General features: G+C 48.9%; 3 protein-coding genes across 4 annotated transcripts in view; 2 read left to right on the plus strand and 1 right to left on the minus strand.

The window, feature by feature from the left end:
- The first annotated feature begins 24,637 nt into the window (after positions 1-24,637).
- Positions 24,638-33,835, plus strand: TMEM37 (transmembrane protein 37). The gene is made up of 2 exons (XM_049615745.1): positions 24,638-24,698; positions 31,003-33,835. The coding sequence occupies exons 1-2, from the start codon at positions 24,678-24,680 to the stop codon at positions 31,573-31,575; spliced, it is 594 nt and encodes a 197-aa protein (XP_049471702.1). The 5' UTR covers positions 24,638-24,677; the 3' UTR covers positions 31,576-33,835.
- Positions 33,836-33,946: 111 nt separating this feature from the next.
- Positions 33,947-91,964, minus strand: SCTR (secretin receptor). Its single transcript, XM_049615298.1, has 14 exons — positions 91,755-91,964; positions 90,742-90,888; positions 88,764-88,884; positions 71,743-71,850; positions 65,144-65,247; positions 57,961-58,058; positions 56,690-56,822; positions 54,295-54,448; positions 46,406-46,466; positions 46,020-46,089; positions 41,958-42,049; positions 40,376-40,502; positions 35,491-35,532; positions 33,947-34,421 (listed from the first exon to the last, which is right to left on the minus strand). The coding sequence occupies exons 1-14, from the start codon at positions 91,962-91,964 to the stop codon at positions 34,251-34,253; spliced, it is 1,638 nt and encodes a 545-aa protein (XP_049471255.1). The 3' UTR covers positions 33,947-34,250.
- A 36,608-nt stretch (positions 91,965-128,572) lies between these two features.
- Positions 128,573-133,409, plus strand: part of CFAP221 (cilia and flagella associated protein 221) — a 102,032-nt gene continuing 97,195 nt past the window's right edge. The window contains exons 1-3 of one of the 2 annotated variants that reach the window (XM_049616214.1): positions 128,573-128,717; positions 129,837-129,926; positions 130,112-130,297. In XM_049616214.1, coding sequence (XP_049472171.1) covers positions 130,159-130,297 — 139 coding nt within the window. In that variant the 5' untranslated portion in view covers positions 128,573-128,717; positions 129,837-129,926; positions 130,112-130,158. The remainder of the gene's footprint in view (positions 128,718-129,836; positions 129,927-130,111; positions 130,298-133,409) is intronic. The other variant, XM_049616213.1, reaches the window with a different exon arrangement.

Genomic DNA, 133,409 nt, shown 5'->3' on the forward strand with positions numbered 1-133,409 from the left:
TCGAGTCCCACACGGGGTGTAGAGATTACTTAAAAATAAAGTCTTCAAAACTGAACTAAACTAAACTAAGTGAACAAGTTAATATTAATGGAAAACTGAGCAAATAATGATGAATGTTAATTTGGCAGCCTATTTTTCTGTGTGAGCCTCATAGACTTGAGGCTCCTCCATTATATATATATATATATATATATATATATATAGTGCCAGATTTTCTACAGTTTGAGAACCGCTGCTGTACATTCTTCTGCCTCTTCCTGACCTGTCCTGAACCACCACCCAGGAGGAAGGAACAAATCAAACCAGCTTGGAGCTATAACCCCCCCGCAGCGGCAAGAGGCAAAGAGAGCAGGAGTGATAAGGTAGTGCTTTCCTAAGCACTGAAGGTTGCAAGAGTCTGGAGACACCCACAGTGCAGGGCAAAGGTCCGTCGTTCCTGACGCCTCCGGCTACACACGCCAATCCATACAGGGCCTCAAGGGAATTTCTGCTCGGCTTTTGAAATACAGACCCAAACCGAAGCACGGCCTGCAGGCTTTTGGAAGGAGTGTTTCTTCTCCACCCAGGTATATTATTCAGTTCTCTGTTCATTCACTCAACTCTGGGAGCATTTGCTGACTGCCACTGTGAGCCGCCCCCTGAGCCCAGATGGATCAGCTGCTTTTAGTACCCAGGTAGTAAGTGGAAGCTTCGTCCCTTCCCTTAGTGGTCCCCCCGCCCCTGCCCCCACAGCCTCCCTCCCAAAAGGTCCTCAACATCCAGTGACAAAGGGTAAAGACCAACCCAGTAAGGAACCTCTAGGGCCCTGCTCCACGATGCCCGCTCCGGGCAGCTGTCTCAGTTCTTGGACACAAGGTGCCAGGGGAGACGCAGGCATAGACCTCATGGTGCAGGACAGGGCTAGCCCATGACGGAGGCCACCCAGCCCAGACCCTGAGAGTCTAAGAGTCCCCCTGAATGCTCTGGGTCCGGCAGCCATCTGGGCTCTACGTGCACACGGGCAAGGTGAACTAACACTTATCAAAAAGGCTCATAGGGCAAGGCACGTGGGTGGCTCAGTGGGTTAGGCATCTGACTCTTGATTTTAGCTCAGGTCATGATCTCACAGTTTGTGACTTCGAGCTCTGGGGGAGCCTACTTGGGATTCTCTCTCTGCCCCTCCCCTGATCATGAGCTCTCTCTCTCTCTTAAAAAAAAAAATTGTTTATGGGGCGCCTGGGTGGCTCAGTCAGTTGGGCAGCTGACTTCGGCTCAGGTCATGATCTTGCGGTTTGTGAGTTCGAGCCCCACGTCGGGCTCTGTGCTGACAGCTCAGAGCCTGGAGCCTGTTTCAGATTCTGTGTCTCCCTCTCTCTGACCCTCCCCTGTTCATGCTCTGTCTCTCCCTGTCTCAAAAATAAATAAATGTTAAAAAAAAAATTGTTTAAAGGCTTATAGGGTGTGATCACCCCTTCCATGCCTCACAGAGTCCCTGCATCAGCTATGAGTGTTATTCCCATTTTTCCCATGAGGACACAGGAACACCAAGAATCTTGTCCAAGATTCCACAGCTAGGAATTGGTTTCTGTGAGGAGCAAGTGAGAGGACTCATTTTCAGAAATACCAAATAAAAGCTGTGCTGTCTAGTCAACAATAGGTTTACAACCTATTGGAAATATGTACAAACCCCTTCCCCCGACAATGGAGTCCCAAACCCTTAAGACACTTCACTTCTTGGTTCTTCTTCCCCTCTCCATTTCGCAGGCTTATTTTTCACAGGCTTTGCAATGAGCATGTGCCGAAGAACTGAGGTCTCTGGGTCGCCTCAAGGAAATGTACATTTGTTCCAACCAGACTACTTTTTGCCTTACATGGGCATAGGCGACTTCCTGGCAAGGCTGTGACCTGCGGAGTATCAGCCAATGAGGAATCAGGGGAGGGATTTCATGCTGGGAGATAAATTGTCTGCTGTAACCGCCCCAAGTGTGCCTGTCCATCAGACACCTGCTCTTGTAAGAACGTTGATTGAAGCCTTGCTTCACTGTGCTCCGAATCTCTGAGTCCCTTTGATTGGGTCAGTGGGCTCATTTGGCAAATTCCAGTCCATCTGACACCACTACCCGGATACCCCGTGGCTCTGGGCTGCAGCTGCAGGAAGCAGACACTGAGCCTTTGCCTCCGGGATATTCCTGGGAGCTGCTTCAACGTTGAGGAGTCTGGTGTGGAGGTGGAGAGCCTCCCTTTGGAGCCTAACCAAACTCCCTCAGGTCTCTTGCCCCTGGAATTTCTGTTTCCTCCTCTGCAAAATGAAGGGGTAGGAAAGATTTGGATTCCGCACCTCTCCAGTCCTGGCTCTGGCCCTGCTCTGCCCTTGTATCTGCTCCTACGCAAGCAGGACCGGGTGCAAAAGCTGCGGGCCCAGAGCCAATGGAAATGCAGAGCCCCTTGTACAAACACTGCTAAGAATTTCAAGATGGTGGCAGCCGAAAGTTGAACCAAGCAAGCAAGGGCCCTCCTGAGCATGGGGCCCTTCGTGACTGCAGGGGCCAGCTCTGGTCCAATGGAATCTGACAGAAGCTGGCTGCCTTGGTGAAGAGCAAAGTGTCACTTACTGAGTGCTCCCTATGCAGAGGCTCCTGTACCTCATGCTGTACAGGGCGCCTGGAAGACAGAAAGCTCTGCCTGTGGAGACAGGAGACACGGAGAATAGCCAAGTCAAGAGCCGTTCCTTACTCCGTGCTTGCTGGTGAGGAATCACAGTTGGCCTACACCAAACATGGGACTCTTTGTGGCCCTATGTCCTCCTGGGGTTCATGGGAGAGCTTTTTCCTTCTCTGATTCTTACAATCCCTCTTTAAGCTGCTGCGGGTTTCTCTGGTGCCTTCCACTTTGTTCCACTTGTCAGCCCAAGGTGGCCTTTCCCTTCTCCAGACTGAGCCTGGACTTGAATGGGCAACAGAGCTTATGATCTAAAAGCGTTTATGATATAGAATAGAGCAGGCTTGAAATCGGTGTTAGCGAAAATGCCACGCATTCCATAGCATCATAGGGGGAACTTACTATGTGGATTACCTCATCTTCCTTCAGGGGATGGAGAGGGCCCCAAGTGACAGATGGTGCTTACCAGAAAACTCCTGACTGTCAGGTTAAGGTTTACATTTTTGGGAGAGGTTAAAATGGCATTTAGGTTAGGTATTGGCCAGATGTGGTGATGACCTAAGTGATACCATTTGGACCTGTGGTTTTCTTCTTATCACTGGCCGTCTTTCCACTGCAGTTGAAAGATTCCAGTCCCTCAAAGGCACCATGTGACCTGGGGTGGGGTTGAGGGATCAGGAGTGACCCTTGACTAAGACAGCTAGGTCTCCACCACTCCAGTAGCAGCAGGGATGGGGGCCCATCTTAGCCTGGAAGGTGATACATGGCCATGGGAACACGGCAGATCTGGTTCCTGAACCTCAAGGATAAGACAAGGCTGGTCCTAGAAGGAGAAAAGAGTGGCCCTAAGATTTTGAAGATTAGGGGTCCTCAAGGGCCAGCAGACTAGTCAGCCACTGCAGAATCCCCTTCCCTACTTTCCCTAATCTCTCACCCTTTCCTGACGACCACCCTCTGATTCTCTTCGTTAATTGCACTTCCCTGATAGAGAAATGAACACACTTTCTGTCTATGCAACACTTGTTTAGAACTTGGAACCCAAGCCCTTAACCTGGGCTTAACTAGACCTAGGACTGCCCTTCCCAAAAGAATACACTAAAATGGACAACCAGTGCACATGGGTCTTTTTTTTTTTTTTTAAGTTTATTTATTTTTGACACAGAGAGAGAGTGTGAGAGTGTGAGCTAGGGAGGGGCAGAGAGAGAGAGAGGGAGACACAGAATCCAAAGCAGCCTCCAGGCTCTGAGCTGTCAGCACAAAGCCCGACGTGGGGCTGGAACTCACGTACCATGAGATCATGATCTGGGCCGAAGTCGGACACTTAACCACCTGAGCCACCCAGGCGCCCCAAGGGTCTTGATCTGGCCAGAGGTCTTCACCTTTGTTTTTTTTTTTTTTTTTTTTTTAATTTTTTTTTAAATGTTTTTTTATTTTTGAGACAGAGAGAGACAGAGCATGAACGGGGGAGGGGCAGAGAGAGAGGGAGACAGAATCGGAAGCAGGCTCCAGGCTCTGAGCCATCAGTCCAGAGCCCGACGCGGGGCTCGAACTCAGGGACGGTGAGATCGTGACCTGAGCTGAAGTCGGACACTTAACCGACGGAGCCACCCAGGCGCCCCAGAGGTCTTCACCTTTCAATGTGTGGAAGGTCAGGGAGCTTCCCATCCAAAGTAATTCTCTTACACCTCCTGGGTGTCCTACAATTCAACTCAATTCTGATGCTATCTACCCAGAGACAGCATCGGATTCCACAGCTTAAGGGCTCAGTCCCACAACACTGCCCTCCTCCCCTTTAGATGTCAGTTACAGCCAGGCTGTCACCTGGGCTTCTGACCGCCGGCTATAAATCAGAGATTCCCACCACCTCTTTCTTGGGTTCAATTCATTTGCTAGAGCCACTCACAGACCTCAGAGAGGCATTTTAGGTACCAGATTACCGCTTTATCATCAAAGGATGTAAGTCAGGAACAGCTAGATGGAAGAGATATGTAGGGTGAGGCGTGTAAAAAGGTGGGGGGTTCCATGGTCTCTCCAGCTGCACCACTGTCCCAGCACCAACCCAGAAGCTCTCTGATCCTGTTTTTGGGTTTTTATGAAGGCTTCATTACACAGGCACAATTGATTAAATTATTGGCCATTGGCCACTGGTTCAACCTCCAGCTCCTCTCCCCGCCTGGGATGCTGGGGTGGGGGCACTGAAAGTTCCAACCCTCCAGTCACAAGGTTGGTTCTCATGACATCCAGCCCCCATCCTTAGGTGCATTCACTCATTTATACAACAAGACACCTTTATCACCTCTCCCCACTTAGGAATTTCCAAGGGCTTCAGGACTCTGTGTCAGAATGGGGACAAAGATCAAATATACATTTCTTATTATAAATCATAATATTATAACAGGTTTCTTGTGATTTTTTTTCAGAGGTTCTGATTTGCAAAAGAGGTAAAGAATGGATGCTCTGGAGTGACTCAGATCTTCCCAGCTCTTTAAAACCTCCCCAAACTCTTGAGGAATGCCTGGGTGGCTCAGTCAGTTAAGCATCTGACTTCGGCGCAGGTCATGATCTCACGGTTCGTGAGTTTGAGCCCCGCATCGGGCTCTATGCTGACAGCTTGTGAGCCTGGAGCCTGCTTTGGATTCTCCCCCTCTCTCTGCCCCTCCCCTGCTCATGCTTTGTCTTTCTCTCTCTCTCAAAAATAAGCATTAAAAAAATTAAAAAAAAAAAGAAATCTATCAGGGTGACTGGGTGCGTCGGTTAAGTGTCTGACTTTAGCTCAGGTCATGACCTCATGGTTTGTGAGTTCGAGCCCCGCGTCGAGCTCTGTGCTGACAGCTCATGAGCCTGGAGGCTGCTTCAGATTCTGTGTCTCCCTCTCTCTCCGCCCCTCTCCCGCTTGTGTTCTCTCTCTCTCTCTCAAAAATAAACATTAAAAAAAAATTAAAAACAAAACAAAACAACAACAAAACTCCCAAACCTTTGCAAACTTTTTCCTAGGCTGGAGGTTCTTTCAACGTATTTCTGGATTTTGAAGGAATGTTCAGGAAGCCATTTCAGGCCAGATGCTATAACCACCACAGCCTCACAGAAGACTTCTTGAAGATGGCTATAGAGAGCAAGATGGAGTCACTCACGTCAAGCAATGACTCACGTCAAGCAGCCGCGTAAGCAGCCAAGGGCATTGCGGTTAAGACGAGACGGCAGCAAAATCAACACAGGCTGTTAACACCCACAACTGCCACAACTGGTAACCAAGAAAGCCAGGAGAGCGTGGAAGAAAGGGATGAACGCTGGTAATCGCTAGAACCAGAGATCTGCAAAGGCCCGACACTGACTGAACTTTAAAAAGGAAGAACTTTTGCGGCCTCCTGTCAGAACCTCCAGACACTGACCCTTCCGCATCGGGCTGCATTTGAAAGGCGACTGCCACCAAAGGCTGTGCCCCGTGAATCTCCAAATGCAACAGCGGCCCACCGCGGCCTGAGGAAAATAAGGAGTGTGTGCGGATTGCTGAGCTATACCGCATCGGACCAGATCTGGGCCTCACCTCCACTGTGTGCTCACAGACTCACTGTGCGCTTGGGTCATTAACTTCTTACTCCTTATCGTATCTTGCTTGTTGTGTGACTTTGTCTTGCGCTTTGCTTTGTGTGACCTGTATGGAGCCGAGTGAAATGTGTGGTGCAATGCCATTGAGTTTGGAATCCTGAAACCTCTCTACAATCACGTTAACCTTGCTGAGTAATACAGCTGACGTTGTGAGTAAATACAGCTGACGTTGTGGACATAACACAACTCGTGCGTGCCCCTTCAGGGCTTGCTTGTGACAGTGGTATAGATTCGGTGTCATGGGTGACTGAAGATGGAGTGTGCCTGGAAAGACAGACGGACGCCTCCAAGAATCTTAAAGGAAATAATTCATTCACCCTAGAAGAGCTCATACAGCACACTGCCAAGTGGCTGGTCCCAAAATGTTCCGGTGACATAACGGGACACCGTAGTTTCGACAAACGTTTGGTACAATGTTTTGACCTGAAAGTTCTTACCAAAGAATGGTGACTAGTTCCTGCCCCAAATCAGAGCACTGACATGGCGTCTGAGAGTTAGTAATCTCTCTGGGAAACGGATCTATTTCTCTTGGAGTTTCACCCCATCTGGGCAGTTCCGTGGGTGGCTGGGGTGCCACGAATAAAAGCTCAAGAGTGACCCCGGGGCTGGCCTGAACACTGCTGAGATTTCCTCAAATCAGATCAATGGTAGTAAAATATACATCACGTGAAATTTACCATCGTAACCATTTTTAAGTATACAGTTCAATTGTGTTAAGTACATTCCCAGTGATCTACGATCATCACCACCGTCCATCTCTGGAACTTTTTCTTATTTTTATTAATCAAAAAAAAATTTTTTTAATATTTATTTATTTTGAGAGAGAGAGAGTGTGAGCAGGAGAGGGCCAGAGGGAGACAGAGAGAGAGAGAGAATCCCAAGCAGACTCCATGCTGTCAGTGCAGAGCCCTATGCAGGGCTCAAGCTCATGAACCGTGAGATGACGACCTGAGCTGAAATCAAGAATCCAGTGCTTAACCGACTGAGTCAACCAGGCGACCCTGGAACTTTTGAATCTTGCAAAACAATACCCGTTAAACACTAACTCCTTATTCCCCCACTGTCCCCCACCAGGCCCTGGCAACCATAATTCTACTCTTTGATTCCATGAATTTTGCTATTTTTATGTTTATTTACTTTTGAGACAGAGCGTGAGCAGGGGAGGGGCAGAGAGTGGGAGACACAGAATCCAAAGCAGGCTCCAGGCCCTGAGCTGTCAGCACAGAGCCTGTCGTGGGGCTCAAACTCATGAACTGCAAGATCGTGACCTGAGCCGGAGTCGGACGCTTCACCAACTGAGCCACCCCAGCGCCCCGTGAGTTTTTCTGTTTTAGATACCTCATGTAAGTGAATCATGCAGTATTTGTCTACGACTGACTTATTTCACGTAGCATGAAATCCTCAAGGTTCATCCACGCAGAGGCATGTGTCAGAATGCCCTTCCTTTTATTTAAAAAAAATTTTTTTTAATGTTTATTTATTTTTGAGACAGAGAGAGACAGAGCATGAACGGGGGAGGGTCAGAGAGAGAGGGAGACACAGAATCTGAAACAGGCTCCAGGCTCTGAACAGTCAGCACAGCCCCGACGCGGGGCTCGAACTCACGGACCGCGAGATCGTGACCTGAGCCGAAGTCGACGCTTAACCGACTGAGCCACCCAGGCGCCCCTGCCCTTCCTTTTAAAGGCTGAATAACATTCCATTGTGTGTATACACCACATTTTGTTTATCTGTTCATCTATTGACGGACACTTGGGTTGCTTCTACCTTTTCCTTATTGTGAACAAAGCTTCTGAACATGGGTGTGCACACATGTGTTTGAGACCCTGCTTTTTGTTGTTTGGGGTGCAAACCCAGACGTGGGGTTGCTGGATCACACGATAATTCCATTTTCAATCTTTTGAAGAACCACCACGCTGTTGGCCGTAGTGGCTGTGCCGTTTTGCATTCCCAGGAACAGTGCGCGAGGGCTGCAATTTCTCTCACCAACACTTGTTACTTTCTGCGTTTTTGACAGTAGCCATCCTACTGGCTGTGAGCTGCGGGTGGACAGCTTGTACATGTATCTTCCTTGCATGAGATACTCAGATTAATAATGCCATCCAGCCCCCTGCAGAACATCTATCTGTATCTGGGACCTGAACGGAGAATGGAAATAAATGCGAACATTGAGGAGAGCCACTAAGTAGAGACTCAAAGGGCGACGCGTATCTTGGAACGTTCCAGCATGGACCAAGTGTGATCCCGTGGCAGACACTGCCTCTCACCCACCTAATATCCATCCCTCCTTTCCTTCTTACAAGAGGACATCAGTTTTGTATGGGAAAGCAGTGTGCCGGTCAAAAACTATAAATTCCTGTCTATTCACAGATAGAAACGGCCAGTTCTGGCTAAGGAAAAGCCAAGGTTGTTAGATGATGCATCTGAGAAAATCCTTTTAGAGGGGGCTGAGATGCACCTTTCGCTCTTGACTCTTCTCCTTCTGTATCAACCCTGGATGCCCAAACACCAGCTCTTTTGATATGTCGGAAAAAATTAGGTTTCTGATTGTTAAAAAACAAAAACAAAAAGATACACCATATTTCTACATTCCAGAACTTGCTACTGGGCCCACCAATGGGAGTTCCCATTTTAGTCCTGCCCTAGTGCGTCTGGCCCCAACAATCCTTGTTCCAAACCCTTCAGAGATCATTAGGAGAGAAAGAGAAGGAAGGAAGGAAGGAAGGAAGGAAGGAAGGAAGGAAGGAAGAAGGGAGGGAGGGAGGGAGGGTGGGAAAGAAGGAAGAGGGGAGGGGAAGGGAAGGGAAGGAGAAAGGAAGGGAGGGAGAGAAGAGGGGAGGAGAAGAGAGGAAGGAAGGATGGGAGGAAGGAAGGAAGGAAGGAAGGAAGGAAGGAAGGAGGGAAGGAAGGAAGAAGGAAGGAAGGAAGGAAGAAGGAAGGAAGGAAGGAAGGAAGGAAGAAAATAGGAAATCTTTTGTTTTTGTTTTTTAACAAGGAAGGAAGGAAGAAGGAAGGAAGGAAGAAGGAAGGAAGGAAGGAAGGAAGAAAATAGGAAATCTTTTCCTGCAGAAGAATTTTGCCACCATCCTTAGAATACAGAAATGATGCAGGCCTTAAAATTTGCTCTCTCCTTTGGCCTTGCTGAATGGGGGACCCCAGCCCTAAGGGCAATGAAAGCCAAGCCTTTGCCCTTTGTGGGAAATCCTGCCCCTGTAGGTTCCCATATCACTGCAGCCAGCAGCTGTGTGAACGTGAGGAAGGAGGAGGTGTGCTCCTGCCATAGGGCCCCCAGCCACATCACTAGGTAAACTAAGGCTGGACTTGAGGCCCTCCCAGTTTAAAAACACAGGACCAGAAAGACTGGAAGGAAGGAAAGCATCTTTCCCAGCTCAGGAGAGAGCGAGAGAACGTGGCATTTTCGTTGAGGGTTGGACAAAAAGACATACATAAGAAGAAGGGTTTGACAAACAGGAATTCAACCAATCTAACAAGTAGTGCGCTCACTGACCCAGGGTACTCCCGGGAACACGTGGCTAGTTAGTTCAGCCACGTCCACAAGGAAGTTTGAAGATGGGAAAGCCTCCAAGGAACTCCCAACTTCCTCCTTTAGGGCCTTTCCCCCCACTTAAGTTTCAAATCCCACAGCAAAGCCTGCATTTGATAAAGGCAGTGGTCAGCTCTCTCTGGATCTTAGAACTCATGTGAGGCTCCCGCCCACCCCCAGCGGGTTTCTCTGCACACCGGCCTTGTTCCTTACAGTGGTAGACAAGGCTTCTTATGTGGGAGGAGAGCGGAGCCCACAAAGAACCCAGGCTCCCAGCTGGAGAGAACCAGGAGAATGGGGACTTCCATAGCACACATATAATGCCCCAGGACTGTCCTGTTTGGGTTATGTGTCCACCACTCAGGCACATCACTGTCACTGCCTTCGGCCACATGCCCACTGCCATGGCCAGGGGGCATGGGATTCTGAGATTGTGGCTCTTTTGGGATTGAGAGACATGGACGGTGGGCAAGAGTCATTCTCTGCCCCACCACCACCACCCTCCCCAGAGAACTGTAACCAGAAGTGGTGTGTGTACGGGAGGCAGTTGGGTGCAAGGCTTTGGTGGGGGAATGAAGCACTGATCCTTTGACTGTAATCTCAGGCAGAGGCCAGCAGAGGGAGGCGTTGTAATTTTCTGGGATTTGTGGGGTCCTCTGCCCACAGACTTGGGCAAATTTATGCCCTGCTGGGGCAATTCTGTCGGTGGTGTTAGGGAAGAGACCTTTTCATCTAGCCTTCAAGGTTCTAGTGGTCCAAGAATTAAACTGACATGAAACAGACTAATAGGAGAAAGTCAAATTTAAATGCGTACATGCTGAGACCCCACCTAAAAGCGAGATTCCAAGACGGTAAGGCAGAATGAGGCATGCATGGCTCCCTGAACTAAGGAGAAGTGGGTGGGGGTCTGGGACTTCAAAGAAAAGGAAGACAATTCACAAAATGTCTGGTAAACAAATGTTTGCAGGGCTTCTCTGGAACGAGACAGAGAGGAATTTTAACAAACAGACTTTGCTAAATCCCTCCCTCTCCGTCACCCCTAGTTCCTATCATCCTGTAGTTACCTTTGGTGATAACTGCCTTCCTGGAGCAGGCCCTCTACCTACATACTTTTAGGCAATTAAGGGAAAGGCCAAAATTTCTTCCTGTCTTCTGTGCTTTGATCATTTTCAGCTCAATGTAATTTGTAAGCCAAAATACCACATCCTGGGGCAACTCGTTCTGAACCCTCACAGTAGTGACCTGGGTGAGTGGCAGAAGAACCCAGCCCAGCCCCTCTGCCCAGGGGTGTGGGGTGGGCAGACCGAGAGCCACAGACCCACAATTCTCCTGCCTGCTCCAGTCTCCAATTACATTTTGCCCAGAGAGAGGCATTTCCTGGTTCTCTGCTCACCATCTTGGCAGCTGGGGATTCTGGAAAATCTCTAGAAAATAGCCGTGGTAAACTTAGGAGACTCTTCAAATAAACACGGGCCTTTTCAGGGCACCCAGGATGTGAGTAGTGAGCCCGGGTTGTGAGTCTCATGCTGAGGTTCAGAGCGCTGACCTCGCAGATAGGCCTAGATTTAAACCCCCACAATGCCATTACTGTCTGTGTGTGCCTGGGTCAGTTGCTTAACCTCTCTGTGCTTGTTTTCCATCTCCAAATGGATATAATAGTATTTAACCTGCCTTAAAAGGGCGATGGGAGAGAGATGGCTCACTCAGTTGAGCAACTGACTCTTGATTTCAGCTCAGGTGATGATCTCACGGTTCATGAGATAGAGACCTGTGTTCAGCTGTGTGCTGACAACGCAGAGGATTCTCTCTCCCTCTCTCTCTCTCTGCCCCTCCCCCACTCACGCATGCTTTCTATCAAAATAAGTAAATAAACTTAAAAAAAAAAAGGTAATGTGAGGAATAAATCAAACAATATATTCGAGCATGCCTGGTGTGGCACCCGGACATAATAAGCACTCAGCAAATATTACTGATGAAGTCTGGGGGGGCTGGAGCCAAAGACCAAGAAAGAATTCTTGAAGATGCCCGTTGGTGCAAAAAGGTGATTTTGTTAAAGCGCGGGGACAGGGGGGACAGGGCCCAGGGGCAGAAAGAGCTATACTGCAAGTGTGGGGGGTAATAACCATTTTATGGAGTCATGGGAGAGAAGTCAAGAGGGAGTCTCCAAAGAGACTTTCACATGTAAAGACTTACTGGAGGTCTAGCTGTTGTCAGGCTAAAGTTGTTTTTCCCTCTAGCAAAGTATTAACATTAAGACAGTAGGGAGTTCTTGAACTTTAGGCTATGATGGGGTTGCCTCTTTCTGGCAAACTGGTGGAGACTCTTATCAGTTTCACCATTTGTTTGTTTGTCCTCTCCTGGTTTGGGGGTAGCCGGGAGTGTCCAAGGAATATGGCACCCGTTCCACCTGGGGGTGGGGGGGCGCTAGCTTGTGCTTTGCCCCTCAGCCTGCCCCATTCTCCCTCGTCATTACCAAATTCTTGTGCCCCTAATAACACAAAGCACACATTGACACCTTATTTATCTGCCTGCACATATCATCTGGGGAGCTTTATGGAAGAACACCCATGCCTTGCCCCCCCAAAACACCGAATTGATTGGTCTGGGGTGGAGAATGGTCTTGAGTGTCATTTTATTTTATTTTATTTTATTTTATTTTATTTTATTTTATTTATTTTATTTTATTTATTTTATTTTATTTTATTTTATTTTATTTTATTTATTTTATTTTATTTATTTTTTCTTGGGTGATTCTAGCATGCAGTTAGGGTTGACAATCCTAGTTTAGGGTCTCCCTCAGCCTAAAACTCTCTCTAGGTGCACTTTTCTACACTGCCACACAGTCTTCGAATTAGGGATCTGTCTCCCTAAACCAGTAGCTTCATGTTAAAAGTTTACTTCCTTGAAGGAAGTAAATTGGCCGTTTACTACTTAATGTTAATTAGTGCCTCACACCCAGTTGAGTTCCAGGTCAATGAGGGAAGGAAGTTGGGGAAAGCGAAGTTGGAGAATGTTGGGGAGGGTACCTGGGCTGGGTGTGCCCCAGCTGCAACTCTAGGATAGTGTTGTCAACTGGCCAGCCCAGACCATTAAATCTGAACTTCCGTCCATTGAGCAGCCAAGGTTGGGGAACCACTGGTGTAGGGGGGAGAAAGTCACCAGGAAGCAGACTCATAATAAGAAAGAAGATGGTCCAATATGGTTGGGGGACAATAACTTTTCCCCTACCCTCTTATGCTCTGTTTTGGGGGCCGGTGAATTAAACAGACAGATGACAACTTAGCAAGAGAAAAGACAGGGCTTAATCATGTACAAACAGGAGTTCACACACACACACACACACACACACACACACACACTCACAAAATATGATTCAAAGAGATAGTTGGAATTTGAAGTTTATATACCACCTAAATAGAGGAGAGAGAGGGGAAGAAGGTACTTGCTGGAAAAAAACAACTGGCTTCTTAATAGGGGAAACAGGAGAGAAACGGCACTTGTGGGAAAACAAATGATTTTTTGGAAAGATAAACAGGCTCTCAGGAGAGCTGATGGGAGACAAGATGGTCTTGTGACAATGTCTGTTTTGGTAGGATGTGGATTTTTAGTCTCTAGTGATAAGACTCCTTCCTCCCTGGTTGCTTCTGGGGAGGGGATTCGTGACAATTTAGTCAGAAGGATGGCAGAAGAAGCCACCCCGAAATAGGTCACGGTGGCCTAAGGATGGTTTTGAGCTGAAGGCAACTGAGAAAAAGCAGATACAAGAAAAGCTCTCTGCCCTCCCCCTGTTTCTCTAGAAGCAGAACTTAAGTTCACAAAGGTGTCCCTCCTCCCTTCTCTACAGGGATGAACAAAACTTGATCAACAGTAGACCCTTACCAGCCCAGAGGTGGCGCTGCAGCACAAGCTTACGGCCGAGCCCTGACCTTCCATTAATCTCCCCCTCGTGTACTTGCCACCCTAGAAACTCCGTCTCTTTCCTGTGTCTTGCCATTTTGGTGTCATTTATATGTGGAATCTAAAAAGGAAAAAAAAAAAAAAAAGACCAAACACACAAAACCAGACTGAAATACAGAGAACAAAGTGGTGGTTTGTTCACCCTCTGACATGGAGCTTGAACTCATGAACCGTGAGATCATGACCTGAGCCAAAGTCATCACTTAACCGACTGAGCCACCCAGGTGCCCCATAGGGTCAACAGTTTAGACCAGTGGTTACCAACGAGGGGAAATGAATGAAATAGGAGACGGGGATTAAGAGGTGCCAACCTCCTCTTGTAAAATAACTAAGTCACAGAGCTCCTGGCTGGCTCAGTTGGTTAAGCCACAGACTTTGGCTCAGGTCATGATCTCGGCGATTTGTGGGTTCGAGCCCCGTGTTGGGCTCTGCTCTGGTTGTGTGGGGCCTGCTTGGGATTCTCTCTCTCTCTCTCTCTCTCTCTCTCTCTCTCTCTCTCTCATCCTCTCTCCCTGACCTGCCTCCACTCGTGGTGTCTCTCTCAAAATAAATAAACTGAAAAATAATGATAATATGTAATAATGTTGTGTGGTGACAGCTGGGGACTACACTTACCATGGTTATGACACATATGTGGAACCCCAGAGAATGTCTTCAAGTTGGAGTACCCAGGGTCATGGAAACACAGCTACTCAATATTTCACATTACAACCCTCTCAGAAAAAAGGTTGAGCACACACCTCCAATGTTTATTGTTATTTATAATATACTACACTTATAAAATACTATGCATATTATAAAGTATATGTTTGTAATAGAAATTTTAAAGTGGATAAGTAAATCTATGATAAAACAAACAAAAACGTATAGCAACGTATAGAATTGTCGAATCTCGGGGCGCCTGGGGGGCTCAGTCGATTAAGCGTCTGACTTCAGCTCAGGTCACCATCTAATGGTTTGCAGGTTTGAGCCCTGCGTGGGGCTCTGTGCTGACAGCTCGGAGCCTGGAGCCTGCTTGAGATTCTGTGTCTCCTCTCTCTCTGCCCCTCCCCCACTTGTGCTCTGTCTCTCAAAAATAAAGGTAAAAAATAAATAAATAAATAAATAAATAAATAAATAGAATTGTCGAATCTCTAAGTTGTACCTCTGAAACTAATATAACATTGTATGTCAATTATACTTCAATAATAAATAAACATAATAAAATAAAATGAAAATCTATTGTTCTTTTACTAAAATGCTGCATCGCCAAGTTCTAACTTACCCCCCTTTGAGTTACTAATCACTGAGTGCTCCCCAGTGTATGTGGGGAATATTCATGCTTACAAACGTGTTTTCCTCTTGTTAATCTGTCTTTTGTCAGTCCAATGTACAGGGCCCCAGACAATGAACCAAAGATGGGTAGAGGGAAAACAAGTTTTTCCTTCCCTTCAAGTTCTTTCGAGAAGCTCTGCATTTAGGTGGACAAAACGGTTCAGGAAAAAAAAACAAACACACAGAACAACCTATCTTGAAATATCTTCCGCTCCAAAAGGTTTTGATGTCCCAGTGGTGAATTCTGGATCCCTTCAAGTCTGAAACTCTTAACCTCTTTGAGACCTGAGCCTGTGTTCAGGGAAAAAGAGAATTTCTTCTTCCCCTCCTGTACCCCAGTCCTCCAAGATGGCAGCCTTGGGGCCATGATACAGCTCTAGTGGGCCAGGCATGTTCACCATGTATAACCAACTTCCAGGAGAGGCACGCCCCAGTCAAAGCAAGAAACTTCCAGAGGAAAGCTTGAAAATCACAAGGGGAGAACGTTTGGAACATATTACCTCCATGGTTAGGAAAACCTTTTTATACCTACAAATAAATGTGTAAATGTGTAATATATACCTATCTCATGAATTCTACTCAATTTGGAAGTTGGAGTTGGGGGGCCTTCTGGGCCCCTACTACGTACTTGTCACCCCACCACCCCCACAGAGCACATCAACAGGTCCTCAGACAGATAAAAATTGAGAACAATGGTTCTTTGATAGGGTCAACAGTTAAAAAAATTTTTTTAATGTTTATTTATCTGAGAGAGAGAGACAGAGACAGAGAGACAGTGCAAGCAGAGAAGGGGCAGAGAGAGAGGGAGAAAGAGATTCCAAAGCAGGCTCCAGGCTCTGAGCTGTCAGCACAGAGCCTGACGTGGGGCTTGAACTCATGAACCATGAGATCATGACCTGAGCCAAAGTTGGTTGGTCACTTAACTGACTGAGCCACCCAGGCACCCCATAGGGTCAACAGTTTAGACCAGTGGTCACCAGTCATGGGAAGCAGACTGGAGGAGGCTTTTGCAAGGAATCTGGGAATCCACATGCAAACATGTACTTTGCTCAATCAAGAAACTATCATGAAGAACTCTGAACATTTTTTGAAGCTATGAAAGTGCCCTGTTTTATACCCATCAAAAGAGCAATTTTTTTTTTTTTTAAAGAGATAGTTTATTGAATATACAACAAGGGACTGGCAGGCAGGACAGCAGAGGAGAGGCCGTCTGCCAAAACAGCAAATTTTAACAAAGAGGATAAAATCCAATGTTGACAAGGATGTGGGGAGACAGAAAGTCTGATGCAGCTGCTGGTGCTGGTAGGCGCCAAGGACTCCTTCTGAGGAGCGACGGGCACACTTAACAATTTCAAGTACATACGCAGATGCTTCATGCCCCAGTATCTTGGGAACAGGGCATGTGCATTTGCTAAGTTGTTTGAGAACATTCAGTTCTGTCAGAAAAATGGGAAGGATGAAACTCGGAAGGTGTTAAGTACAGACAGATAGGACAGAACAGATGGACCAAAAGATCATACTGCGAATATAGATAGAAAGGGGTTGAAGGAAGAGAAGATGGGAACTATTCCTGATATGTTACATTTTCATGGGGCGCAGTCTATTTATAATACGCTAGATCTACACAAGGCATCCAAGACACCTAACATTCTTGATCTTGATGCGGGCGGGCACCCATTCTGCCCCAGGGTCCCTCTGCCAGATAAAGCCCAGGGCTGTTCATCAGACCTCTGGTGAGTTACAGCTGGGTCAGGCCCACTGTCCCTTTGACTCTAATAGAGCAAGGCTGTGTGTTTGCCCCAGGGCACCTTCTCTCTGCTGGGCCCCTTACTCAAACCTCAATTCTAGCCCATATAATTCACATTCAATGAAAAGGCTAATGTCAGAGAGAGAGATGGAGACATAGGACATGTAAGCATTGCATACTCAGGAGCCAGGTAGCACATGCCCCGCCCCGCACCCTGTCCCAGGTATCCCATCCCATGTCTTATCTTCTCTCTGTGCGCTTTATATTGATTTAATCCTCCCTGTGAGTCAGGTATCCCAACTTGGTCTATGAGCCGTCCAAGATTTTGTAATCTTTGGATCAACGTGCTTGGTAGTGTACCTGGAAGTTTTCATAGCATGAAGGTAATTCTCCACACGACAGAACATGAATCAAGATATTCATCAGTGGTCAGCATGGGGTGGGGGCGCTGAAGTAACCCTACTGCTCATCAAAAAGATAAATACACCGGGGCGGTGGGGGGCGCCTGGGTGGCTCCGTCGGTTAAGCGTCCGACTTCGGCTCAGGTCATGATCTCACGGTTCGTGGGTTCGAGCCCCGCGTCGGGCTCTGTGCTGACAGCTCAGATCCCGGAGCCTGCTTCAGATCCTGGGTCTCCCTCTCTCTCTGCCCCTCCCCTACTCATGCCCTGTCTCTATCCCTCAGAAATAAATTTTAAAAAAAGATAAGCAAATACAATACAGTGGGGGAATAGAGCACTCTATAGCAGTAAGAAACAATGAGCTAGACCGGGAGCTTTCAGACTTTTCTTACTGGGACCCACAGGAAGAAATACTTCTCACGTTGTAATTCATGACTATCTATCTATCTATTTTTTTTAATAATTTTTTTAATGTTTATTTATCTTTGAGACAGAGAGAGACAGAGCATGAATGGGGGAGGGTCAGAGAGAGAGAGGGAGACACAGAATCCGAGGCAGGCTCCAGGCTCCTAGCTGTCAGCACAGAGCCCAATGCAGGGCTTGAACTCATGAACCGCGAGATCATGACCTGAGCCAAAGTCAGACGCTTAACCGACTGAGCCACCCAGGCGCCCCTATATCTATTTTTGAACAACAACAACAAAAAACCTCACGAAATAAGATTTACCTAATTATGTTTGAGCCACTCTGATATTTTCTGTTAAGTTCTGTTCATTTCTTATAAATGCTGGTGATGCCTCTGCCAAATCGTTTTCAGTAGCCACTCTTGGAACCTAACCTAGCATCTGGAAAACATTGAATTAGATCTATAGGTACATTAACAGGGATAGTCTTAAATCAGGTGGTTGGGTGGAAAAAAAAAATAGGACCCTGAATAAGATTTATAGCCCAATGCCACTTAAGAGAGACAAAAGCACACGTGCACACACATGGATCTTCACATGGTTAAGGAAATATAGCAAATATATAAAAGCGGGTGCCAGAGGGGAAATGAAAAAAGAAAGGTAAATGCCAGAAGGATCTTGAATGCAAGGATTATGCCACCGGGCCATGCTTGGAGCAGAATGGTTGATTGTGCCCTAAACCAGGGTCCAAAAAAACAGAGACGGGTGGAAAGATCCAGAGATATGTAAGAGCTAGAGAATGCCGCATTTAGAATTCTTTAAAAACAAAATTTTTTTTAATGTTTACTTTTGAGAAACAGAGAGACAGAGCGCGAGTGGAGGAGGGCAGAGAGAGGGAGACACAGGATTCAAAGCAGGCTCCATGCTGTCTGCACAGAGCTAGACACGGGGCTCGAACTCACAAACCGTGAGATCATGACCTGAGCCGGAGTCGGATGCCCAACCGACTGAGCCACCCAGGCACCCCTGCCATATTTAGAAATCCTGAAATGCATTAATAAAATCAGTTTGCAAGGGTCAGAGACAAAATATCATCCAGGGCACACTTGGAAGAAAGGAAGAAGGGTCCCTTCACCATCGATAAGGAGATGCCAGCTGAAAACAAGGCAGTGGGCTTGGAAGTTTGCAAAGAGATGAATCAGAGGCCTGGCTGGTCGGTATATACCCTGCCTTGCTGCCGTCCCTTTCTTGCCCACCGCATTTGCTGCCCAGGAGACCATATCTTATACCATGTGACCCTGTCCCCAGCCTTTGGTCACAGCTTTTCTGGACTGGGTTGACCCCTAGCCCCAGAGGAACGAGCACTCAGGCTGTCTGATTCCCTCTAAATGTTATTTATTCTTTGAGCCGGGGGAGGGCAGAGAGAGAGAGCACGGGAGAGATGTCTGATTCTCTTTCAACTGAGCAGACTGGCTCTCCTGGAAAAAGGGAATTCTGTGTCCGGGCCCTGAACGAGGGAGGGAGACATCACTGCCATAGGAGTGAGGGTTGTAGCAGGATGGTCATAAGTCTGGGCAGGAGAGACGGGGGTGGGTCTGGGGCAGGCCAGAGTTACAGGGAACAAAAACCAGGGCCAAGCCAGAGAAGCCAGGGGTGGTGGGGTGGAAACATGCAGACTCGGAAGGCATGGCTGGGTTACTTTACCAGCACAACACAGAGCTGGGCTTACAAACGGAAACCCTACAAGGGCCAGGCAGGCAACACACAGGCGAGGACAGAGCCTGGAGTAAGATCGAGTGGGGCCCGTCGAGCACGGTCTGTCCGAAGAACATCTATCCACAGTGGCCATCGTTTCCATGTGGAAAAGGGACCCTCAGGGTTCCAAGCTGTCGTATTTCCTAGCAAAGCTAAAAATCAGGAATTTAGTGTCAAGTCTCCTGATTTTTGTATTGACTTTTTTTTTTTTTTTTTTTTTTTTTTTGCTTTTAATTAAAAACACTTTGTGGACAAAACATGTCCAAGGACGGAGGATGTAAGTGGCCAGCACATAGAAGCCACCGCCCTCCTCCTGGGGAGACAATCCTCCCTCATGAATTCCCTAGAGAATTTTGTCTCCTTTATCACTCCTCCCTCCCAGATCCTTTGACCCAGCGTGCCTTTCTTGTAAACATCAAATCTAATAAACTGGGGGAGAGTATTTCCTGGGCTTCCCCAGAGCTCAGGCAAAGCCGTGTCTACACCATTGAATTCCCCTTGTCATCAGTCTGTGCTCACCAACCGATTCCTGCTGCCTAATCTTGATTTGCGGGCACTTTGATGTCAGCGGGGTGCCCTGAATAGGGCAGAACACCACCTTTTTCAGGCAGGGATGGGCTGGCAGTCTGCTCTATGCAACCTCTCTGAGTGTGTTTCGTTAACAGGGGACTGTCCCCAAGAGACTGGGTGCCTCGGTGTGTGCCAACAAGTCCAAAGTCCAAGTCTGAAGAGAAGGTGCTAGAAGTCTCCCCAGCACAGGTATGAGGTCTGCCTGGAAATCTTTGGCTCCTGGTGCCCTGGAGGGCTCTGAGGGCTCCCATCTCAAGGAAGGACTTGCTTTGGAAAGCAGAGACCCCACCCTCAGATGTCCCTGTACATCACTTCCCACGCCCTTCAAAAAGCATGTGCCTCTGTGTGTGTGTGTGTGTGTGTGTGTGTGTGTGTGTTTCCTGCTTCATTCATTCATTGCTTCAACCACAGCTAGTTCTCCCCACCTTCCCCAGCAGAAGCTGGTGCCATGGGGCTTGCTAAGCCTGCCTCAGGCCCTTTCTTCAGATGCAGGGTAAACATTACACCTGAGGCCTGCCTGGAAAGAAGGTGAGACAGAGGCAGACCCCCTGGCCCCCAGCCCCACTAGAATGCGGTAAACAAGGTCTGTGTTGCAATCCTCTGCCTGAGAGGAGGTCATAATGCAGGGCTGGAGTGCAGAGCAGAGGAAGCAAAGGGCAGGAGGACGCCTGGGTGGAGGGAGAGCCAGACTGGCCAGGAGGAGGGGGCTGGGAGAAGAGTAAGACCTGGTGGGTGAAGGCAGGGCAGCGGGAGGTGCAGAGGGGAGAGGGGAGGGGCAGCCCGGTGGTGCGGCTCTCTCTCCAAGGCCAGAAACCAGGCAAGAGTTGGAGAGGTCCGAAGTGCAGGGCACGGGGCAGGCAGGGTTAGTCATCAGCTTTCAAGCCACCCAGCGAACCGCAGAATCCCTGTCATTGCCTCTGGGTCTCCAGAGTGTCTGCCTGCCTTGCCCCTTAGACCTGGAGCCCCTGCCCCCCAACGCCAACCCCTCAGAGGAGAAAACTCCAGGGCAGGGATCTCCCTCTTCAGGCTGACACTCAGGGATTGAGCCCCTTCTCTGATCTGAGGTTCCCTGGGGTCGGGGACACGGGATGGAGGTGACCACAGGTTATCGGGCACTTGGATGCCGAGCGGTCTACAGGACACTTTGCACACATTGTCGCATGTGACCCTCAGGACACCGAGATGGATACGTTTCCCCTTTGGGCAGCAAAGAGAGGCACACAGAGGGGAAGTGATTGGCCCAGGATGCATCTGAAGCCTGGTCACTCAGTCTGCAAGCTTTACGGACAGTCCCTATCCTTGGAACCAGGCATGCGGCCGTGAGAGACAGTCTCCACTTTCAGGGGGCTTCTGGTATTTTAGAGCGGAAGACAGGAAATCAAGCAGCGAAGAGAGAAGTTGAGCTAATGACTAAGAACATGAAAAGGTGATCTAGAGGGGCAAGCCTGTGGGGGCTGCTGCTCAGGCTGGGGAGTCAAGGGAGGCCCCTGCCCAGCAACCCCAGCTCCCCAGGGGGGGAGGACCTGCCACATGGAGAGAACAGTGAGCACAGAAGCCCTGAGACCAGACGGGGCTTCCTGCCCTGGGCCCATGCGGCAAGCAGGCCAGCCGAGCTGGACCTGAGCACCAAGGGGTGGGCACGGGGCAGATAACTCCAGCCTCGAGCATCGTGGGCTTTGGGAAAGGGGCTGGGAAGCCTCATGAAGGGACAGAGGAGGTGAGAACAGAGGCAGGGAGGCCAGGCAGGAGGCCATTCCACAGGTATCCAGCTCAGAGAAGATGAGGCCTATGGACAGGAGGATGGATTGGACCCAAGGCGCGAGGGAGTATAAAGACAGAATTGAGGAGGCCAGGGAGGGAGCAGAAATGAGAGGGAAGCAGATTTTAACCCTACAACCCAAGCATTTTACCACTGACAGAAACTTTGTCTTTTTCTTCCTTGTCCCTCATTGGCTAGGACAGTGGTGGGTACATAGTAGGTATTCAATTCATTTATGTATTCAGTGAATATTTATTGAGCACCTACTATGTGCCTGGCTCTGTCCTAGGCACCAGGGATATACCAATGAAGATGGAAAAGTCCTTGGCCCCTCGGAGCTTACACTACAGAGGGAGAGGATACGTGTGTGCACGCAAGCGCATGTGTGATTAGTGATAAGAGAAGGAAAAGGGGAATAGAGGGGGCTGTTTTTGATGTGGTGGTCACAGTAGGCTTTCCTGAAGAGGTGACCTCTAAGCCCAGACTTCAAAAGAGTGAGGTGGTGAGTCAGATGTGAGTATCTTGAGGAAGTACGTTTCAGACAGAAGGCAACAAGTCCAAAGGCCCAGAGGTGGGGGAGTGCTTGTTGACTGACTAATAGATCTGTTACTTGCTGATTCATTAATCAGTACCTGTGTCTCCGCCTTGGAAGTCTCCGAGAACAATGCCTGGGTTTTTTCCCACCAAACAAGTGTGGTCAGAGGGGTGGAATGGGAGCCGATTCCTTCCTTTCTTTACGCCATCCCTCTTTCTCCAGCACAGGCCAGGCCTAGAAGTCGGGAAGAGGGAGGAACAGGTATTGAATCTGTCACACCACCTAGAGGAAAGGCAGAGACAGTCAAGGAATAAGGCAGGTGGTGCTGTGCCAGAGGCCACCCACTCACCCCCATGCTGTTTCTGGTTTTAATTCCTGGGGGTCCCACCCTGTCACCCCACCCCTTGCCTCTGCCCCTGCCATGGCCCCCACGGCATGGGGAAACCCTTGCCCCTCTGGACGGACAGTCATCTGGTGAGTTATTTGCCTCTCTCTCCATCTCCCCAGGGGTAGAGTGGTACACGAAGGGAGTGCTGTGTACCCACTGAGTCCCAAGCCCTGGGCACCAAGGTACCACGGATTTTAGAATGCAAAGGACCAGCACAGACTCCATCCAGACTCCTGGCTGTGTCCAGGCCTTCTTAAGACCGTAAAATGACAGTTACTTCCTCCTTATTATTCCTAAGCCATTTCTGCTTCTCCAGCTGTCTTGCTGACAGGACATGTTGTTCTAAATTCCACTGATTCAAGACTTTCTATTCTTACCAAGAAAGCATAACAGACAATATATCCCCAAACATGCCTGACCACACATGGAATCGTAGAAGGCATTTGGAGGCACACAATGGGGCTGGATCACCCAACCTAACAGTTCTTCCTGATTTTTATTCCAGGCACTCCCTTCCTGGTCATGTGAAATTCTTCAGGCCCCAGAAACCCAGAAGTTCCCTCCCACAGAGCATCCTAGGGCTCTGTAAAGGGACCCCAACAGGGCCAGGCCCTCCTTTCCTGGGTGAATCCCTCCTGTAGAGCCCAGGGCTGTGGAGGGAGGAGAACCTGGCAGTGAGGGACTCAAAAGGAACATCTAAGTGGGAGATTCAGACCACTGTAACTTTCCCCCTTTCTCACATGACTTTCTGGGTTTTCTTAGCATCTAGAAATTTTCAGGTCCAGGAGAAACGTAGTTATTTCAAATAGCCTTGGGTAAAGTCACCAGGAAGCTGCCTGCCTGCCTAATTGAGCCCAATCATTTCATTTATCCCTGATTCAGTTAAGGAGAAAGAGGATCTCGCTTTGCCTTAAGCAGAAGTTGCCCTCCTCATCAACACACAGCCCCCTAAAACTGCAGAGGGAAAGAAGGGTCTTAGTCTGGAATTTGTTGCCACTCCATTCTGGTGTGGGGACTTTATGGGCTGCCTTCTCTGGAACTCAGGCCCCGTCAAAAGTTGAGGAAGCAAGGGGCACCTGGGTGGCTCAGTTGGTTAAGCGACGGACTTCAGCTCAGATCATGATCTCATGGCTCGTGAGTTTGAGCCCCGCATCAGGCTCTGTGCTGACAGCTCAGAGCCTGGAGCCTGCTTCGGATTCTGTGTCTCCCTCTCTCTGCCCCTTACCCGCTCACACTCTGTCTCTCTCTCAAAAATAAATAAACATTAAGATTAAAAAAAAAAAAAAAGTCGAGGAAGCACAATGCCTTGTTGTATTTGCCTTTTCAATGGTTCCTGAGGCCAGGAGGGAAGCAGGTTTGTATATACCCCTCCGGGGAGGAGAACAGTGATGCAGGGATGGCTCCAGAAGGTCCCACTCCGTTTACACATACTGAGGGCCTCGCAAGACCCCGATCTTTCACAAATGTTTTACTTATTATCCCTGGCTCAGAGACGTTTAACAAGCAGCCCAAGGCCACACAGCGGGTGGTTGAAAGCAGCAGAGCCGGGGCGCGTGCCTAGTCTCTCTGGACCTTAGCGCCTCCTCCGGACGAGCTGGGGCTGGGACGGACTCCTCCGGCGCCCGCCTGGCCCTCCCTCGAGGAATCAGAGTCCCAGATGTCGACGCCCCAGGTTCAGAAGAGGGGAAGTAACTCCCGCCCCGAAGTCAGCCGGGTCGGCCCTGCCCCGAGAGCCGGATGCTCCTCCCTCATTCTCGGGGGACCCCTGCCGGCTCGGGCAGGGTTCGCGCCCACAGGGTCCCGAGCCCTCCTCCTCGCCCCTGCCCGGGGGCTCCTCCGGGCCGCCAGCGCTGACTCAGCGTAAGCCGAGTCGCGGAGGGCGGCGGGGTCAGACGCGCCCGCCCCGGGCTCCCTGGCTCCGCTTTGATTGCCCCCTCCCTCGCCCCCGCCCTCCAGCCGCCCCGCTCCGCCCCCCGGGAGGGGTGCCGGGCCCCGAGCTGGCGGCGCTGCGGAGCGGCCGGAGGGCGCGAGGAGGAGCGCGCAGCGGAGCACGGGCGCAGCATGACTGCCATCGCGGTGCAGGTAACCCCGGGAACCCGGCGGGGCGCTGGGCTGGCTGCCCCCCGACCCTTCCGGAGCGGTCCGGGGGTCTGCCCCACCGGGAGGTGGGAAGGGACTTTGCGCGGAACCCCGGATCCCCGCCTTGCGGGTCTTCTGTTGCAAGCTTGTGGGGTTCGGAGGCAGGTGGGCGGGAAGCAACCTGGGGGCGCTGCCCCCCCCCCCCCACGCTGTTCCTGCAGCGAGGTCTCCTCTGGCCTCCGCTCGGGGCCCTGCTAGCACCCGAGGCCCCCAAGCCTCTTGCGGTGGATTTTTCTGCTTCTCTTTGGGGTCACCAGTAACTATGATTAGGCTTTCCAGAGGGGTCCTTTTTAAAAAGGAGAGGCGCGTCTGGGGCGGAGGATGGACACAGTCCACTTGCAGAGTGAGGCTTGTCTTACATAACATGAAGATGCGACTCCGGGGAAGCCAGAACTTTCTCGGGGGTGGGGGGCTAGAAAGACCATCTCTCCACTTCTCCAAACGCATCTGAGGTGCTGGGGCGGGGACAGACTCACTGGGGCGCGCAGGCACTTAAGAGAGAAGGTTGTAGGGGCGCCTGGGTGTCTTAGTCAGTTAAGTGGGGGACTTCGGCTTAGGTCCAGATCTCGGGGTTAGGGAGTTTGAGCCCCTCACCGGGCTCTGTGCTGACATCTCCGAGCCTAGAGTCTGCTTGGGATTCTGTCTCCCTCTCTCTCTCTGCCCCTCCCCTGCTCGCACTCTGTCTCTATCGCAAAACTAAACAAAAACCAGTTTTAAAAATTAAAATAAAAGACAGAGAGAGAGAAGGTTGTGGCGAGGGGAGGGAGAGGGACTCGCATCCCCAAAGGTCTGACTTCTCACACTGGTGCAACATGTTTTTGTTGGCCCAGAACCTACGCGTTCCTGCCCCCTGCCCTCTGGTGCGTTGCTGTCCAAAGACAAGTCAGTGGCGCGACCGCTAGCTACCAGGCGAGCAAGCTGCTTCTCCGAGGAGGCATTTCCCCAACTCGCCTCCCCCAGAGTCTTCTGGCTGGAACCTTCTAACGATTAGAGAGGCTCAGTTGATTTTGCCTGCAAATGCCCAGACCGCCCCCCGCCCCCAGCTGTGACTCTGGTAGACGCTGTTCCGCCCAATTTATAGACAAAATAACTGAGGCCCAGAGGTGAAGTAACTTGCTCACGGTAGCCAGTCAAACGACATAGTCGAGATTCAAAACAGGACTTCTTGGCTGCAAATCGTACCTGCCCTTTCCACTTTTGACTAACAGGAGAAATCGTGGCCACCCCCCAAGCCCCCGGACACAGGCGTTTGGAGAAGGACAGCGGGTTGCATCGAGTCCCTTGTCTTTGTTTTCCTTCATAATCTTGAGTCTTGATGAGGGAGCATCTGGGACAGGCCCTGGGAAGAAGGGGACTGGCAGTGAGGAGGGTGGGACCGGGTGTGGTCTCTCCCCTCAAGGAGAAGCCCCGTGAGGTGCAGCTGCAGATCCTTGTAAATCCTTGTAAACAAGGATTTAGAAGACATATCTGGAAGTGAGTGCTAAATTAAGAGGTGCAGAAGCTGCAAGCTGGATTAACTGGCAGGGGCGTTGTGTGCTGGGCCCAGAGGGGCCTGAAGTCTGGCAGCAGGTGGAGGGGACCTAGTAAGCGGAGGAAGAGGGGGAGGCCGTGGGATAGGCCTTGGGAGCTGGATAGGCTGTGGGAGCTCGTGGGCGATGGCTCAACCCCGGAGCCTCTGCCCCAAGGGTGGGGCGCTGTCCCAGCATGACTCTAGTCATTGCTGCCTAGTAGCCCCTTAAATCAGCCCCAGGGACTGTTGTAAGCATTTGAAGTGATAGCTCATTCCAGCCCCACCAGACAACCAGCGGAGGTAGATGATGTTATCTTCATTTATAGGGGAGGAAACCCAGAGAAAGAGGGGATAAATAACATGCCCGGGGACAGAGAGCTAAAAAGCAGGCCGGCGGGGGTCATGCAGGCCAGTGCAGGCCAGGCTGTGGCCCTAAGGACGGTGGCAGGCCAACTCTTTAGGAAACTGGTGAAGAAATTTCTGGTGAATAATGACAGGGGCCTGGCCTGGGCCTGCACAGAGTGGGCAGTGAGACTAGAGGCAAGTATGGAGGCGGGGGCTGGGGACGTGAACGATGAGTAGTGAGGGGGGGCAGGTGGGGTCCTGGGGGATTGCGGAAGGGAAGCCCTTAGCCTTGGACTCAGTGGCCCAGGAGCGTCAAGTGACCCTGTCCTACAGATCATAGAAATCATTGAGGGTTAGAGAGGGAAAAGAGAAACACTCACATTTTTTTTCCTCCGAGGAAAGGAGATTAAAGTTCCTTGCTCAAGGTCCCACAGCTGCAGGCGGGCCGGGCGGGGGCAAGACCCGACTGCCTTGGTTCCCTCTTGTCCACTGGCCCTGCACTGACCACACTGCTACGAGCTGCCTCTCCAGGAGAGGGTTTCAGGCCCTAGGTCACTGAAGGCCAGTGGAGCTGCCAACAGTGACCAGTGTGGTGCAGGGTGGTGAGGAATGAAGACTCCAGTATATATTATTATTGTTACTCATGTTATCAATAGTTCCCCAACACCTTTATATGCATGATGTCTTTTAATTCTTGGGAGTTTTCTTGGTGATCAGAGTTTCTTTGTTTTTTGTTTGTTTTTTAAAGTTTATTTGAGAGACAGCGTGAGCAGGGGAAGGACAGAGAGAGAGAGTGAGAGTGAATCCCAAGCAGGCTCTGCACTGTCTGCCAGTCACAGAGCCGTCCTTGGGGCTCGACCCCACAAACTGTGAGATCACGACCTGAGCCGAAATGAAGAGTTGGTCACTTAACCCACTGAGCCACCCAGGTGCCCTGGCGATCAGAGAATTTAAAGGAGGCCCTGCTTTGAGGTGGGAGGGGGAAGAAATGAACTGACGTGAGCTGTCTTCTCTTTGATCCCAGTGTGATGGGCCGGGAGACTAAAGTCCAGTCTGTGCCCAAGGAAGGAGGGGCTGAGGGAGGGATGGGACATACCTGTTGTCTAGACAGCGTGATGTCTAGGGTCAAAAGGTTTCTTGGTCCTGTGTTCTGTGACTTGATTGAGGCCTTGCTTCCAGGGCTCTCCCATCCTAGGACCTTACCAGCCAACTTCTAGGGGCATTGTAACCCGGCCAGGTACCTTCATGGCTCTTGCTTTCCTGCAGCGGTCACCTACCCCCTTTTGTAGATGAAAAACCCAACGGCCAAAGAGGTTAAGAAGCTGCCCAAGGACAAACACCTTTAATGGTTTGTAGACACAGAGGTTTCAAATTTTCCTTGGTTTGTTTCCTAGTAGTCAAGCTGTTTTTTTATGATGAAATCCAACACAGACTCCTGGACTACCAATGTGTCCAGGTGGTAAGAAGGACCTGTCGTGGGGGCGCCTGGGTGGCTCAGTCGGTTAGGCGTCCAACTTCAGCTCTGGTCACAATCTCGTGGTTCATGAGTTCGAGCCCCGCATTGGGCTCTGTGCTGACAGCTCAGAGCCTGGAGCCTGCTTCGGATTCTGTGTCTCTCTCTCTGTGCTCCTCCCCCGCCGCCCCCAACCCCTGCTCGTGCTCGTTCGCTCTCTCTCAAAAATTAAGAAAAAAAAAAAAAAAAGAATGACCTGTTGTGGCTGAGTGAGGACAGGGCCCGAGCTGGCCTGCTCAGCTTCCCCTATTCCCCTCCTGCGGCACCTAGAACCCTGCATAGGAGGCAAGGGGAGTTGGGGCCCTGACCCCTGGGGCATCCCTCTACATTCTCTACTCCTTCCTCTCACTAGTAATACTGAGCCCCTAACCAAAGACCCTGTACCTGGAAGGCCCCAGTCGGTATTTATTGGCTGAATGCATCCTGCACATTATACGTTTGTCCAGGCAGCCGTAACAGGCTTTATTGTGATTTAGGTGAGAGATCTTGGGTAAGTCATCTGGCCTCTGGGTGACATAGTTTCCCTCTTTATGCCACCTCCCCACTCCGCCCCCCGCTCCCCCGCCCCCCCGCCCCCATGGGAGCTTCCTACTCTGCCAACCTCACAGGTTTGAGTAAAACAAGCCCCTGCTTACGCAGAAGTGCTGAAAGCAAATCAGGTCCTTATTCATGTATCCCTGGGGCAGAAAATTCACGGTGGCTCCCACTTAGGTGGGCAGGTCAGCAACCAGTCTGATGTTCCTGCTGGGGCTCTGACCGAAGCAGGAGTCTCCCAGAGCGTGGCTTTGCTTCCTGTCCCTCCCTGAAAAGCATGACCCAGACTTGCCTCCATTTGCACATGTATAGGGTGCACCCCATAGTCCCTGTTCAGTTTCCCAGCAGTGACAGAGCCCCATGAGCTGTCTGCTTACCTCCCAAAGCGGGGTGTAACCCGCTTCCATAGGCACTGTCAAGGGGGTAATTTATGACGGGGCAGGAGATTCGTTTAAAGGGAGCTCCAGGGGGGCCCGGGTGGCTCAGTCGGTCAAGTATCCAACTCTTGATTTCAGCTGAGGTCATGATCTCGCGTTTCCTGCTCTGCACCAGCATGTGGAGCCTGCCTGGGATCCTCTCTCTCCCTCTCCCTCTGCCCCAACCCCCTCTCGTGTTCTCTCTCTCTCTCTCAAGAAATAGGTAAATAAACTTTCAAAAAAGCGGGGGGCTGGGGCAGGAGTTTCAGATGGAAGCGACAGTGGTTGCAGGCCTACTGAATGCCCAGGACAAGCACTGTGCCAGGTACTGGGGACGCAGCAGTGCCTGCATGGGAGGCCCTGCCCTCTTGGTGAGTGGTGTCTGTGTGAGCTAGACAACATATAAGCACAAATCAAAAGGAAATGGATGACTGGTGGTCGGAACAGAGAAGAAAACAGGGTTCCTGACAGGAGGGAACCTGGTTTGGCTGGGGAGGCAGGACAGATCTCTGTGAGGAAGTGACATTTCCACTGAGACATGAAGAATGGAGAAAAGGAGACAGTCGGGGGAAGACTCTTGTAGGCAGAGGGACCAGTAGGTCTGAGGAAGAAAGTTCTGGGCTTGTCCTTGGGCCTAGAACGAGTGCGGCCGTGTCTGAGTGAGGGGGCCAGGAGCGTGTGCTGGGAGGTGAAGCAGGAGGGGGAGGCAGGGCAGAAGGTGCAGGGCTTATGGTGTGTCTTAAGGAGTTTGATTCTTCAGAGTGTTTCTCTTTTTATTTTTTATTTTTTGCTTTCTGGGTTGGGGAGGGGACCCATGCCTGGGTGGTGTCCCAGGGCTGTGAGATAAGGGACACCTCACCGGACGCCTGGCCCAGCTTGCCAGAAGAGAGGGGTGGGTGCACTCTTCCAGGGCTGCAACTAGAGGCTGAGGGAGAGCCTCCGTGGCTCTCCCACGCCCAGAAGCTGCTAGACAGTTCAGTTGGCCAGTGCTGGGTGGGGTTCAGGTTCAGGCTGAGCAAGACTAAAGGGTAAGGTGCAAACATCGCTTTCGGTACTGAGGAAAACAAGGTAATAACACCTAGCCTGGAATGTGCAGAACCAGCTGGGTGGAGACTGAAGTCTACTGGGAAATCCTGGGAGAGGGAAAACGGAGCCTTGTATTAAAAGGCTAAGTAAAGGGGCGCCTGGGTGGCTCAGTCGGCTAAGTGTCTGACTTCAGCTCAGGTCATGATCTCGCGGTCCGTGAGTTTGAGCCCCGCGTCGGGCTCTGTGCTGACAGCTCAGAGCCTGGAGCCTGTTTCAGATTCTGTGTCTCCCTCTCTCTCTGACCCACCCCGTTCATGCTCTGTCTCTCTCCATCTCAAAAATAAATAAACGTTAAAAAAAATTAAAAAAAATAAAAATTAAAAATAAAAGGCTAAGTAAAAAAAAAAAAAAAAAAAAAAAAAAAACTAATACTCCAGTGCTTTTAACAACCTTCACAGTGCTTTAGGCAGGGTTCTTGCTTTGCATACAAAGAAACCCACAGGGCGCTGCAAGTTCAAGGTCACACTGGCCTGGTCTGACAAGTTTTCCGAATTCTGAACAGACTAGGATCTGCCGCCTTGCTGGTCAGTAGAATTTGGATTTCTTCTTCATAAAGATCGTTAGAGAAAGAAAGGTCAGGGAACCCTTCGTGCCTGGTGAATAGCTGGACAGTCCGTGCTTCTGGGTCTTGAACAGAGGACAGGGAGCAGGTGGAGTGGGGGAAGGGCTCCCCAAGAAGGCGGGTCTGTGCTGCAAGTTAAGGAGGGGCTGGGAGGGAGGGAAGCTACTTGCAAAGGTGGGCGTCCCAAGCTTCCCAGGGGACGGCAACAGAAAATAAGGCTATGGGAAGCCGGGAGCGTGGGCAAGGGTTTCCCCTGACATGCCATCCGTGGTGTCTTCTAGGCCCAGAGGCTGCTGGCCCGGCGGAGGCCCCAGCGGCCCTTCTTGGAATCCTTCATCCGGGTCCTCATCATTGTGTGCGCCGCCCTGGCCCTGGTCCTCTCCTCCGTCTCCATCTGCGATGGCCACTGGCTGCTGGCTGAGGACCGCCTCTTTGGGCTCTGGCACTTCTGCACTTCCTCCAACCAGACGGGGCCACGCTGCCTCAGAGACCTGAGTCAGGCCCACGTGCCCGGGCTGGCCGTGGGCATGGTCCTGGCCCGCAGCGTGGGCGCCCTGGCTGTGGTGGTCGCCATTTTGGGCCTGGAGCTCCTCATGGTGTCCCAGGTGTGTGAAGACCTCCACTCACGGCGCAAGTGGGCTGTGGGCTGTGTCCTCCTCCTCGTCTCTTTCATCCTCTCGTCCGGGGGGCTCCTGAGTTTCGTGATCCTCCTCTGGAACCAGGTCACGCTCATTGGTTTCACCCTGATGTTCTGGTGCGAGTTCACGGCCTCCTTCCTCTTCTTTCTGAATGCCATCAGCGGCCTTCACGTCAACAGCATCACCCATCCCTGGAGCCAACCGAGGGAGTTTTAGGCCTCCCTCCTAAATCCGAGGACGTCAGGTTCTACAAGAAAGTGTGGTCAAGACGGGACTTTTTCAACACGTGACCTCTGATGGGGGTAGGGGTGGGACTGTGACCTTGAAACTGCTGCTGCTTAGTCCATAACATTTTGGTGGTTGGCCAGAACCAGCCCAGTGGCCTTTGCAGCTGGCCTGCAGAGGTCAGGAGCGTCCCTAGGGCCACCAGCTGCACAGCCTTAGCCAAGTTATTAGGATGTTGATTTTAGAAGTTAACACATTTTAAGACTCTTTTCTTGAATCCTTCTTCCCAGGATGGGACTAGATTAGGAAGCAGCTTGGGTGACTGGTGCCTGGGCTGGCTGCACAGCTAAGTGAAGTTCACCCTTGTTTTATTGACTGTGTGCCAGGATAGGGGCAGGTGGGTCCCTGGGATCCCCTGGGGTTGCCCAGAGCAGATCATTCTTCCAGCTAAGCATATCCAGTCAGTGCCTAGGACTTTCTTCCACCAGCCCAAAGGACCTCTGTGCACCTTTCCTTGCTATAGCTTTGGTCATGTTATTGAGGATTCCCTCAATGTCTTGCACATAATAGGTTTGTAAACCATTTGACTTGATTTGAACCCTGCCTTTGCGGTGGGGGGGGGGGGGCATAATCCATGAATAACCTCAGCCGCCAGCAGCCAGCCATCTCTGCTGTCTGTGGGAATCCTGCCTTAATTCTTCGAACCAGCTTCCCAGGATGGCCCACCAACCTTCCAATACACAGTCCTCCCTGAGGCGAGCATGTGTGCGTGTCTGTCTTTGGCAAGGGTCAGACGGCCTCAAGGTACCATTTTTGGCTCCCAGAGCACATATCTGGACCTGCTGGACTCCAGGGGGTAAAGGGAACTTGCCTACACTTGTAATGATTACCACCCGCCCTGGGGATGAGTGCAGGTGAAGGGGACCAGGAACCAGTGGAGACTTCCATCCTTGCTGGCAAATGTGCGTTTTTGTGCAGCCAATTGCCCCCTTCCCAGCTTCTTTTCTGCCCAGTAGCTTCAACCATTTCATTCCACACTAGCCCCTTCCCCCTCCACCTGGTCCATCCTGGCTGCTGGTCACTGTATGGGTTTTTGGTCTCTTGCCCCACCCTTATTACTGCAGGTGCCCTTTCTGGGTGCTTCTATCTATCCCTTGTGGCTTTTTTTTTTTTTTAATTTTTTAAACTTGAAGTTTAAAAGCACAAGTGAGGAAGGGGTGGAGAGAAGGAGAGACAGAATGCTGAGCAGGCTCTGCGTTGGCTCTCAGCACAGAGCCCGATGCGGGGCCCCAACTCCTGAACCGTAAGATCATGACCCAAGCCCAGATCAAGACGCTTAACCAACTGAGCCACCCAGGCACCCCCCTGTGGCTTTTTAAAAACTTCTATTTCCAAATGCATGTGGAGTCCATGGAGATCAAGAAAGATGTCATGGGCCAACCAGTTTTTCAGAGAGCAGAGCTCATCAACCTTACAGGCTGGGTTCTTGGCCCTGGAAAATAAGCACCTGGGCTTTCATTCCAGAAACCGTTCACAAGGTACAAAGGGGTGACTTCCTTGTCTCTGCAGTGGGGAGATGCAGGGGTGGGAGGCCAGGGCCCAGGAGGGGACAGCACTTGTCCAAGGTCACCCACCAGCAAGACGCCTTTTCCTTTATGTTGGGGCTTTCTGTCCGGAATGCTTTCCCCTGAACACTAATAGGCTGTGTTTTGTAAAAGGGTTCAAATAGTCCTGTTTAATCCTCACACGGCTGGTGGGAGAGGGAGTGCCAATAATTTTAGTTCCAGGAAACTAAAGTCCAAAGACAAAAAGGGGAGACAGATCCCCATGGGACAGGGAGACAGGCCCTTGCCCCCCTGCCTAGGAGTGAAGACAGACACAGCCTTGGAGCACAGGGATTTGAACCCAAAAGCCCTGGACTGAACTTGTGCCCCTGCTTGCCGAGTATCTTGGGCAAGTCACAGGACCTTCGTGAACCTGTTTCTTTTTCGGCCCAATGGAATCCTGCCCCCTTCCTGGCTATTCTGCCCCTTGGGCTGCAGGTGACTGTGAAAGAGGAGGCACGGGAGGGTGCCTTGTACCCTGTTGGGTTAGTAAAAGGAAGCTGGGGGTCTTGGCGTCTCTCTTGGCTTCACTGACATGGTCAGGTTAATCCAGTTGTCTTGAGGCTCTAGGGTAAGAGCTACTGGACAGGTGAGTTGTAGTGAGGGGTAAGGAGGGTCCATCTAGGGCCAAGGGTCTTGACTGCCATGTTTCCTGGGCTTCGAGCTTATTCCTGCAGGAAGGGGTAGGGAAGGCCAGCCTCAGCATCCTTCACCTTGTGTCTCGAGGGCTAAAGGAGAGCGGGCAATTACATACCAGACCCATCCCAGCTACCATTTATTTCCCTGCCTTCTGGAACCCTTGAACTGCCCTTTACGTAACACAACAGACCCAAATCCCGGGCCCTCGTCCTGCCCCACGGTGCCTGTGCTTTGATCAGTTCTGAGGAATTCTCACCACAGCCCCCTCCCCAATCTGAGGCCCAGAGGAGGGGAGTTCTTGGTCACAGGAGAAAAGCCTATGATGTCTGCTGAGAAGACCGATACGGACTGTCCTGCAGCAATGTCTAGCCTTCTCGTGACCCATCTTGGTCTCTGTCCCGTGCGTGGCCCTGCTGCAGCCTCTCAGATGACACTGGCCCTGCAGGTGCCCCCGCTCTGCTCTGAGGTGCTGGCCTTGGTGCTGTGGGTGAGGCCGCTGGTGCCATTGCTGAAGGTGGAGTTGAGGGCCACGGGGCGCAGTAGAAACTCACGGACGTGCCACTGCCGCCACTTCTTCTGAACCTCCAGCTGCACCTGCCCCCAGAGACCACCATCAGTGGAGGAGAGAAGAACCGACCTTGTACCCACAGTCCCATTCACCGCCCCCACCCCGGGACCTCAGCATGGTCCCACGACTCGAACCTTCCCCTCTCCTGCAAACCCCTCAGATTGGCCATTTCCAGCCCCAACATCCAGTAGGGATTGAGGGCCCCTCTCTCCTGGACACTTTCACCTTCAATCTTGCCGCCTGGGTCCCAAGGAAGGGGCTTTGGGCTGTTTCACAAATTCCAGAACTCCAGAATTAATCAGGTCATCACCTGGGACAAACTGGACTCCTTCCCATGAAGCCTCCCTAGCTCACAACTTAATCTGGGGGCCCGGGAGTTGCTCTTTGGAAATGTCCTCCAGGGTGCCCAGCTGTAGCAGCCCAAACCTTTGAAGCCAGGTTTCATGCTTGAGTTTTGGAAAACAGGTTATTCCCATTCAAGTGTGGCAAACCAGTTTGATGGTCGACAGTTCTAGAAAGGCCTTACTTGTGTGAAGGACTGTATTCAACTAGTGGTTGGGCTGCTTCTGTGTGTGTCCTCCCCCAACTGCTCTGCGCAGGAGCAGAGACTTCATAGTAAGTGTCTGGCCCTCCCAGGAGTCAACACTCATTTGGAGGGTCCTTGAGGATGGATTTGCTGTTACTGCCTCTGCGCCATTTTACAGATGGGAACACTGAGGCCCATTGAAGGGCAGTGGGCAGTGAGCAGGGTCACCCACCAGGCAAAGCAGCAGAGCAGTCAGGAGCCCGGGTTCTTGTTGGGGTGCCCATACTTCCCTCTTTCCTGGACTTGCTCTAGGGTAAGAACCTCCTGGAGAGAGCTTGTTAAACATTTTCAGGCTCCAGCCCAGACCTACAGAATCCCCCTTGTGCTGAACTGAGGGTCGTGCGCAGTAAATGTGTGAACTAGGCTTCTGGGTGCTTCGATGTTCCCATGAAGTGAGCTCAGGAGACCCAGCCCGCACCCCACCTCTCCCCACCACCTTTTCCGGGGAGCTCCTGAACAGGGATCCAGTGGCTAGGAAGCTCCTCTCTCCAGGCCAGCTGAGAACTCACCTCCCCATTGAGGAAGCAGTACAGGACGGCCACCACCAGGCCCTGCGGGGGGGGGGGGGGGGGGCAAGGCAGCAGGGGTCAGTGCAGGTACTCCTGTACCCAGCCTCCCTTCAGCTTCCCCCCCCCCCAACATCCTTGAATTGCTAGCCCCAGGCTCACTTCTCCCCAGGAAGTGTCCCAGAGCCTTCTCACACCTCTCACCTCAGGGGGAATTAGGGCTATGTCCTCTGAGCCCCCTACTGTACCCCTGGCTCTGCTGGCATCATCCAGCATAGACTCAGCTCCTTGGGGCAAGAGCAGGACCCCTTTTGTCTGTGAGCCCAGTGTCCAGCGTCGGGCATTGGACACCTGTGGTTCCAGCAACCACAGAGTAGAAGCTGCTAACTTGGGCCCATGGGGACCAGGTCAGTCCCCTGAGTTAGTAAGGCAGGCCATCTGGGAGAAGCAGAGACTGGTGGCGCCCAAAGCGCACTGTCCCTCAGGTAGGGGGAGGGGCCGGCCCCTGGGAGACCCTGGGCCTGGTGTGGGCTCATTTTCAAGATCAGCTGGAAATCCGGAGGCGGTCCACCACGGCCAGCTCTTCACACTGAAACACGAATGCGTGAATGTGAAATCAGCAAAGCCTGCGTGCTGGTGCTGGCCTGCCAAAAGTGGGGTGTGTGTGACCTCCCCGTATACATCTCCTTGGTTAGGGGCCTCGGGGCTGTATGCACTCTATGTTCCCTGGTGCGATGGAGGTCTGTGCCTGTCAGGACCCTTCCTCACTAGTATCTGCAGCTTCTGTTTTCCCAGTGGTCCTGGCATGGAGCTCGGCCAGGGACTCCAGTCTTGAGATGCAGGGTTTGAGGCCAAGAGGCCTGCTGGGGACCATAAGCCAAGGGCAGGGTCTCTGCTCACCTCCTCAGGGACCCCTCAGGTCAGCCTGCCCTTCCTTCTGCCCTGCAGCTTCCCTGGCTGGTGGGCACCCTTCCCCTCAGAGGTCTGCGTGCCATAGCGCTGACCTCAGGGGGGCTCCCCTCCCCTTCCCGGTCCCATCCAGACCTGCCTTTACCTACTTACCACATTGGAAAGGACCCCAGAGGATGATGAACCAGCCCAGCTATGGTGGACTTAATACATACAATGGCTCAGGGCTGTTGGCGTTTTAACAGTGACAAAACTCAAGGATTTGCTTTAGAATATCAGGCATCGGGGACTGCTACGTAGAACGGAGACCATTTGGGGGAAGTGGGCGGCAGGAACGCCTACTCAAGGCTGCAGTTTCCAAATTCTGTAGCATGTTAGGATCGCCTGGGAGCTTTTGCCTAGGTTACCCCAAATCCGAATGCCTGAGGACAGATGATCTCAGACTGGGGCACCTGGGAGGCTCAAGTCAAGTGGCTGATTCTTGATTTCATCTCAGGTCATGATCACAGGGTGAAATCAAGTCCCGTATTGGGCTCTGTGCTGGACATGGAGCCTACTTGAAAATCTGTCTCCGAAAATCTGTCTCCTTTCTCTGTCCCTCCTCCACCCCTCTGTCTCAAAAAAAAAAAAAAAAAAAAAAAATCCCAGGTGGTTCTCCAGCTTTCTCACCTGGGAGCCTCTGTCAGCAGATGGAAAAGTCAGGCTTTAAGGTGAGACAACTAGATGTGGAGTTGTCTGACCTACATAACCATGGGGTTCTGGGTTCTAGGGGCTTCATTGAATCCTTGCCAAAGCCCTAGGGGGGAGGGGGAGGACCCCGATTTTACAGGTGAGGGAACTGGGTCACAGGGGTTTAGGCAGGACTGGCCCCATGCTTGGCCCAGAGCCGGTGGTCAGGCTGCTGGCTGTGGATGGCGCCCACCTCATGGGGCCCGGGGGTGCCTGGGCCTCCAAGATCCAGAGACACATTTTCACAGTTCAGGTGAGGGCCGGAGCCCCAGGTGAGGGAAAGTGAGTTGTGCCCCAGGTACATATAGGGCAGGCCTCCTACAGCCAGCGAGTTTAAGAAATTCCACAGTTTTTGGGGCGCCTGGGTGGCTCAGTCGGTTGAGCGTCCGGCTACGGCTCAGGTCATGACCTCGCAGTCTGTGAGTTCGAGCCCCGCGTCGGGCTCTGTGCTGACAGCTCAGAGCCTGGAGCCTGCTTCAGATTCTGTCTCCCTCTCTCTGACCCTCCCTCGTTCATGCTCTGTCTCTCTCTGTCTCAGAAATAAACATTAAAAAAAATTTTTTTTTAATTAAAAAAAAAAAGAAATTCCACAGTTTTTATACAATCATTAAAAATGAAGTCTTTGAAGAATTTTAGTGACGTGGAGACAACAGGAAGATAGAGAATTACAACACACAAGATAGGACACCACACATTAAAAAAAAAAAAAAAGGAAACCACACATAGCATGACCTCAATTATATAAGCTGTGCGTACATAAGTGTCTTCCTGGATAGAAAAGAGACTTTAAAGAAAAGAAAAAAAAAAAAAAAAAAGACGTAGAAGAAAACCCACCATCATTTTTAGCAGATTATTTCTGGGGCCATGAGATTATGGATGATTTTTTTTTTCTTTTTTAATGGTTCCTTATTTTCCAAATTTTCTACAACAACTCTTACGTGTACAATCAGAAAAAGCCAGAAGTATATGACAGGGTGCCTGGGTGACTCAGTCGGTTAAGTGTCTGACTCTTGATTTCAGCTCAGGTCACGATCTCACGGTTCGTGAGATCGAGCCCCGCGTGGGGCTCAGTGCTGACAGCACAGAGCCTGCTTGGGATTCTCTCTCTCAAAATAAACATTAAAATAAAAGTATATGCCGTTGATAATGTATTGTGGCTCTGTGTGTGTTCGTTCAGCCCCTGTCTTTTAGAGATTCGGACTAGAATATTCACATTTGAATAAAACAGTCTTTGATTTGATTAAAATGAGGGGGGACATGGTGGAGGAAGCAGCTGGGGACAGACATGAAACATACCCGCCTTGAGTGGGCAATGACTACATGGGGGCTCATTATCTACTATTGTCTTTAATATATGGAAGAAATTTTCTATAATATAGAATTTTTAAAATATATACATTATATAAAATATACACGGGTAATAGATAATCAAGTGATATATGTTTGTGTGTGAGCAAAGTTTAAAAAAACCTTAACGATCCATTTTCTTTGTAAACATAGAATGTTTCTATGAGAACATTCTGAAAGTGCTTTTGGGTTTTCTCTTGACAAGCCATTTCCTTAGAGAGAAACCAAATGGCCCAGCCCCAGCCACAAGCCCCAACTCCAGGGGACAGGAAGTTCCCTTTCTGTGCAGGGAGGCAGACACGGGTATCTGTGCTCTCAGTGAGGTCACTACCCACTTCTGGAAGCCAGGTCAAGGCCTTCCACCCATGTGGACCCGGAATCCCCCACCTGCTGAATGGGCCATTGTGAGCCCAGCCTTCCCACACATTACAAGAGCAGGTGGACACGGAAACTCTGGATGAAGAAACGAAGAATGTGGATTACATAAGAGGCTGGGTTCTCTGGAGCCTGGGGCACCGGCAGGGAGCTCTGGGCAGAGGGGACAGCCCTGGGGTAGGGTCTGAAGGCAGGGTGTGGAGAAGATCTGACTCTACTCAATGACGTGTGCCCAGTGATGTGTCCTCCCCGGAACCTGAAAGTGACAGAAGAGTGACCCCGGCCTCACCCACCCTGAACTGAACTCAGGCAACAAGGGAGACTCTGAGCCCCGTCCTGAGACCAAAGCCTCCCCAGTGAGGAGGACTTTGCAGGATAATCAATCTTGTTGCGAACAGGCTGGCTTCTTTAGGAAAATCCACTGGGAGAAATTTCTCTCAGGCCCTGAAGCCTATAATCTCTAGCCTTTTCCTGGGAATTTGCTTGTTTCCATTGCGGATATTATAAATCTTAGAACAGACTGTGTTTCTGTTTTTGCTCTGGCTACTGGAAATCTCTAAGTTCTCCCACCTTCCTAGCACTCTCCTGAATTTGCTTCTCTGTATGAACTCAATTTTGGTTTTTATTTTTATTTTTTTCACTGATCCTTCGCTACCTTTTTTTTTCTTTTCTTTTTTTGTCCTCTGTATGGTTTTCCTGAAAGCTACATCATATTATTTTTGGAAGGAGACAGCTATGAGTAAACAAAGTAACACTGTGACGTTTGGGATTCATGTTAAGAGTCCTTCTGTCTAAACACGTTTACTGTTTTGTTTTGTTTTTAAGCCTCACAACATCTCGAATGAATAGGTAGGTGCTTTCTTCCCTCACTTTCTTTCTTCCCTTTTTTTTTTTAGGTTGGGTATTATTCTCAGTAACTTGTGTATGCATGCAAGTTTCAAAGAGTCAAATGATTGCTGTCACAAAACAACAGCAGCCTCCTAACACCCCTGCCCCCATTTCCTGTTCCTCAGAGGCAACTACTTGGAATTCTTTTCACTGGTTCTGAAGAATATGCTGATGATGCTACTTCTGGATTTTTCGGTTTGGGGCATTTTTTATGGACTTCCCAGTATGAAGACGAAGATATTATTCTCTTTCAGATGCCCTCTCCCTCATTCCCACAATGTTCCTCTTCCTGCCCTGCTTTTTGATGGCTCAGCCATAGCCCTCAGCACTAAGGCTATTTTGACTACATATAAACTGTGGAGAGGTGTGCAATGCAGTATGTGGGGTTATTTTTCCCTTTCGTCTTCCCTGGAGTCAGTCTCTCTCCTTAGTTTTACCTCCCACCATCTGACTGGTGGGGAACTTGGGTCCCACAGCACAGTGAGGTCCTGCCCAGCTTCTCTTGGATGTCAGCCAAAGCAGGCACCCCCAAACCCCCTGCTGGACCCTTCTGGGAAGACCTGGCTTGCCGCCTCTGTGGTCTCCATTTCTCTTTAAGGAAAGAGAGAACTCCCGAAAGTCACAGTCCCGCGAAACTTACCTGGAACGAGCCAAGGGCCAATTCAAAGAACAGCTGGACCTCCATGGCATCTTCTGGGGAGAAGGCGAAGATGATGTAGTGGACTCCGAAGAGGGGGATCAGCAGGAGGGTAGACTTGGCCAGGCGCCTACAGACACAGACCCAGACCCGCTGCGGTGTCCTGCCCCCTTCCCCTAGGGCACAGCTCCACACACCCAACCTGCCTGACTGCAGGAGGCCAGCGGAGGGCCCCCCCCCCCCAACCTTTGTGGTTTGACTTTTCATTCTAGAGAATTTCTAACTCCCACATACCACCACCCATGGCCAGTCCCCAAAATACCTGATTACGCACCCCTATCGGCAAATAACATTTGGACACAAACGCACCCAAACAACTTTATTATTTATAAGTTATGTGCATGTGTTATTTAACATATTATTCACAAAGCCAGGATTCTTTTTTTTTTTTTCTTGTTGATAATAAATACCTATAAGGAGATGTGCTTTTTTTTTTCTTCCCAGATTAGGGTTGCTAAATTTAGCAAATAAAAAATATAGGATGCCCAGTTCAATTTGAATTTCAGATAAACAAAGGATCATATTTTTTTGAGTAAGTAACTAAAACACTATTTGTTGTTTATCCAAAATTCACACTGAACTGGGCATCCTGTGTTCTGTCTTGCAGCTTTATCCTAATCCCCGGCTCCAGCTTACTCTGGAGACCACTGCTCTAAAGATGTCCTGGAGAATCTGTCACCAAGTAATCCAACTCACTGCCGGATTCTCAAAGCTCAGAACCTCACAGAGAAAGCCCTTGCTGGACACTGATTTGTCTTTAACCGTTCTGTGCTGAATTACATCTCCCCAGCCCCAATTCATAAATTGAAGCCCTAACTGCAGGACCTCAGAAATACCTATCTCTGCTTGCAGACAGGACCTAAAAAGAGGTGATTAAGTTAAAAGGAGGTTGTTAGGATAGGACCTTAGTCCAATCAACTGGCGTCCTTTTAAGAAGAGGAAGAGACACCTCTGAGCACAGACAAAAGGACCCAGGGAGAAGGCAGCCATCTACAAGGCAAGGAGAGGGGCCTCAGAGGAAACCAGTCCTGCCGGCACCTTGATCTTGGGTTTCCAGCCTCCAGAACTGCGAGTAAGTTTCTCTTCTTTAAGCCATCCAGTGTGTGGTTACGTTATGATAGACCTAGCAAACTAGTACAGCATCTCCCTTCAACATCTTAAAGGTTTCAGAGTATTTCTGGATCACATATCTTGAAAATCTGATGAAGGCCATTCTCCCTTGAACAATACACAGACCTATATCGATGTCCCTGAAGCTGGGTCCCCGAAACCCATCAGGAGACTCCCTGGCGTTGCCCCAAGCACAAATCTCTGCTTCCTGGGATCCTGAGAGATTTCTTATCTTCCCACCACTGGGGCACCCTTCTCAGGCTGCACAAAGGACCCCCCCCCCCCCCCCCCCCCACCCAGCCCCCATTCCTATTTACATTTGTAACCTCCTAGGAACTAGGTCCAGTTGGGTAAACAATAGGTGCTCAGGAAATACGTGCTGACTGAGCAAGCCTTGTCTTTGCCTTCCACTTACTTATAATGGTTCGCTTCATTTCCTCTTGTCTCTTGGGTTCTCAGTTTTCTCATCAGGATTCTTAGGATGTTTATAAAAAGGATGAAATTAATCTGTAAAACACAAGACAGAGGTGGGGCTGAAGGTGATCGCCACCCCTCCAGGCCCCTGACCCCTGGACCTGAGGGCAGAGAAGGCACTGCAGGCCACACCCGAGATTGCACCACTGTGCCTCCCCTCACCTGCCCCACAGTCCTGGTGGAGCAAACCTATGGGAGGGGATGACTGACCCGGGGAGGGGATGACTGACCCGGCACCCGCTCCTACCCCCTGGCTGCTGCAGCTCTGAGGTCTGCTCAGTTGCCATCAGGGATTATTCACACTGGGGGTGCATTGAAACCCCTGGGGACCTTGTTAAAAGGCAGGTTTCAGGTGACCTGAAAGTCTATATTTCCATCAAGCTCCAGATGATGTCAAAGTTGGTCCTCGACTACACTTTGAGTAGCACGGCTTTCTTCCAGCAGAAGTTTTGTTGTTGTCATTTTAATGTTTATTTATTTTGAGAGAGAGAGAGAGAGAGAAAGCTCAAACAGGGAGGGGCAGAGAGATGGGGCGAGAGAGAATCCCAAGCAGGTTCTGCACTGCCAGTGCAGAGCCCGATGTGGGGCTCGAACTTATGAGCCCTGAGATCATGACCTCAGCCAAAACCAACAGGCAGATGCTTAACAACTGAGCCACCCAGGTGCCCCACCAGCAGAGGTTCTTAAGGCTTAGGGTATTGACTGAGGGGTGGGGGTGGAGTCCCAAGGCTATAGGTCAGTAAATCTGGGGTGGGGCCCAAGAATTTGCACTTCTAACAAGCTTCCAGGTGATGGTGAAGCTGCCGGCCTGGGGACCATACTTTGAGAAACACTGCCTCAGAGCCTTATAGCATCACTTTGCAGTTCAATCACCAACTTCAGGAAGCCACCCTTGATCACCTCTCTTTTCCTGATATATTGCAGTGAGGGATCATGTCACTGTGTAAGCACCTGAAATGTTTGAAAGAGGACAAAGGCATACGTCTGTCAAACTTATGTGTGTCCACGTATCTGCCAGTCCCAATCCCAACTTCCTAAAGGACAGGAATGTAGTCTGTTTATTTCTTTTGGTGTTGCCTTCACAGAGCCCAGTGCCAGAATGTTATAAAGATGCCCACACGGTGGTACCTCTCCTCCTCTCTCACCCACCTACGGGCTCCAGCACCATTTACAGAAGCAGGGATCAGAGGGCTCGGCCAGCCGGGCACCCTCATTGTTCACACAAACAGCCTGGGGCCTGGGAATGCTGGCCACAAGACAAGGATTAGAGGCCTGTCAGGACTCCTAGCCCAGCTGCTTCTTCAGGAACATGCTTCTCAGCTTGTTTGTTTATGCCTCTTGCTCAGAGCTGGCTATGCATGGTGTATATGAATAAAAGCTTTTTTTTTTTTCCATTTATTTTTTGTCTTAGAGTTGGATTCAATTTAATAGGGAGCACTGGAAGGCAAAAAAAAAAAAAAAATTCTCTAAGGTCCCAAGAATGAGTCCCAAATAGTGAAATTCCAGGCCCTGTGACCAACTGGTTGGGAGGTTTTTATTTTGTTTTGTTTTGTTTTTTTAAGTTCTTACTTAAGTAATCTTTGCACCCAATATGGGGCTCAAACTCATGACCCTGAGATCAAGAGTCATAGCTCTTCCTTTTTTCTTTTTTTTTTTAAGATAAAACCTTTTATATTTTTCTTTATTTATTTTTTATGTTGATTTATTTTTGAAAGAGAGAGAGACAGAGACTGAGCATGAGTGGGGAGAGCCAGAGACAGAGAGGGAGACACAGAATCCAAAGCAGGCTCCAGGCTCTGAGCTGTTAGCACAGAGCCCGACATGGAGCTCGAACCCACAAACTGTGAGATCATGACCTGAGCCGAAGTCAGACACCTAACTGACTGAGCCACTCAGGTGCCCCATTCACCATGCTCTTCCAATCGAGCCATCCAGGTGCTCTTGTTGGGAGATATGTTGCATCAGGAGTATCCACCAAACATTCAATCACTAGATAGACCCAGTCCCATGAAATCTGCCAGGACGCTGGGGCCCACTGTCCCTCCGCTGGGGCTCTCCTGGGCTGGGCTGTCAGATTCCCAGAATTATAGCAAGGAAACTGCTCTAACTAAATGAGGAAATGCCCTCCTGTGGGAATATCATGCAGTCATAGCACTGCATAGTTCATTAGATAATTTCAAAGGACATGGGACACCTCACATCTCTTGCTAAGTGAAAAACCAAACTAGAATACAAAACTATATTAAGCATTTTGAGAAAAGTATGTTTTTCCTCAAAGAAAAAGGAAAGAAAAGCACATGTGTATCCATTGTGTGTATCTAGGTGCTAAAAGTATGTGTGATTTTATTCCCTTTTGAAAAACAGACTTTGTATCTTCCAACTTTTCTTTTTACATGAAGTCTATTATTTAGAAAAAGGGGGCGGGCACACCGATGTGGCTCAGTCAGTTAGGCATCGACTCGTGATTTTGGCTCAGGTCATGATCTCCCAGTCGTGGGATCAAGCCCCGTGTAGGGCTCTGTGCTGACAGCATGGAGCCTGCTTGAGATTCTTTCTCTCCCCCTTTCTCTCTCTGCCCCTTCCCCGGTCACGCATGTGCACTCACTTTCTGTCTCAAAATAAATAAACAAACTTTTAAAAAATGCTCAAAAGGGGCACCTGCTTGGCTCAGTCAGTTGCACCTACAAGTTTAGCTCAAGTCAGGATCTCATGATTTGTGAGCTCGAGCTCCGCATCGGGCTCACTGCTGTCAGCCTGTCGGCACAGAGACCTCTTTGGATCCTCTGTTCCCCTCTCTCTGCCCCTCCCCCCACCTCCAAAAAAATTTTTTTAATGTTAAAAAAGAAAAAAGGAGGGAGGTCATGGGATGGCAGGATGGCTCCCTTCCCCCAACTGCCCCTAGAAGGTCACCAGCCAGCCAGTGGAAGAGGAGGGGCTGTTGCCCTGTGCAGCACCCCTGCCCCGCCCCAGAGAGCCCATGAAGGGCACTTCCTGTCAACTGGTCCTGTACCCGTACCCCCCCTGAACCCTGCGCCCGGCTGAGGGGCTGATTCCATCCAGGAGACAACCCGAGGGTGTCCCCCGTCCTCTGTCCCCCTATTTCATATCCACACCCACAGGCTCAGCTCCAGGGCTCCCAACCCTGACTGCAGAGTAGAAGCACCTGAGAACTTAAACCAGAGATTGGTGTCCGGGCCCCTCCCCAGAACAACGAGAGCAGAATCTCTGGCCCTCAGTATTTTTTTTTTTTTAATGTTTATTGATTTACTTTGAGAAAGAGATGGGGAGAGGGACAGAGACAGAGTGGGAGAGACAATCCCAAGCAGGCTTCGCCTGTCAGCGCAGAGCCTGATGCAGGGCTCCAACTCACAAACCGTGATATCATGAGCTGAGCTGAAATCGAGTCGGACGCTCATCGACTGAGGAACCCGGGCGCTCTGGCCATCAATATTGTTAAACAGCTCCCAGGTGATTCTGTTGATTCTGTTGATCCCAGTTGAGACCCTCTGGGTTCCCTGTCCCTAAGTCACTCTTGTATCTCCTCCCCGCCCCTCCCAACAGCACCCTGAGGGCCCAAGACCATGCCTCACTCAGCTTTCCTCAGCTCCCTGCCTATGATCCCAGCTCAATGATTCTTCCCAGTAACAAGGGGATGCCTAGAAAACAGATCAGGACAGGACCCAAAGGATCTGAAGGTGGGGGGGGGGGGGTTTCATCACAGAGCCAGCCAGGTTAGGGCAAGGAGCTCGGCTAATCACATTTCAGTGGCTACTCACAGACCAAAGGGAGTTATGTAACCTCCTAACTGCCCCTCCCACTTCCATCCGCCATTCTTCAGGGGGCGGAGCTTCTAAACCCTCCTGTGGGCCCCCTAACCTCTGGAAGTTCTGTGGTTGATCCCTCCCCGCACCAGGAGGGAGCCCTGTCTCTTGGCCTTTTGTCCAGGCCAGTCACTGTTTCCCTCTCTCCCACTGGAGCCCAGCTCAGGAAGATGGCCACTCACCAGGATGGAGAGGATCACAGGCCCTCGAATGACCCACCAGATGGACGCGTTGGCGTTGATGTCCCAGCACCTGTGGACAGCCAGGCTCCGTTAGGCGTGGAGAGCTGAGCTGACCTGGAAAGGCTAGTCCTCTGAGGAGCCCTTCGTATGAATGGCCCATGCTGGTGACCCTGAGCACTGCGGCTGTGTGCCCAGTGCTATCAGAACCGACTCTCCCCTCTGGCTCAGAGCACGTCTGAGGCTGACGATGCCTCCAGAGAACTCGCCTGTGGCCCCCAGTTTGAAAAACAGGCCTCTCCTAGATAGCTCCCAACAAGTGTCCATCCTGTTCGAAGAGCTGGATGATATAAAATACTCTCCTGTTACCTCTCCTTCAAGCAGCTTACCCAACGTCTTCCAGAAAGTGCCTGCTGATGGCCCACGAAGCAACAAAAACAGCTGGGGAACCTGAAGAATAAAAGCAAAGGGAGGGACAGGAGAGAGGGGACTCGGTTTTCAACACCCGCACAGGGACAGGACAGTTCCCCCAGCCCAGTAGTGAACAGGTGCATGGAACCCCCTAGGAAATCCTGTGCAAATGGGTAGCCTCCTGCTTCAAGGGTGGCAGGGACGCCCTGGGTATCAGATGGATCCTGAAGGCCACGAGGGGCTCCGGGGCTCCTGGGAGCCCGGGCCAGACTCAGGAGGGCCTCTGCCAGGAAGAGAAGCCTGAAGTGATGGTCTACACCTGTCCTGTCCTTGCAGCGGCCACTCGCCACATGTCGCGAGTGAGTACATGATACGTGGCTGGTCCCGGGGGAGATGTGCTGTAAGTGCAGGACACCGGATTTTGAAGATTTGTAGGAATAAAAAAATGTGAAGTGTGTTAACTTTTATGTTAATTGTATGTTGAAATGATAGTATTTTTACACTGGGCTAAATGAAATATATTATTAAGATTAATTTCACCTGTTTCTTTTTACTGGGTTTACTGTGGCTACTGGAAATTTGCATTCATTTTTTTAAGTCTATTTTGAGAGAGAGAGAGAGTGGAGGAGGGGCAGAGAGAGACGGATAGAGACAGAATCCCAAGCAGGGAAGCCCGGTGCAGGGCTTGAACTCCCAACCCGCAAGATCATGACCTGAGCCCAGACGGACACTTAACCAACAGAGCCACCCAGGTACCCCTAGAAAATGTTCGGTTATATATGTGGCCCATTCTATTTCTTTTTAAGTTCATTTATTTTGAAGGAGAATGAGGCAGAGGGGCAGAGAGAGAATCCCAAGCGGGCTGTGTGACTCAAGGCTCGATCCCACAAACTGTGAGATCATGACCTGAGCTGAGATCAGAAGTCGGATGATTAACCAACTGAGCCACCCAGGCGCCCTGGCTCCTTCTATTTCTAATGGACATGCTTGTCTGCACTTGAATGGCAAGAGCCGCGTCCCCAGGCTGCTCCGCTTCCAGACCTCCAGCAGCCAGGTTTATACCCTAGCTCCAGCCCTCCACACACACCTCTACCCCAGGGCAGAGATCAAAGGAGTTTTCTCTGGAGGAATCAAACAGCCTCAGACAAAGGGCCTACAGATGGTGATGCTGGGGACCCCCCAACACAGCGGCCACTTCCAGGCCAGTCTCCCTGAGAGACATACCATGTACATACCCCCCCACCCCCACCCCCATTCCACACACAGGGCCTTCAGTCAGCTCTGAAGTGACTCATTCTTTTTTTTTGTTTTTTTTTAGTGTTTTTTTAAGTGTTTATTTTTATTTTTGAAAGAGACAGAAGGCGAGCAGGGGAGGGCACAGAGAGAGGGAGACACAGAATCTGAAGCAGGCTCCAGGCTCTGAGCTGTCAGCACAGAGTCCAACATGGGGCTGGAACCCACGAACTGCAAGATCATGACCTGAGCCAAAGCTGGATTCTTCACTGACTGAACCACCCAGGCATCCCATTCTTTTTTTTTTTTTAAGTTTGTTTGTTTGTTTATTTGTTTATTTATCTATCTATCTGTTTATTTATTTAGAGAGAATGCAAGCAGGGGAGGGGCAGAGAGAGAGGGACACAGAGAATCCCAAGCAGGTTCTGCACTGTCAGCACAGAGCCCCGCTGGGGGCTCAAACTCATGAACGGTAAGATCACGACCTGAGATCACGACATGAGACGCTTACCCAACTAAACCACTCAGGTGTCCCTGAAGTGACTCATTCTTAAACACGAACAGTCAAGGTCACCAACATCTGAGGAAAGCTGATTACATCAAAGGCAAGGACCAAAACAATCAGAGAGAAGGAACTCAGAGGAAACAGACCATGCAGGCTGCTGGAGGAACTTGAACAAACAACTCTAGGGAATATCATCAGAGAGATAAGAGGAAAGATCACCTCTGCAGGACCCAAACAGGATGCTGAAAACTGGGAGCATTCCAAGAACAAGGAAGAGGGCTTAGAAATTGAATACATGATAACCGAGATTTAAAAAACCCACAGATGGGCTGGAAGATAAAGACCAAGAATCTCCCAGAAAGCAGAACACAAAAGGAATGTAATGAAAAGCAGGAGGAAAGAAATGAGAAACTCAGGGGTCCGTTTCAGGATGTGTGCCATCTGATTAAAAGTTTCAGAAAGAGAGGATAAAAACCAAAGGGAAAGAAATCAAATAGGTGATGTTCCTGAACATTGTCCAGGAAATGAAGGATGTGAGTTTGCAGATGAAAGGACCACTGGATGTCAGCAAAAAGGATGAAGGCAGTTCTCGTGGGGACACATCCCGACGGCATTTCAAAACACGGGGGACAGAGAGAGGCTTCTGTAGCTTACAAAGAGTAAAAATGCTCAGGAAACAGAATAATATGGCACATTCTATACCCAGCTGCCCAAATAGAAGGCCTCCAAAATTCTGGGGGGAAATGATTTTTCAACCTAATTTCTATGCCTGGGAAAACCACAAGTTAGGTGTGAACGTTGAAAAAGATATTTTCAGATATGCAATGCAAAAACGTACTTTCCACGCACTCTTTGTTAGACAGGTACCGGAACATGTGCCCCAACACAACTAGGGAGCAAACCAAGGGGAGGAGACCAGAAATAAAGGAATAGGATTTGCAGAGGAAAATGAAGGAAATTCTCAGCATGAGAGTGAGGGAACTAAGCAAGTCTAAAGAACCACCAGCCCAAATAGAGCAGGAGGGCAGAGGCTCTAAGAAGAACACCGGTGGATCTATTGGGTTGAATAGCATCCTCCCCAAATTCATAACTACCCAGAACTTTGTAGGGTGACCTTTTTTGGAAATAAGGTCCTCGTAGGTGTAATCAATTAAGAAGAGGCCATACATGGGGCACCTGGGTGGCTCCGTCGGTTAAGCATCCGACTGCAGCTCAGGTCATGATCTTGTGGTCTGTGAGTTCGAGCCCCGGGTTGGGCTCTGTGCTGACAGCTCAGAGACTGGAGCCCGCTTTGGATTCTGTGTCCCCTGTCTGTCTGCTCTTCCCTTGTTCATGCTCTGTCTCACTCTGTCTCTCATAAATAAATAAATGTTTTAAAAAATTTTTTTAAAAAAGAAGAGGCCATATGTATAAGGATGCCAGTTGTACCGGGCCCCTAATATAATATGACTGGCATCCTTACAAGGAGGCCATGAGAGACACAGAGAGAGAGGACACATCGAGGGAAAAAGGCCACGTAAAGATGGAGGCAGAAACTGCAATGATGCAGCCACCAGCCAAAAAACCACCAAGGACTACCAGCAACAACCAGAAGCCAGAAGAGAGGCACGGAGCACTTCAGAAGGAATCAGCCCTGGGGCGCCTGGGTGGCTCGGTCGGTTGAGTGTCCGACTTCAGCTCAGGTCATGATCTCACAGACGGTGAGTTCGAGCCCCGCGTTGGGCTCTGGGCTGATGGCTCAGAGCCTGGAGCCTGCTTCTGATTCTGTGTGTCCCTCTCTGTCTGTCCCTCCCCCGTTCATGCTCTGTCTCTCTCTGTCTCAAAAATAAACGTAAAAAAAAAAAGAAGGAATCAGCCCTGCCAGAACCTTGATTTTGAACTTCCGGCCCCCAGAACTGCGAGAGAATAAATGTCTATTGTTTCAAGCCACCAAGTTTGTGGTAATTCGTTAGGCAACCCCTGGGAAACGAATTCAGCAGGAAGAAACCAAACAAATAGGAACTAATAGATTTCCTGTTGGCATTGGTTGATTTGGAAAATAGCATTAGAGGGTTTTCTGGTTCTGGTGGAGAATTTAGGGGAATTAATGACAGCAACCCAAAACAAATAAATCAATTAAAAGTGACTCCATGAAGGGGCGCCTGGGTGGCTCAGTCGGTTAAACGTCTGACTCTTGGTTTTGGCTTAGGTAATAATCTCGTGTTTAGTGAGTTCGAGTCCCATGTGGGGCCTGCACTGGCAATGCAGAGTCTGCTGGGGATTCTCTCCCTCTCTCTTTTTGTCCCTCCCCTGCTCATGCGCTCTCTCTCTCTCTCTGTCAAAAATAAATAAATAAACTTAAAAAAAAAGTGGCTCCATGAAAAACAAAAGGTTAGACATTGGAGGTAAAATCATTGTACATCACTTGGCTCAAGAGTAAACAACACTTACAAAGACATAATGATATATACATTGACTAGAACTTAACCAAAAACTAAAAAACTAATGGTAGGATGGAGAACTTTATATCCTTACCTTTCATCATAAGGAGGCAACCGGTAATGCCTCAGATGGACAAATCAGGAAACAGCAGAATCTTGTTCAGAAACATGAGAGTGAACATTAGAAGGACCAGCTAAGGAATCTTGAGGGCGTTACCTCTGCGAAGCAGAAGTGGGGGCAGAAGACTGCTTTTTTTTCACCCTATTTAATTCCTTAAACCAAGTATGTGCATGACTTTAATAAAAATAACACTAAAAAAAAATCCCCTGCCTTTGGGTGCCTGGGTGGCCCAGTCTGTTGAGCCCCTGACTTCAGCTCAGACCATGATCTTGCAGATTGTGGGTGCGAGCCCCACGTCAGGCTCTGTGTTGTCGGTGTGGAATCTGCTTCAGATCATCTGTCTCCCTCTCTCTCTGTCCCTTCCCCATTTGCGCTCTCTCTCTCTCAAAAACAAATAAACATTTAAAAAAAATTCCTGCCTCAATTTTGAATGCTTTTGGCAAAAACATGGGTTCTGAAAGCCTTCCTGTTCATTGTCTTCCATCTTTGACAGAGTTGGTGGAAAGCGGGAGAACCGATAATGCCTTGATTTAGGGTTCGTAGTGTGGTCCCCAGACTAGCAGCATCAGAGTCATTCGGGGACTCGTTAGAAATCCAGAGTCTCTGGCTACACGCAAGGCCAACTGGCTCAGAGGCACAGAACGTGGGGTCCAGCCAGCTGGGTTTGACACACCCTCCATGTGACTCTTGATATTGGCTCCACTTGGAGAACCACCAGCTCAGTGAGTGGGAGCTTCGTTCGTCCCCATAAAAGCCAGAGGTATGGCCCTTTTCCAGGCACAGACTGACACCCCAGCCACCTTGCGAAAAGTAAAAGTGTCGGCCAAGTCAAAAACTCCAATAGCGTTCACTCCTTCTGATTCAGTGATCCTAATTCTAGGATTCCGTATTACACATGGAAATAAGCTTTGCCCATAAAAGTATTCATCACTGTGTTACCTATGACGGTGGAAAATCAGAAACAACCTAAATGCCCACATGATAGGTATTGGGTTAAATACACCCATAGACTAGTTAAAAATGTTTATCGGCAGAGGCAGAAGGGTACAGAGCATGCTTACATGTTAGTGGAAAGAAGCAGGGTTCAAAATTCTCCATACGGCATGAGCACAACAATGTGGGGGGTAAAAAACGGAGGAGGAAACATAGTCTGGAAAGGAAACCCTTCCAAAGTGTTCAATAGATGGGACTGAGGTTAACTTTTTTTCTACTTATTTTTTTTTTTCTTTGCAAAGTCTTACAGTGAGCACGTGTGTACTCATTTAAGCAACCTATCTCTGGGGAGACAAGTTGGCGGACAAATTGAGGAGGGGCCACTGCTTTCGCAAGAGAAAGGCTTCTCCCAGTTGGAGAACTTTAGACCTTCGTGAGCCCCTTCACGGTCTCCTTAGGGCTGTGCAGGCAGAGAGGCGGGGAGGGGAGGAACCCCTGATTTATGTGCTGTTCCACCCCCAGGGTCTGGCATATTGTAGATGTTCAGTAAATATTTGAGGAAGAAAGGGGGGCTTTCTAAAAACTTGTGATGGAGATGTGACAATGCAATTTTATCTCCCCACCAGACTGTGACTCCTTTGAATGATGGTACTTTCGTCTACGGCCATACCACACTGAACATGCCTGATCTTATCTGAATGATGGGACTTTTTTGGTTTGGGTTTTGTAATCTCTAGAAACCCCTCTGAACACAAAGAAGTGCTCAAAGAAAGCTGAATAAATTATGATCCTGATATTATAGATAAAGAAAATGCCCATGTTCATATGGCAAAGTCATGGCAGATCTGGGCGTCAAGGTCAGTGAACTAGGTTTTGAACCGGGTGCTTTTTGGGGGGCAGTCAACTGCATAAAGCAAGTCCCTGGTCCCCCAGCACTCTGGGATGACTGGCCTATGCAGAAATCCAAAGATCTGCAGAGTCCTCCCTACAGCTCCCGCTGGCCAAAGGTCATGTGCTAATTAGGCTGCCAAAGTCTACAGGAGGGCTCAGCGAGCTCTAGCTCAGATGACTTCCCTGATGTGAGGAGATAGGGCCTCTGCCTGTAAGGATTTAGACAGGCAGAAAAGACAGCATTCCTGGCAGGGGCACTTCTTAATTAAAGGCACCAAGAAGAAAACAAATGAAATTAATGGCTGGTACACATGACTATCCTTGTAAGCATGTGAGGCACTCAGAAGAATCTGGCTATCTTTCCAGAACCCAGTGGGTAACTTACATATGTTTATCAAATGAACAGTTGATGGATGGTTGAGTGGATGGATGGATGGATGGATGGATGGATACATGGATGGATGGATGGATGGATGGATGGATGAATGGATGGATGGACGGACAGATAGATGGACGGACAGATGGATAGATGTCCATCAATGGCAGAATAGGAGTTAAGGGGCTCTGGAAACAGACAGGCTTTGGTTTGAATCCTGGGTTTGCCCTTGTCTGCAGTGTGAGCTGAGGATATTACCTCATGTCCTTGAGCCAGGTTTCTTTGAGAAGCTTCTGGAAGTTATGCCAATAAAATAATGCATGTAAAGTACCGCGCTCATAGTAAGTGCTCAAGAAATGGGAGTTATCATCTGCATTGGTCAGAAAGGGAAGGGGGAAGAGATTCGATGGAGGCTGAGTTGGCTGTCTTACTACTATGTCGTCTCCTTCCTACAAAGGAATCCTGAATTTCCTTTGGGAAGCCATGTGGTTTGAGTAGCTTAAGCCAATCAGTGTATTCCTCAGGTCAGGGAATGTGTATGAGACAAAGTGGTCCAATCAGGGCGAACCTCAGAGTATTTGCTGCGAATGCTGGGACACAGCCTTTTGCTCTCCTTAGAGGTAACAAGGAAGCTGGTAGCCCAGAAGCTGCTGGCAGTTACACTGGGAGCACCAGCCTAATGACAAAGCTGATGTTCCGGAAGGCAAAGTGGAAAGACACGAAGAAATGTTGTTGAGCTGCTGGATCCAGCCTCACCTGAAGTTGGTGACCCCTGGACTTTCAGACAGATAAGCCAATTAATTTCTTTTATGTTTAAAGCTGATCTAAGCCAGATTTTCTATAATCAAAAGTACCCTGATATAGAAAGGAAGCAAGAATGAAAATATATGAATAAATGTCTAAGGAAGATGAAACAAGGGTGGGGGGTATCACATTGTAAGAGACTTTGGATGGCAGAAATTGGGGCTAAATTTTAGCTGTTAATTCCCACTTGACATACAAACAAACCAAAGCCAGGGGGTTAAACAAGAAGCAACTTGCCGAGGGGTGCCTGAGTGGCTCAGTTGGTTAAACATCGGACTCTTGGTTTCGGCTCAGGTCATGATCTCATGGTTCATGGGTTCGAGTCCCGCATAAGGCTCTATGCTGACAGTGCGGAGCCTGCTTGGGATTCTCTCTCTCCCTCTCTCTCTGCCCCTCCCTTGCTCTCTCTCTCTCTCTCAAAAATAAACATTAAAAAAAAAAAAAAAAGCAGCAGCAGCAACTTGCCTAAGATGACACAAGTTAGCTAACTTAATGAAGTGTAGGGCTGGAACTCAAAACCAAATCCTCTGACTCAGTGCCCTTTCCCACATACACACAGCCATTATACCTACGGAGAAACATACCCCATCCGAGGGCAACAAATCCCTGGAGGTACTTCTTTTCTGAGAAGAAGGAGATGACGAGGAGCGTGTGAAGGTAGAGGCCTTCCACCAGCAGCCAGGCATAGTTGGCCATGATGCAGTATTGGAAGAAAGCCATGACCAGCTTACAGCCCACCTGGACAGAGAGAGGCAGGTGAGCCCCAGGCTGGGTAACCATGGGCTTCCCTCTGGTGGCCACCCCCAAAGGAAGTGACACGGTATGCCGCAGACCGAGTCCCTGAGGTTCATGGCCATCCCCTGTGGCCTTCCATTATCGGAAGACCAGGCCCACAGAGTTCTCTAGAGGGTGGAACTCAACATGCCAGCAAGCTCCGTCAAAAAGGTTAATGGGCAGAAGCAGGAACTACATTCAAATTCTGGAACTGGCTGCCAGTTGTAAACCTGTGTCAGATATCGCCCGACTCCCAAGGCGATCACAGAAGCAGGAACTACATTCAAATTCTGGAACTGGCTGCCAGTTGTAAACCTGTGTCAGATATCGCCCGACTCCCAAGTTCCTCATTTGCAGATGAGGAAAGAAGCCTGGAGAAGGAAAGGGATTTCTGAGCAAAGGGTAACAAAATGCTTTCCATGCTGTTTCCCCAGAAACGGTTGAAGGGATGTACCAATTATGTTAGCAGGCAACACTGACGGTGACAATGGCCCCTGACTGGCACACTGCACCTGTTCTGGAGACCTCTAAATACCGGATGGGGGCACCAGGGCTGGCCTTGCTTGATTCAGTGACATTACAGGCTTGTCTCTTGCCAGGATCACTGGAAGCTATGCCTGGGGGGATGTGGAGCACGGGGCTTCGGCGCCAGCAAGGAAACCATTCCCACACTACAAGGGTCCGTTTCCTTTCACTGAGCTGTCCCCTGGGGAGAGGACAGCTCCTGGAATGGCCTGAGGGCTGCTGCATGGACTGCTTTGAGGTCACATCCACAGAGGAGAGGCACCTGGTACTGTCCTGCTGGCCAGCTGTGGTTCCTCCCTTACGGCCACCCACAGACTCTGATTCTCAGAGGTTCCCATGCTTGGCTTGTGAGTCTAATGTTTAGTAGAACCCTAGAAGTTTCCTTGCAGGGCATTGCTGGACTTCCCCGGTGCTGGTCAGTGAGAGGGCAGGGTCTGAATTTAAGTCTTCTGACTCCCCCACTGGTTACTCTTACTTCAGCCTGCCAATCTCCCTAAGGGATAGGGCCCTCCTGCAGGGACGGCTCAGTTTGAGTCAGAATACACACACACACACACACACACACACACACACACACACAAAACTACAAACAGTACAAACTTAACAGATCTGTTAAGGAATTACAGATGTGAGTGGTGGGAAGTGACAGGCAGGTTGACTGAACCAATCTCAATCTCCAATCCCTTTCTCTCTTGTTTGCCTCTGCTGTGGAGACTATGATGGTAAAAAAAAAAAAAAAAAAAAAAAAAAAAAACCCTCAATCTCCCAGCCTCCTTTGCAGTTAGGTGTGGTCACATGACATGGTTCTAGCCAACGAGATGTAGATGGGTGTCTTGGGGTGGGGATTCCTTCCCACCATAAAAAGGCAAAGCTGCCCAAAGACAAAAAAAAAGTTTCATCTTGACTCTTTTTTTTTTTGTGCCTGGAACATGGATGTGAAGCCTGGGGTTGTGGCAGCCGTATTGTAAACATGCAGTGTAAAGTATGGAATCAAACATGGCAGAGCAGAAAGAGGGAAAATGACTGGGCCCACCATGGCATCATGGAGACACTGTGCCACCTCTAGATTGCCCATCTGTGGACTGCTTATGTGGGAAAAAACTCCTGTCTGTTTAAGCCACTGATGTGCAGTTTTCTGTTATATGCAGCAAAAGAGAGTCTCAACTGATACACAGAGAGATATTGCTAAGAAATAAGGCTCTCTAAGCACTCAGAAGGAGAAAAGTGTTAGACTTAGCAAAACAATTGTTGTACTGCAGACCTGTGTGTGCAGACATACAGGCATACGCTCATACTTTTCTTTCTGCCACCAACCTCAACCCTCTTTAAACTTGACCATCTCTCTACAGTTAGGACTCTGCAGATGAAGGGAAAAGACAAGCCTTGCTATATATCTAATTGCCACAGTGGCTAATCCACTCCTGGATGCTGGGAGTTGAAGGGTAGCCCCCAGGGGCTTCCTGACAAACTGCTCTCATACATGACCCAGACCTTGCATGGGGAGACATGGGACTCTCCCCAAACCTCCTGGCCCGGCTCTAGTACTGGGCCCTCTACGAAGCATTGGGTGCAGCCTTGCAGGGACCTTCAGGAAGGGCAAAGTGGCTAACACCCTCTCCAAAGTCAGGTTGGGGAGAGCAGGCCGGCCTGGCCACACCCCAGGGCACGTAGGCATGTTACCCTGTGGGCATCACAGTGAGCGACATCGTCCGAAGAGAAGAGGACCGCATCCTTGATGAAGTTGGACAGGGCACGCAGGATGAAGGACACAAACAGGTGCATGTGGATGTAGTTGCGGGTGCAGTGGAGCCTCCTGGAGGGAGAGAATGCAGGGCCATAGGGGCCAGAACCACAAGGGCTGTACAACCTCGAGCAAGCCTTTTCACCTTCCAGAGACTTGTTTCCTCCTCTGCTGGAGGGGTCAGCGTCCGTTGCTTGCTCCTCGTCTTCTGGTACGAGAACCACGCTCTCTTATGGGGAACCCACTGCAGCTCTGGGTGGGGGCGACTCCACCCTCCCCCCTGTTGACAGACTCGACCAATCACAGTACTCCACCCCTGGCTCAGGTTGGGCATGTGATCCAAGCCCAGCCTATGAGAACAACCCCCGCCCCCCATTCCCCCCAGGACTTTTCATTGCATCTAATGGAGAAGAGGCTCTCTTTGTCCTGGTGTTACCTAGCTGGTGGAAGGTGCCCCTGCAGAGAGGCTGCCTGAGGATGTGGCCAACGCAGACTGGAGAAAGGGAGGGAGACACATCTAGTTCTGCTGATACCTTTGACCACCTTGAGCTGGCCATTCCTAAAGCCAGAGACCCCTGAACTTGTCAGTTATGTGTGCCAGGTCACCTTTGCTTTCTTAAACTGTTTTTTTTTTTGTTTATTTTTTTTAATGTTTATTTATTTTTGAGACAGGGAGAGACAGAGCATGAATGGGGGAGGGTCAGAGAGAGAGGGAGACACAGAATCCCTCCACAGGCTCCAGGCTCTGAGCGGTCAGCACAGAACCCGACGCGGGGCTCGAACTCGCGGACCGCGAGATCGTGACCTGAGCCGAAGTCGGATGCTTAACCGACTGAGCCACCCAGGCGCCCCTTCTTAAACTGTTTTAGGGTGGATTTCTGTTTCTTGTACCCAAGACTCTGGCTAACATACTTGTAAAATGGGGCTGATAATACCCACCTTAGAGCATTGTGTGAAAATCAGAAACAGTACATGTAAAGCAACTGTGCGTTACGTTCTTAGCTATATATACCGAGTCAATGTTGAATGCATAAAAGAATGAACAAGGTCTCAGAAACATCAATGTTTTGCCACAGGTAACATTTAGATCAAGGGCTAACAAAGTGGCCCACCCAGACCTTCCTTTCTCTTGGCCTGAGCAACTGAAAAAGACCCAAAATCTGTGTCTGCGGAAGGCTGGGGAGACAGAGAGCTGGCAGTGTGTTCTCACCGGAAAGCACAGAGGACACTGAGGGCAACCAGGAGCATCACCAGGGAGGAGCTATAGCCCACGGTGTACATGACCTTCAGCTTCAGCAGGTACTCGTGCTGCAGAGAGAGGCATGCATCAGTCCCAGCCTGAGTGCACCTGCTCAGGCTGCTTGAACCGTTCAGCTCTTAATGCTGTGCTGATCCGACTCCACGGACATCAGTTCACAGACTCGGAACACCGTGGCTTCGGTAAAGATCTTGGGGATCATCGGATGCCAACTCAAACTTCTACCCCGTGTATAGGACCCCTTACCCCCACCCCGAATTCAAGCCTTTGCTGGAATACCTCCAAGGATTCAGGGCTCACTGCCTTTTGAGGAAGTCGTCTGGTATACAACAGGGCAGAATATTAGATAGTTTTTTCTCATGTGAGACTAAAACCTATTTTAAATTGCAGCTATTGGTCCCAATTCTGCTTCTGGAGCCACTTAAAATAAACTGAATTTGTTATGTACCTAAGACCTGTCATTAATTTTTTAATTGTTTTTAAAAGGGTTTATTTATCTTTGAGAGACAGAGCGTGAGGTGGAGAGGGATAGAGACAGAGACAGAGAGAGAGAGGGAGAGAGGGAGACACAGAATCCAAAGTGGGGCTCCAGGCTCTGAGCGGTCAGCACAAAGCCCCACACTGGGCTCGAACCCATGAACCATGAGATCATGCCCTGAGCCCAAGTCGGAAGCTTAACTGACTGAGCCACCCAGGCACCCCTCTGTCATTATTTTTTTTAAATAAACTTTTCACTTTAGAATAGTTCTGGACTTATAGAAGAGTTGAAAAGATCTTAGAGAGGTCTGTCATTTCTTAATACAGCTTTTCTACCCTCTCATCTCTCACACGTATTTTCAGCCTTACATTTTTCCTGTGTCTTCAGTATCTTTCCACAGTCCTTTATCCTTCTGCTCAATTAATATGCTCCAGTTTGTCAATGCCCTTCCTAAATAAGACACCCAGAACGGACAGCTGGAAAGATCTAGTGTATTCTCTGACCAGGAAGGAGTAGAGCGGGACCATCACCTCCCCGGACCCATACACTGCACTTACACTAACACAGCCAAGCAGGCGTTTACTTAACGTGGCCAACAGCCCCTTCACATTACTGACTCATCTTTGATTCAGAAAGATCTCAATGGAGGGGCGCCTGGGTGGCTCAAGTTGGTTGAGTGTCCGATTCTTGATTTCCGCTCAGTCCGTGATCTCATGGTTCATAGGATCGAGTCCCCGTGCTGTCAGCACAGAGCCTGCTTGGGATTTTCTCTCTCCCTCTCTGTCGCGCGCTCTCTCTCTCTCTCTCTCTGCCCTTCTCCCGCTCATGTGCACACACACGCTTTCTTACTCCCTCTCTCTCTTTCAAAATAAATAAATAAACTTAAACAACACAACAACAACAGAAAAGAAAGATCTCAATGGAATGGAAGAATGTGACACATAAAGATCAATTTAAGACCTACATCTTTTAGGTTCAAAAAAATAAATTGTACGACAATGTGAAAAAGAATCAAAAAAATTTAAACCAACGCTGTACTGTATATTGCCAATCAAATTAACAAATACTTAATGGTAATAATATTCTATGCCGGTGAGGGTGTAGAGGGAGCAAAAATTGCTTCAATCTCTCTGGAAAGCAGCATGTATCGAGAACCTTTGACATATGCATTCTTTTTGATCTCCCTTCTACCACTAGGGATTAATTCTAAGAAGTAAGCACAAATGGAAAAGCACCTTTATGTATCAAGATGTTTATCACAGAACAATTTGTGATGAAAAGGACTCAAATGTCCAACAATAAAACAATTAACTAAATTATTTCAAATCAAATTATTTTAATGTGACGCCACCATTGAAATGCAGCTCACCAAGGGTTTTAAACGAGGTCAGAATGTGCTAAGAGTGTGATGTTAAGTGAAAAGGCAGAGTACAAATTTTACATGTACAGTGTGATTCCTGCTATACGTTTAAAAAAAGTGTTAGGTTGCATTACATGACATTGCCCTTTTTTATAGATCAAATGATTGAATACTGGCCATTTCATGTGATTCGATCTCAAACATGCACGGAAAAAAGATTCTAAAAAGATTGAAAAAAGATGTAAAAAGATGTTAGAGGTTAATAATGGTTAACTTTGGATGATAAGTTTGTGGCTAGAGTGGTTATTTTTATTTGTATTTTTTCTACTCTTTTCATTTTTCTCCAGTGGGTAAGTACTATGGTATAATCAGAAGAAAAGGGTAATTAATTAAAAAAAAAAAAAAACAGGCACAAGAATAGTATTGGGGAAATCTTGCTGACAGCTGTTCATATGAAAATGACCTTGAGGTTCAAATGGCCCAAGCTCTGTGGTGTTAAGAAATGTACCGTAGGGAAAGAACACAGGCTTCATAGCCAAGAGACAAGGTTTCCAAACCCACGACTGTCACTCACCAGCTGTGTGACCTTGGGCAAATTACTTAACTTCTCTGAGCCTCAGATTCCTCATCTGTAAAATGGGGATAGTATCTACCTTGCAGGCTCATTGGAAGAACAAATAAAGTATCAGGTAGAATATCTAGACAATGCCTGGCACTTAGAAGACACTCGGGGCATGTTCATTTTTCCCCACCTCCACCCTCCACCCCCATCATCCACCCTTCAACATGAGTCACCAGGCCAAGATTATGGTATGAACTATGAGGTATAAGATAGCTGCTAAAAAAATTAGGCCTCTTCTCAGTTACGGTAATGAAGTGCTGTGGGGACAGCGGACAAAGTTGGAACGTTTGGAGTGCTTCGTCCAGTTCTGGGCATCATGCTATTTTATGAGGCACATTAATAAACTGGAACATTTCTGGAGAAGGGAAGAAGGCATGGAAAACCCTGGGTACATTATGCCTTGAGGAAACTAACAAATAAACTTAGGGAAGAGAAAGATTAGAATGATTGACAGGTAGAAGCGTAAGACCCAATCGGTGAGCTCCAGTGGGACGAAGTTACCAAGAAGAAATCTGACTCAGAGTGCCCGAAAGTTTTCTGAAAGCAAGAGGTGGCCTTCGATGGGATGGCTGTCATGTGACATTGAGCTTCCCCACTAATGTGACGGGGGTCCCAGAAGCCAGGAGCCACCTCCCAGGGTGGTAAGGCTGCATTAGATCCATAGTGCCTAGACTTTGGGATATTAAAGAGCAGTCAGATGTCAAGAAATTAGAGGCCCCAGCTGTCAGCCGATAATCTTGCCACGGGCAGGATGAGCCGCATGCTAGAGGGCATGAGCCTCACTCCTGAGGACACCTGGTTTTGCAGCTCTCAGTTCAGAAACAGATTTGGGCCCGTCTGTGGCAGCGTGAGGCATGGGGTGACAAGTATGGGGCGTTCAGGCTGATTACTCTGCACTGTCCTGTGGCTGGGTTCATTATTGCCGGGGGACCCTCAGGATACCAGCCAACTCTACTCATTCCTGTGTTATGTCTTTAAGTTCGGACCCAGAAAAAGCCCTGCTCCTAGGGGGCTTGATATGACCTGAGTGCCCCAGCCCTCGATAATCTATAACGGTGCACCAGTCCTCACAGGGCATCGGGTCCAGAAGCCCTGGATCAAGTTGCCTGTCTCTGCTGCGTTTCTTGACTAGGCCACTTTCCTTCTATATCCTTTAGAGCAGGGGTCAGCAGGCTTTTTCTGTAAAGGGACAGATAATAAACGTTTTAGACTTTGGGAGCCATTTGGTCTCTTGCAACTACTTAACTCTGCCCTTGTAGTGCAAATGGGCGTAGCTATGTTTCAATAAAACTTTAGTGGCAAAAGCAGGCGGTGGGCTGGATTTGGCTCAAGAGCTATAGTTTGCCCAACTCTGCTCCAGGTAAGCAAACCTGGTCTTTCTGCTAATCTGAATCCGCTAATGACTCTTGTTAATGAACAGAGTATTATGTGCCAAGTAAGGAAATTAAAAAAAAAGACAACCAACAAATGTATATTTCCATCCTCCTTTGATTAAAAGAAAAAAGACATTTCAACAATAAGAAATAGGATGATTCAAACCTCAGAATAAAAGGCAAAGTGTGTGGACCAACATCTAGGCACCAGGAAATCACGCTGGTCTGGAAACCCTTCCGATCTTGGGAGTTTTAATTTTTTTTTTGTTTTATTTATTTTTTTAACATTTATTTATTTTTGAGACAGAGAGAGACAGAGCATGAACGGGGGAGGGGCAGAGAGAGAGGGAGACACAGAATCTGAAGCAGGCTCCGGGCTCTGAGCTGTGAGCACAGAGCCCGACGCGGGGCTCGAACCCACAAACCGTGAGATCATGACCTGAGCCAAAGTCGGCCGCCCAACCGACTGAGCCACCCAGGTGCCCCGGGAGTTTTAATTTTTTTAATTTTTTAATTTTTTTATGTGAGCTGAAGCCAAGGTAAGTCTCCTTTCCACTATTTTTGGCCAATTAATATTCTGAGTTAAGTCCAAACTTTGCATTTACCTTTGTTAACTCTTAGTTCCTTGTTTGGAGATGTTACAGTTTCAACCCTGGATGGATATCATGGTTAAGGCCCTGGGTTTTGTTCTTTCCCAGCTGATTAGTCTAAGCCAACAGAGTCTCAAATGTGGTTTCAGTAGACATAACTCACAAAAACAAGAGGTCCCTGGGGTCTCAACAATTCTTAAGAGTATAAAAGGATCCCAAGGCCAAAAGGTTTCAGAACCACTGGCCTAGGCCTATCCTGTATTCCACCCCCCTGCCAGGGACGGTCGAGGGGTGGGCAGGCTCAAGTCACTGGGCCACTGAGATGTGAGGACAGCTTGCTGGGGTTGGCAAAGAAGCTTTCTTGGGGCGCCTGGGTGGCTCAGTCAGTTAAGCGTCTGACTTCTGCTCAGGTCACGATCTCATGGTTCGTAAGTTCGAGCCCTGCGTCAGGCCGTCTGCTGTCACGCCAGAGCCTGTTTCGGATCTTCTGTCCCCCTCTGTCTCTGCCTCTCCCCCACTTGTGCACTCTCTCTGTCTCTCTCAAAAATAAATAAATTAACTTTAAACAAAATTTAAAAAAAAGAAGAAGAAGAAGAAGAAGCTTTCTTGCTCTCAGGAAGGAGCCATAGGAACTCGGGCCATCCCTTCTCCTGGACAAGCAGGCACAGGGGAGTCTGTGGCTATCGTCACCAATGGCAGTCTTCTTACATCGAGGGAGGTGCCAGCCTGGGGAAGGAACCATCAGGATAGCAGGGAGAGAAATGGAGAGAGCCCGGTCCTTGGGCAGCTTCTTAGTGCCACTTTATAAGAGCCATGGAGGCTGTTCTCTGCAGCCCAGTTCCATGAGCCACATTCGTTTATTAGGCAAGTTGGAAATTTCTTTCTTGCAGCCCAAAGCATTCCTTTGAACTTCCATGCTGCCGCTCGTCATAAGAATGTCCCCTCTTAATTCTATGGATCTTACCAACGTGATACACATAAACTTCCTGTCCTCATGTAAGTCAGTGATGGAAATGGTAACCTGCAGGGATCAGAGCCCATCCACCACCCCCCCCCCAAGACCATCTGTACCCACTGATCAATCTTTGTTGGGTCTCGTTATTAAATTATCCCACTCTGGCCAGACCTGAAGACTTCACGTGTCTCCCCCAACTGGATAACAAGTTCTTCCCTTGGAGGGAAGAAACTTGAGCCTCCAACTTGGTCCCCCAATCAGTGTCTTTCACACAGAGGACTGACTGGCTAGAGAGAGGAGTCTTAGAAAAACTTCAGAAGTGGGCACGGTCTGTCTTCCAACCTCAGCCTTTCTCCCTTCACCCTGCCCTTGGCCCCCCACGCTTCTCTAACGTGACCCCACCCCATCCTCCAAGGGACAAACGTGCTTGCCCATCCGTATTCCCACTGGGGAGTTTAACCCATGGAAACTGCAAAAGCGCATCTCCTAGGGGAGGCATGCACCATTCCAGGGAGGCAGCAGAAGCTAGAGGAAGGAGCACAGGTTCTTTTTGGAACTGATTCGGTTTCACTCCTGCCTCCACTATTGTCTGAGTATGTTCCTTAACCCCTCTGAGCCTCAACGTCCTCATCTGCAAAATGGAGAAAATAATGAACTTACAATGGATCCTTCTGAGGACTTAGTGTGATTGTATGCAGGAAGCCGGCACATAGTAGGTGTTCAGTACAACTATAAACATTCATTGGGCACCTAGTAGGCGCCAGGCATTGTGCTGGGCACCGGGGGCCTGCAAATGAATAAGATTCTGATATGTCCCTGCCATATTCCCACATCTAGACCCCTCCTTGGCTCACAGTAGGTGCTTAATAAATGTTAAGTGAATTAATGCCTCTGAAGAGCTCGCATTTTGGTGAGAGAAATGGATGCACGTGGCACATGCAGACGATTCCATGTAACGTAGTAGGTAACAGTGGAGCCAACTCAGCATAACAAGAGGGCCCTCCCTGGGGGTGGGGGTGGGGAGAAAGGGCTTTCTGGAGTTGATGGGCGGGAGTGAAGTCTTGGAGGATGTGTATGAATCAGGCAGGAAAAGTGAGGACAGAAGGGCTCTCTGAGACTCACGGACACTTTTCGGGAGGCCTCTGCAGCCCCCGAGGAAGCTCCGCCCACAGCTCGGCCCCCTCTCTCAAACCAGACCTGCCCTGCAGCAGCTGGGCTCTCTTCTTCCCGTCAGAGCCCGAGACTCCTGAGAGCGAGCATTCACTGAACACTTCCTATGACCAGGCACCCTTCTCAGCACCTCCCTGGATGACCTCATTTGGTTCTCTTGACCAGTCTGTGAGGTCAGAACCATTATTAGCCCCATTTCCCTGATGCAGAAAGTGAGGCACAGAGAAGTTAAGTCCCCCCCACCCCCACCAAGGTCACCGTCAGAGTTAGACTCACCAGCCTGGCTCCAGGCACTTAGCCACCACGTTGGCGCTCTTTTGGTTTCCTGACTAAATCACCCTCAGTCTCGTGGCTGCGTGGGGCGGTTCACACTATGCCACAGTCTCCATGAACACCGTCTCCAGACTGACAGACTAGGGCAGTGAGGCAGGCCCAACGAACCCCGGCTGATGAGTGGGAGGGGGTGGGTGGCAGGAGCAGCTCCCGGTCCCCTGGCCGTGGCCCTGGGCTGGCTCCACTCTGTCCTCTCCCAGGGGCTTCTCACCCTGCAGGCCCCCAGCCCGAGAATGAGGGGCGCCCAGGCTTACCCGCTTCTCGTTGGATGAGTCGTTCACATTAACCCCACAGGCCAGGTCAGGCCTAGGGAAGGCTTCTGACCAGCCGTCCTCTGTGCAGTTTCGAAACACGGAGCCTGTGGGAGCCAAGCATCCTGCAGGTGAGCAGTGGGGACCGGAGGCAGACGGCCTGGTGTCTTGGGCCCCCTCTGCCACACCTTAGGGGCAGCCAGGCCCTGCCCTGTCACTCGGCCCCAGCTGATCCTTGAAGAAGACATAAGAGTCAGGAAGGAGAGGTGGTGGGAAAGGAATGTAGGGAGGTGGCCTCAGAAAGGGCGAAGACACAGATGTGTGTGTACATGTGAGAGAGACGGGCAGACCGGCTGACCCCTGATGCCTCGATCTACAAACCATGCCAGCTCTGAACACATACCCCGTCCAGCCTCCAAGCACTGCTGCCTTCCTCCCGGGGCCCTCACTGCCTCACCCGCCCACCCGTCCCTCTGTGCCAGGCCCAGGGTTTCACAGACAGGGAGACCTTATCACACAGGTCACAGTCCCCCACGGCCCCAGTGACTCTCCTCCACCAGACCCCAGGCCCCTGCAGAACTTCCGGTCACAGCTCCCCAGCCCAGCTTGCTGCCCCCAGGCCCAGCCTCACTCCAGGGCTCTCTTAGGCCCCGTGGCTGTCCCCTCCCACCGCACCCCTCACCTCCCCTTCCGGCTCTGATCTCAGCTCCAACATCCCTCAGCGTTCCAGGAGGGACCTCCCCTCCCCATCCTCGACCCCCACTGGCTGAGGAGACACTGCTGGCTTTTGGAGGGTTTCTCCCAAACAGGGGGCTGTTCGCCCACCCCTGGGTGTTCACGGGAGATAAATAATAAGTCCTCGTGCTTTGAACTGGTAGGACACCAGTTCTCTTTCAAGGGATTGTCATGTCCCATAGGACTCGAGGGGCCAAGTGTAGTGCTCGAGGACAGCAGTCCCAAGCGATGATACACCCCCCAACCAAAAAGCCACTGATCTCACTCCCTAATGATTGCGTATTTGCTCAATTACAAAGTCCTGTGCTCTACTATAGTAATACTACACGTGATGATGACTGTGTGCCAGGCACTGTCCTAAGCTTGTGACAGGTAGCAGCTCATTTAACCCTAACGAGACTATGAACCAGGCAGTTACTTTTATAATAAAATATATCATAACATGTAAATACTGTGCCCATTTTACAGTTGGGGAAACTGAGGCACGCAGTGGTTAAATAAGGTGCTTAAGATCACAGCAGAGGAAGTGAGGGAAGTGGGATTTGAACCCTGAGTCTCAGACCCTGACTCTTTTTTTTGTTTCCAGTTTATTTTGAGAGAGCCAGAGACAGTGCAAGTGGGGGAGGGGCAGAGAGAGAGGGAGACAGAGAATCCCAAGCAGGCTCTACGCTGCCAGCGCGGGGCCCGATGCAGGGCTCGAACCCACGAAACCGTGAGATCATGACCTGGACTGAGACCAAGAGTTGCATGCTTAAACCGACTGAGCCATCCGGGCGCCCTTACTCTTAGCCACACACTGTGTGCCGATCCCCTTTCCTTCTCCTGCATATCCTGATCCCGGGTCCCGCCACCATCTAAAGGCTGGATCCCCCAAGAATCTGGCATGGTTGGCAGGGACCTGGCCACTCCCGGAGTGAACTTTTCTCAGGCTCCGGGTGCTGCTCCCACACCGAGGAAGTTCTGTTTCACATTTAACTTCACGTCCTGCTCTCCCCACACCTGCAAACCACCAGAGCGGCACCGAGGGAAACCTTCCAGATAGCTGCTCCTCACGGGAGGGAATGCCTTCTTGGTCCTCCAGCAACCAGGACGAGGCCAGCTCCGCATTTCTCTGCATCACTGCGGTCCTCCCGCAGAGCTCACTGTGCTTCCCTGCCTCGCCCAGCACATGATGAGCTCCCGAGGGCTCCCAGTGCCGGCCCAGAGCCCCTGCTCATCCAGCGGTGGCTGGCTGCCTAGACAAGCAGCTGAGTGGAGAAGAAGCAGCCCCGGGCTAAGCTCCTCTGTGAGAGAACAGGGGGGTCTGCCCACAAGGAGCTTGTAGAGCAGGAGCCCGAAGACTGGGGAAGGGAAGCTGCCAGTCCAAGAAGGAGCTCCAGGAGGAGTTTCCCTCCATGGACTGACTAGCCCAGCTGCATCCTCTACTCTGGATGCCCAGGAGAGACGAGTGCTGGTCCCTGGGTCCGGCTGCAGTGGGTGTGACAGGAGGCTGGTCACAGCCCTGGAGATAGGAGCCCTCACACGCCACCTACTCTAATGGGTACCCTTTGGAGGGGCCTTAACCACCCCAGTTGGGCCTCCCGTGCTCCTCTCCGACAGGCCTCAGGGTGTGGACCACTGGCTCACAGGGTTCAGGGTCAAATGCGTTCCACTGAGCTGGAGAAATATGGCTGGCATTTCTAGAACCAGTCACTATGCTAATTTACAGATTCCGATCTAATCCTCATAGCACCCAGCGAGGAAGGCGCTGCTGGCTTCCTTTACAGATACGAAAACCAAGGCCCGGAATTGGGCCACAGGGCCCAGCCAGGACGTGACTCTTCACTGTGCCTCCCTCCCGCCTGGGCACTCTCCCTGCAGTCCCAGGGATAGCTTCCGGCGCCAGGAGACCACGCCCTCTGGACTCTGGGCATGCCCAGCCTATGAAGGAAGGCTCACGAGACCTGGAGCACAGGTTTCAAACTAGCCAGATCTGAGTCTGAAACCCAGCATCGCCTCTTGGTCATCTTGGGGTCACCTGGGTGCATGACTTCTCTGTGCCCTGAGGAGTAACCACACCCTCTGCAGGACGGGGCAGGAAGCACGACAGCATATCAGAATTGCCCAGGCTGAGTACCCGCAAACACCGAGGCATGGCTCCCTTTTCCTTTTGGCCTTTCGCAAACAGACCAGGAGCGGTGGGGCTTGGAATCTCGGGATTTAGTAGGGGCTGGAAGATTTCTAGTTAAGTCAAGGAAGCTACAGGTTGTCAGACAGGAGAGAATGATGGTCAGATTTAGGCTGGTGGGATGGGAAGTTGAACTACGAGAACACCCACTCCCTGGAGCCCAGAACAGGTTATCAGACAGTGTGTGCCTAGAGGCTGGGCCGGGCTGCCTGTGTTGAGCCTTTCTCACCGACCCAGGGGGATTCCCAAGACAGATGCTGAATGTGACCCAGGCCAGGCGCCCAGCGTGGCTCACAAGGCAGTGCTCTTTACTGACGGGGCTCTTGGCAGAAACGCAGAGACAAGGGTTAGCCTCTCTCTGGAGTCCCTTCAACCCCACCCACTTCCCCTGGGTTTAATTCCTAATAGATAAGATCAGTGATTCCCATTTCAGACCAATGTGTACCTCCAAGGTCCCTGAGGGCACGGTCAGGATTTTTGTGCATATACATATGTGCAGTTTGGGGAAAAGCCAGTCCAAAGTTTCATCCAATCCTCAAAAGGCTCCAGGACCCTAATCAGGTTAGGAACCTCTACTGCTTTAAGGCTCCAGTCCCAAGATAGAAGAGAAAGGCCAAGGTCTGACCCTGCCCGGGAAGTGTGTTTTTTAATGAGGCACTCTGGAAGACCAGTGTCCTATTAAGAATCAAAGGAATGCATCCTGGAGGGAACACTCTAGACCTTGGCACACACAGAAAAATATCTGGGGGCAGAGTCCAGCCTGCCATTTCTCCAGTCACACGGACAACCATCCTGTCTGGGCCCAGGTGGTGGGTGCCCTGAGAAAGAATTACTTTATTATTATTATTTTCTTCCGTCAGAAGGAAGGGTTGGACCAAAACACCAGACTGTCCTCATCGGGTGCTCCTCTCTGGGTTGGGTGGGTGAGCCCTGGAATCCTGTAGGACACCCCTAAGGGGAGCCTTCCCTCCTGAGAGAAGACCAGGGTGCTGGGATCTATGAGGAGTGAGGGTGGAGGTAGAAGATGGTTCTTGGTGACTGACTCAGGCTGGCCTGGTCCTGACCTGTGCTCCTGGACAGGCCGATGCCCTGGGCCTGGGGCTAGGTATGCCCTGGGCCTGGGGCTGGGTATGGCCCCGCGGTAGGGAGGTGGGGGAGGGGAGATGACATTGCCTCCCAACGTGTGGGTAACGCTTGGGGTGCAGGGTCCCTGTGGACAGGCGGATGGGTGGGTCCCGCAGCCCCACAGCGACACCATGTGTCATCAAGAGGAAACTGCAACAGAGGTAGGCGTAGGACCCCAGCTTCCTCCCCCACAGCGTGCAGACCTGAACTGCACTCCTGGGTGAACTCTGGTAGGTCTCCAGCAATGAAAGGGCTGGGGAGCCTGAAAGAGGAGTGAGAGGGCTACTAGTTAATGAGGCAGGCAGGGTTTCTAGCAATTGACTGGGGAGGATTTGGCCATGAGCACGGATCTGCCTGGCGCTCTGCGGAAAAGCAGGACCGGTGGTGTTGGGAGAGGCAGAGGCAACGCGGCTCTGGGAAGGCTGTGAAGGGAAGGCTGGGAAAGGAGGAGAACTTCTAGTCCCTCCAACAGGAGAACTTGGCCAGTGAGGGAGGAGCACTGGACAGGGAGTCCAGGATCTGGTCCTAGCCTTACACCTGACCAGCGTTTACTCCAGGGCAGCCATGTGTGGATTAACCTCATGGGTCTCTCTAGAGTTCTGTGGGTCCCAGACACAGATGTGGAAGGGTCACGCTGGGAGTGGTCAAGCTGTTGGTAAGTTTGCTAGCATGTGTGTGCAGGTGGGGGGACTTGGGGGTATGGGCGGGAGGGCAAGAAGGGGGAAGAGAGGGAGAGAAAAGATAAAGGAAGGTATTTAAAGTTCGTTTCCAAGCACGGCCTTAGGGACCTGTCTTGTTTATTCTCCTCATTTTACAGGCAAGAAAAATGAGGCCGAGAATGAGTAGCTTGGGCTCTGAGGCAGAGACTGACACCTGGTGGGACCACACTTTCCCACGTCTCTTGCAGTTAGATGTCACCGCATGACTTAGCTCTGGCAGAGGCAATGTGGGCAGAAGCGGGGTCACGTTCAGGCCTGCTGCTAATCAGAACCACCCGTTTTGGGGGCTCCTGGGTGGCTCAGCCGGTTGAACGTCCGACTTTGGCTCAGGTCACGATCTTGCGGTTTGTGATTTCCAGCCCCGCGTCGGGCTCTGTGCTGATGGCTCGGAGCCTGGAGCCTGCTTTGGATTCTGTGTCTCCCTCTCTCTCTGCCCCTCCCCCGCTCGTGCTCTCTCTCTTTCTCTCTCTGTCTCTCAAAAATGAATAAATGTAAAAAAAAAATATTTTTAGAAGCACCCGTTTTGGACTTTAGGCGGGGAAGGCACTGTGTGAACGAAGGCTTTGAGATTTGGGAGATCTGTCTGTGTCCGCAGCTGGCATCCAAGCAGTAAGCAGAGAGGGGGACTCAAACCTGGTCCCCCTACACTTCCTGTATGTTGGGTACCAATGAGGCTGAGAGGGGCAGCCAGGTACCACAGCATGCTCCCCAAATTTGTGTGTGTGTGTGTGTGTGTGTGTGTGCATGCGTGCACGCACGTGTGCACACATGTGTACTAGAGAATTATAGACCGAGGAATTCACACTCCTCTCCCACACCACCCAGTCTTGGTTTCCATCCCTAGCTTTGGGATGCTGGTGAGTTTTTGTGTGAAATCATCTTTGTTGGTTCCTTCTTGTTAAGGGCCTCATTGGCCAGCTTTTTTTGCTGCAAACCGGTGAAGGGAGAAGGGCAGCAGGGCTGGGTCAGGCTTTAGACTTTAAATGACCTCATTGAGGCCAGGGGCCAAAGGCCATGAAGCGACCTTGCCTCCACCCAGCATCACCCTCACCACGGGGCCAGAGTCCCACCTTGACCATGCCCTTGAGGACAGGGCATAGTTTTGAAGTCCGAGAAATCTGGGTTTGAATCCTAGTTTCGCTGTCTTCTAGCTGTGAACCTTAAGCAAACTGCTGAGCCCCTATTTGTCCCTGTTATCTCCACTCTACTGGGTCACATGGAGGAGAAAGGTCTGTGACTTGTAGGGGTGCTGTAATGATTGCATGAGCCCATGTGTTTAAAAATGCCTGGCACGTAGGGGAGCTTCAGCTAATGTTAGTCCCTGAATATCCCCTGTCTGAAACAGTCTACCTACTTCTCTGCCTCAAATTAAGAAAATCCTTGTAAACTGCAATTTTCCTCACCAAGAGATCACCCAGGAGGCCAGGGGCTTTCAGGGAGGGTGTGGTTTATCAGCAGGGCCTGACAGAATGGACACATAGGAAGTAGATTTCTGGAAAGTCGGGTTGTGCCAGGGTGGGACCCAGATCCAGGAGCCAGAACAAGGGGTCTGGTTGCTTAGGGGACAGAAACGTCAAAGGGAGTGGGGGAGCCATAAATGCAGGTGTGGGACAGAGAGAAGCAAACCCAGTCTCCTTCGTCACTTCCTGATACAATGCTTCCTGGCCCCCTTCCTTGGGACCCCACGAGTGAAACCTGCCCCACACCCCCAGCAAGGCCTCCGATTCCCAACAAAGACCACCTGTCACCATTCCAGTCACTGCTTGTCCCTAGAGTTTCTGTGGCCTCCGGGCCAAGGCCCTACCCAGAGGGCCACCCACTGTGTCGCAGCCAAGACCTTCTGGCTGAGAGCTTACCGTTTCTGCCTGTGAGCATCCGGAGGAATTGTGGGCACCCCACTTCCACAGTCTGTCCCAGGGCAGAGGAGGGCCAGCAGCTCATGTTGTCCCACAGCCCCTCGCAACCTGTGAAGAGAAACAGTAGCATTAGTCAGGGATGGAGCAGGGGCCAAGGGCCTTCTCCACCACCTTGTCACTGTCCCCAACCCCCCTGCCTGCCAGGAGTTCCCATCAGGTCCTGACCCCTTGACATCAGGAACCAATGGTATGTAATGTGCTTTTATTTTTTTAATGTTTACTTATTTTTGAGAAAGAAAGAGAGACAGAGTGCAAGCAGGGGAGGGGCAGAGAGAGAGGGAGGCACAGAATCTGAAGCAGGCTCCAGGCTCTGAGCTGTCAGCACAGAGCCCAATGCGGGGTTCGAACTCACAAGCTGCAAGATCATGACCTGAGCCAAAGTCAGACACTTAACCGACTGAGCGACCCAGGCACCCCTAACATGCTTTTAATCTTTAATCTTTGACTCTGCCGTAAGTGCTCATGTTGAAGGCATGAAGGCAGGAAGGAACACCCATTATCTTACATAAGCCTCCTAAGGGTTGGTGTGGATTTCTCTAGAGTGGAAGACGAAATACCTCTTGGCCTCAGTTTGCATTAAAGGACTCGACAGCTACGGGCCTCCATCCTGGCTGCACAGTAGAACCGTCTGCAGAGTTTTAAAAACATACAGATGGGGCCCTACACCCAGGGATCCTGATTTCATCGGTATTGGGAGGGGGCCAGGCATAATACTGTGTTAAAACCAGCTCCCGTACCGTTCCCTGGCGTGCATCCCTTGGAAGCAGACTTTTATCTGGGCACTGACTTCTAAATTCCATGTTAATGTCCTGGCCTTCTGGTCCTCTGCCTACCAGCTCTGGTTTGGTGCTAGTAGGAGGCAGTCACCGCATGCTTCACACACAGGAAGCACCCACAGCATGCTCCAAGGCACCTGCCCTGTCCTGGTTTTATAAACGAAGCAATAAGCAGTGAAAAGAAGGTTCCTGGAGTCACACAGCTCAGAAATGCAGGGGCCGGGAAGTGGCTGTTCCAGCCACACTGCTCAGTGCCACCTCACAGGCTCTGCCCACCTGCCCTGTCTCCTCGGGCACCAACCCCAGCTTCCTAGTGGAAGCCAGGCTCATGGAGCCAGGCTAGGGAAGCTGGAGAGAGGCCAGGAGTCGGGGGAGGCAGGGTGTGAGGCTGGGACAGGAGGGAAAGAGGGAGGATGCGGAGAGGTGGGCTGAGGGCAGATGGGGCTCTTCTCTTGCAGGAGGGCCAGCCCCCAGAGGGATTAGAGGGAGAGAGGAAGTGGGAGCCCTGCCCCCAGGAGGCCAGGCCTGAGGTCAGGATGCCTGGCTAGGGGCTCTGGAGGCAGAGAAGCCCCTGAAGTGACAGACAGCTGTGGCCCTGGGCAAGGGAGCTGGTGCAGAATGAGAGAGCGCGTGGACACAGAGGCAGGGCTCGGACGGGGCTCGTGCAGGACAGTGGAAGTATGTGGAGACTGAGGACCAGGGTCTGTGTCATTCAAGGAATGTGGGAGATGAGCAGCCCCTTGGATGTCCCTGAACCTTCACCCCGACTCTCACAGCCAGCCCTGAAAGAGCCGCTGGAGCTTTCCATCTGAGCCCCCCACCCAAAGCACCCAAGCAGGGTTCTACGGCCATCTAGGCAGCTAGTTGTCCAGATTCCAGCTGTGGGCCCTGCTCGCCCCTCCCCTCCTCGCTCCCACCCCCACCCCATGACTCTGGCCTCCCCAGATGCCCCTGGGACGGCAACACGGTGCTGGGAAGGCCCATAACAGATGTCCCACTGTGTCTGTCTACTCTGACTTTTTCTGGCATCTGGAGTCTGGGGGGTGAGCCTGACCCAGAACTCTCCGCGGCCGCAGGATGCCTCATTTATAATGAGCCACATCTCTTGTAGTGGAAGCAGTTGGTGCACTTCCCAGCTGTGGAAAAATTCAGGGGCCTCTTTCCTCACTTTGGGAGAAATGGATTCAGGGCTGGAGCCGGCCAGGTCAGCCAGAGCATCGGCCCACACCTCCTGCCCATGAGGCTGGACAACCCATGTGCAGCTGGCCAGACAGATGGGGAGGGAGCCAGGTCATCTGGCAGGCGTCCTACCCCGGGTCATGCTGCCCAGGGCCCACAGGGACACTGCCCTGGTGCTGGCAGAAGGCGGCGGGGGAGTGACTGGTGGTAAGGTGGGAGCCGGCTCCCCTGAGGGTGCCTGGGGTCCCCCTGACAGCTGGGTCACTGTCACGCCCTTCATATCAACCCTGCAGAGCGAAAAGGCTGGGGAAGGGGCCAGCCAGGCTGGCACCGGGCACGTTTCAGACATCGTGCACCCCGTGGGGATTGGGTAACATCGCTGCCCCACAGCAGGGGTGATAGAGACGTGGGATGCAAGCTCCAAGAGGCAAAGGGACATGTGTGGGGGAACAGAGCTGCCACTGGTGGAGCTGGGATCCCACCCTCCCGGCTGACCCTCGGTGGCAGCAGACCTGATGCTACTTTCCCTTGGCATTGCTCGTGTCTGGAGCACTGTGACACAGCTGTGACACGGCCACGCTCTCTCCCAGCTTCAGCCTCGCCGTCTGGGGACAGACCCAGTGCTCCCAGTGCAGGAAGCACATCCTCGCTGGCATGCTCTTTTAGCGGGTACATGGTCGGATGCTTTTCATTTCCATAGCTCCACATTTTTTTTTTTAGAAAGAATTTAACATGTATTAAAAAGTGATTTTACAGCTATTATTATTTAGGATGGGGCTATGTTAAAAAATAACAGTCAATTGAAAGAAAAGGGAGGCCTCGCACACTGTTGGCAGGAACGTAAACTGGTACGGCCACCATTGGAAAACAGTATGGAGGTTCCTCAAAAAATAAAAGCAGGACTACCATTGATCTAGCAATCCCACTTCTGGGTATACAGCCAAAGGGAATGAAATCAGGATCCCAAAGAGTTATCTGACCCATGTTTCACTATTCATGTTTCACTATTAGCCACTGTGTGGAAACAACCTAGGTGTCCATCACATGATGAATGGATAAGGAAAATTACAGTGAGATGTTATTCAGCCTTAAAAAAGAAAGAAATCAGGGGCGCCTGGGTGGCTCAGTCGGTCAGGCGGCCGACGTCGGCTCAGATCACGATCTCGCAGTCCGTGAGTTCGAGCCCCGCGTCGGGCTCTGGGCTGACAGCTCGGAGCCTGGAACCTGCTTCAGATTCTGTGTCTCCCTCTCTCTCTGGCCCTCCCCCATTTGCGCTCTGGCTCTGTCTTTCAAAAATAAATAAATGTTAAAAAAAAAAAAAGTTTTTTTTAAAAATAAGAAAAAAAAAAAGACATCCATGTTGTGACAACATGGATGAATTTGGAGGACACTATGCTGAATAAACTAAGCCAGACACAGACGGATACATGCCGCGGGACCTCCCTCATGTGGAGTCTGCACGATTCGAGCTCACAGAAGCAGAAAATAGAATGGTCATCGGGGGCTGAGGTTGGAAAAACGGGGAGAGGTTAGTCAAAGGGCACAAAGCCTCATATGAAGGATGAGTAAGTCTAACATCTAATGTACAGCATGCTGGGGAAAAAAAGTCAATCGATTTAAAGAGAAAAGATGGGGGCGCCTTGGTGGCTCGGTCGGTTAAGCGTCCGACTTCGGCTCAGGTCATGATCTTGTGGTCCGTGAGTTCGAGCCCCGCGTCGGGCTCTGTGCTGATGGCTCAGAGCCTGGAGCCTGTTTCGGATTCTGTGTCTCCTTCTCTCTGACCCTCCCCTGTTCATGCTCTGTCTCTCTCTGTCTCAAAAATAAATAAACGTCAAAAAAAAAAAAGAGAGAAAAGATGAAGGAAACCAGTACAGGTTGTGCATGGCTGCAGCTGGGCTCAAGGGACTGTGGCCAGGCGAGCAGGGTGGTTCTGTGTGGCCTCCCGACTGCTGGCAGGGACCTCCCTTGCTTGCACTGTTCCAGGGTGTGAGTGGAGGGCCTCACATCCCACTTCCCACCAGGCTCCTGCTCTGAGGTGGGGGCGGGGAGGCCTGCACAGGTGGAGCATGGATGGGAGGGAGGGAGGGTGTCTTGGCACTAGGTTCCTTCTGGAGTTCTGGTGGGGAAGGGACAAAGCCTGGGTAGTTTTAAATCTTGAGCCCCAGCGCTCGCTTGCTGAGTCCGAGGTAAGGGGCCGTCCAATGAGATAAAAAAGATTGGTGGAGCTTGGTAAATGGGGCTCATGTTACTGAGCCAGTAGGCAAGGCTCACTGCCTCTGGAAAGGCAGGGCTCAAATGCACACAAATTAGCTGCCGCCTGGGCCAGCAGGGCCCGGGGCAGGTGACGGGCGAAACTTGAAGCCCTCCACCATCTCTGATTGGTCACTGTCACCTCTGACTGTCCGGCTGGAGGGATGGGATGGAAGGTTGGGGAAGCTCAAGTGGGGAGACAAGAAAAAACAATGTTGGGCCACAAGTGCCATCTGGGGGAGCAGGGGGCGCCTGCTGAGCCATGGCCCCAGAGGACAGCACAGGATCCTGAGTTGAAGTGGTGTTGTGGTGGAGACAGAGCTAGCTTTGGACCCAAATCTACCTTGGGCACGCCAGTTACCTCTGCGGGCCTCAGTTTCCTCATCTATAAAATGGGCATAGTAACATACCTGGGGATTTTGGTGTGGATTAAATGATTTGTGTGCAGGAGAATATTTTCTGATCTATTCATCTCCATTCTGGTTTTTCTCCCCGCCTTTTTTGGTTCCTCCTCCTCAGACTACTGGTTCACATTCTCAGAGGTGGTCAGGAAAACTTATAATCTTCCTAGCTTGGGGTTTCAGAGGCCCTGGGGTATAGGGGGAGGGGAGCAGGGGGAGGTGGACAAGAATTCTGGTATAAACAAAATGCTTGGGAGAAAACAGAAAAGGAGCGAGACTTCCCTCAGATTTGGGAGGTAAGGAGGGCAAGCGATGAGCAGGACAGATAAGGTTCCAGAAAGAGGCAGGGGTACCCCGCTGCCCACCAGGCCCGGATGGTGGGATAGCCCACAGGATAAATGGCTGTAGGGGTATGTCTAGAGCAGGACCACAGACAGCCTCGCGCCGCCCATGCCTTCCCACGAAACACAGAGGTCTGTCGGCCACCACTCCGTAGAGCTCAAGACCACACGGGCTCCCCCAGGTACCCCAGCACCGTGTGAATCTCTGATACCCTGGGCAAGTTGAGGAAGATCCAGAAAATATCAAGGCTGAGGTTTCTCCACCCCAGGAGAATGGAGTCAGAATTAAACTTACGAAACTGAGGAAATTCTGTTTTGCCCACTGGAGCTGACGGACAGAGATTGGTCTCCTTTACTCTTGTGAAGCCCCCGGCACCACGCCAGGCGCAGAGCTCCCTCTGTCCTGCCATCCTGGTCCCGCCGTCCTCCCCCACCCCCTGCCCCATAGGAGAGTGGCCCCAGAGGCAGGTCTGGCGATGGGGAGGGGGCTGGAATACAGGCCCAGGTGACTGGAGAGGGCAGGACAGCCTGTGGCATGTCTAAACCCCCACCCGGCCCGGTGCCTGGAATACAGCCCGGCCCTCTGCGAACTGCCCGTCTGCCCTGCGTCCCACCAGACAGGAGCATCAATCTTCCAGTCCTTGATTTATTTATAAATGAGCTCAGATGGGCTGACGATAACCTGGGAGCCTTTCGGGAGCCACGTGTCCGGTTGTGGGGCCACGGGGCCAGGATCAAGCCAGGCCGCCCGGGGCCATGCTGACTTGGGCAGTGGGTCTGCCGTCCCTCCACGCCCCGCCCCCGGCTGCTCACTGTGCTGGTTAATGGAGGTCAAAATGGAACCCAAGGTCCCCCTCACCTTGCCCTTCTGGTCGTCCCCTGGCTTCTGCTTGTGCAGTGTTAACTCTCTCCGCCTACAGCTGCCATATTCATCTCCCAGGTGCCTCCAGACCCCATTTCCCACCATTCACCCTCTCTCCTCCCCAAGAGCCCTTGTTCAGGGGCTCCTGCAGCTGCCTGTTCCCTGGCTTCAGACGTTGCATGGAGGCTGCACTTCAGCTTCGAGCCTGAAGCTGAAGGCTGATTTCCTGGAGCAGGCTGGCGCCTCCCCCTCCAGGAGGCCAGCTGGAGACGAGCTTCTGAGCACTGTATGCTGAGCCCTTTCCCTCCCAGGCACTATGCAAACTGTACCCTGCCTCACAAAATCCCCCTCCCCTGGCTGAAAGCTCTTCATTTCAAGCCACTTCTCACACTAATTAAGGATTAATTGGCATCAACAGTCTGTGTTTTTTGTTTCTAATTTCTAATTTTTTTAATGTCTATTTGTTTTTGAGAGAGAGGGCACAAGTGAAGGGCAGGCAGAGAGAGGGGACAGAGGATCCAAAACAGGCTCCGTGCCAACAGCATCAAGCCTGATGCAGGGCTGGAACCCACAAACCGGGAAATTATGACCTGAGTTCAGCCAACTGAGCCACCCAGGAGACCCTCTTTTTTTTTTTTAAAGTTTAGTCATTTATTGTTTTTGAGAGAGAGCGAGCCTGTGCCCGCAAGGTGGAGAGGGGCAGAGAAAGAAGGAGAAAGAGAAAATCCCAAGCAGGCTTTGCACTGTCAGGCAGAGCCTGCTGCGGGGCTCGAACTCACGAACCACGAGATCATGACCTGAGCCAAAGTTAGACGCTTAACCGCTTAACCGTGTGAGCCACCCAGGCACCCCCACTGATTTCTAAATCCCTTCTTGGGAGGGTGAGGACATTACTCATTCACAGCTCAGTCCGGAATGCAAACTAGAAAATCTTCAGGATTTAGAGTCAAAGATTTGGGCTGAGAGTCCTGTTTCAGATCTGGGTGATCCCGAGCCTCTCAGACCCTCAATTTCCTCATCTGTAAAATGGGGTCAATAATGGTGCTTACAGTACAGGTTAAAAATTTTTTAAAAATAATAATAATAAAAATAAAAAGACTGAAATGTTACACAAACATATGCTTGTTTCTGAAAAATGAGCCAAGATCATTGTGCCAAGGAAAGAATGGGGGGAGGTGAGCTGTGGGCAGGGTGGGTGTTTGGCTGTGGAAAACCATCAGGAGCCAGGAATGTTTGTGAGAGAAAATTGCATTAAAAGCCAGCATGTGTAAGACACTGATACATGCTATAGTGTGAATGAACTTGGAAGAAGGCAGACACAAAAGGTCACATACTGTATGATTCCATTTAGAAATCCAGGGTCAGCAAATCCATAGAGACAGAAAGCAGATTGGTGGTTGCCAGGGGCAGGGGAGGGGGGCAGTGAGGACTGATTACTTACAGGTCATGAGGTGTTAGTTGGGGGTGATGAAAACATTTTGGAACTAGAGGGGGGCTGGCTGCACAGCTCTGTGAATGTACCGAATGCCATGGAATTGTTCACTGTATGATGGTTAAGTTCTTCTGTGAATTTCACCTCATTGCCCCCTTACCCCCAGCGGCCCCTCCCACCCCACCCCTTGAAAAGAAGTCAGCCTGTTCCCTCCTGCCCATGTTCTTCAGGATTGGGCAACCAGCTAGCAGAGGCAAGCTGGGAAAAAGGAAATGACCCACTCTGAAGGCGAGGACACTAAGGCCCAGAGAGGATTAGTGTCTTGCTCAAGGTCACCCAGCCCCTAAGTGACAGAGGAATGCACATGCCCAGGTCTTTCTGATTGCCAAGCCCACACCTTTCCTGCCACCACACTGACTCTCTGGAACATTCTTCCCTGTGAAGAGCCAAAGCTCTTCCACCAGCCAACTCTGAGGAGGTATCAGCTTCTGTAAACAGAGCAATAAATAGCCCAGTAGAGCAGTCCATGCAGCTATTAGGGTGACCCTGAAACGTTCCCACAAAATGCTGGGAAGGCCTTGGCCACCTAACCCGGAATAGCTGAAGAGTTAATTTTTTATTTGTGATAAGTGTGCCGGGCTCACTGACAACTCCGTGAGTGGCATTTCCTACGACTCGTCTGGCGATCAAACATTAACCTCCTCCCCAGGGAGGACTGGGCAGCTTAACCATTAACCCTGTGCCCCCAACAGAGAGTCCACCAGCCCCTCCTGCTTCGGGCGCCAAGGGACGGAGGTCCTGTGGGCCTGTGGGCCTGGGTGGCCTGGTGGGGACGTGGACGGTCTTCAGAGCAGGACTGGGCCAGCGTGTAGGCCCTGTGCCTGCGTGTTTCTGACACGGACACCCACGCCCGACGGCTCGCCCCCCCTTTGTTGTTTCTGTCTTCCTCTCCCTCCGTCTTTGAGGGAGTTCTTCCCCCTTGGCCACACATTCGTTCCAAACGGAGATGAGTGACCCCGCGTTCTCAGTCTCTCAGCAGAGCAGACCTGAAGACTTTCCCACAGGCCAAGTGCTCAGACATCCTCGGCCTCGAGGGCTCTTAAACCAGGCTTGCAAAGCCACAGATTCCTTAGACTGGAGGTGATGGCAGTGGTGGGGAGGGGGCTAGGGGGAGGATCCTGGCCACCTTCTCACTCACCGGCCAGGCCTTGCCAAACAGTCTCAAATACTGCAAATCCAACGCAGCCTTTTTCTCACATGAGGCGAGTGAGGTCCAGACAAGGTGTGTTCAGGGCCTCACCCACGTCTCCCCAGGGAGTTAGAGGCGGAATGAGGGCAGGAGTCCCTATTGAGCTTTCTCGGACCTGGATACTCAATGAGGACCCCACGAGAGCCTTCGGGAGGAAAGATGACCAGATCTGCTCCAGACGAGTCAGCCCAGAACCTGAGTGAGGGCACCCTTACAACCTCCCCAAGCACTGGGAGCATGAGGCCGGCGTCCACAGAGTGACTGGGTGGGGAACCTCCTGGGGCGAGGCTGAGCACACGGGGACAGAGGGCCCAGTGGAGGCTGCCCATCCATGGCAGAGGCCAGCCTGTCCGCACGGAGCAACGGGGCCAGGAAAGAAGCTCCCCGCGACAACGAGATCCCTGCCTTCGCGTCCTGCCAACAGGGCCATGAGGTCATAAGATTATATCCCCATTTGCAAATGGGCAAGTTGAGGGGTGCCTGGGTGGCTCAGTCGGTTCAGCGTCTGACTCTTGGTTTCGGCTCAGGTGGTGATCTCAGGGTTCGTGAGCAGGAGGCCCGAGTTAGGCTCTGTGCCCACGGCGTGGAGCCTGCTTGAGATTTTCTCTCCCTCCCTCTCTCTCTGCCCCTCCCCCACTGGCACTGTGTCTCTGTCTCTCTCAAAATAAATAAATAAACTTAAAAAAAAAATTTTTTTTAACATTTATTTATTTTTGAGACAGAGACAGAGCATGAACAGGGGAGGGTCAGAGAGAGAGGGAGACACAGAATCTGAAATAGGCTCCAGGCTCTGAGCTGTCAGCCCAGAGCCCGACGCGGGGCTCGAACCCACGGACCGCGAGATCATGACCTGAGCCGAAGTCAGACGCTTAACCGACTGAGCCACCCAGGTGCCCCCAAAAAAATTTTTTTAATAAAAAATAAATAACATGGGTAAGTTGAGGGGCGCCTGGGTGGCTCAGTCGGTTCAGCACCTGACTCTTGGTTTCGGCTCAGGTCGCGATCCCACAGTTTGTGTGTTCAAGCCCTGCATCAGGTGACACGAGCCCTGCTTCGGGTGAGTCCCCCTTCTTTCTCTCTCCCTTTCTCTCTTTCCCTCTCTGCCCCTTGTGCAATTCTCTCTCCCTCTCTCTCTGCCCCTCGCTCACTTGCACCCTCACTCTCTCTCTAAAAAAAATTAATATTTTATTTCTTTTATAAAAACAAAAGAAAATGGGCATGTTGAGGAGTGGAGGGATGAACCCCCCCCTTGCCCAAGATCACAGAGAGGAAGCAGCAGCACTGACACCTTGGCTGGCTCCATCTGTCCCCCAGCCTGGCGCTCACGCCCCCCCCCCCCCCGCCCCCCGCCCCGTGCTAAGCCCACCACCGACCACCTCCTCCCGCTGTTACAGGAGCAGATCTGCACTTGCGGTGTGGAAGCCGACAGGAACACTGGGACACCCAGAATGTCAAGCAGGGGGCCCAGCCAGTGGGGTGGGTCACTCAGGGCCTCAGTGGGGCTGGCAGAGCAGCGGATTGCTTCTTATAGGAGGCCCTAGGAGGACAAAGGGCTCAACCTCTCTGCTGCCAGGCCAGGCTCCAGAGAGCACCCCTGCATGAGCAGCATGGGCTACACTGCTCACCTCAGCTAGTGTGTGACAAGCTGGGCAAGGTGAGGGCCATCCACGTCCCCTGTGGGGTCCTTAGAACTCCAAAGGCTCTGTCTCATCTCCCACTATTTCCTCCGGGCCAGCTCTTTTGTTTTCTCCTCTCTCTCTGCTCTCAGCCAAGTATCTGCACTCACTCATTCACTCAGTAAGTCAGTCCACAAACACACAATGAGTACCCGATCTGTGCAAGCCCTGTGCCACGCACCAGGGAAAGGGCCAGGTGCCGCATGGGAGAGGAGCAGAGGGTCCTGCAGGACTCAGGGTGGCAGCAGAAATTGTTCCTGGAAGAGTCTGAAAAGCAGAGTGGTTGGCCGAGTGAAGAAGAGGGAATGGTGGTGTAGCAGAGGGATCAGCATGTGCAAAGGCCTGGAGGCACAGAGAAACCCACATAGTCACATAGTCATGAAGTTGTAAGCAATTTGGTTGAGCCAAGAGGACATGTTTGGAGTGGAGGCCGGGACAAGGGCCAAGTCAGGAGCTGGACCTTATCCTGGGATGAAGAGCAGTAGGACTTTTTAAACACATCAGATGCTGACTTTTAAAATAAGTGTCCCTTACTTGTCAGCATGAGCTGAAGCTCACCATATCTGTCCCAAAGGCCTAGCATCTCTAGGCTGTATGTCTCAGAGCTGAATGAAAAGCCCATGCCCTGTCATTGGAATTTTAGGCATTCACACTGGGGACACGCAGGCAGACCTTGTTTCCTGCTGTTCCAAGCAGTTTCTAGGGTAGCAGGAGGGTTTGGGAAATCAGGAGACTCAGGCTCAGTGGTGCCCCCCAGTGAGCAGCGCAAGACCATAGTCTGCCTCCCCACAAGCAGCTTTCATAGCCAGCAGAGAGGATAGAAAGGCTGGAACTATGGGAGAGGGTCATCCTGACCCTGTCCCTCAGGCAGAGAGTGGGCGAATCAGTTAAAGCACATTGCAACATCCAGACCGCTTGGCCCCCGCTGCCCACGACTCCTTGAATCTTCCTCCTGCCTTTGGCTGCCCCTGACGATGCACACTGGCAATCTTGAGGTCCACTCCTGGGCACCTCTTCTCCTCTCTCACACACTCACCTCGCACAACCTCAGCTCCTTTGTCACCTGTGCAGAGGGGTTCCCCAGCCCTGGCCCCTCCTCCGAAGTCTCAGCTCTGCACAGCTGACACTCACCTCCTGATCTTTGTCTCTACTGCCCAGAATCCCTGGTCTTCCTTTGCCCCATCTTCCCGCTGCTCAGAAGGAACATTTGGGGGTTATCCTGGACATGCACTGTCCCACCCTGCCCCTGAGCAAAGTCACCCCCACGTCCCGTCTGGGTTACCATCTACACTGGTCTCACATGCGGCTGCTCCTTTCCACCTCCACCTCCCTCGGGAGAAGACCCTGCTCTCGGGAGAAGACCTTGCTCTCGTATCTATCTCCTTGATCTACCTCTCCTGCACACAATAACCTCATTGTCTTTCTTCCCTTTTTTTTGAATTTATTTATTTATTTTGAGAGAGAGTGTGTGTGTGAGTTGGGGAGGGGCTGAGAGAGGGCGAAAGAGAAAACCCTAAGCAGACTCCGCGCTGTCAGTGTGGAGCCCAGCGTGGGTCTTGAACCCACCAACAGTGAGATCGTGTCCTGAGCCGAAGTCAGAGGCTTAACCGACTCAGCCACCCAGACGCCCCCCCAACCTCACTTTCAAATGCTAGCCCCTGGATCCCTTTGCCTGAAGGCTTTCTCCAGTTGCTGGAGCCCACTTTTCCCCCAAGGACAGCAGGCAAAGGGAAATGCGGGGGAATCCATGCACCCTCCCCAGAAACAGCCCAGGTTCTGACTGATAGGGCGTTGGTGGATAAATATCCCAGATCCTCTGCCACTTTGAGGTGTGTATTCTGTGCTGGCTCCTAAAATGCCCCCAAGGGGACTCCAAGTGATAAAGCTGCCAACCCCGCCCCAGCATGAACTGCCAGTTATCACCATTGAAAGGCGTTCTGATTCCCTGTCCTGTTTGCAAGGCACTACACCCTTTCCTTACTCTGTCCACCCCGTCCCTCAGTACCCAGTGGTGGCAAAGAGCGCCAACTTGAACCCCTTAGGAAAAGATGGGAAACTGTCTTCAGGTGAGCCGTGCATACAAAGTACCTGTTAAAATTCTAGCCGTTCTGGGGTGCCTGAGTGGTTCAGTCAGTGAAGCATCCGACTCTTACTTTCTGCTCAGGTCATGATCTCACGGTTCATGAGATCCAGCCCCATGTTGGGCTCCTCATGGACAGCACAGAGCCTGCTTGAGATCCTCTCCCTCTCCCCCTCTCTCTCTCTCTGCCCTCCCCCAAGAGAAGGCACGCGCACATGTGGGCGCTCACTCTCTCTCTCTCTCTAAATAAATAAATAAATGAATAAATAAACATTAAAAAAAAAAAAGGACAAAGGTGGACATCATATACAAAAATGAACTCAAAAAGGACCAAGGACCTAAATGTAAGAGCTAAAACTATAAACAAATCTTAGGATAAAACATATGGGAAAAGCTTCCTGAGATTAAATTTAGCAATCATTTGTTGGATATGACATCAAAAACATAGGCAACAAAAGTAAAAACTAGATGCAGCGAACTATATCAAACGTAAAAACTTCTGTGCATCAAAGGACGCAAACAACAGAATGAAAAGGCATCCTACACGACGGGAGAGATTATTTACAAATCATATATCCGATAAGGGGGTAAGATCCAGAATATATAAAGAACTCCTATAATTCCCTGGCAAAAAACAACAACAACCGTATTTTTAAATGGGCAAAGGACTGAAATAAACATTTCTTCAAAGAATATATACAAAAGGCCAACCAGCACATAAAAAGATGCTCAACATCACTAATTGTTAGGGAAACGCGGATCAAAACCACAATGAGATATCACCTCACATCCATTAGGATGGCTATCATCAAAAAACAGCCAAGTAACGGGGCGCCTGGGTGGCTCAGTCAGTTAAGCATCCAACTTCAGCTCAGGTTATGATCTCACGGTCCGTGGGTTCAAGCCCTGCGTCAGGCTCTGTGTTAACAGCTCAGAGCCTGGAGCCTGCTTCTGTGTCTCCCTCTCTCTCTGCCCCTCCCCTGCTCACATTCTGTCTCTCTCTCAAAAATAAATAAACATTAAAAAAAATTACTAAAAAAAACCCAAAACAACCAAGTAACAAGTGTTGGTGAAGATGTGGAGAAATTGGAACTCCTGTGTGCTGCTGGTAAGAATGTGAAACAGTATGGCTACTATGGAAAAACACGGTATACGGGACCCAGGAACAATGAAAAATAGAATTACCACACAATCCTGCAATTTCACTTGTGGGTATACACCCAAAAGAATGGAAGGCAGAAACTTGAAGAGAGAGATACGTGCACACTCATGTTCAGAGTAGCATTATTCACCACAGATAAAAGATGGAAGCAAGTCCGGTGTCCTTTCAGGAATGAATGGATTCCCTAAACGTGGAAATTCTGCTATAGGCTACAACCTTGATGAATCTTGAGGACATGATGCTAAGTGCAATAAACCAATTGCCAGAAGACAAACGCTGTATGATTCCACTTACGTGCGGTACCTAGAGTAGTCAAATTCATAGAAACAGAAAGTAGAATGGGGGCCGTCAGGGGCTGAGGGAAGGGAGAGGAAGGAAGTTGTTGTTCTAATGAGTATAGAGTTTCAGTTTTGCGGGATGAACCGTTTTGGAGACTGGATGCCCAACACGGTGAATGTACTCAACACCACCCCAACTGTACCTTTAGAAATGGTACAGATGGTAAATTTCATGTTACGTGTTTTCCACTAAAGTTTAGATGTTTTATTTTTTTTATTATTATTTTTTTTAACGTTTATTTATTTTTGAGACAGAGAGAGACACAGCATGAACGGGGGAGGGGCAGAGAGAGAGGGAGACACAGAATCGGAAGCAGGCTCCAGGCTCTGAGCCATCAGCCCAGAGCCCAACGCAGGGCTCAAACCCGCGGACCGCGAGATCGTGACCTGAGCTGACGTTGGACGCTTAACCGACTGAGCCACCCAGGCGCCCCAAGTTTAGATGTTTCAAATTTAAAACTGATTACGACAGTAAATCTTATGTTATATGTATTTTACCACAATTAAAAAGAAAAAGATAACAAAGAAACACTGACAACACCAAAAGCTGGCAAGGATGTGGAGCAACAGGAACTCTCCTTCATTGCTCGCAGAACGCAGAACCACACTGCCACTTTGGAAGACGGTTCGGCAGTTTCTCACAAAACTGAATGTACTCTTACCACATGAGCCAGCAATCAAGCTCTTCGGTATTTATCCAAACGAGTTGAGAACTTGTGTCCACACCCAGCAGCTTTATTTACAACTATCGAAATGCGGAAGTGACCAAGATGTCCTCCAGTAAGTGAATGGGTAAACTGTGCTACATCCAGACAATGGAATATTACTCTACTTTAAGAAGAAACGTGCAGGGCGCCTGGGTGGCTCAGTCGGTTAAGCGGCCGACTTCAGCTCAGGTCACGATCTCGCGGTCCGTGAGTTCGAGCCCCGTCTCGGGCTCTGGGCTGATGGCTCAGAGCCTGGAGCCTGCTTCAGATTCTGTGTCTCCCTCTCTCTCTGCCCCTCCCCCATTCATGCTCTGTCTCTCTCTGTCCCAAAAATAAATAAATGTTTAAAAAAAAATTAAAAAAAAAAAAGAAGAAACATGCTATCAAGACATGAAAAGAAGCGGAGAAAAACTTAAATGCATACGGCTAAGTGAAGGAAGCCAATCTGAAAAGGCTACATACTACTGTAGGATTCCACCTGTACAATGTTCTAGAAAAGGCAAAAGTATGGAGACAATAAAATGATCAGTGATTGCTAAGGGTTAGGGGAGAGAAAGGGACGGATAGGTGGAGCACAGAGCATTTTTAGGGCACAGAAAATACTATAATGGTGGACACATGTCATACATTTGTCAAGACCCACAGAATGTACACCAAGAGTGAATCCTCATGTGAACTATGGGCTTTGGGTGATAATGTCGTGTCAATGCAGGTTCAATGATTATAACAAGCGTATCACTCTGGTACAGGATGTTAATGGGGGAAGAGGCTGTGTGTTTGAGTGGGGAGCAGAGAGTGTATGGGAACTCTGCACTTTCTTTTCAATTTTGCAGTGAATTGCTCTAAAAAATAAAGTACATTTGAAAATTCATACAACCCTTGGAGTGCCTGGATGGCTCAGTCGGTTAAGTGTCTGACGCTTGATTTCGCCTCAGGTCATGATCTCGTAGTTCGTGAGTTCAAGCCCCACGTTGGGCTCCACTCCGACAGTGTGGAGCCTGCTTTGGATCCTCTCTCTCCTTCTCTCTCTGCCCCTCTCCTGCTGGCACTCTCTCTCCCTCAAAATAAATAAACTTAAAAAAATAAATTAATTAAAAATTCATATAACATAAAATTAACCATTATCCATTCTAAAGTGGTACAATTCAGTGGTGTTTAACTCATTCATAGTATCATGCAACCATCACCTCTATCTAGATCTAAGATATTTTCACCACCACCAAAAGGGAACTGCTCAGCAGTTACTCCCCATTCTCCCTCCCCTTGGCCCCAGGCAACTACTAATCTAATTTCTGTCTGTATGGATTGCCCCATCTGGACATTTCATATAAATGGAATCATACAATCCATGGTCTTCTGTAACTGGCATTCTTCACTTAACTTGTTTTCAAGATGCATCCATGCTGTAGCATGTATCAACCCATCATTTCTTTTTAAGACTCAATAATGTTCCATTGTGTGTATACACCACATTTTTTTCTCCATTCATCAGTCCATGGACGCTTGGATTGTTTCTGCCTCTTGGCCATTGAGACTAGTTGTGCTATGAATATGCACGTACAAGTCTTTGTTTGAAGACCTATAATGGATTCTTTTCTTAATACTACACCCTTCCTTATTCTTAGAAGAGGGAAACTTAAAAAACAGAATAAAAATAAAATTAACGTATAAAATATCAAATTAATGGTATTTTTAAATGATTAATGATAATAATGTTTACATTAATAATATTTAAAATTTTTTTTTGACGTTTATTTATTTTTGAGACAGAGAGAGACAGAGCATGAATGGGGGAGGGGCAGAGAGAGAGGGAGACAGAATCGGAAGTAGGCTCCAGGCTCTGAGCCATCAGCCCAGAGCCCGACGCGGGGCTCGAACTCACGGACCGCGAGATCGTGACCTGGGCTGAAGTCGGACGCTTAACCGACTGAGCCACCCAGGCGCCCCAACATTAATAATATTTAAGAATCACTAGTATTTAACATACTTTATCTCATTTATCATCATAATCCAAAGTAGACATTATCACCTCCATTGTATAGATCAAGAAACCAAGGCTCAGAAGGTTAAATAACTTGTCCATGGTTGCACAGCCAGCGAGTGTGAGCCAACTTTGGACCCCAGGTTTTTCTGACCCCTCTCTGCCTCTCTGACTACCACACACAACAAACTTGTCAGAGGAGGCGAAAGAATGGGTAAGAGGCACACTTCCTTGACTTGTAATTCTCACCAAACTCTTCCCTTGGTGAAGTCATGATGCAGAAGTTGGTGGAATGAAAACACAGGCCGTATCCACAAGCCCAGAGAAACGGTGAGTGGTGTTGATGTGGCTTCTTGGGTGTGAGTCAACCGCTCACCAGGATCACTCCCGACCCTTCCCCCCAGCTGATTGTCTGAATGAATACAGCCAGTCCCGTCCCCTGTGTCCCCAAGCTGGCCCCGCCTCCCATACCGCAGTGGGTTTGGCCACAATGCATGTCCAAGAGTGGACTAAAGTAGGCCACATACCTGGGGCCGGCTGCTCCACACCCGGGTCTCCCGGCTTCTCTTTGGAGAGTTCCTGCAGGCACTGGTCCCGTTCCTCCCGAAGCACCTGGAGCACATCACACAGTCGGGGGAGGGCGCCCACCTGCAAGTCCAAAACCAAGAATGCACATCCGTGCCACTAACTCCACTGTACCACAAAGAGACTTTCTGTGAGCACGAGTGGGGCTAGACAGTGAGGATTCAAACTGAGGAGGGCAAAATCCAGCAGGGAGCTCTTCACAGTGAGGTAGAGGCAGCCACTCCTGGGAGAGAATTCAGGCCACTGAATTCTGGGACGGCCAGGATGCTCGAACCATCTGTAGCTTGTCCCCTGCAAATCTTGCCCTTGAGTTTACAAGGACACCCGAGCCCGGTGAGTTCCTTACTTTCTGGGCACCTGACTATTAGTCTGCAGGACTTCGTTTATTCCAACAGTGTTCATTTCTCAGGCTTGGCAAGTTAAGTTTTGATTCAAGGGTCTTTGAAACCTACATTCAACCATCTCCCTGTTCCCCAGACGAGAGCATATATCCACCCCAGGCAAACACTGACGGAGGGATGTGTTGGACAAGAAGGACTGGCACACAGTCTTGGCTTCCTAGCTCTTCCTAGAGTAGATTTCCAGAGCATGGCTCCATTCTTCCATTTGTGCCTGACACTTGATAAATATGTGAGTGAGGGAAGGAAGGAAGGAAGGAAGGAAGGAAGGAAGGAAGGAAGGAAGGAACAACTCAAAACACCAATGAATTGAACCCTTATTTTACTTTTTACAGAGTAGGGAATTTTTTTTATAAATTTTTTAAAGTTTGTTTGTTTGTTTCTTTTGAGAGACAGAGCGGAGGAGGGGCAGAGAGAGAGGGAGAGAGAGAATCCCAGGCAGACTCCATGTGGTCAGCACAGAGCCCGATGTGGGGCTCGAACTCATGAACCGTGAGATCATGACCTGAGCCAAAACGAAGAGTCGGACGCTTAACCGACTGAGCCACCCAGGCGCCCCTACAGAGTATGGAATTTAATATTAGAGTCTTTTTGCATACATTAACTTACTTAAGCATCAAAATAACCCCATAAAGAGACACAGAAAAGGAAACTGAGGCCCATAGTAGTTAGGGCATGTGACCAAGGTCCTATACCCAAGGTTCCGAATTTCAGAAACCGGCCTTCCAAGAGGTCAAGGACCAAGTCTTAAACCCTCTTGTCACCCCTGCACTAAATGCTTTGTGGATGGAAATGTCAACATAATGGAACAGGGGGAGAAGTCCCCGGTGACAAGGCCATGCTCCAAAATGGCCCAAATAAACAAAAGCTCTGGGCCAGAGAAGGGCACCTAAGGTAGCACTGTATTCAAACGATTCCAAACGCAAACATAAATAATCTGACGATCTCTCTGTTAATTTGGGTCTTCCACATCTCATGACCCTTCACTAATGCAGTCAGAAAGCACCTATCAGCTGTCAGCAGCTGCTCTCTTCCAGCTACTCCCTGATGATAAGCGACTGGATCCGTGATCCCCATGAAACACACACATCACCCCCCCTGGCACGGAGCCCACAGTCAGCCACAACAGAGCTGTTGCAGGACCATCTGTGTCTGCCCAGCACTAAAATCATATTATGTGGGGCACCTGGGTGGCTCAGTCACTTGAGTGTCTGAGTCTTAGTTTCGGCTCGGGTCATGATCTCACAGGTTGAGAGTTTGAGCCCTGCAACGGGCTCTGTGCTGACAGCACAGAGACTGCTTGGGATTCCCTCTCTCTCTCTCTCTCTCTCTCTCTCTGCCCCTCCCCTGCGCGCGCGCTCTCTCTCTCAAAATAAATACACTTAAAATTCATTCCTTCCCCGTTCATCACCCCTAAGTTTCCATCTCATTCCTGACCATACAACACGTGACTTCATCACCTTGCTTGTGATGACTTATATTTAGACACTTATGTTAAAACGTTCCCTAAGAATATAGTCACTGTCAGGAGAACTGGCACGCAGCCCCGCATACTCGTGCCCTTGTCTCCCTGTGGCGTTCTCTCCGGGTCCTCGCGGAAGCCCATCATCACCACCACCCTCTGGCTTTTCAGCAGAGGCGGTAGATGAGCTTGAGTGGAAAAATCCACCTGCAGGTTGGCAGGTTGCCATTAGTTCGCCAAAGGTCTCAAGTAGGCACACAGTCTGTTCGGTGCCACTTTGAAGCTAACATTACTCTTAAAAGGTGAGGCTGCAGGAGGGAGTGTGAACAGGTACAATCTTTTAAGTGTATATATGTAAGCATATGTTAAGTGTCACAAAAATGTCCAGACCCTTTGGCCGACTGACTTTACTTCTGAGAATCCACCCCGTAAGTGGCAAAAGCTTTATATAGAAGGATTCTGCGACAGCTTTAAGTATAACGGAAAACAAAGGGATGGGCTTCTGGAAGATGTAGCACATGTATGTTTTTCCTATTGCTCCCGCGAAGTACAAGAAACCCTGGACGTTATATACAAAAGAAGCATTAGAAGATTCTGGAAGGTGGAGAGAAGGCAAAGTGGCTAAAGACCTCATGACCCAAGGAACTGGTGAGTTCTGTCAGGTTTCTTTTCACCCCATATACCCCATTCCTGGAGCTGAAGAAGTCAGCAATAAGGAAATGCAGCCGGATGCAGAGGAAAAAGCCCCAACAAAAGCCTGCTCACTCTAGCCAAGGGCCAGGAAAGAGGAAGTCTAGCAAGACAGAAAATGTATAGGCGATAACTGCCCACTCCAGCCAAACACCACAGAAAAGCCTGTGGTCAGCTGGGGAGCCAGGACTTCCACCTTCCCCAGCCTGTGACGCAGGGCCCCAGCCTCCCTGCCAGGCCGGTGTCTCAGACGGCCAAGCAAGGAGCTGGCGCGTTCATCCCTGCTGTGCGGTAACACAGTCCCCCCAGCCCGTGATGCCAGCGGAGACTGGACTCTCCCCCCAGCCCAGAAGGAAGGAGGTCCGTCCCCTTCATCTCCCCACCGGGATGGTGTCCCAGGTGCTGCAGGAGAACTGCCCACCCAGAATCCTATACTCGGCAAAAGAGACCTCCAGGAATGAAAGGGAAGTCAAGACATTCTCAGGGAAGGAAAACTCAAAGAACACATTGTCGGCATCCTCCCCTAAAAGAGTGGCTAAAGGAAGGTTCTCTAAACACAAGGAGGCCTGGCAGACACTCGGCACTTTCACCATCACCAGTGTGACGGGAGCCCCCACTGTAGTGTTATGAGACCATGTGGGGAGCTCATAGTCCCACCCCTCACTCATCAGTAAGGGGGACCCTTCCTCCTCTGTCAGTGTCAAATCAGGCAGAGTGGGGAAGCTGGACTTCTATTTGCACCTGGAAGAAATGAGGGAGCATCCACCCCCTTCCTCATCAGAAAAAGCCCACAAAGAGGTTTAAGTAAGACCCAGAGCCCTACGGCATAGAAAATGCCCCACTTTCTTCTTCTTTTTTTTTTTTTAGTCTTTTTAAGGTTCATTTATTTTGAGAGAGAGAGCACAAGCAGGGGAGGGGCAGAGAGAGAAGGAGAGAGAGAATCCTAAGCAGGCTCCGCGCTGTCAGCACAGAGCCTGATGTGGGGCTTGATCCCACGAACCACGAGATCACAGCCTGAGACAAAAATCAAGAGTCCGACGCTCCACGAACTGAGCCATCCAGGTGCCCCCGAAATGTCCCGCTTTCAATCAAAGATCACTCATCACATTAAGGTTGACACCAAACTGAATGAAAAATGATCAACAGATGCCAACACTAGGGGCACCTGAGTGGCTCAGTCGGTTAAGCGTCCGACTTGGGCTCAGAACACGATCTCATGGTTCATGGGTTTGAGCTCTAAGTCAGGCTCTTCACTGATGGCTTGGGGCCTGGAGCCTGCTTCAGATGCTCTGTGTCCCTCTCTCTCTTTGCCCTTCCCCAGCTTGGGCACTCTCTCTCTGTCTCTCTTTCTCTCTCAAAAATAAATAAATAATAATAAAAAAAATAGATGCCAACACTGAGGTGACAGGGACCTGCGATGATTTGACAAAGGTTGTAAAGGAGCCATCATAAAAATGCTTCCGTGAGCAATTACAGGCACACTTGGAACAACTGTAGAAATATAGACCTCGGCAAAAAGAGGAAAGTTTCAGCAAAGAAATGAAAGATATAAAGCAATCAAATGTAGAAGTTAGAACTGAAAGAGACCATAACTGAAGTAGAAAAGCTCAGTGGGAGGGCTCAACAGAGAGAAAAATTAAACTGAAAATAAAAAGGCACAGACTTTGGAGGGCCTGACTGGCTCAGTCAGTGGAGCATGCGACTCTTGACCCTGAGGTCATGAGTTCAAGCCGCACATTGGGCATGGAGCCTACTTACGAAAATAAAAAGTGAAATTGAAACGGTAAAATAATCCTTAAAAAATAAATTACTTTCTGTTAAAGTTTATTTATATATTTTGAGAGAGAGAAAGAGCGAGCTGGGGAGGGGCAGAGAGAGGGGGGTAGAGGATCCGAAGAGGGCTCCATGCTGATAACAGACAGCCCCATGCGGGGCTTGAACTCACGAACCCATGAGATCATGACCCGAGCTGAAGTCGGATGCTTAATCGACTGAGCCACCCAAATGCCCCTAAAAAATAAATTAAAAAATAAAAACAAAACAAAGCGTGAACAGACTTCCAGGGTTACATGTGACAACAAAAGCACAATCCATAGAAGGAAAATCGGGTAAAGTAGACTTCATAAAAATTTAAAAGGAGCACCTGGGTGGCTTGGTCAGTGAAGCGTCTGACACTTGGTTTTGGCTCAGGTCATGATCTCACGGTTTGTGAGTTCGAGCCCCGTATGAGGCTCTGTGCTGACAGTGTGGAGCCTGCTTGGGATTCTCTCTCTCCCTCTCTCTCTCTCTCTCTCTCTCTCTCTCTCCCCTCCTCCTGCTTGCAAGTGCATGGGTTCTCTTTGTCTCTCTCAAAATAAATAAATAAACTTAAAAAATTTTAAAGCCTTTTACTTCATGTTAAGCAGATGAAAAGACAAACTACAGACTGGGAGAAAATATTTGCATTCACATATTCAAGAAAGGACTAATACCTAGAATGCATAAAGACCCTTCAAATCTCAACAGTAAACAAACAAACAATATCATTACAACATAGGCAAAAGACACGAGGAGACGTTTCACAGAAGATATACAGATGCCAAATGAGCACATGAAATGGTTTCCAAAATTATTAGCTATTAAGTGAACACAAATTGAAACCACAATGTGTTATCACTATACTCTATCAGAATGGTTAAAATACAAAAACTAGTAACCACAAATGCTGGTGAGGTCGTGGAGAAACTAGGTCACTCATACGTTGCTGGTGGGAATGTAAGATGGTGTAGCCATTCTGGGAAACAGGTTGGCAGTGTTTTACATAAGCTAAACATGCAGCTTTTACGTGATCCACCAATTTATCTCAGGGAAATGAAAATTTACATTCATGCAAGAACAAATACGCGAATCTTTATAGAGGTTTTTATCCAATGGGTGAATGATTACACAGATCACTGCACATCCATACTATGGAATTCCACTCAGCAATAAAGAGGAATAAACTAAGGCTGCCTGGGTGGCTCAGTCAGTTAAGCATCCAACTCTTGATTTCAGCTCGGGTTATGATCTCGCTGTTCATGAGTTCGAGCCCCACATCTGGCTCTGCGAAGACAGTGCAGAGGAGACTGCTTGAGATTCTGTCTCCTGTCTCCCTCTTTCTCTGCCCCTCTCCTGTGTGCTCTCTCTCTCTCTCTCTCTCAAAAACAAATAAATAAACATTTAAAAAAATAAAAAGGAGATGAATCTTCAGAGAAGTATGCAGAGTGAAAAAAGCCAATCCCAAAAGGTTACATACCATATGATTCTATTTGTATGAACTCTTGACATGACAAAATTATAGAAAGAGAGAGCAAATTAGTGGTCAGGAATTAACGAAGGGACGGGAATGGGAAGGAAGTGGCTGTGACTGTAACAGAGCACCATGAAAGATTCTTGGGGTAACAAAAATATTCTGTACCTTGACTGCATCAATGTAATGTTGTACTATCTATAGTTTTGAAAGATTTTATCAATGGGAGAAACTGACAAAAGGCTATGCGGGGGATCTTTCCGCATTATTTCTTACAGTCTACAATTCTCTCAGAGGCAAAAGTTTACATTGTAGGGGCCCCTGGGTGGCTCAGTCGGTTAAGCATCTAACTCCTCGTTTTGGCTCAGGTCATGATCTCAAGGTTTGTGGGATCAAGCCCCACATCGGGGCTCTGTGCTGACAGGACAGAGCCTGCTCAGGATTCTCCCTCTCTCTCTCTCTCTCTCTCTCCCCGCCCCCCTCTCTCTCAAAATAAATACACTTTTAAAAATATGTAAATATATAGAGGAAGGTAGATACTTAATTCCGTGGCTCTGTTCCCATTCCTACCTCCAGTTGCAACCTCTCTGGCAGAGACTGATCTTTGACTCTTTAATAATTACTCTTCCTCTGCTGCAATCAGAATTTAACTGGGCATATGGTTGCCCATCTGGAGACTAGAGTTTCCAGCTTCCCTGCAACTAAAGTGCACCCACATGACTAGGTTCTAGCAATGGAGTAGAGCAAAAGACACGTGTGCAAGCGCAATCTCGTGCCCATAAAAGGAAAGGGACATGCTTCCCCCTTTCATGCGTGGATACGGTGATGAGCCATATTCAATTGTGGGGATGAGGGCAATGCTTCAGGCTTGACTATGTTGCCAGATTCAGAGGACAAAACCCATGGGGGACTGCACTTGTGAATTTCCACACTTCACAGCATCCTTTCGGTGTTAACGTTGACAACGTAACTCGTAACAGACTTAGGAGATTTACTGCCAAGGACAGGGAAAGAGGCATATCGTAGTCAGAATTATCAGTCCCAATTCCGTATAGGAGTTTATACATATGAGCTCAAGGTGGGTGGAGTATACTTCCTTCCTTGGGCCTAGCCATGTGACTGGTCACTGGTATATTAGATAGATCTGATAGGAAGAGAGGCTCAAAATATGTTTGCACAGCTGTGCTTGCTCTCTTGCATTTCTGCCACCTGGGGTATCTTGCAGGTCGTGCAGCAGACCTGTACCCAACCCAGGGACTGGAGCCAAGCCAGCTGAGCCCAGCCTGGATCAATCAAACCCTAGTTGACTTGCGAACACCATGAGAGAAATAAAGCCTTATTGCTGAATATCCCTGAGCTTTTTTTGTGACTGTTATGCATGACACACAGTAGGAAAGAGATTCTGAGGCAGCACCAAGGTGCATGATTTAGGGAGTTGAAGTTTCTACCAAATGGGTGGCGATTTGCACTGTGGGGTTAAAGAAAGGAGTACTCCCACAGAGTGGACTCTTGAGAGCGATGGAGCAAGGTTAGAAATGACAGAACAGGGGCGCCTGGGTGGCTCAGTCGGTTAAGCGTCCGACTTCAGCTCAGGTCACGATCTCACGGTCCGTGAGTTCGAGCCCCGCGTCGGGCTCTGGGCTGATGATGGCCCAGAGCCTGGAGCCTGCTTCCGATTCTGTGTCTCCCTCTCTCTCTGACCCTCCCCCGTTCATGCTCTGTCTCTCTCTGTCTCAAAAATAAATAAACGTTAAATAAAAAAAAAAAAAAAAAAAGAAATGACAGAACACCTATCCTGGGAACATCTCTCCAAGAAAAGTTCAACTTCCTTGGCAGTTTTACCCTGGACTATAGAAAGAATAATAATCACGGGGCACCTGGGTGGCTCAGCCGGTTGAGCGTTTGACTTCGGCTCAGGTCATGATCTCGCAGTTGGTGAGTTCGAGCCCCCCCGCATCGGGCTCTGTGCTGACCGCTCAGAGCCTGGAGCCTGCTTCGGATTCTATGTCTCCCTCTCTCTCTGTTCCTCCCCTGCTCATGCTCTGTCTCTGTCTCTCAAAAATGAATAAAGTTAAAAAAAATTTTTTTAAGAATAATAATCAGAGGACAGTTTAGCTTTATATATATATATATGTATATATATATATATATATATATATATTTTTTTTTTTTTTTTTAAGGTAAGCTTCATGCCCATTGCAGAGCCCAACGTGGGGCTTGAACTCACAACCCTGAGATCAAGACTTTGTTTAATGGGGGATGTTTAATGGGGGAACCTGGGTGGCTCAGTTGGTTAAGAGTTCGACTTCGGCTCAGGTCATGATCTCATGCTTCATGAGTTCCAGCCCCGTGTTGAGATCTCTGTCAGCACAGAGTCTGCTTCAGATCCTCTGTCCCCTTCTCTCTGCCCTTACCCTGCTCTCTCTCTCTCTCTCAAAAATAAACATTAAATATATTTTTTTAAAAAAGACCTGAACACTTAACCGACTGACCCTTTTTTAAATTGTAGTGATATATACATAGCATGAAATTTACTACTTTAACCATGTTTAAGTGTACAAGTCAGTGGCATTAAGTACATTTATAATGTACTTTACAATGGTGTGCAACCATCATCACTATCCATTTCCAGAATTTTTTCAGCATTGCAACAGAAACTCCATACCCATTGAACAGTAACTACCCACTTCCCTCCTTCCCTAGCCTCTGGTGACTTCTAGTCTACTTTCTGACTCTACAAATTTGCCTATTGTAGGTATTTCATGTAAGTAGAATCATATATTTGTTCTTTCATACCTGGCTTATTTCACTTAGTATGTTTTCAAGGCTCATCCACATTGTAGAATCTATTGGAATTTCATTCCATTTTAGCTGAATGATATTCCATTGTGTATAGACACTACATTTTGTTCTTCCATTCATCTGTTGATGGATGGTGTTTGGGTTGCTACGACCACTTAGCTATTATAAATAATGCTGCTATGAACATGGGTGTGCAAATATCTCTTTGAATCACTGCTTTTGATTCTTTTGAGTGTATCCCCAGAGACAGAATTGCTGAATTATATGGTAATTCTATGTTTACTTTTTTAGGAGCCACCAAATGGTTTCCATAGTAGCTGCACCATTTTGCATTCCCACTAGCAAAGCACAGGGGTTCCATTTTCTCCGTATCCTCATCAACCCTTGTTTTGTTTTGTTTTTTATCCACTGTATTTTTTTTTTTTGAAGTAAGCTCTACCCCCAATGTGGGGCTCAAACGCAGGACCCTGAGATCAAGAGTTGCATGCTCTACTGACTGAGTCGGCCACGCGCCCCTATTTGTGTTTTGTTTTCATAACAGTCACCCTGATGGGTGTGAAGTGGCTCATTCCACAGTTCTTTCACCCTTGATCCTTCCAATAAAACTTAATAAGCCAAAATAATTTTGGGTTGTGGTGGCATGCCCGCTAAAGACAGCAAAAGCATTCTGCTGAAAGGACTGAGCCCATGGCCCCCGATGGTGACCAGTAGAGAAGAAAAGGGGCCCTTCGGGTATCTGGGAGTGGCTGAGAAGAGTGTGTTCAATGGAGGAACCAGCTGGTACAGGCATCAGAGGGAGAATAAATGGGACACAAGCCCCCTGACCATCTAAATTAACCCAGAAAAGCTGGGGGGGGGGGCGGAAAATTAGTAGCCATTAGTAGCTGAAAATTAGTATATTTATTCATATATTTCTGTATACTTATTAAATATAATTTTACTCAAAATTCACAGGAGAAACAGCAAATGAAGACTAGAGAATTGCTAAAACTTTCCTCAAAACCAGAACTATTAGTCCTTAAAAAGTACCCTTAAACAGTTGTAAAAAAATTGAGTTTGTGTTTGTACATGCTTTTTTTTTCCTCTTTTACTTGTACTAGTGCCAAAGAAATTATCATGAAAAACAGCAGTTCCCTTCTCTAACCTTTACCTGCTTTCCGGAGGCAATCATTTTCAACTCTTTTTAGCTGTTTATTTTCCTTTTTATCTCCATATTTTTTCAAGATTTTATTTTTAAGTAATCTCTACACCCAACGTGGGGCTCAAACCCATAACCCCGAGACCATGCTCCATGAACAGAGACAGCCAGGCGCCCCTCCATATTTTAAAATTATGTTCTTATACTACTAGTTCTTGGTTTGTTAATCTGAGACATTATCCAAAACTCTGTTATGGAAGACAAAGATGTAGATGTTTTTAAATCTCCTTACATATACTTCTTTCCCCCATATATTACATATACTTCTGCTGATTTAATTTTTAGTGAAATGAATGGTGTGTATTTATAACGTTTTCTTTTGACTCTGAAGTATCGTCCACTGCTGAGTCTAGCCATGTAAAATGATTATGTCTCTTCTTGTACATTTTGTTTTTCCTGAGGTCAATTATTACCTTGTTTTTTCATTTGATTAGCGTTCTCTGTACATATGGTTCATTTTTTTAAGTCCTCCAACAGCTCCGTGGGACATCTATCAACGGTTGTACTTGTCTTACCTCCAGAGACTTCTCTGCCGGTCCTCGTTCCTCTTGTGCCAACCTGGGCCTCATGCCTGGCTGTGGCTTGGGGTACCCTCCCCCCAACTTTTCTGGCTAGACTTTGATTTCGTAGATTCCCCATCTTTTTCCTTGCTTCACTTCCTCGTTTTGCAGAAGTTGCCGCCTAAGAAAGTGTAAGTAGGAGATAAACTTTGAAATCTTTGCAGGAGTGAAGAAGCTTTTATTAGTTTGATTAATTATCAAATGAATAATTTGGGCAGAGAATTCTAGGTTGAAAATAAATTTCGTTCCAGATCTTGAAGGCATTTCTCCTTCTCTCTTCCTGTATTGATAAGATACCCAACTGTGCTCCCAAACCTTTTGTATGTGACTTTTCTCTTCTCTGTAGAAATATTTCAGATTTTTCTGTTTTTAGTCGCTTTTAAATTCCTTGAGGAAATGGTCCTTTTTTAATTCATTGGTTAAGAGACTCAGGGGCCATTTCTATCTAAAGATTTGTGTTCTTTGTGTTGGAATTTTTTAAATGTTATGTGGTTTATTTTATTATTTCCTCCCTTCATCTTCTCTATTCTGTCTTCCTAGAACTCATATTATTTGAATAATGGGCAACGTGGATGGACCCTCTAATCTTTTCACCTTTCTTGACTCTTCTACCGTTGTGTCATATGCTTTTTTTTTTTAATTTGAGAGAGAGAGAGAAAGAGAGCATGAGTGGGGGAGAGGGACAGAGAGAGAGAAAGAGAGAGAGAATCTTAAGCAGACTCCACACTCAGCACAGAGCCTGACTCAGGGCTTCATCTCACAACCCTGGGATCATGACCTGAGCAGAAATCAAGAGTTGGCCGCTCAGCCGACTGAGGCACCCAGGCACCCTGATGTGCTGTTGAGTTTCCTAATAAATGTTTTGTCCTCATCATACAATTACTTTCCAGGCAGCCTTTCCTACTCTCTGGTGATTCCATTTCTCCAGCACCCTCTTTCCCACACTCCCTCTTCTTGAAATTGGTATCCTTGTTAAGAACTGTATATCAGGATATTAATTGTAGTCACGTGATCTTTTCCTCCTCTCTGCATGGACGACATTTTCTCTAAGTTCCTTTCTCCTGTTTGTTTGCTTTCACACTGGAGGCCTTCCTCAATGCCATATCTACATACATACATATGTATCTGTGTGTGTGTGTGTGTGTGTGTGTGTACCTACATATATATATGTAGGTACATATATACGTGTGTGCAATTGAAGTATGGTTGACATATACTATTACATTAGTTTCAGGTGCACAATATAATGATTCCACAAGCCTGTACCTTATTGCTATGGTCGCCACAAGTGTAGATACTCTCTGTCCCCATACCACACTGTCACAATACCATTGGCTATATTCCCTGTGCTGCAATCAATGCCACAGTTACACTTGAGGCCCTAAAGAGGTCCTTGGAACCACTGTGGGCCTGAACAGTTTGTGGCCTTTGCTATAAAAATAATAATAATAATAATCAGGCTGAGAGGGTCCCCCCAGTCAGGATTTATGTTTCTCCTCCACGCTTGGAGACTTTCCAGGGCGATGCAGGCCGATCAGTTTGTCATCAATCCCCCTCCACCCGGTGCAGGGATGTAGATTGTTATTTTTCCCAGACTGCTACCATTGTTTCATTCCTGAAGATTTCTTGAAATCTCTGCTTCATTGTTGTCTTATATTGTTCTCTTTGACTTTGTGGGCTTATACCTTTGTGATTCCTTTACTATCATTTTAAGGATGCTCCCAAGTGAAGAGCAGATAAACACTTGTGGATAATCTGCCATTTTAAACTGGATGTCCTCATGTAACATTGTGATATAACAGAAATATACATTTGGTGTTCATCCTTGGCTCCTGGCAGAGTGCTCCTAAAACGCTTGTAGTTTCCGGAGCAGTAGGGGTGAGAGAAGCATCTTTTGTTATAATATTTGGTCTGACTCTTCTAATACAAGAGCTTCCAAGACCCTGCAAATCTCCGAAGTGATGAGTGACTTTGTAAATGCTGATGAGATGATCGGTGGCTGGGGGGGGGGGGTGCGCAGATAACTTCAGCAGAGATAACCACTTCAGGTGGTTAGAGACTGGCACTTCCGGCTGCCCTTCTGGCCACAGGAGATGAAAGACAGGGCAGAGATTGAGTTAATCACCAATGGCCAGTGATTTCAACAATCATGCCTATGATTCCTCTGTAGGGGCGCCTGGGTGGCTCAGTCGATTAAACATCTGACTTCAGTTCAGGTCATGATCTGGCAGTTTGTGAGTTCGAACCCTGCGTGGGGCTCTCTCCTGACCATGAGGATCCTGCTTTGGATCCTCTGTCTCCCTCTCTCTCTGCCCCTCCCCTGCTTGCTCTCTCTCTCTCTCTCTCTCAAGAATAAATAAATGAACTTTTTTTTTTAAGCCTGTAAATACCCTATATAACAGGGTTTGGAGCTTCCTGGTGGGTGAATACACGAAGATGCTGGGAGCTCCACGTGTCCCCTTCCTTGCTTTCTGCATTTCTTCCACTTGGCTGTCCCTGTATTGTACCTTTTATAATAAACCAGTAATGGTAAGTAAAGTGCTTTCCTGAGTCCTGGGAGCCCTTCTAGCAAATGATCGATTCCAAGGAGGAGGTCACGGGAGCGCCCAAAGTACAGCTGGTTGGTCAGAAGTGCACTTGGCCCAGGCTTGGGACTGGCGTCTGAAGTAGAAACCATCTTGTGGACTGTCCTCAACCTGTAGGGTCTGTGCTAATTCCAGGTGCTTAGAGTCAGAACTGAATTGAATTTTAGAACACCCAGCTGGTATCTGGAGAGTTGGGGAATTGATTGTCAATGTGAGGGGAAAAAAAAAACATATATTTAGTGTCATAAGTGAAATGTTTTGAGCAGAAAATACCAAAATAGTTGGTGCCAAGAATGGGATGCTGTTTGGTAGTAAAAACAGCACCTCAGGGGGCGCCTGGGTGGCTCAGTCGGTTGAGCAGCCAACTTCGGCTCAGGTCATGATCTCACAGTCCGTGAGTTCGAGCCCCGCGTCGGGCTCTGTGCTGACAGCTCAGAGCCTGGAGCCTGTTTCGGATTCTGTGTCTCCCTCTCTCTCTGACCCTCCCCCGTTCATGCTTTGTCTCTCTCTGTCTCAAAAATAAATAAACGTTAAAAAAAATTTTTTTTTAAAAAAAACCAGCACCTCAGGGGGCGCCTGGGTGGCTTGGTCCATTAAGCCTCCCACTTGGGCTTAGTTCATGATCTCAAGGTTTTTGGGTTTGAGCCCTGCATCAGGCTCACTGCTGTCAGCACAGAGCCTACTTCGGATCCTCTGTCCCCTTCTCTCCCTGCCCATCCCCTGCTCATGCTCTCTCTCAAAAATAAATAAACACTTTTAAAAAACCAAATAGCACCTCAGAACTAAGCACCTTTAAAAATATGTATTCCCCATAAATTCAGTAAGAGATTATCAGAAAAAAAAATTTACCAAATTGTACTTTTTAAAATTTTTATTATTTTTTAAATGTATTTATTTATTTTGAGAGAGAGAGAGAGAGAGAGAGAGAGAGAATCCCAAGCAGGCTCCATGCTGTGGTGAAGGGGAGGGTAGGAGAGGGCTCAATCCCAGGAATGGTGAGATCCTGACCTAAACCCAGACAAGATTAGGAGGGGAGGCTTAATCTACTGGGCCACCCAGCCACCCCTTTGTTATTTTAATTAACCAAACAGAAACACACATTACATTACTTTCCTCTTCAGTTTCAGACTTTGAGTTCAGCCCATCTTTACATCTGGAGTTTTAAAAATATTGGCGTAATCATGTCAAAACTTTGGCTTTTTAAATATTTAGACTGCAAAATGTTTCATATACCTTTGTCTTTTCCTAGAATTTTAAGTCAACTTTCTTTTTTCTTGTTGATCACAAAATCCATAAGCCTTCACCTTGTCAATTACATAGCATAGTTGCACTCCAAGGTTCTGAATAGAGCAGCTCTGTGGAATATTGTCTATGAACCTCTTTGGAACTGACTTCAAGGAGTCCTTAGACTTTCCGGACTAAATCCTCTCTTTTTCAGAACTGTGGAACTGATCTGCCCATTGCTGTCCTTTGTAAACTCCACTTTTTTGTATCCCATATTTTATTTTACTTTATTTTATTTTATTTTTAATTAAAAAAATTTTTTTACAGGAAGCCATCAAAATCCTCGAAGAGGAAGCAGGCAAAAACATCTTTGATCTTGGCCACAGCAACTTCTTACTCAACATGTCTCCTCCAGAGGCAAGGGAAACAAAAGCAAAAGTGAACTATTGGGAGCTCATCAAAATAAAAAGCTTCTGCACAGCAAAGGAAACAATCAGCAAAACTAAAAGGCAACCGACAGAATGGGACAAGATATTTGCAAATGACATACCAGATAAAGGGTTAGTATCCAATATCTATAAAGAACTTATCAAACTCAACACCCAAAAAATAAACAATCCAGTGACTAAATGGGCAAAAGACATGAATAGACACTTCTCCAAAGAAGACATCCAGATGGCCAACTGACACATGAAAAAATGTTCAACATCACTCATTATCAGGGAAATACACATCAAAACCACAATGAAATACCACCTTACACCTGTCAGAATGGCTCACATTAACGACTCAGGCAACAACAGATATTGGCGAGAATGCAGAAAGAGAGGCTCTCTTTTGCATTGCTGGTGGGAATGCAAACTGGTACAGCCACTCTGGAAAACAGTGTAGAGGTTCCTCAAAAAACTAAAAATAGAACTACCCTACGACCCAGCAATTGCACTACTAGGCATTTATCCAAGGGATACATGTGTGTTGTTTCGAAGGGGCACATGCACCCCAATGTTTATAGCAGCACTATCGACAATAGCCAAAGTATTGAAAGAGTCCAAATGTCCATCAATGGATGAATGGATAAAGAACATATGGTCTATATATATATATATATATATATATATATATATAATGGAATATTAGTCAACAATCAAAAAGAATGAAATCTTGCCATTTGCAACGACGTGTATGGAACTGGAGGGTATTATGTTAAGTGAAATTAGTCAGAGAAAGACAAATATCCTATGACTTCATTCATATGGGGACTTTATGACACAGCACAGATGAACATAAGGGAAGGGAAGCAAAAATAATATAAAAACAGGGAGGGGGACAAAACATAAAAGATTCTTAAATATAGAGAATAAACAGAGGGTTACTGGAGGGATTGTGGGAGGAGTTACTGGATGGGCTAAATGGGTAAGGGGCAGTAAGGAATCTACTTCTGAAATCATTGTTGCACTATATACTAATTTGGATGTAAGTTTAAAAAATAAAATTTAAAAAATTTTTAACATTTATTTGTTTTTTTGAGAGACAGAGAAAGACAGAGAGTGAGCGGGAGAGGGGCAGAGAGAGAGGGAGACACAGAATCGGAAGCAGGCTCCAGGCTCTGAGCTGTCAGCACAGAACCTGACATGGGGCTTGAACTCACGAACCTCAAGATCATGACCTGAGCTGAAGTCAGATGCTTAACCGACGAAGCCACCCAGGTGCCCCTATTTTTAATTTTTTAAAACTAGCCTCCCAATGTGGGGCTTGAACTAACGACCTTGAGATCAAAGGCCACATGTGCTACCAACTGAGCCAGCCAGGCTCCCCTGTATCTCATATTTTAGATCCAGTTTCGGCTTCGTTGGGTATAACCTACAGTAATTTCTTTTTAGAAAGTCACTTGCATTGTAAACGTTCTAAGACTATGTACCTAGTAATGTCTCTATACAAGTATCACTCTTTGAATGTCACTTAGTAGTTAATCATGGCTGGCCCACTACAGTATATAAGTTCATACCTGTGGCTTGATGATTGTGAAGAGTTTCCACTGTCCGTTTCTTAGGGGGATTTGCACCGATGGTAGACATATTTTGAGGTGTCTGCTCAACCTATTAGCCAACAACTCCTCCCTGGGAAGATCTCTTCATCCTGAGATATGCTGTGAGGTCCCATCTCAATGATCAGACTATTAGAGGAAATTTAACCCAGTTTGGGACAATGCACTTTCCTCTCTTGGATATTTGGTATAGGGAGGGGGATCAAGGTCAACCTCTCCCACTCCTAAAGCATGTAATCTTGAAAATTATGGGGCAACCATATTCTATCCTTCAGAAAGCGAGAGAAAAATCCAGTCTGCAGAGAGAGAGAATAACTAAGCAAAATAAGGGAGGAAAGATATCAAGCGAGAGTTCTGTTAGTTTAACTCTGGACTCTTGAATCTGAAAAGGTAAAATGTGGGAGGAGATAAACTAAAACTCTGTAGAATTCTGAAGAAGGTGAAGAAACTCAGCATCACTCTGCGTACACACTTTACGATACAGTTACTTGCCTGCCAACTTGAGACTGGAAAGAATTTTTTTCAATTTTTTCAAGTAAAAGGAGATACAATACTAGTCGAGTTTATACAATGAGAACTAAGAAGAGGAAACTTATTATCGTACAACCAGTTCAAAATGCAAAATTTCATCAAATATTCACTGGGCACCTACTTTATGGACAGCAATTGATTCATCACTGGAGACGCAAAGGTGAATGGGACACAGTTCCTGCTCTTGAAGTTCATGGTCCAAGAGGGTCCAGAGAGGCCAACAGCTAAAGGACACAGTGAAGGCAGCGGCCAGATCATAGGGGACCAAAAGTGGCAGCAAGGGGCCCAGGATGGGAACCAGGAGCCTGTGAAGAGCAGAAGGGCGAGTGGAGAGGAGGGAGGTTCCCACACCAGAGGCCTCTGAGAGGCCAGGGTCCCATGCCCACTTTGCCCAGGACACTTGGGTGTATGCCTGCTGTCTCATCATTATTTACAACCTTCCTTCTCTCTCCTAAATCATGCGGTCACCCTAGGTAGGACCAAGGCCGAAAAGCGTGTAGTGAAGACAGCAAAATGAAGGCCACACAAAATGAAGAGACTGATGTCAGTTGGGGGGGGGGGGCGGTGATGGACGAGCAGGCTACAGTGGGCTGAGAAATCAGTGCAAGGGGAGGCATCATGAATGCTTCTTCCAAGTAACTGGCCATCAGGGGGCAGAAGTGGACCTGTGGCTAGAAGGCCCAGAGTGCAGAGGGAGGGCTCTTTACCAGGTGGACAGACCATGGCAAGTTGACCAGCTGATGGGGACAGCCAGGTAAGAGGAAGACGGTAAAGACTGGGCACAGTGACTTCACTGTGTAATCTCAGGATGGATTGGGGTCCCCATGGATTGGGGTGGGAGGATTGGGAGCACAGGGGCAGGGACTGGCCACACAGGCAGCAGGAGAGCCTCTTTTCCACTCGGATGGTGCTATGGACCGAATGTGTCCCCACCAAATTCATATGTTGAAACCCCATCCCTCATTGTGGCTATATTTGTAGATAGAGCCTATAGGGAGGTAATTAAGGTTAAGGTCATAACAGTGAAACCCTGATCTGATAGGATTAGTGTCCTTACAAGAAGAGAAACCAGAGATCTCACTCTGTCTCTCTGTACCCACTCAGATGAGGACAGAGCAGGAAGAGAGGTCTCACCAGAACCCAGCCCTACCAGCCCTTCATCTGGGACATCCAGCTCCAGAACCATGAGAAAATAAATTTCTGTTGGTTGAGCCACCCAATCTGTGGTAATTTGTTATGGCAGCCCAAGATGACTGAGACAGATGGGAGGGAAGGGGACGGGGCAGGGGTGGGGAGCGGCAGACAATTTAGTCACGTCTATAAGGGCAAGGTGTTGGTCAGAGTAAGTTCATTCTCTGACTTTCAGGAAATAGGAAGCAAGCCTGTCCATTGAAAATGAAAGAGGTTGGTAACGTCAGGAACATGAGATGACCCATGGACATCATGGAGAGCCCACAGGGGAGGGACTGATGTTGGACATGTGGGGAGTCTGGAGAAGATTGGAAACCTTGGAAACCCTGGCAGTATGGTGGGCTGGGACTGCAGGACATGGCCAAGCAGGAGTGTCCCTTCCCCAAATGCCCTCTGGAATTGGTCAGACACAGAATGCTGAGGCTGGGCCCCAGGTATTATTATTTTCTGGAGTCCACATGAATGCTCAGCAGCCCTCTGTTTATAATGTAAGCAAGTCGATAGGATCTGAGTGTTGTGGGTTTTACCTCGGGCTGCAGGCTGTCCCAACGCCCCAGTGAAGGTCAGCGGTGAGGAATCTCAGCTTGCTAAGGGCAGGGAAGCAAGGAGCAAATCAGGGACATTGGGGGTCCCACTGTGGCGGGGAACTCTCACTCTGGTTACGAAGTCTGATCTTTCAGCGAGGGGTGCCAGGAAGAGAGCTGAGCCCTCCCATGGCATGAAGGAAGTCATAGGCCAGAGATTTGGGGGACAGGGTGGAGGGAGGTGGGCTCCATGGGAATGCAGAAAGGTGATGTCAAAGCTAAGAGAAGCAGCCTCCTAGGGGTGCCTGGATGGCTCAGCTAAGCGGCTGACTTTTGGTTTTGACTCAGGTCATGATCTCTAGGTTTAAGCTCAGCCTCGGGCTCGCGCTGGCACTGGGGGGCCTGCTTGGGATTCTCTCTCTTTCTCTGCCCCTCCCCTTCTTATACGCAATCTCTTGAAGGAACCCCCCTAACCAGTTTGAGAAGTGTACCTCCTGTTTGATTGATTTTGTGACCCCAAGCTCATCTCTACCCGCCTCAATAAAATGCTGTGTGTAATTCAATATTTGTTTTATGTTTTATAACACGATTAGATAAAACTGAAATTAATGTCATTTATAGGCTTGGGAGAGAATTTTATGACAGCCCCTTGGGCACCAGAAACCAGTGCAGGCCTCTTTCCGGGACCAGATGCCTGTGCTGGTTAGGAATCCCTGGGCTGGGTCTTCACATCACGTCTGGCTAGGCGACCCTGACAAATGGCTTCACCTCTTTCTGAGCCTCTGTTTCTGCCTCTGCACAATGAAGGTTATGATCGTTTTTGTTTTTTTTTTAAGTTTATTTGGAGAGAGAGAGAGAGAGAACACGCAAGAGCATGAACAGGAGAAGGGCAGGGAGAGAGAGAAAATCCCAAGCAGGCTCCATAGGGTCAGCACAGAGCCAGATGTGGGGCTCTGATGCACGAACCATGAGATCATGACCTGAGCTGGACACAAGAGTCCAACGATCAACCGACCGAGACACCCGGGGGCCCCAAAGGCTCCAATTGTTGATGTGGGAATGACATTGGATCGTGCTGGCGAGGACTTGGCCGAGTATCCGGTGTGAAGTACGTGCTCAAAAAAGGCAAGCCGTTATCACCATCGTCATTCACGTTAATTTTAGAGATAGTAAAGATTTCAAAAGAAATCCACAAATATTTCCCCAGAAAATGAGAAAGTGATTTTTCAGGTACATAGAAAATCCCAGGGACCCTCCTCTGAGGAGTTATCAATAGCCAGACCCCTCAGGGGACCCTTGCAGGCCTTCCTACAAGTCTGCTCCCCGGCTTGCCACAGAGCTTGTCAGCCTGTGGATGCAGGAACACCGTGTGTCACGACTTCTGTTTCTGAGCCATCAACGGAGACGGAATGGAGACAGGAGGGAAAGTGGGAGGGAGGCTGGAGAAGATCAAGTCCAGTCTCGGTGCAAGTCTTGTCGGGAAGTGGGTTTTCATCAGGTACACGTGTGCTGTCTTCGGCCCACGTTCCCTGTCACCAAACCCACTGCCCCGAATCCAACACGCGATGAACACCTGTTGGTAGTTCCGCTAACGCGTTTCCCCGGAAACAGGACAACCTTCAAGGCAGTGGTTCTCAACCGCAGGCAGTTCTGCCCTCTCAGCCTCCCAGGAGACACTGGGCAGTGTCTGGAAAGATTTTTCTGTTGGCACAACTTGGAGATGCTCCTGGCTTCTAGTGGGTAAAGGCCAGGGATGGTGCTAGACAGCATACGAGGCACAGGCCAGCCCCCCACAACAAAGAATTGGGGGGCTCCCCTCTCTCCATCATGTCTCCATTATTCCCACCCTTTCGCTTCCTCCATGCTGAGGGAGGGCATAGCCCCCTTCCTGGCACCCCTCGCCGAAAACTCAGCTTTAGTATCCGGGATTAGGGGTGTCAAGAAACCTCTCTTGATTTTAACTCACTAAGGTTATCAAGTTGGCAGCTTGCCAGACGCCACGGATTAAAAAACCGGACCTTGAAGGACTATTTTTTATTTGCTTGACACGCTTATGCACAATTTTGTAAGCAACAATTGTCCTCAGCGTGTCATTGTTTCTTACTCGCTGCTAATAGGAAAGTGCCACAGCTTACGACACTCCTTTTGGGTATCACTGTTTCATTCTTTCACTCCTTCATTCATTCACCCATTCACTCAACCAACACAGACTCATTGGGCTCCTCCTTACACTGGGGTGGCTCTAGGGACAGAGAGTGAATAGAAAGAAATCTCAGGGTGTGTTTATTGGGGAGGAGGAGGACAGATGCACTAGTAAATAATGACAATATCATTCTAGGTAAAAGCCCTCATGAGATACACGGGGCCTGGGATAGCAAAGGGGAGTGTGGCCCACATGTCCTATGGAGGTCTCAGAACACTGACCCCTTCAACCATCATCACTTTCTGGTTTCTATTTGCAAGGGATCCCCCTGACACCTCCCTGTATGGCAAGGCGAGGGACTGGGGTGGGGAGTGACAATCAACAATTTGGCCTATTAATGCCCATTAGGAAGAGGCCTATGATCTCCCTCAAGGGGGAGGGGCAAATGAATAAAAAAATTGTTTGAATGCCCTTAAATGTCTAAATCAAATGTCTGACCACTCAGAGTAAAAAAAAAAAACAGAAGGTAAGCAGGGTTTCAAAGCCTGGGAAATACTCCAACCAAAGTAGGTCAGCTCCATTCTTATTTATTAAAGGAGTTCTTGCCAAGAAGTATGAGACCTCAGGTCTGGATAAGCCCAGAAAACACCCGGAGGACCAAGACTTGCACACAGGAAACCATCTTATAATACAAGGCGGTACATGAGTGTATGAAAAGGACATTTAAGATGACATAAGGGAGAGGGCCCTGGATGAGTGAGAATCAAGAGATCTGGGTTCTAGTCCCAGCTCCACCACTAACTTGCAGATTTGGGGCAGGTCTCTTTTCTCTGTGGGTCTCAGTTTGCTCATCTGTACCATAAGGGAATTGGACCAGAGCATAAGGAAGCAGCCTTCCAAGGCACACTGAAGACTCATTTCCCCCACTGCTTATTCTTGACATACCCTAGGGGTCCCTTTGAGATGAAAAAGTTAACCCTTGGTCCTGAAGCCCAGACACCTGTTGATTTCTTCTGACAACCTCAGGGTTACTGCAAATACTTAAGAAGGAGGTGGGAAAGGTCACAAGGAGGAAGCTGTTGCCTCTCCCATCCCTGGGCTCTTTATAACAACATACCTAGAGGCTTTGAATTGTCCCCAGTGTCCCAGGTGGCATTTCCTCAAACTGGGAATTCAGATTAATGAGTGGGTACTGTAGTTCTAGCATATTCCAGTACCAGCACTGCCACTGATGAGAAGAGGCTCCGCGGTTACACGGGAGATGGGAACGAAAGTCCCAAATTCCACCCTTCCAAACTTACTGCTGCTGGAATGTCACGGAGCTGCCAGAAAGATGGGGGCATCTCCTGAGCATCAACACTCCCATCAGCTTTGGAAGCAAAGGTTTTTCTTACAGTCAAACAGGAGAGGACTACCGAAGGCAAGGTCGTTGGATACCAGGAAGGACTTGCCCAGGACACAGACTGGAGACTCAGAATTGGGTCCCCAAGCACTTTTCCTGGGGAGTTTTTTGGCACAGAGGCCTTGAGGGCCAGTTGGTAATGCTGGGAGGAAGAAGTGGTTCTGGAATCTGCACCCCTTCCCTATTCCTTCCATCCAGCCTGTCTGAGTACGGCCACTCTCTCATTCACAAATCCCAGTGGGAGAGACCCCGGATTCCCAGGAGTTTCTGTGGGAAAGGAAAACAAGCCACCCACTCTGCCTTTCTCTTTTCTTTTCCAGCTCCTCCCTGGACCGGGTTTGTGGAGACTGCTACTTCCAGAACTCCCCAGACGTGCAGACTTTAGGGAGCCAAATCCCACAGGAGAGGGAGGGAGCTGCGAATGCTCCCACCACAGAGCCGGAAGCTCCAGCCAGAGCTTTTTGAGGTTTTTCCCTTCTGCAGTCCTGTGTGCGTGTGCGTGCATGTGTGTGTGTGTGTGTGTGTGTGTGTGTGTGTGTGTGTAAATGTCAAGGCTTTGGGGCAGACGGATGTGGGTTCCAATCGCCTTTTCCTGGGGCAAGATTTTTGGCCTCCGAGAGCCTCGGTTTCCTAGACCCTAAAGCGAGGGTGACAATATCAGCCGATTGTAAGGTTCCAATGAACTATGGATGGAGGGTGCCCAGAACACATTAGGCGCCGCCAGGGGCGCCTCCAGAGTTTCCGTCGAAGTGCAGCCTGGAGGAAGGGGTGGCTTGGGGGGCCGAGGGGGTTTATCTTACAGCTGCCTTGGCCCGACTCACTTGCTGTTTTTATCCTGGGAGAGAAGGCTATAGGGAGAGGAGCTGACAGGGATGATCCTTGCTGGGGACAGGGTGTTAGAGTTCCCACTCCATCGAGGAAGATCTGCGCCCCTCCACGCCCGCCACGCAGGGTATCCGCGGAGAGGCACGGTACTCACGGTGTGCGCAGCGCAGGCGAACAGCAGCAGCAACGGCAACAGCAGCGGGCGGGGACGCATGGTGCCCGCGCTCTCCCCGTGGGCGCCTCGACGGCCGCGCACCTGTGCGCACCCCCCGCCCGGGGGCTCAACGCCCTCCGCAGGGTCCCGCGCCCCGGCCGGCAGCCGCGGCCGGAGGAGCCATGGCAGGGCCACCTAAGCCGCGGCGAGCCCCGGGACTGCTTCTCCTCGGAAGAGGTGGCAGCGCGCTAAGCCGCCCAGCCCATTGATAAGGACGCTGCGCCGCCCGCCCGCGCTCCTCCACCCGGCCGCGACTGGCAGGGAGCCGGCGCGCGGGCCTGCTGGGGAGGAGGCGGGAGGGGGCGGGGGGGCTGCAGGGGAGGAGGCGGGGGGGGGGGCGGAGGAGACCGGGAGAGGGCATGCTGGCTTAGCCTTCCACGCTGCAGCACCCCCGAGTCCGGAAAGAGCATTCTCGAAGTTCTCGAAGTTCCGGGGCAGCCCTGCTGCAACCTTGCTGCCACCTCGTTGAGTCTCAGGGCTAACGAGACCCACCTTAGGGGACTAAGAAGGTTGTGCCTGTGCTCTGTGGGTATAGCACAGCGGATGCTCCGTGAATGCCTTTGCATCTACTTGGGTGGGTCAGCTACTTGGCACTTTATTTCTGATTTTCACTTTGTGTTTCTTCATTCATTATTAACGTTGTGCACGCTCCTTGTAGGACATTACACGCCCGTGGGCGCCGTCACCCAGGGGAAGTTTGGGTGACCAGGTGAGACCCAGGGGGACCCTGTGGCACACCCAGGAATTCTGGTGGCTGTGCTGAAGAGAACCGCCTGGAGGCTTCCTGGTGTCCCTGAGAAGCTATTTAAGCACCGGGCAGGTCTTCTCAGTAGCCTGCTCAACCCTGAGTCTGAGTGCCCAGAGGGCCTGGAGGCTGGCTTTTAGCCTCTCAGTACAAGGCACCCTCAAATGGCTCGTCTAGATTCAAGTTTTTCTTTCTCTGCTCTGGTGCCCACTCCCTTCCTCTTGGCTCTCCTATCTTACCCTTTCTCCCAGCACTTTAAGTACACATCAGCTCCTTGAATTCCCCCCCACCCCTTTAGAGATATTACCCATTTGACAGAGAAGGGCATTGAGGATGCAGAAGACAGTGCTGTTGCCAGGTACATGTGACTCAGCAGTTCAGATGGAAAAGCCTGGGTCTGCATACACTTCCATAACTAACCCTGATTTTCTGTGACTGACCTCTGGTCGGATTGCTAACCTGCTCACTCTTAAAACAACACATTCTAGCCCTTAGCAGCCTTCCCTACCCAAAGAAGCTATTGATAAAAGTACAGTTGGTAAATCACAGCAGAAATGAAAGGGGAAAAAATGTTTTCAGCTCTCAGCTCCATACTAAATGCCCTGTATGTATCCGCCTAAAGTATACATGAACATGAGCTCATTTTTAAGAACTTTGGCCCCAGAAATACTCACCCAAAGACTCAATGAAATATATGCAGGGATGTTTGTGGAAGCACTGTCACAGGACCAGAGAACAGGACATAATGTATGTGGAAGAGGAACACTTAGCCCCACCTTGATATTTCCTTCCTCCAGGAGTGCAGCCATGAGTATAACCCTCCTGACCTTTCTCTACTTGCTCAGTAACACCCTCCCCCTAACACAGACACACACACACACACACACACACACACACACACACACACCGGTGGGGGAGCTCTATGTGATTCACACATTTAGGATAAGGACTGGCATGAGGTTCTGCACCTCCCCCCTCCCTCCCTTGCCTTTGACAGGTCCCCCACCTGCAGAGAGCCTATCACTGGATTGCTGTAGCCAGGCTGTCACTGCAGGTCAACTCTGCCCTTGTGAGCCAGTATCACCAGTGACAGGGCGGTGGTCTATGTAATTCTGCAGTTCGGTGCTAGAAAACCCTCTTGCCTGTAAGTATAAACCACATTCTCCAAGATTGACTTTATTACCCATGAAAGTGATATTTGGCCTCATCTGTCTTACGTTTTTTTTAAAAAGTTTATTTATTTATTTTGAGAGAGAGAAAGCACAAGCTGGGGAGAGGGGCAGAGAGAGAAAGGGAAAATCCCAAGCAGGCTCCACACTGTCAGCACAGAGCCCGACGTGGGGCTCAAACTCAGAAACCTGCAAGCTGAAATCAAAGAGTCCAACGCTTAACCTAAGCCTGAGCCACTCAGGAGCCCCTGGCCTCATCTGTCTTAACCTTAATTCTTAAATGGTTCAAGATTCAGGCTAGAAAGAATGTTGCTTCCTGGGGCCCTGAAACCCCAACACCCTAAATGTGCATCCGAAAGAAGATGCTGTAAGGACTTGCCATTCTTACTGATTAGACTTCCATGTTGCTTGAACATCTTCTGTAAACCGCTGTATGTATTGTTTTTTTGATGGAAAAAATTTTTCAAGAAAACAATACACAAAAATGTAATCTGTGCCGTATACAGATTGCCAGTAACAAAGCAGAGCAACATTTGTTCTGGGCAATTTAATAAATTTCTGGCCCGCGGCAAACTATTCTTCCTTAAATGGGAGGCAGCCTCTCTGAGCATTGAGAAAAGGGTCTCAAGTGCTTGGTGAGAAGCCCATTTACAAGCCACGGTTAGTGGTTTTGCAAAACACGTCTGAGAAAACAACTCCATGATAGGAGTGGAGGGAAGAGGTAGCAAAAGAACAACGTATTTAGTACCTGCCAGGAGCTGGAGAACCTTTTAGGAACTTGGGATAGGTCATGTAGCCAGTCCTTCCCGCCTGTATGAGGGATATTTACTTTCCTTGATTGGTTGATGACACTCGAGGCTTAGGCACTCACCTCCAACAACACAGCTAACAAGGGACAGGGGGGCAAGGTTTAAACCCAGGACTGAGCGCAAAGCCTCTGCCCTTTGCTCTTTGCCCTTTGCACTGGACTAGAGTTCCTCTCAATCGTGAAGATGACTTCCTGGGGCACCCGGGTGGCTCAGTTGGTTGAGCGGTTGAGCATCGCGTAGGACATGGTTTGTGAGTTCCAACCCCACATGGGACTCGTTGCTGTCATGCCTGTCAACACAGAGCCTGCTTCAGACCCTCTGCCCCCTCTCTGCCCCTCCCCCCTTGCGCTCTCCCCAAAATAAAAAAAGTATTTTAAAGTTTTTTTTTAATGTTTATTTATTTTTTTAGAGAGATAGGGAGAGAGGGAGCATGAGAGGCAGAGGGGCAGAGAGAGAAGGAGACACAGAATCCAAAGCAGGCTCCAGGCTCTGAGCTGTCAGCACAGAGCCCAATGCGGGGCTCGAACTCACAGAGTGCAAGATCATGACCTGAGCCGAAGTCAGAGGCTTAACTGACTGAGCCACCCAGGCGCCCCAAAATTAAAAATATATATATATTTTTTTTATTTAAAAAAAATTTTTTTAACGTTGTTTATTTATTTTTGAGACAGAGAAAGACAGAGCATGAACGGGGGAGGGGCAGAGAAAGAGGGAGACACAGAATCGGAAGCAGGCTCCAGGCTCCGAGCCATCAGCTCAGAGCCCGACGCGGGGCCCGAACTCACAGACCGCGAGATCATGACCTGAGCCGAAGTCGGACGCTTAACCGACTGAGCCACCCAGGCACCCCTAAAAAAATATTTTTAAAAAGATGACTTCCTTACCGTGCTTTTGCATGTATCATCTTGTTTGACCCTCAAAACCCCATGGGGCAGGCAGGCCCAGCAGGAGGTCTGGCAGGAAAGGGAGAACCCTTGGCTCAAATAGTTTCACTGACGAAAAGTCAGCTGAATTTAACGAAAGGACCATTAAAGGAGCAGAGGTGTGGGCAAGTTTAAGGGCACCGATGAGGGACAACAAGGTTCCAGGGACCAACAACAGTGGGCCAAAAGAATGGCAAAGACTCTCTCCTTGAGGAAACTTGATCTCAGCTCCTCAGGGCCCTTTTCTTGACTAGGACTTGACCTTGGTGCCCTCTGTCTCTGGCCTGCCCAGCCCAGTCTTAGCAAGTCTGGCCGTCTTCAGCTTAGTGAGAATCCTTCCAACTCTTGATGGCTGACCAAACTTGATATCTAATCAAGTCCCTCATTCCCACCTCTGATGTCTCAATCCCGACCTGCCTTCAGCAAGAATCCTGTTAAATTCTGTTAGCAACAATCCCCACCCCCACCTTGGTATCTCCTCTTAGGGATCTTCCATCCACTGCCCCCTCATCGTGCTCCTTGGCCATAAATCCCCACTTGTTCTTGCTTTATTCCAAGTTGGGCTCCGTCTCTCTCCCTTCTTGCAATACCACTATTGTAAGTCTTGAATGAATTCTTCCTTACCATTTTAATAACTGTCAGATAACATTTTCTATAACAAGGGGCAAGGAGAGAAAACAGTGTCCCCGAAGCTGGCAAGAGCTGTTCTAGACTCACCCATAGGGTGAGCAATGCATAGAGCAATGCAGCCACTGTCAAAACCGTGGCCCTGGCAAAGGGGTCAGGAGGTCAGATAAATGCCCTGACCCCTCCTCTCCCCTCCCCTGATCTTCTGGAGATGTTTTCCATTGGTTGAACACAACCCAATGCCAGAGACAAGGCGGACAGACGGGAGAAAGAAACTATTCACATAGTTTACCTGCTGGATGGAAAACGTAGAAAATGGGTTTGGGAGGGATGAGGCAAAAGGAGAAAAATCCCGATGAGGGAACAAAGGAAAGCTGAGAGTAAAACACAAGTTAACACCCCCACCCCCACAAACTCCCTCCAAGGGGGGTATGTGCGACATTCCTCAGGCGCTCCTGGCTGCCCAAGAACAAAGGAAAGTGAAAAACAAGTGGTTAACTGATAGAGATCACGGGCTTGCAGGACGTGACTCTCCACCAGTTTGCAATTGTCTTAATGATTTACAACAACAAAAAAGCAATCTCCAGAAACCTATAGACTCAATTTCCTGGAGCCGTACCATCACCCTCCCCTCCGCAGGATAGAACATCTTATATAATCAGTCACTCCTCACAACCCAAGTGCAGCTCTTTTTGTCCACGAGTCCCGTCCCCATGCTTTGCTTTAATGAAACCACCTTTTTGGGGGCGCCTGGGTGGCTCAGTCGGTTGAGTGTCCAACTTTGGCTGAGGTCACGATCTCATGGTCTGTGAGTTTGAGCCCCACGTCGGGTTCTGTGCTGACTCGCAGCTCGGAGCCTGGAGCCTGCTTCGAATTCTGTGTCTCCCTCTCCCTTTGCCCCTCCCCGCTCATGCTTTCTCTCTCTCTCTCTTTCAAAAATAAACAAACATAAAAAAAATAATAAAACCACCTTTTTGAACCAAAAATGTCTCAGTTCCTTCTTGGCCATCGACTCCAAACCCCAACACTTCAAACCGCATCAACCCCACTTGGAAATATCATTATACCCATTTAACAGATGAAGAAACTGAGATATGATGAGACTGTAGCTCAAGATCACACATTTGGGAGGTAGGCTTGCTGGTACTGAAACTCTGGATTTTTTTTCTTCACACAGAGTGGTCTCAGCGACAGGCAGCTTCAGGTAGCGGCTCAGGATCCCAAAGGTGTGCATCCCAAGAAAGAGCAGGCCGAAACTGTGTTGTAATTGATGAGCGAGCCCTGGAAATCACACAGTGCTACTGCTGTGACTTTCTGTGGTCCGTGTTACCAATTTTCATAATTGTTAACTGAGGAAAGGAACAAATGAGCCCCACCTTTCTGCTGGGACCAGCTGGTTGTCCCAGTGGGATCCCCAGGAGCCTGGAAAGCACAGCTCCTGGCTGAGTTGGCCAACACCTTTGCTGAACAAACTCAGATAAACCCGTGGCAAGACAAGCCAATAACTCCAGAGACTAGGGCTTGGAAAGAGAAAGGAAAATAAGTTTATTTTGGGTGCCAGCAGCAGGGGGAGGTGGCAAGCTTAAGCCTTAACAACCAACCTCTTAGCCTGAAAGATGGATACTAGAGTTTTACAGAGAGAGAGATGGGGGCGTGTGTGTGAGAGATGGGGGTCAGTATGTGCTCAGCACAGGATCACAGGAAGGGAAGGGGATATGTGGAGTGGTCTTCTAGGCATTCAGTTGCTCTAGACTGGTGGTTGGAATGTTCCAGTTATTGCAAAATGTCTTTGTCAAAGCCTCAAGAAAGTGTGATAAGGAATAAGCACAATGGGTTTTAGTTAGAGCTGAGTTAAGGGGTCTTGTCTATTTCTGGTTATAACCGTTGCGGTCTAGTTGAGCAAGAGGGCTCACTCTTGACATCCAGACAACCACAAAAGTGTGCCCAGGTTCAAGGGAAGACAGCACAGACTCAACCTCTTTATGGAGGAATAAGAAGATTCTGGAAGAGTGTGTGAGACCATAAATACCATTATGGGGACTGTGGGGAAATACCACGCTATAAACCCTTTAAACTTCATTACAGCCCCCATGAGAGGGGTCCTCTCTTTGATTCTGATGACTTTCTATATCTCGATTCTAACCCTTTTCTCCTAATACCCCTGCAGGTAGAGTGGGGCATACACACGTAAGTCATGATCACCCCAAACACTGGAGGTTCATATTCTCATAACAATAATTAGAGGTTACCCTGGGGCGCCTGATTGGCTCAGCCGGGTAAGTGTCCGACTTCGGCTCAGGTCATAATCTCACAGTCCCTGAGTTCGAGCCCTGTGTCAAGTTCTGCACTGACAGTTCAGAGCTTGGAGCCTGCTTCCGATTCTGTGTCTCCTTCTCTCTCTGCCCCTCCCCCGCTCGCGCTCTGTCTCTCTCAAAAATAAATAAACATTAAAAAAAATAAAAAAATAATAATAAAGAAGTTACCCTGGGGATGGAAGGTCCTGCATTTGGTTCTAGGGTAACTAACTTGTTCTCCATTGATTTCATACAGATATTCTTATCACCCCAGTGAGGCAGAATGTAAGGGTAAAAACTGAAGGGCACAGAAATATGTGTGAGGATTTTTTTTAATGTTTATTTACTTATTTTTGAGAAAGAAAGAAAGAGAGAGAGAGGCAGAGAATCCCAAGCAAGCTCCACACTGTCAGTGCACAGCCCAGCGCTGGGCTTGACCTCAGGAACCACATGCTTAAATGACTGAGCCACCCAGGCATCTCAGTCTAAGGGTTATTTTGAGCCAAAAGCAATTGACAACTAGCAGCTACAGGAAAAGTCTTTACCCCACCTCCCACTACCTAATAATAAAGTATAAACATGCTTTTTTATAAAGGAAATTTACATTTGTAAAAAAGTCTCCAGACCGGGAAAAGAGCTATCCCCAAGACAACTCTTATCACCTAAAAGACTCTTATCCACATAAGAAGACAAACCTTATTTACCATGCATTTGCTCCCCTCCCCTTCTCATAACTCGCCCCCCCCCCAGCCCAGAAGTCCCCAACCCCCTTTTCCTTTGTTTAGCCTAAAATGGTATATACACTTCAATCATCTGGCCACCTTCTTGAATCTCATTTCCTTGTGAAACTCCAGCTCATCTGCTTTTGCCCCTGTTATGCTGTCTTTTATCAGATTGATTTGCAAGCTTCAGCCATTGAACCTGGGAAGGTAGGGGGTAAAAGATTTTTCCCTCCCCTACAATACAATTCTCCAAAAATTAAATTTAGAAACTTCCCTGGAGCCCCAAACGGAAGAGATCTTTTCTCCTCTCCCATATCTTAGCATTTCCTTTAGAAACCTTGTAATTAGAAATCTCCATCTCTTCGAGATTTATGTAAATCTTTTTAAAAGTGAAATAAGCCTATTGCCAGTTTTGCATCCCAGAAATGCCTTTCTTGAAGCCCGTGGATACATCTCCATGAAATGTGGACATCAAGGCATGATGGTGCCCCGGCTGTCACCATGGAGGTTGGCTCAGGCATTTGGCTCCAAGCTGTAATTTCCTGTTTGTCAAAAAAATATGAGAAGTTTTATTTTTCCTTTGGATAAAGACAATTAACTTGCGTGTAATGAATTGTATCTGCCTGGGCTCCATACAAAGGTTAGATTTCTTATTTGTCTTTGGCATCTGTTTTGGGGATTCTCAGCGATGTGCATCACAGTCTGGTCTAATGCTTAACAATAAAACTGATTGGGGTGCCTGGGTGGCTCAGTGGGTTGAGCGGCTGACTTCGGCGCAGGTCATGATCTTGCCGCTTGTGAGTTCGAGCCCCACGTAGGGCTCTGTGCTGACGGCTCAGGGCCTGGAGCTTCTTCAGGTTCTCTTTCTCTCTCTTTGCCCCTCCCTCGCTCACACTCTGTCTCTCTCTGTCTCTCAAAAATAAACAAACATTAAAAAAAATTTTTAAACAATAAAACTGATTCATTCTTTTCTTCATTTTGGGGAGACGGTTCACCTGGTTGGCTAGAGATTTTATTTTAAATTACTTCTCCAACAAGAAATTAGGTTGGTTTTGTTTTGTTTTGTTTTGTTTTTGCATTTTTCCAAAAGCAACAAACACTTGGAGAACTAATTAAGTACATTCATTCGATGAATATTCATTGAGCTCCTACTCTGTTCCAGGTGGCTGTGCCAGAATGATAGAGGCCTGGGGAAATTGCCCGTGGCAACCTCAACCCCGTACACAAAGCCTGTGGTACTCAGTTGCAACCCCTCCTGGGGCGGGGGGGGGGGGGGGGTGTGCTGGCAAGATGATGGAGGCTGGTGGTCAAGACTTGAGAGGCCTGCATAACCACATAGTTCACAAACCAGTCGGTCAGCTGAAGTGAGCAACTCCAGAATGTACAGTGGATGGTACTGTGAACTGTGATACATTCCGTGGGACCATGTACTAAGGACTGAACCAAGCCTCGTGGGTTAATGTATGAGGTTGAGCCATATCAGTCACCATTCTTGCACGTAAAATATATCTGAATATCGATCATTTTATAAGGTTCAACCTAACAGACACCTGCTGTATCTGGCCAGCCTCTAATCCCTCTTCTTCTGGTATAAGGATCTCCCTTCCCCTCCCCTACTCTCAGACCTTGTGGCTTGGGTGGGACTTCCATCAACAGCAGCCCAGAGGTGAGCATATGACCCAGACCTCGGCAAGGAGAGGCACCACCAGCAACTAACCACAATGACTGCTTTCAGGGTTGGGCTCATTGATGGGGTTTTGGAGTGATGGGGGTTTGGAGCTGCCGACCAAGAAAGAATTCTGGAGACCTCTTTGGTGCAAAAAGGTGATTTTATTAAAGCACAGGGATAGGACCCATGGGCAGAAAGACCTGCACTGGTTATATAGTTATATACTATGAAGTTGGAGAGGTAAAGTCAACTGGCAAGCCTCCAGAGGGCTTTGAGATGCTAAAGAGGACTCCTAAGCTACTTGAGGCCTTGCTATGGTCAAGCTAAGGTTGTTTTCCCTCTACGAAGGCATTAACATTAGCACGGTAGAAGGTTCCTGGAGAAATGTTATACTCTGTATTTGCCTCCAGTATTTGTCAACGGGCTGCAGGTTATGAGGAAATTTAATTTTCCCTGCCATTTCCTTCTTGTCTTCTTTCCCCACATCACTATCGAGGGGTGATGTTGGGGCTCCAGGAAACCTATAGGTTTCTGGAGATTAGACTATTGATAAGATTGCCTTTTTCTTGTCATTTACTAAGACATTTGTAAACTAATTGGAGACTAGTGTCCTTCCTGACTGTGATCTCTATCAGTTAACCATTTGTTTTCTTTCTTTTCTTTCGTTCTTCCATAGCTAGGAGTGCCTGAGGCATGTCACACATATCCCACCTGGTGGTGGTGGTGGAGGGGGTGGTTTGCAGGGTTTCAGCTTGCTTCATACTCCGTCACCTTCTTGACTGATGCTGGGCCAATAAGAGTGGTGCCACCAAACCTAGGCATTAGCATTATACTCAGGCCAGTAGCAAGATGGCGGCCCTCCCATATCATGAAGCCATTTTGGCTGGAAATGAAGTCAACATTGAGTGGAGAACCCAGAGACAAAGAAAGACAAAATCCTAACCCCATCCTCTGGCACCTAGAGGCGACTGTGACTAAAGCCTCTCTTGACAGAAGATAGACAGGTAGATATGTTTTTAACCTTTGTTTTACTTTTGAATCCATTCTGTCACTAATCCATTTCTGTCACTTGTAACAATTTCCCCTGGCATATACTTCAGGAAGTCTCCCTGGGAAAGTGATATGTGAGCAGAAGGGACTAGGGGTAGGGGATGAGGAGGACATTGTGAAGGAGTGAGGAGCTGGCTATCCCTGGAGGTCGGGGGCCTTCACCAAATGAACACACCGATGACATGAACTTGCTCTGCCCCTTCAGCTGTTCAATAAACCAAACAAAGAGGTCTGTCCTCTCTTGAATGTGAGCTTTTCTGGAGCCGAGCTAATGTATTATTGATGAGCCATAAATAATGGGGCAAGCATGATTTCCCATTCAGTGCTGAAGTACAAAGGTATAACACTGACATTTTAATGAGGTTTTTATGGTCCAGGCTCACTGTTTACACTCTGGAAATGTGGGCTGGCTTTCTCAGGAAAGCAGTTTTTCCTTTACTTTTCTTATTTTCTGCCTCCATTTGTTAGCATCCTTTTATTTTATTTATTTATTTTTTTTAATTAATTTTTTGTTTACATTTTTATTATTTATTTTTGATAGAGAGAGACAGAGCACAAGTGGGGGAGGGGCAGAGAGAGAAGGAGACAACAGAATCTGAAGCAGGCTCCAGGCCCTGAGCTGTTAGCACAGAGCCCAATGTGGGGCTCGAACTCACGAACTGTGAGATCACAACCTGAGCCAAAGTCGGATGCTTAACCGACTGAGCCACCCAGGCGCCCCTGTCAGCATCCTTTTAAATATTTCTATGGAATATACTTGTTAAAACAGATCAAATTAAAAAAGGGCAAATAAAACCAAATCTGAAAGACAATGTTGCTAGTGTTCCCAAGACCTTATCTTCTCCGGATGGAGCAAAAAATGATGAGTTATGCCCCGACCTCCCAGAGGTTCCCCACGTTTCAGCCTGATTAGGCAATTTGGCCTGGCATTCAGAAAAGAATGCTGGCAACAAACAAACCTGGATTCAAATCCCGACTTAGTCATCAATTAGCCATGTGCTATCAGGCAGTTACTTTAACCCTCCAGGCCTCAATTTCCTCATCTGTGTAATGGGCCAAGTAATACCCATCTTTCAGCAGTATGAGGTTGAAAAAAAATCAGTACAATTAAATTGTCTGGATATACAAGTTAAGATGCATTTGGCTGCAGACAATGGACAAACCAACTCAAACTGGCTGACGTAGCAATAAGGCTGGGTGCTGGCTTATGTGACAGAGAATCCAGAGACAGAGTGTCCTTCAGGGTGGACGAATGCGTGGTTCAGGCTCTGTTTGCACGTGGTTCTCTTGCCCCTTCCTCCTCTCCTCTTTAGCATATCAAAGTCCCTCTGGAGGGCTCCCATTCAACTTTACCTCCCCAACTTCATAGTATATAACTAGTCATTCGTCATGACCCCAGTGCAGCTCTTTCTGCCCATGGGTCCTGTCCCCATGCTTTAATAAAATCATCTTTTTGCACCAAAGATGTCTTCAAGAATTCTTTCTTGGCTGTGAGCTCCGGACAACCCCACCATCACCCCAAAGATGTTGACACTTTTCTATTGAGAGGTGGAGTGTGCTAGGCAGGAAGCATTTACTCTGCCTGCTGAGGTCCTACTAGCTGGACTAAGAATCAAATGGACATGAGACAGATTAAAAGGGGAAAATAAAACGTAATGACATACATTCAGGGAATCCAGACAGACAAGAAATTCCAAAGACAGGCAAAGTAAGTTATGTACGTCATTCTGAACTAAGGAGGAGGGGATAGGGGCCTGGGACTTCAAAGGGAAGAAAATAAATTCATAGGAAGATGAAAAAGAATAAACGTTTGCTGTAAACAAACATTTGCTGGGCCCCTCAGAAACAGGGGGGCATAGACAACTTTGATCAAACAGGCCTTGCTGGGTCCCTCCCTGTCTGTCGTACCCAGTTCAAAGTATAAGGTAGTTGTGTTTAGTGATAGCTCCCTTCCTAGAGCAATTCCTTTAGCTACATTCTTTTCAGGGAGCTGAGGGGGAGATAAAGAACTTTTCTTGAATCTTCTGGGTATTGATTACTTTTTATTTGTTGATGTTTTTAAGTGTTTATTTATTTGTTTTGAGAGAGAGAGTGCACGTGGTGCACCAGCAGGGGAAGGGCAGAGGGAGAAACAGAGAGAGGGAAGGAGGGAGAGAGAGAGAATCCCAAGCAGGTTCTGGGCTGCCAGTGCAGAGTCCAACTCGGGGCTCGATCCCATGAATAGTGAGATCATGAACTGAGCTGAAATCCAGAGCAGGACACTTAACCCTCTGAGCCACCCAAGTGCCCCCTGATTGCTTAAAAAAAATTTTTTTAATGTTTATTTATTTTTGAGAGAGACAGAGAGAGCGAGGGAGGGGTAGAGAGAGAGGGAGACACAAAATCCAAAGCAGGCTCCAGGCTCCAAGCTGTCAGCACAGAGCCAGACCCAGGGCTCAAACTTGTGAACTGTGAGATCATGACCTGAGCCGAAGTAGGATGCTTAACTGACCGAGACACCCAGGGGCTCCATGATTGCTTTTTAATTCAAAATAATCTTCCTGACAAAGTGGCCCATCTTGGAGTGGCCTGACCTTGGCCCCTACAAGTCTATGTTCCCTCTTATAAAAGAGTGGGTCTTTGAGAATGGCCTCAATGGGTAGAATGAGGTGAAAGCAGAATTGTGCAACTTTCAAGGCTAGGTCATATGGCTAGCTTATGCCTGGCTCTGTCCTGGGACACTTGTCTTTGGAATCCAGTGACCATCTTGTGAGGAAGTCCAGGCATTATGTGGGTATTTTGAACTGTATGAGTATATCATTCATATTCCAAATATATATAAATATATATATATATTCCAAATATATAAAATTTCCAAAAATATATACATATGCATGTACATATACATATATGTATACGTATGTAGAAATTTAGATCTCTGTTGGCATGACTCATTAATGACCTGATCCTACAAATATTTTGGAGGTCCTCCCATGTGCCAGGCAGAGTGCAAGGTGATGAGTATACAGTAGTGAACAAGTCAGGCCATCAGCTGACTTCAGAAGAGGTAGACATCAGGAAGACAGACATCAGAGAGGTAAGCCCATTGGTCTAGAATCACACACTGCAGTAAGTGCATTGAAGGGAGAGCACCCAGTGCTGGGAGAGAGGGTGGGGGGGTTGGGGTAGGGTTAGATTTAGAAAAGGAAGCCAGGACACGCCCCTCTAAGGAAGGGATCCTTAGGCTGAATAGGAACTGGCCGAGTTTCGGGTTATTTATCGCTGCAGCTATATTTATCCCAAAGCTTGCATGCTTGAAACAACAACCATTTTATTATTTCCTACAAATGTTGCGGTCCCAAATTCAGGCAGGCTTGGACTGGGAGGTTAAAGCAGTCGCAGACCTACCTAGATTCATGGGCAGGGCCCAGGGACCCCACCTCTCCATGAGAGGAGTGTCAGAATTTTCAGCCAGCTTTAACCCAGCACACCAGGGGATGCACCGTGGGGTGTGGTGAGAGGAGGAGAGAGAAGGCCAGAAGTAAGGTTCTGTCAAGCCTTGAAAGTTATGTTAAGGGTTTTGCATTTTCTTTTCCGTACAATATGAAGCCACAGATGAGTTTTAAGGAGGGAAATGAACTGTTCCCTGTGCTTCTGAAGCTTATTGTTTATAGCTTCTGTGTCTGTTATTACACTCATTTCATTGACTTAGTTTGGCAGAGGTTGGGATACCTTTGTATTCTGCTCACCGCAAACTCTCAGTGAAATAAATGTGAAATACATAAATGAATTGGTTAAATAATTGATCGTGGAAAACAGCTGTAATTGTAGGTCATTGGTTTAGTGATTCTCAAACTTTAAAATGTGTCTGTGAATCTCTGGGGGATCTTATTTATATTTAGGTTCTGATTCAGTAGGTCTGGGTGACCTGAAATTCTACATTTCTAACAGGTTCCTGTGCTAAAGCGCACGCTTTGAGTGGTGAGTGCCTAGAAATCATTGTATGTCAGAATGATTTCAGTTGAAAGGAGATAATGGGATGCGGGCACCAGACAAACAGAGGTGAGATGATGTCATGCAGGTCCAGAATCTTCTTCCTGTCCCCTTGCCCTGCTAATCCTTCTCACCAGCTTCACCTTCACGCTCAGGCCCCTCCTGGCCTCTGATGGCTGCTGAATTTCCAAGGAATCACTTCTGGATACTACAATGTCCAGAAAGAGAAAGATACTGTATTTATGAAAGATTATCTGTTTAAGTATTTTCCAGAAGTTTCCCGGAAGCCTTTTCCTAATGTCTGTGTGGCCAGATTTGGGTTACACACTCAACGTAAATCAGTGGTGGGCAAGAGGACAGAAGTTTCCATGACCAGCATAAACTAACCAGCATCTACTGCTGGAAGTGGGGATCTGGGGATCAGGGACTGGGGAGAAGCCTGATCAAAGCTGGAAGGTGGAAGTACACAACCAGAAGTGTCCACTACACTATAATAGGAACTTTGGTGAATTGTGCAGAGAACCTACATCTTATATCGATATCTATATATCTATGTTTGTGTCTATCTTTACATATGAAATAGGGACATTGCCAAATTTACCTAAGGAAAAAAAAATAAGGATTTTTTAATTTTAATTTTTTTTTCAACGTTTTTTATTTATTTTTGGGACAGAGAGAGACAGAGCATGAACGGGGGAGGGGCAGAGAGAGGGAGACACAGAATCGGAAACAGGAAGGATTTTTTAAATTAAAACTTAAAAAAACTAGGGGCGCCTGGGTGGCTTGGTCGGTTAAGCGTCCGACTTCGGCTCAGGTCATGATCTCGCGGTCCATGAGTTCGAGCCCCTCATCGGGCTCTGTGCTGACCTCTCAGAGCCTGGAGCCTGTTTCAGATTCTGTGTCTCCCTCTCTCTCTGCCCCTCCCCCATTCATGCTCTGTCTCTCTGTCTCAAAAATAAATAAACGTTAAAAAATAAAATAAAATAAAAAATTTAAAAAACTAAGGATTTTAATGGGTCTTACCCAAGACCCACTAAAAAGTATATGGACACAAGCATTTGATGATTTAAGCTGGAGTAGAAAGGTCCGGGACTGTGGGAAACACAGTACTTGTTCTAAAATCTACAACTTTGTTGGGGCAACAAAACAGAAAGAACTAAAACAACCTACTGTATAAGCAGATAGATTTTTTTCATCCACTTGGCCAACAGTTACTGGGTAATCACCATAAACAAAGATCTGTGTCAAGGGCTGTGGGAGATCCAAAGATAAGGCACAGTCCCCTCCTGATAAGAATTTCACAGTTTAAGACACACAAGTAATAAGAGGTGCAACATATAAAAAGATAAGTGCCAAAAAAGATGATAGAACAAAGTGTGTGGGAACCCGGAGGAAGGAAACAGTCCTTCTGGTTCAGAGGGCTTCAAGGAGGGTAGAAAATATACCATCTCTAACACCAGTCTTGAAAGATGGGCAGATTTTTAACCAGTGATGATGGCAGTGGGGGAGGGATTGGAAAATAGGATGATGGGAAAAGTAAATATTCCCAGTGTGAGTGTGTGTGGGGGAGGTGGGGACCACATAGAGCACAACAAGTGATGTGGGTGTGGGAAAGGCAGGTATTCTTATTGGATTCCTGCTATAATTTCTTATCGACATGAAGCCATAAATAATATCACGCAAGTGTCGAGTCATAGAATGAAAAAACGAGACCAGGACAACTCCTGGGAAGAGAGAAGCCCAAGCTGTCTGTGTATGGAATAATGTCCATGGGTGGGCAGGGTGAGTAGACAGGGCAGGAGGTCTAGGGGGGGCAGGTCCAGCTTCATGGTGTATAACTCCTAAGTACCAGCATCAGAACACAAACAGTTTCTTCAGTGAATAAGTTGCAACAACAACAAAAAGAAATGGAGGGAGAACATGTTGGTTAAAAGACACCTAAAGACATATCAGTCTGTTGTAACGTGTGGGTTTTATTCGAATTCTGATTCAGACTGGCAACTCTAAACATGACAGGTAAGTCATTTGTGGAACTATTGAGTACTGGGTAAGTGAAGATGTTAAATCACTGTAACTTATTAAGGTACTGGCATTGTGGTTGTACTCTTTTTTTTTTTTTTTAAAGAATGTTTATCTTTTGGAGGTATATTCTGAAATATTTATGGATGAAATGATGCCTGAGATTTTCAAAAGAATACAGGGAATAGGGGGAAGGTATAGACGAAACAAAGATTGGCCGTGATTTGATCATTGTTACAGATGGGTGTTGAAGCTTCATCATACTATTTGCCTACCTTCGTATATGTTTGAAATTTACCGTAACAGAAAACGGAAAACAAAATATATTGAAGAATTAAGTGATTGGGTGAATGAATGTCTGGCGGGAAGCTCCACCCACTGAGCTCAGGAGGCCCCGCCCCTTGGGGGCCAGCCGCTCTCCGCCATCTGCTCTCGCAGGATTCCAGTTTATACTTTTTTATACTTTTATGACTTTCCCATTTCCCTTCGGAAATCCATTGCCCTCGCACCTCCTAAGTCGTTCTCTCTGTTCTTGCCCAGGCCGCACAGACTGCTTCGAGTCCCCAGAAGTCACCAGCGGCCTCCGGAGCTCGAGCGCCTGCCGCCCGTATCCGCCCCGCCCCCACGTCCCTGGGGAGTTTGGTCGCGTCCAGCCGCCGACCCTGGGAGCGCGTCCTAGTTGTCATGGCGACGGTGGCTGGCGCCGGCGCCGGCCGAATCCCGCCCCGGAACCACCTCCTGTGTGAGCGGCCTAGGACCTGGGGCTAGGAGTGCCCCCTTGGCTGCCGCTGAGCTGCTGAGGCTGCCTGAACCGCGGGCAGGTGGTCAGAGGAGAGGTCGGACCTAAAGGGTTAAGTGAGGATGTGGGTAGTGCATGGGGCTGGGGTCGACCCCTACCCCTAGCCGGAGATGGAGTGAAGGGGCGCTGAGGGAGAGCAGGCGTCTGGCTAGGATGAGAGGGCCTGCGGGTAGAGGATGGGGCCAGGAGACCAAGGATGGGGGTGTGTGAAAAGAGACAAGTTCACCCTGGAGTGAGTGAACTGGAATAGGAGAGCTCTCCTGCAAATGGTTTAGGCATTGTTCCTGCCTGAAGTACAGGCGAGGAATTTGAGGGGCCCCAAGGAGAGGGGGCTGGAAAGTGAACTTTGAGGCAGGTGTTGAAGGGATGAAAGGGAACGAAGCAGGTGAGGTAGAGGCTGTGCTGAGAAGTAGGGAATCTTCAGAGATGCTGGGGCTGGGGGTAAGGGGAAAGGAGAAATTTTCAGAAAATGATTGGTAAACACCTGCTTCAGTATAGTCACTGTATTTTGCTTGCTGTTGTGGACTCTGGAGAATCTAAAGCTATGAGTCTTCTCCAGGAAAAAAAAAAAAAAAAAAAGCAAGCACATAAAGATCCAGACCGGATTTTACATTCAGTCTCAGAGGCATCACAGAGCAGCACCCCCCCCCCCAGCTTACTTGTCCAAGGACCCCCAGTTTAGAGACTTAGCTGTAGAAGATACCAAGATGCCTAGGCTTGTACATGGCAATAAATCATTCATACTTCATGAGTAGTAGAGGCAGTAGTTGTAAAGTATGTTGAAGGGTGTTGGGGTCAGTGTGGCCTTTATGAAGAGGGTGGAACTTAAAATGAATGTTAAGGAAAAGCAAGTCTGACAAAGGGTCAACATGAACCGGGACCCTAGGTCCTGGGACAGAGCCCCTAGGAATGCACCCCCTGGTGGTGGAGGGGGCCTATTGGCTGCCCCGTCTCCTTTTCACCCCAGAGAGGGGCCCAGGAAGGTGGCTCAAAAATGCCAGTGTCTTATAAATAGTGTCTCCAAATGTTAAAGGGTTTCATGGTCACACGCAACTAAGAAACTGATTTGGAGAAATCTCAGAAGAGGCCTGTTTAACTATTTACTTCAACATTTTCTGATTTTTTTGATTGTGAGTGCCTTTATTTTTCCCTTCAGGAGTCCAAAGCATCTCAGGACTACAGTTTGGGAAAAGCTCTTGAAAATTAAGGGCCACCGAAGGGTTTTGAGCGACGGCAGGAGATTGGGGTGTGATATGTGACGCCAGATTAACGGGACAGCCCTGTGTGGGAATGGAGTGGCCGGCAAAGGCAGGGAGGCAGGGAGGGCCTGGGCCACAGTTAACCGCACAGTCACAGAGGTACGTTTGTTAAAGATTGAGAAAAAAAAAAAAATGTGCGTGCTTTCTCATACTGCTACTGTTTTCTTCCCAGGAAGTGACCTTTGGCTCTAAAAAGGAGACTCAATTTTTCATGATAAAATGGCAGTGGTGAAAACCCCCAGCAGAGAGCTAAACAGTGCCAAAGAACCATTTACTAACGTATCTCCCCTCCTTTTGAGGAGCCTCGTGGAGGAGCCTAAGAAAAGAACTCCAGTACCTAATCACCTTCTAGAATCAAGTAAGTTGGAATCTAATCAAGTAAGTTGGATCGCAGAGGATCCAAAGTCCAGAAAGCACAAAGAAATTTTTGGTGCTGATCTCTCTATATTGTCTTATAGGCTTACAATAGGTTTTATTATTAAGAACAATGGTTCTATTTAGGCCCATCCACTCACGTGATAGGTCCTTGTGGTGTACATGAGTCACCAAGTTCTGCTGCTCCCACTTCCTCAAATATCTTACCTATCTGTCCCCACTGCCTCAGCAGATCACTAGGATATTGTAGTGCTCTCCTCCTTCCGACCTTCACACCCCGTCAGTTTCCTTTGTGGAATCACGGCTGTCCCTGCCCCTGTTCTGCTCAGATGCTCTCAGCAGTTCCCTTGCATACGGAATAGAGCTGCGATTCTTTCCCTTGGCATTTGGCCTCCTCTGCTGTGGCTGTGAACTTGCCTACTCGGCCCCGCCCCCCAGGCCTACCATGCTCTGTACCTCTCACCCCCAGCTGCAGCCACACCATTACTCCTGCTCCTTCAAGACCACATGCACTTAATACTCCCTTGCTTTTTTCCGTGCGCATCTCTCCCATTCCATGTACATGGAAAGCCTGGTAGATCCTCTAGTGATTATGTAGAAGGCTAATCATTCGGCCTACGTTATTCTCACTCATTCTGCACAACATCAGCGTTCTGTTTTCATTTTACTGTTGGGAAAGCTGACAATCAGAGAGGTCAAACGAATTCCCCAAGGCGGCACAGCTGAGTGGGGAGGTGGTGTTCAGTCGTTGTAGCCCAATGTCCAGCTCTCTACCATCACACTAGCTGGCTTCCAATTCATCTTGCAAGGCCCATCACAAATGCTGGAAATACAGTAATTTGGTGTGGCTCTTTCATTACCGTAGAACTTATTGAATGCAGATTAATATACTCAACTATTTCTGGGTATTAGCAGAGCAATGCCTATTTTACACCTGTTTGTGGCTCTAAAAACAAAAGCAAAATATCCAGCATCTAAAAAATTTACCAAATAGGGGTGCCTGGGTGGCTCAGTCGGTGAGACTTCTGACTCTTGATTTCAACTCAGGCCATGATCTCATGGTCGGTTGGGAGATCAAGCCCCATGTTGGGCTCCAAGGTGAGTGTGGAGCCTGCCTGGGATTCTCTCTCCTCTTCTCTCCCTGCCCATCCCTCGTACTCATGGCAGTGTGCTCTCTCTCTCTCTCTCTCTCAAAAATAAATAAATAAACTTGAAAAAATTTTTTTCAAATGGGGCACCTGGCTGGCTCACTCAGAGGAGCGTGCGAATCTTGATCTCAGGGTCTTGAATTCGAGCCCCACCTTGGGTATAGAGATTACTTAAAAGTAAAATCTTTTAAAAATTACCAAATAATGTTTATTTCAGTACTTAAAAAAATGATCAGATAACCGACAGAGATCATCTATCCCCAGAAAGACCATCCTTACCCCATTCCAGCCCTTCACTTTGGCCCAAAGCTGATGACAGTGTTCAGCTCACCTGGTGAGGAGCAAGAACATCAACCATTTCACACTCACTCTAGATGTTTACAAGAATCACACTGGGCTAAGGAGCGGGGTAGGGGATCTGTGGCTCACAGGGTGTGGATATAGCCAAAGGTGAAAAGTCACCGTTGGTGAGAAATTGGATGGTGCATTCGTATTGAAGGAGGCAGTCTACCAGCTGGAATCAGACCTGGGCTTGATTTTCCACTACCAGCCGTGGGCAAGTTGCTTAATCTTGTTGAGTCTCAGCACCTTCATCTGCACAATGGAAATAATACCTGCTGCGCAGGGTCGGAGTGAGGATTACGAACAAATGCCTGACATCAGTGCTAAAGGCGCAGAGACAATGGGGTAGTGGGTTCCCAGTGCCTCCTACACATCTCAGTTCCTGCCTGAATGAAGAGCTGGGAAAAGTTGTGTAGACCTGGATGCTTTTTTTTTTTTTTAATATATTTTATTGTCAAGGTGGCTAACATACAGAGCATACAGTGTGCGCTTGTTTTCGGGAGTAGATTCCTGTGATTCATCGCTTACGTACAACACCCAGTGCTCGTCCCAACATGTGCCCTCCTCAATGCCCATCACCCACTTCCCCTCCCCCCCCATCCCCATCAACCCTCAGTTTGTTCTCTGTATTTAAGAGTCTCTTATGGTTTGCCTCCCTCCCTCTCTGTAATTCTTTTTTTCCCCCCTCCCCTTCCCCCGTGGTCTTCTGTTAAGTTTCTCAGGTTCCACATAGGAATGAAAACATATGGTATCTGTCTTTCTCTGCCTGACTTATTTCACTTAGCATAATACCCTCCAGTTCCATCCACGTTGCTACAAATGGCCAGATTTCATTCTTTCTCATTGCCTAGTAGTATTCCATTGCGTACGTAAACAACATCTTCTTTATCCACTCATCAGTTGATGGACATTTAGGCTCTTTCCATAATTTGGCTATTTTTGAAAGTGCTGCTATAAACATTGGGGTACATGTGCCCCCATGCATCAGCACTCCTGTATCCTTTGGATAAATTCCTAGCAGTGCTATTGCTGGGTCATAGGGTAGTTCTACTTTTAATTTTTTTGAGGAACCTCCACACGGTTTTCCAGAGTGGCTGCACCAGGTTGCATTCCCACCAACAGTGCAAGAGGGTTCCCATTTCTCCACATCCTCGCCAGCATCTGTTGTTTCCTGAGTTGTTAATTTCAGCCACTCTGACCGGCGTGAGGTGGTATCTGTGTGGTTTTGATTTGTATTTCCCTGATGATGAGTGACGTTGAGTATGTTTTCATGTGTCTGTCGGCCATCTGGATGTCTTCTTTGAAACAGTGACAATTTTTTTTTTTAAATTTTTATTTATTTTGAGAAAGAGCTAGAGAGCAAGCGGGGGAGGAGCAGAGAGAGGGAATCCCAAGCAGGCTCCACACTGTCAGCACAGAACCCGACGTGGGGCTGGAACTCACAAACTGTGAGATCATGACCTGAGCCCAAATCAATAGTTAGACACTTAAGGGACTGAGCCTGTACCCTTTTGTAAAAGAGATCAGCTGTTTCAACCTTGTTCTCAAAACTGAAAAAAAGAAAAGAAAAGAAAAGAAAAGAAAAGAAAAGAAAAGAAAAGAAAA

The sequence above is a fragment of the Panthera uncia genome (assembly GCF_023721935.1).
Source record: "Panthera uncia isolate 11264 chromosome C1 unlocalized genomic scaffold, Puncia_PCG_1.0 HiC_scaffold_3, whole genome shotgun sequence".
Lineage (NCBI taxonomy): Eukaryota > Metazoa > Chordata > Mammalia > Carnivora > Felidae > Panthera > Panthera uncia.

Coding starts and splice junctions, on each gene's coding strand:
- TMEM37 (XM_049615745.1), top strand. CDS start 24,678: ATGACTGCCATCGCGGTGCAG. Junction 24,699..31,002: donor TGACTGCCATCGCGGTGCAG/GTAACCCCGGGA, acceptor GGTGTCTTCTAG/GCCCAGAGGCTGCTGGCCCG.
- SCTR (XM_049615298.1), bottom strand. CDS start 91,964: ATGGTGAAAGTGCCGAGTGTCTGCCAGGCCTCCTTGTGTTTAGAGAAC. Junction 56,823..57,960: donor AGTGTCCTCTGTGCTTTCCG/GTGAGAACACAC, acceptor CTCTCCCTCCAG/GAGGCTCCACTGCACCCGCA. Junction 34,422..35,490: donor ACTGCTTCCTCAATGGGGAG/GTGAGTTCTCAG, acceptor CTCTGGGGGCAG/GTGCAGCTGGAGGTTCAGAA.